The 144,179-nt window shown below is 41.8% G+C and overlaps 1 long non-coding RNA gene and 1 other non-coding gene across 2 annotated transcripts; one reads left to right on the forward strand and one right to left on the reverse strand.

The window, feature by feature from the left end:
• Window positions 1–346: 346 nt before the first annotated feature.
• On the reverse strand, window positions 347–419 carry trnak-cuu (transfer RNA lysine (anticodon CUU)). The gene has a single exon. It is a non-coding gene; the product is annotated as a tRNA-Lys (tRNA).
• Window positions 420–1,905: 1,486 nt separating this feature from the next.
• LOC146674433 (uncharacterized) lies at window positions 1,906–114,815 on the forward strand. Its single transcript, XR_014909265.1, has 3 exons — window positions 1,906–2,198; window positions 68,406–68,502; window positions 114,699–114,815. It is a non-coding gene; the product is annotated as an uncharacterized LOC146674433 (long non-coding RNA).
• Window positions 114,816–144,179: the final 29,364 nt, after the last annotated feature.

Below are 144,179 nucleotides of genomic sequence, written 5' to 3' on the forward strand. Positions count from 1 at the left end.
CTTTCTCAAGCTGACAATACCCCCAGATGAAATCAGCAGCCCTCCACCGCGTCTGTGTACAGCTGTCCCGGAAACGGCTTTGTCCTCCAATCTAATGGTTTACCAGAGCTGAACTGAAAAAGCAAAACAAAACCCAAATGTATAAGCCAGGTGTAAGTAATAAAATGAGTAATTGACTAGATTTAGCTGCTTCATGTTTGGGTGTTAGCAGCATCACTCCATGTCCTCCTACCTCAAGTACACAACTACACTGGATGAAAGATGTTTTCAAGCATTTCAAGGCTGTCAGATGTGATGCTTAGAACAATCATGCATTTACCTGACAAGTCCTGTCTTAAAGCAGCCACACCCAACGTGGGGCTTGAACCCACGACCCTGAGATTAAGAGTCTCATGCTCTACTGACTGAGCGAGCTGGGCTTGAGCTGCTGCATTAGGAAATATCATAAGATATGTTAAGCTGAAGCATGAGAAGGGCTCTTCTCTCTGAAAGGACCATGACAGCAGAACTGGATCTGAACAGAGGAGATCAAACTGGTGATGATGTTTGGTCAGAATGCACCACCCAGCATATCATATCATCTGCACTGGTCCGTCATGGTAAAGAGAGAGATCCAACTGTAAAAGCAAAGCTCTTAAATCACCGGTCGATCTATGTACCCACCCTCACCTCTGGTCATGAGCTGTGGGTAGTGACCGAAAGAATTAGATCGCAGACACAAGTGTTGGAAATTAACTTTCTCCGAACAGTGGCTGGCCTCTCCCTTAGAGATAGGGTGAGACGTTCAGCCATCCGGGAGGGGCTCAGAGTAGAGCAGCTGCTGCTCCACATCGAAAGGAGCCAGCTGAGGTGGTTTGGGCATCTGATGAGGATGCCTCCTGGGCGCCTCCTGGGTGAGGTATTCTGGGCATGTCCCACCGGGAGGAGGCCCTGGGGCAGATCCAGGACACGCTGAAGGGATTATATCTCTCGGCTGGTCTGGGAGCACCTTGGTCTTCCCCCAGATAAGCTGGAGGAGGTGGTTGGGGAGAGGGCTGGGCTTCTCTGCTTGGGCTGCTGCCCTCGTGACCCGGCCCCAGATAAGTGAAAGAAGATGGATGGATGCATGGATGATGGATGATTGGTGTATAATCACTTTATACCAAGCATGTTTTCCTTACTGGTTAAATAACTGAATAAATAAACATTTTATTTTTATTTATATATTCAATTGCATTTTACTTAAAATCTTTGCTGCATGTTTATTGAGTTGAAGAATATTTTTTCTGCAAGAATCAATGCTTTACTTAATAGGCCGCCACCTCAAATGGTGACAAAACCTGGCTCACAAGGAAAGAAAAAAAATTTCCAAGTAAAAATAGGATGAACTCAACCATATTCTATTTTTATATACAAGTAAGTTGATTTGTCGGTGTAATCCACTGCATCATGTGGCACAACTAAACAGCACAGATAAACATAGAAATATAAAACACTCGTTGTGCAGCTTCACGGAATTCACACACCGTGACAAGACTTCAAAATTAGCATGAACTCGTCTCTAGTGACGGTAGAAGTATGAAAATGTGCGGGACCAGTAATCAACTCGTGGTCGCTGAAGCGAATCCGAGTCTGCAGTGCTCTTTCCCCCTCTCTCTCTCTCTCTCTCTCTCTCTCTCTCTCTTTGTCCCTCCCTCCCTTCAGCTTCAGTCAGTTGCCAGTTTATTGCCGCCTCTCTCATCCTCCTCAACGCTTGGCTATTCAGTGTTTAAACTTTCCTTGAAAGAGACTTACCTCCCAGCATCCTCCACTACAGTTATTAAACCCTGTCTTTGCCTTGAACTTGAGCCAGGATTGATTGTCACTTTCCCCTCGTGCGTGGCTGCAGGACGCGTCTCGGTGCGCGCACAATGGAAAGGAGAACGCGTCCGGTGCGTCCGCCCCGGTCCACCTCCTGTGCTGCTACTGCTGCTGCTTTTGTCTCCGGGACAAACTGACAAAACCCTGCCCAGGAGGCAGACGCACATCCCGGGCTGGAGGATTTGCGTGCCCCCACTCAGAAGATAAACCAGAAACGGAGACTGAGTCGTAAACCCCGAGAGAGAGAGGACATGGACGTACTGTAGCCAGCAATAAGAATATAAGGAGGATGTTGCCCAGCTATAATTAGACATAGAGCTCAAACTGCAGGGAGGCAGAACAACAAACAGTCTTCACTGGTGAGTACACCTTTTTTTCTTATTTTTAATTACCTAAATGCGCTGAAGGGGATGTTCAAGCGCGCCCTTGCATCCTTGACACCAACAGCAGAGGTCATCTGCGCTGCTGGAGGTATTTGAAGAGGAATAGACGGAGAAAGTTGGAGGACGTAGTACAGACGGCATGCTGAAGGCGTTATGAGTCAACTTTTCAAAGTCATTTTAATCTCAGTTAGAGTACCCGGCCCTCACAGGGGTCACAACCGCAGAGTAGCATCGTTGTTCGCACATAATAAAGAAAAAAACGTGAACAAATGAGGAAACTTTGCAGATGAATGGAGCCGAGTTACTGCTGTGTTGACGCGTCGCATTGTTTTATGTGAAGAGAAAATAAAAACGTCACGGTTACAAAATGTAATCTAAACTGGACTATACTATTACTATTTCTGATATTTCCGAGTTAGTTACTGGAACATTATGTCAAGTTTTTATTTTATTTTATTTTTTTCGTTGAAACAAAGTGGGATTCTGTTGCTTTCCACGTTTTTTGTTTTGTTTTGTTTTTGTTTTCCTTCCTTTCCTTTGCATGGGGGCGGAATGATGACATTCAAAAAGGCTGTGCTCAGGTCTGTCCTCGCGCGCCGCTGGCTCAGTCAGAGCGGGTGTGGCCGTCCGCGTGTACGTCCCTGCTCTGCTCAGCAGCAAATACCTGCACCAAACTGGGAATGAAATAATCCAGCACCCGTGCGCGCGCACACACATACACACACAGTGTGGCGCGTGCGCACGTGTTTATTCATTGAACGTCCGTTAATCCACCTGTCTCCAGGGAGGATTAGGGCGTTTTGGGACATTTTGGGACCTGTTTTTCTTTTTTTCTGTTTTTTTACACTCGCCTTTTACATTCCTTCAGCTCTACTACCCCCCTCCCCCAGAGAAAAGGAGCCACAAGTGTCGTTAAACACGCAGTATGTGGTGGAAGCGCCTTGCTGCTGCTGATGTGGTTTGCGTGCAAATAATTTTGGGAGCCCAAAATGGGTTGGTGTTCCGCTGATGGGGTGTGAAACTCTGACATGTGTCAGCACAGAAGAATTGTGGCTATAAAATGAACTCATCAGGATACTCGTATTTAACAGGGCTCATGACAGAGACAGATATTTATTCAGTTTCAAAGTCATTTCTCATACCCTGAATGCTCAAGCACCTGCTGGCTCTACTGGCATGAAAATGGAAGGCGATATTGGCAAAGGGTTGGTCCTCTCTCGGTCTGCATGTTTGTGTCTGTTTCTCTCTCTCCCTCTCTTCCTCTGCAGTGCCATAATTCCTAAGGCTTGCTTCATTTGGCTGCTTTAGTGTGGCTCTCCCAGTGTTAAAGTGAGGGTTTGATTCCCACTGGTGATTAAATACTGCAGTTTCCATTTATCGACAAACATGCTCCAATGCTCAGTAATTGACTTTCCACCTGCCAAAAAACTAAGTTGTTTTTTTTTCTGAGGTAGGACTGCGTAGCACATGATTTCATTCATTTTCTGCTTCTGCCGTGCCTGCCACCAGAAGTGGATATGCAAAACAGCCATCTCTGTCTCTTTTCGTTTTTCACACTGTGCTTGTCAGAGTGGACGAGTGAGGAGACGGTGATTGACTAATGGTTAGAAATACAGTTGGACTCAGAATGGCTCATTAGCCGAGGGACTGGGCACGTCAGACCAGCCACAGGAATGGTTCCATGAATATCGCTCTCTGTATCGCACACTCGGACTTACTTTGTTCTGCCTCAGGATATTCCCTTTTGAAAATGCCACACCTACAACCCCCCCCCCCCCACACACACACACACACATACACACACACACCTTTCATTGGATTAATAAATTCAAGAAAAAACTCTACGGGAAAGGACCTTCTCTGAATGACTGGGTGATAGAAAAGAGCAGTAACTGTAGAGGAGGAGATCAGAGTGCTGGAAAATAGATTTAGGAATGGAATGAACTGGAATTTGATTGTGTGGTGGACTCGTGGGGGGGGGGGGGGGGGGGGGGGGGGTTCATCTCTGCAGACATGTATGGACAAACCGCAGCAAATCATTCATTGTCTGTGTGCTGCATACAATTATCTTTCTGGCTGTGCGCAGCTCCCTGCAGGCTGTGTTTTCTGCTGTTGTATCCCTGAGGAGCACTTTGACTTTCGGACATTGTTTTGTCAGGGTTAAGGTAAAAACCCTTTAAGATTAAATAGCTGAGCTTCTCAAAGCTTCAAAAATACTTTTCACAGAATTCAGCGGAATTAAAATCCCTGTCGAGAGACAGGCGGCGTTAGGCCTTCTATCTCAAGCTGCCTTTGTTAACTTCTCGTGGCAATTTGTGATGAGGTCACGACTTCTAATCTGTTGATTGGTGTCAGTGAATGTAATGTATGTTGTCAACAACATATTTACATATTTACATTTTGCATGTCCACAAATACAAATTTGTGTTGTGCTTTTCCTTCAGCTAAAGCCCTAACTGTAACTGTGTGGACACTGGCTTCTGCATGACCACTGGTTTCAGCATCAGGACTGCCATAACAAAAGATCATATATACTATTGTCTGTCCATACAGATGTGTTAGGTAATAAAAAAGAATATGATTTGCGCCACGTATTGTTTAGAACATGGTACAATAGCATCATTTTGGAGAGGTATCCACAGAAGAGCTTCATCTATCTGGGTCTAAAGTCTCCTGGATAGATTGTGGGAAAGGTGTTATGGCCACGTCCAACCAAGCAAAGTCCCTAAAGGTAGACAAATGCTGCAAAGATCACATCTCCTAGCTAACTTTCTGGAGAAGGGGCATCTTGGTATTCCCCAGGAAGAACAGGCTGGACAGAGAAACCACCTCCCAGAATTTGTTAAGCAGTAGATAATGCATTAAAGGATGGATTTAGAGGGTCCTGGATAGTCGAGGCCTCACCTAGAATGCAAGTCAGTCTAGTTCCAAATTACACAAAGTCAGACTGTGGACAGTCCTGTTTTACTACATGGGTCTGAGGTGTGTGCAGGTATTTGCATTTTTGGATAATCCTTTATTGATACCAACATTGTATTTGACTTTTTTTTTTGTAGGCCCACTTCATCATTTGTATTTTTGATTCTTTATCTGTTTTCTCTGTGGACAAAAGTAGACCTTCACAGGCCTTCCAGGACACATCTCTCTTAATCATATCACAGTGTAGAAAGAAAGCAGAACAATCTGAGAACAAGAGCTGAGAAAAAGTGTGTCTCAGCTGTCCAAAAAGTCCACTGTTATTAGTTTGAGTCAGTGTTTTGTCAGAAAAACATGCCAGCATTGATGAAAGGGACCGATACGCTTGGAGGCATATGATTCAGATGAACTGGACACAGGTCTCACCTGGAACTCAATTCCCGTCATTATTTGTAATAGACCACTGTTGAATGTGGAGCTGCCAGGCAGAAGGAAAAAGTAAAGGCCACAGAAAAGATTCATGGATGTAGTGAAGGAGGACGTGCAGAGGGTTGGTGTGAGGATGCAAGTGAGAGGGTGAGATGGAGGCAGATGAACCCTGAAAGGAAAAAGAAAAAGAAGAGCACTATTTTTCCTTCTACCCTGTTATCATTTGGAATATATATCAGAGAAAATATATCAGAGAATTAGTTGGACGTATAATGCATTGCAAGGTTCTGACTAATGCTTGTTGGTGACTTAAACATTAGTTTTTCTATCGAGGCTTTAGAATTTGACCACAGTTGCTTTGTGGTTTCCTCCAGTTACCTGTATTTTTAGATCCACAGCTAGCTGAGGCTGGACTAGGTTGCTTCATGTTACTGCATGAGGGACAGAATCAATCTTGTGGATTTGAATCCTGATTGCAGATCAGCACTCTTGCGCAGCTCCCATACAAATATGTTTCATTTAGCTTTAGTTCTCCTCCGTGGAGTCACGCATGGTCGCGAGCTCAGACACAATTGCAGTGATTGCCAATTCTGGTGTTCTATGGCAAACACCAATCAGATTCCTAAGTGCCAATCATTGAGCACAGGATCCACTAAAGGTTTTGTAGTGCTCCGCTGGTGCTAATCCTGTTCTGCCTTGCACAAAGGAGCAGATACCAGTCCTGCTGATGGGTTAAGGACCATCTATGGTCCTGTCCAGCTCTCCTACAATAACTGTCTGTCTTTTGTCCATGTTCGTGGGACTGCTGAGAGACACTGCAAACCTTCTAGCAATGGCACATCTGGATGTGCCATCCTGGAGGAGTTGGATTACCTGTGCAATCTCTGTAGGGTCCGCAGATTGCTGATCTCTACCCTATTCAGATGCAAAACTAGTAAAAAAACAAACAGAAAAGATGAGGAGGCAGAGAATGCCAGTGGCCTCCACCTGTAAAACAATTCGCGTGGTGGGGGTTCTCTCAATCTTGCACCTGTTGTTAATTTCATTAACATCAAAGCAGCTGAAACTAATTAGCGGACCAGGTCAATATCCCAGAAGTTTAGGTGACTTGATGCTATACTCTGATTGAAAAGTGTTCCTTTAATTATACAGTAAGCCTGCTGTGGTTGCTTCAAAAAGGTCAAATTATATCAGATTTTTTTTTTAAACAACTTAAAAACTGAAAATGTAGCTATCAAAATGTCTGTTTTCCTCTGTTTTTTGCAAGACATTCTGAATTAGTGGCATGCTTTGGTGAGTCAGTAAAAAGGGGTGATTGCCAGCTGTGAAAGCAGTTCTAATACAGACTTTTTAAAAGAGGCTCTTAACTGTAAGAAAAATACTTTTTTATGAGCTGCAATCATCTTTTGATCTTTAAATATTGATCACTGAACACTTATCAGAATGATAGTCTTTTTTTCTGGACATCAAAACTGCCTGCAGTGCTTCACACTGAAACCAATTACTTGTGCGGTTAGGATAGGGAGTTGAAACAAAAAAGGTGTATGAAATTAATATTTAAAAAGGTTTGAAGTAGTATCAAAAAATCCAAATGAGGATTTAGTTCTGTGTCTTTATTGCATCAACGGGGACTTAAATAGAGGGGAGATTTAATTATGGATGGATAGCGCAATAATTAAGGATTTACATGGCTGAAGATATGACAAAGGACACTGTTTCAGTCTGGTTAAATCACCAAACATCATTCCAGAGAAAGGCTTTAATGGCTTTAACTGGAGAAACAATGCAATACATTTATATGTTGGAAGCCTGTTTCTTTACACAGTAGTTGTTTTACAGTTTGATCTTAAAGTATTTGGACACTGTCATGTGTTACTGGATTGTATAGCTTTAACACTTTAAGATCCAAATCACCAGTGCGACTCATCCTGCAACAACAACAGCGAAGAAGTCATTCTTGAATTTTGCAATTAAAGGTAAGATCTAAGAAAATAAGTGTTTCAGGTTTAGTTTTAGGGGTTTTATAAGTTTCGCAAATTATTTTATTACCGATGTTAAAGTATATCGCATATAAGTTACATTGGTTTTGTCAGTAACCGCTTGTATTCAACAGCTCATGGGCCAAATTTCTAAACTGGCCTCACAAGTTGCTACAACAAAAAAAAGAAAGACAATGTAATGAATGACTTTTTGTGCAACAGTGAACGTTTGCCATCTTGTGCACATCTGCCTGCTCTTCTACCAGACCGCTTTCTTTTTCTCTTTCTCTCTTTTCTGCAACCCTTGACCTTGTCAGCTCTGCTCCTCAGACCTGAAACCTGTCCGATTAAGCTTCTGTGCCTGGGACTTCACCCATTATTTGCTCAGATTAGTTCTCCACACTGTGGATTTCTCTTGGTTAAGCCAGGGTTACCCCGCTGCTCTGCACAGCCAGCAGTGTGCTGGATTCTCCATGTGTCTCCAACCCTATTGTGCCCGAAAATAATTGTTCAGCTTTTATCTAACTAAAATCCCCCATCAAGCTAGTCCTGCCTCATGATAGAGCAGTCTTCAAAATATCTTACTTCAGTAGATGTTACTAGGCAACCTGGTGTGCAACAACCATTGAGCGCAGTGTTTTCCATTCATATCTGTGGAATCAAAATGACTTAAAAGTTCTACGCATAAATGGACATATTTTTGTTTTCCTTTTCATCCCATGCACCCCCAAATTCACGACATGATTAAAGAATCCGTTTTAGGAAATGTCATGAAATACGAAATCATGGGGTTTCATTTAAAAAGACAAATGTCTAAAATGGTGAGTAAGTGTAATTAGAAAAGGTTTAAACTCAATCAATCCTGTTTTCCCGCCATTTTATTTTTTTTACCTGGAGTCAGGGTCCCATCTTAAACAACCTTAAATTAGACCATAGAGGAATGGGCTGGAAAAAATATATATTTCATATCATTGCATTAGCCTTGAAATAGGTTTAATTAATAGGTTTAAACATGTAAGTAAACTTACATGTAACTTGATTATTATTTTTACTTGCATTTTTTGCAAACCTAAAAAAAAAAAATAGCGTATTACAGCTTTAACCTCCTAAGACCTGAACTCTTCCACAGCATGCATTTTTAATTTCTCTTTGATATTTGGTCATATTGGGGCCCGATGAATGTAAAAACAAAGAATTACCAGATTTTGTTTTTAACCTTATTTTTGTTTTTAAGAAAAATAAGAGCCAAATATGAGGATATTAGTTTAAAATTTTGATAGAACAGTAGCAGTATAATGTCCTTGTAAGTGGCAGGCCCTTGTAGAGCAAAATTCAGTAATTTGGTCTAAATAACCCAAAATGTGATGTCCACATATGTGGACGCCAGGTCCTAGGAGGTTAAAGGTGAGGAGACAGGAATACAGAGCCAACTATACAGTCTTGGGTTACTTTTATCACAGAGACCTTGAGAGGCTTCATATGTCTTGTGTATAGAGGTTTGTCTCTGACAGACAAGTAAACATGCTGCAGTGAGCTTAGAGGATTTGAAAACATAAGAAAGAGAAAAAACTAAACTAAAGAGAAAAGAAGAACAAATCAGAGAAGGCAAACAAGATGCTGGCCTTTTGTGTTTTTTGACCTTTTCTGTCCTTTGCTGTGTGGATCAAATTAAATGGAACTGCCTCAGTCTGGTAGTTAAATTCACCAGGTCACCAGGGGCAGAAATAATCCGCTCTAATTCCAGTTGCCAACCTCAATGTATGGTTGTGAAAATCCCAACGGCTTTGTTATCTGTAAAGATGTGTGGCCACTTATTTAACATCATTTAAGGTTTCTTTGTATTATCTGACTCACATATTACAGTGAATATGATGAAAGAGTATCCTCAGCCACAACTGTTTTTTTTTTTGTAGCACTTATACAGAAGTACTATGGTGAGACAACAGTTAGTATGTGGCTGAAACTGTCTGTTACACAGTGGGTTTCAGTCAGTTTGTACATGTATCACATGATGAGAAAACACACTTTGGACAATGCTGTGCTATGACAGACATTTACATAGTGAGAAAACTGAAAGATCTTCTGTAATTCATATGATCAGATTTTAGATCCACTACTGTAAGTGGTTAGATTTCATAGGATGGAGAAAAACACACACATCCAAGTCCAATTTCAAATGGCCAATACAAAGTAAAAGCCGATCACAAATTCTTTTTTTTTTATAACCAAATTCCCATTTTTTGTAACACCCACAGAACGCTGATGCTGATTTGAATAATTCTCTTGCCACAAGCTCCAGAGTGTCAAACTGCAGGCACATTCAACATTCAGCTCAAAGACAAACTGAAAATAAAGCTTCATGCTACTAGCATGAAGCACCCTCAGCTGGAGGAATAACTCAATTATCTGAAATGATTCTGTAAACAAGATTGGTTCATTTTGGATTCTGCTTAAAGCCTTTGCTGGGCATTTTAAACTTTTTTTTGTCCTCGGGTATAATGCCACAGTGAAAGCAGTTCAATAAAAAAGAAAATGTAAGACTGATGAGAAATAAATTGAATGTTCTCAGAGCAATGTAAAGGTTTGAACAATGTGAAAAGACCAGGGAAAAGAACAGTACCTCAAGGAAAATAAAAACTAAATTAAGATAATTATTTGGATATAATTAAACGGACGCCGCTCTTCAGGCAACATATATAGACCTCACACCAATACACTGCAAAAACATGTGTCATCCAACTTTAAGGCTAAAACAGATACTTCTGTAGCATCCCTCAATATTTTCCAGCCTTACTAGAATAATGTCCTTAAATATGTTTACATTTACATTAAAGCATCACTTTATTAGGTACATCTTGGTAATTCTGGGTTGGATCACTTTTTACCTTCAGTAATGCGTGTGTCGACTTCACTTCCATGGTGTGAATTTCCCGTTCAGTTACATCCCAAAGGCGCTGCATCCTCACAGGATGGATCTATCCTTTCATAGTGTTTGTGCCAAACTTTGACCCTACCATCTGATTGTTGCAGCACAAATTGAGACTCATCATACCAGACAGGAGTCACACTTAGTGTTGTACTACACTGCTGTAGCACTTCTGCTTCAAGATCTGATGTGCAGTGTATTCTGAGATTATCTTCTTCATGCGAGTGGTTATTTGAGTTATTTCCTCTATTTTAGCCATTCTCCATAAACTCTAGAGATGTTTGTGTGGGAAAATCCCAGCAGATTAGCAGTTTCTAAAATTTTCTGACCAGATCACGTGGCACCAAAATTCATGCCACATTCAAAGTCATTTAAATCACCGGCTTTATATGTTGATACAGGGCAGGATGGATCCACGCTTTCGAGTTGTTTACACCAAATTTTGAGCCCACTATCTGAATGCATCAGATTCAAGACTCATCAGATGAAGCAATGTTTTTCCAATCTTCTGTTGTCCAACTTTGGTTAGCATGTATAAACTATAGCTTCAACTGTTTGTAGCTGACAGTTGTGACACGTGCTGTGGTCTTCTGCTGCTGTGCATTCAGAGATGCTCTTATGCATACCTTGGTTATAATGTGTGGTAATTTTTAATGAATGTTGCAGTCTGAACATTTATTTATTTATATATATATATATATATATATATATATATATATATATATATATATATATATATATATATATATATATATATATATATATATGGATGAGAGAGAGTGTCAACTCATTCAGATGAGCTCGCCAGTATGCTCAGATGTACCAAATCCTAGGTGATACTGTCGTATCAAGCTGTGTTGCTTCTGCTCCCTGTAGCATCCTTTGAAATCATATGTAAGTGCGAGGTAAAGTGAGAATTACATCCCATCTGGCTTCTTGTAGATTTCACTTGGTACGTGCTGTGGCCACTGCTATCTGTTCTCATTCATATGCACCACTCTGACTGCAGAGTTATTTTACAATTTCCTTGCTGTTTGATCTCCTTCAAGCTCTCCACTCTGGGACTGTCACTCTAGAGGGATGTGCACAGGGAGAGGGAGTTAAAACAGACAACGAGAGCTGGGGGAAAGAGAGTGTGTGGAATCAAGAGGGACAGGTGAGAGAGTAAGATTGACATGGGAAGCAGGTGAAAAGTAGATGGAGATGGGTGAGAGTCAGCTGTATACTTGCTTCATGTTCACACCCGTCCTCTTTCCCAAGCTGTCAAACAGCCATTTTATTAAAGCTGTTGGCATCTAGAGCCAAACAGTAGCCCGCCACTTAACACTTAGGTCATAGCTGTGGTGAGACTTGGTTTTTCTCACTGTAAACTCCCTTAAGAGTTCAGTTCTGTCCTAAATCAGCTGCATCCAGCATGGGACTTGAATCCTTGACCCTGAGGTTAAGAGTCTGCCAACTGAGCTAGCTAGACTTGACAGCTTGTGAAATAGATATGACATTTTCTACTCAAGTTGAGCACTCAAAGTGCTTCCTAATACAAGTCTTGTTCCCCCATAAATTCATGCATTTCTGTTTCTATCAAACCTGATGGATCAGTGGAAACTTGGCGTTCCATGTCGAATCAAAATATTTCATCATGTGAACACCCCCAAAGTTCTACTTTGTGGATTGCTTTGCCTTTTGAGTAACTTCTTAAGCTTGCCAGACTTTGTAGTAATTACCAGCAGTTTAATCTGCATTGTAAGTAAGTTCTCCACTGTGACTGAATGCCTCAGTCAAAGTGGATCATTCCAATCAATCACTCTGATTTGTTGCAGTAGGAGTGTTCAGCTGATTAACCCCTTTCTCATGAGGTCTAGCAGGCAGTGTGTTTTTTGATGATGGTCGGAAAAGCGTGAAGTTGTCGTCTACATCCGTTTTTCGGCATTCCTCAGGTGATTTCAGAACCTCGGGTCATCGTATGTTTGCATGTAGCTAATCTGATCTGGACTGATCACCTGGGGAAGCACATCGTCAGGTCACAGGCCATTTATTGATTGACGTGCAAACAATCAAGTTCTGCTAGCCAGCTGGGCTTTGCATTGTTTCTGTTGCTGAACTTATAATTTCATTGTTTCTTTACCCCTCGTGAATTACTTGGAGTATTTTTCGTTCCATGAACTTGACTAGAATTGACAATTGACATTTTGTAGCCATTTCTCTCATTGCTGCATTTCAAAAGTGGCAGTTTTGGTGAATCAGACACTCATGACTCGTCAAGTAAAGCCTCTGACCAGCCAATTGGTAGCATGGAGTCTGACCAAGGCAAGGCAAGTTCATTCATATAGCACAATTCAACAACGAGGTGATTCAAAGTGCTTTACAGAGACATTAAAAAACAAAAACAAATAAAAAGCATGATTTAAAATTGATTAGAAAAAAACAGTAGATAAAATCAGTAGTTAAAATGTAAGTTTTGAAATTTAAGCTTAAAGTGTGGATTTGGTGCTTTATTCAAATGCAGCTGAGAACAGGTGAGTCTTCAACCTGGATTTAAATAAACTGAGTGTTTCATCTGATCTGAGGTTTTCTGGGAGTTTGTTCCAGATATAAGGAGCATAAAAGCTGAATGCAGCTTCTCCGTGTCTGGTTCTGACTCTGGGAACTGATAAAAGACCAGATCCAGATGACCTGAGGGATCTGGAAGGTTCATACTGGGTCAGGAGGTCACTGATGTATTTTGGTCCTAAACCATTCAGATTGTCTGACTGATTTTTTAGGTAGACCTGTAAAGATGCTGTTAATAATCAAGCCTACTAAAGAGGAATGCATGGATTAGTTTTTCCAGGTCCTGTTGAGGAATCAGATCTTTTATCCTTGAAACATTCTTGAGGTGATGGTAAGCTGATTTTGTTATTGTCTTAATGTGTTTTTATAAGTTTAGGTCTGCATCCATCACTACACCCACATTTCTTCGACAAACTCACATTTTAGTACTTGCTCAGGTCACTTGGGACCCTGGCTGAGCAGGTAGCAGGGACTTGCTTTTTTCAAGCTTGTTGAAAAACTGTACAGTTCTGTTCTAAATCCTGGGGGTTGAACCCACAACCCTGAGATTAAGCGTCTCATGCTCTACCGACTGAGCCTGCCAGGCTTGATGCCTAAAGGTTGCATGGTTACGTTCAGTAAACAGGCACATTTTAACCGCCCTTGCAATGATTTGTTAAACCAAATGCTGTGGTTTCAGTGCCTATATGAAATTAAAAACACTGGTACTAACAACAAAACCTCCTTGTACTTTGTATAACACCCACAGAATATAAATTGACAGACGCGAGTTATTCTTTCATTCAAGTTTGTAATTTATTACCGGTTATTTGTATCTTCACCTCATTTATTTGCGTGATAACTTTTTAAGATAATGACACAGCAACAAGGAGTGAACGTGAGCATGAGTGGTTGTTTGTTTCTCTATGTTAATGCTGCACTTGACTGGGGAGAGTATGCAGTAGTGTACCCCACCTCTTACCCTATTACTGCTTAGATAGGCGCTACATGAGCTGTGACTCTGAATTCTATTGATAATCCGATGTACCTGTATGTTGAACTTTGCACAGTTGTCCCATTTAGTTATTTTCCTTATGTTCTTCAAATGTTGTTGTCTTGGTTTGGCTTTTCATAACAAAGCGAGCTGAATCAAAGTCTTTCTCGAAGCAAGTTCTTTACTCACGTGCCATGTGGCGATGCCTGCAGGGAGTTATTTAAAATCATGTATCTGAATGTGTCATGATCCTGGGTCCTTTTGACCCAGCGTTTTGTGTTTTCTCTTCGATTTTGGTTCTGTTCTCTAATTGGTGTTTACCCTGTTCCCCCCCGTGTGTTCCTGTTTTATTGTGAAGGTCTGCGTCTTATGTGAGTGTTTTCAGTTTGCCTCCCTGGTCTCGTCATGTTAATCACTCCCAGCTGTGTCTCCCACCTGTGTGTAATCTCCCTGTGTTCTCTGAGTGTATTTAAGTTGTATTTTCTGTCTTGGTAATCGCTGGTTCGTCTGTGTTGTTTCCCCTCGGTCTCCCTGCGTCTCCCCGTATGTATTTCTCCGGACCTCCCTGCATCCTCATTCTGGTTTGTCTTATTAGTTTACCCAGTTTAGGTTTCCGGTTTCATGTTTTGTCGCCACCGCTGTTTGTACTCACACCCCTGTAAATAAACACTCATCTGCACCAGAGCTGCCGCATTTTGGGTCCTATTTCATATTCCACACGTGACAGAATGAATGTGGAGGTTTGTGAAAATCTGTCGTAAACTGATTGTACAGAAGACAAATAAAAGTACAGACAGCATGACAGTGTTCTGCATGCTTCTTGACAAATATTATAAGCGTAAATTAGACTTAAGGAGATAGTTATAGAGATCCTCCATAGTCAAAGCATACATGCAGAGCATTGTCTGAAAAACAGACGGTATGTCTGAAAGGTTAAATGGAGACAGAATAAGATCATATGGACCATTTAATTTCATTCAGTAAGGTCAGCTTGACAAAGAAAAGTAGCAGTCATCACTTTTCACTGAGAAATTCAAGGAAAGATACGAATTTTGAGTGAGTGTTGCTCACTCAAAAGCAATCAGAAATAAATGGTATTGGAAAGAGTCTCTCCCTGTTGTCACGACAGTGTTGTGTCTCCAGGTATCAAGGACGTTTGCTTGAGAACAGACCGTACCTTCAGAAAGGTACGGTGTATGACACGTCGCTTCTGTAGTCATACAGCTGTATAAAACCCAAGTGGCTCGTGCTTATCTGTACAGTACAGTGGTCGTGACTAAAAACATGCTCCCCTCGGACATTCGTTAATCTGCACTCTCCAAGTTATCAGACAGCGCGAGCGAGTGCAGCTGTAAAAAAAAAAAAAAAAAATCAGCGCACATCGCACCTGTACGCATTACCACACGAACACACGCCTGAAGCAAAGTTGCAAGATTGTCGTTTAATAAGGCAGCCACGACAGAAGCATTCATGCACCTGTGCACATGCAGTCAAACGAACATGTAAATGCTATTCTTGCTGTTAACTTTTGAGTTTTGGATTGCTGAAAGCAGTACCACACACACACACTTTTTACCCCTCGCCACATGCCATATTCCAAGTATGTCCCACAGGTACCTGCAAAGTTTCCATCAGGGGAAAGAATTAGCTTCACACCTGTCAGTGGGCGTTTGTGTCTTTGCATATGTGTGCGCCATGGCTAAGCAGCACTGAGACTACATAAAACTCCCTGATGTCATTTGCCAAGTGGTGGAGGAGCTTAAAATATAAATGAGTGAGCACACACAATTCAATTAAATAAGGAAATCAAATGTTGGCATGTTAGAAAAATGTCAATCACGTCCTCGCCCTCTACCTTTTTCTGTCCCCCATATATACGTCCCTCTCTGATTACAGTTTGTTTTGATGTGATCGACATAAAAGAGAGACAGAGCCTGTGTGGTGGGAGCACCTCCAGGCTCTGGGAAACAATCATGTAAAACTGAGATTTTTGTTTGTTTGTTTGTTTGTTTGTTTGTTTGTTTGTTTGTTTGTTTATTTGTTTATTTATTTATTTATTTATGTGTTCATTTGAGTGCTGAAAAAATTCTTTCAGCTATGAAAGCCTCCCCGCAGGCGGTTTGTCTTTCTCTCTCGTCTTGTATTTTCCCATAATTCCTCTGCCTCTCTCTTGCAGTCGTCCTTTACTCTTCTTCAGTTTCACCTTTGTTCATCATCGCTATTGTTCATTCTCTTCCTCTTGCTCCATCAGCACTCAGTCTTTTTGTCCGCTCTGCCCTTAGTATTCCTCTTTCTCCCTTCTTCATTCCTTGATTTTTGTCTTTCATTTTATTTCTTTTTTCATAAAGTCCAAAGATACAAAGACCCATGCAGTCTCTTAATCATTGAATCCATGTGTTTTCAGTCCCGTTGCAACCGGTGTGTAAAAACAACAACCCAGCCATCTGCCTTTACAAACATTTATGAGAAAATGCATCATTCTAAAGATTTCACTGATTCGAACATGCTGGATGCTGCCAGTGCAGCAAGTCAGTTCATAAAATTCTTCCCTCCTAGATATTCCGCCATCAACTGGAAGTGGCGTTACCACAAAGTGGAAGCGTTTAGGAACCACATAGTCAGTCAGAGCCACAGAGCTCCAAACCTCCTCTGACATTAACATCAAGACAAGAATTTCATGGTATGGGTTTCCACAGCTGAGCAGGCTGTAGGTGTAATGCATGGGTGGCCTAGTTTGTGATTGTGTTTATGGTCCATATTGTTTATGGTCAATCTAACATAGTTGCACGTGTGTGGTCTTTGTTAAACCTGTGATGCTCCATGACAACAGGTACCCTAATCTGGATAAAATCCAGGGCTGAGAAAATGGCTGGGCATTACTGACTTCATTGTTGTGCTTAAATTGAACTCCCATTGTCCCTGCTGTTAAAGATCCCCTGTAGTTTGAATCTGCCACCCCCACCTTTCAGCGGTATGGAAGGTTCTAAGCGGATGATGAGCAGTGTGTGTTGTTCAGGGTGGACCTTGGGCAAATATTGCTGTCTCGTAAGACCAAAGATCTTTTTGTTTTTTTCTTGTGCCATCAACGTTCTTTAAATGATGTTTGGGAAACTTCAAGTAGGATCCATGTCTTTTACTCAGGAGTCAACTTCCTCTTGTGTCTAGCCCCAAGAAAGATCGACTGAGAGTGCTGATGGCCGCAGAGAACCAATGTAGCCTTGTTAGACTTTCCGGTGGGAGGACTGGTTACTCAATTTGGCTGGAGAGACAAATCTTGCAAGAATCCTGGTGGTTCCAAACTTTTTCCATTTAATGGCTATGAGACCGCTGTGCTGCTGGAAATGCTCAGAGCTCCAGACATAGGTCTGAGCCGTGATCTATGGCACTCCACAATTTAATCACAGCGGTCTACAGAGAGTTGCTTGGATGTCATAGCTTTTTCCTCCCTGCTCTGTAGTGTGGAATAGAGGAGATATATATATATATATATATACACATACACACACACACACACACACACACACACACACACACACACACACACACACACACACACACACACACACGAGTGATACCCTCTAAACTGCATCCAATACATTGAGTTCATCACGTCCAGTAGAGTTCTAGACACATCTCAAGGGTAGTTAAAGCCAAAGCAGAGGGTTTAAAGACTATTCTAAATTTAAACATGCAGTTTAAAAAAGAATCTGAACACATTTTGTCAGTTTGTTGTGAATTTTTGGATTATTGATTGATGCAACGCTGATTTCTTCAGTTTTAAAAAGAAATCTGCATGAAGGGGTCTGAATAGTTTGTGTCTCGTGGAGTTTACGCCTTTTTCTGGATTCTTTTCTTTTACCAGTTTCCTCTTTTTTTTTTAAATTCTGTCATCATATTATAGCCCATCCCTTTCAATCCTTACTTGTTACCTCATATTTGGACTTCCCTTCTCGCCTTAACTTCCACATCTCCCTCATTTCTTCTATTTTGTTTGCTTCCACTTTCCATTAGTCTTTTCCTCCTTATATTGTGTTTCTTATTCCTGCTGTTTTTTCTCTAAATTATGCTTTTTTTCTTTGCTTTAAGCCATCATTCTGTGTGGATCTCTCCTCACTCTCCTCTATCCGTTCCTTCCCTTTTATTGAAGCGAATTCCTTCCCTACAGCGCACACCCTGGGCTGCATGCTTCCCAGCCACCCCTGTCATGTCCTTCTGTCTTTATCCTCCCGCCTTTCTTCTGTCTCTGATCCTTTTTACTCCCTTCATCTTTTTCTTCATGGTCAGTCTAGTCTCTTGTTTGCCTCCTTGTCGTATTTTACCTCCTTCTATACTTACAAGCTTACCTCATTTTTCTCCCTCCCCACTTCCTAGTGTTTCTAATCTGTTTGTTGCTCCTCTCCTCCATTCGCTTCCTGTCTTTTTGTTCCTGCTTTGTTCCTCTCACACTCCCCTGGGTTTTTCACTCCTTGGCTTTGTCTGTCATACAAACTGTGGCTTTACCCATCCTCCTGTCTCGTTTCTTCTCTTAAAACTGTCCTTTCTTTCCACTCTTTATCTGTGCTATCGTCCTTCTTTCATACACACTTAATCTTCTTATCTTCCCTTTCTTATTATTTCTTCTTCTGACTTTTCTTCCTTCACTGCCTCTCCCACTTTTCCTTCCTTCCCCCTTCGTCCCCTTCTACCTTTCATATTTTCCACCTGTTTTGTATTCCCCCCACCTCTTTTCTCTCTGAAACCTTAAGGAACAGTCCTGCAGTGTGACTGTGTCTGATACAGTTCCTACTCTCACTCACACTCACACTCACACACACACACACACACACACACACACACACACACACACACACACAGTCTCTGGTTAGTCTTCACTTGAAGGTGATGTGCTTTGGGGATTTGTTTGTTCCACTGCTGTCTGACAGTTTGACACACACACATATACACTTCAACTACCATACATGCTGCTAAGCACAGTTTACTTGCTAAAATACTCTCTCACTTGTCAGTTTATCAACTTCACATCTCCTCACCCCTCTGCTCTGCTGTTTATTTTTCATTCTTTCATCCGCGCACTCATTAAAGTGCGTCTAGCTCAGCGTGCCAAGGATGCCGCTAAGTCTGCAAGGGATAGAGGGTCTTTATTCGCTACTCAAAGTCATCGGGTGGACAGCTTGAAACACTGTCTCCAGGAACATTAAACTGTAATATTAAAGCTTCATTAAGCCAGCTTAGGTGAGTCCATTAATCACAGATACTTAACCTTTGATGATGTCACTGACACACACACGCTCAAACTCATAGATTTAATGGTCATGGCCTCGCTGCACAGTAGAGCGTAATTAGCTTTTTCATTAATTTCCTTGTTGTAGCTGAATGTGCGTAGCAGAAAAACAATAATGAAGGAAACATTGTTTGTGTTTTTTTTTTCTTTTTTCTTTCCTGCAGCAGTGTTAAAAAAGAGAAACCAAGAGAAGCTAAACATTACCGACCAAGGACCAAAGAACCGTGTTACATCCTTGATGTATTGCAGATTTCAACCATACCTGATCTTTTGGACAAGAAGACATAGGAGGAAAAAAAAACGTGTTGATGATGTTAAATTAGCTACAGCACAAAGACCATTGTGACTTTTGACATTCTGGTGATTAGCAGATGACAGAAAACTCTTTACGTGGTCTTTGTTTTCATGGCATAAATCTCAGCGTGACTGTGGCTGATTTAGGTCATTTGTCTCCACTTTAAACCCCATGTGTTAAAATCGGGCAGGCCATGAAGCTAAGCTGCAGTCACAGCTGGTCAGATGATCTCAGTGCTGACAGCTCAGCTTATACCCTTTTGTACATCCATTCAGCAGATGTTGTACAAAGTGCGCTACTCGAGCTGCTTTCACCCATAGCTGCTCCACATCTGAAACCCATCAATGCCACAACAGTGCAAACTTATTGCAATTATTGTGCAATTAACTTGAGATCTTGTTGTCTTTGAAATGGTTGCTTTGAAGACGGCGCCCTTTCACAGTCAGTTGCTCTTTTCAAAGTGACCTTGAGGGTATCAAGAAACTTCAGTATGATGTCTCTTCACCATTTAAACAGGTCAAGTTGACAGTTGCATGCAACCTGTTTGTGATCTGTTGCTGTCTGCACACTCTCTATAAATTCCTGTTGAGTACTTACAATCAGAGTCCAGGTAGAGCCTTATAAATCTGAAACAGAAATTCCTCCATAAATAGTGACTCATAGTTGCTTCATCACGGCAATTTAACTGCAAAATTACATTGGGGCTTGGTGACTGTGTTGTTATATAGGAGTATAACCAGACTATAACCAGTTGGCAACCAGCTGAGTCTAGTACCCTCTTACAAAGTAATGCGTCATAGACGAATTGCTTCCATGGGCTCACACTGACTACATGTGGACAGTTTGTTTGTGTTATTTGTTTGTGTCAGTTTTTTGCAACCCTTTGCCAACCTGTCTGAGAGTGAGAGTGACTGCAGTTGGTCCAGCTTAGACCGTGATTGTCTAGAGACAGATTGCCTTCCACCAGATGACCTGTGCAATTGTCTGGCGGTCCAAAGCGGTTACTCAGAGGTTGATTGGTGACTAGTTGGACACTGCAACTAATTGCAATCGGTTGCTGAATATCAATGTGATCATTTGTTTTTCTAGTCACAAGGAGGTTGCTACTAGGACTGGGTGATATGACCCAAAATTCATATCTCGATATTCTTTAGCTGGATGGTGATATACGATATATCTCAATATTTTTAAAGCCATAAAGTAAGAACAAAAAGAGAGTTCTTAGACAAAACTTTGTCCCAGATGTCACACAGGCACTTTTATTAACATACAGCGTAGATGTACAAGAAAAAAGATTACTCAGAAATAAATTATCAGCATTTATTAAATAATAATGCTCCATAAATAAAATAAAACAATGTTGTTTTTGTGCATAACAAAAAGCTCACAATTGTGCAGTCGAAATGTAAAATAAAAGACACTGAGCATAATAACAAAGACAGATTTCACAGCTGCTCTGTTCCCAAGTTCTACTGCGTGACTGACAGCCTGGAGTTTGAAAACCTCTTTGTAACCATGTTTCTTAACAGGTACCATTTGTGGTCCTTATACACACAGTACGGTAATATTACGTTGAAGCACAGTACGTATCACTCCACGAGGCTCCTCGGTAGCCGTAATGCTCTGACAATCCATCAAGCGGTGCGGGTTCGTAGCTTACCAAAGTCGTACCAAAACATTTTTGAAAGGTTTCTGAGCGCCGTGTACCACATAAAATCGGTTCGCGGTCAGTAAGCACAACCAATCAATCAATCCGAGGAGACTTGTTTATACCCCACAGACGGACAGCATTTGGGCAGAACGTCCTCTCTGTCAAGGGAGGCCATCTGTGGAACAGTCTTCCTCAACCCATTAGAGAATGCTCTACACTCAATTTGTTTAAGGCAAAGGTTAAATAAAAACTGGTTATGGACAAATCAAGTGTGTGATCATGTATGAGTTGTATAGTTTTAATGTTTTATTTGGGAACAGAATGGTGTGTATGTGTAAGTTTGGTGATGGCAGGGGCGGAGCGGGGGGGTGGCTTACTGGGCTTAAGCCCGGGTTGTTTTGTCAGAAGCCCGGGTTGTTTTTTGGAGTGTATTTTTTTCATAGTAAGATGCCTGGCTGACAACTGTATAAAACAAAAAACTACACACAATATTCGAAGCACATAGTGCACACTCTGGGATTTTACAACTGTGCGTAAATCCCCCCTAATATTGGTATGATCAGAGCTCAGGCACTAAGCAACTGAGCGAGTGGGCGGGGCAGCTGCTGCCTAGGAGTGCGCTGTTGGAGAAACGGAGCCAGGCAGACAGAGGAGAACTGAAGTTTGACCAGGTACCAAAGCAAAGCATTCGTACTGTAGAAATAATGTAAATATGACGGTGCATCACGAAAGATTGATGTCAAACTGATCACTTGACCAATATTACGTTACTTGTTCTTCAAGTGAATCAACAAATGGCGAAATGAAAAGCCGAACAACAACAATGTTGTTTTTTGTTTAGAGAGTCTTAGCTTACATGTGTGTTTATTTCATATTTTCAGTTGTTTCCCTCCACGGCTAAATAAATCGGTTTCAGTAATGCACTGATATACAAGAATGGACATAAGGGGCTTCTTTCAAAGAAAAAACTCTGGTAGTATTTTATATATTGTGCTTTGTATTTTGTTCAGTATATTTCTATGCAAAACAAGAGGAACTTCAATACACAGCAGTATATTCGCAGTTTAAACCAGATATTTACATACACTTTATGGAAAACACAAGAACATTTTTTTACTGTACAACATCAATTTAGAGTAAACTTGTTTTGTTTTGGATAAATAAATATTGAAATATCTTTTGAATTAGTTAAATGTCAGAATAAAGAGAGACAGAGCTGTCTATTTTTTATCACTTTCATCAAATTTAGGAGTACATATACACTAAGTTTATTGTTAATTAATAAGAAAACTCCAGACGATTCCATTCTGAGCTGAAGAAGCTTCTGATAGGTTAGTAGAGTCCATGTGAGTAAATTGGTGGCACACCTGTGGATGCATATAAGGCAAAACACAGAGCCTGTTTCTGTGACATGGGAACATCAAGAGATGTCAACCAAAACACCAGAAAAAGAATTGTGGAGCTCCATAAGTATGGCTCAATTTTGAATACAATTTGGTGCCATTTACAATTAAGAAATACAGATAGTTTCTCTCTTTACTCTTAAAGTTAACAAATATGTTTTTTATATTTATCAATCTAAAAAAAATAAACATTTAGTCTGATTTGATGTTACAATTAAAAAAGTGTTTTTATCTGAAGAGTTTGTAAATATCTGGTTTCAACTGTATATTTGATGATTGTCAGCACAAAGAGGGAGAGAGAGGAACAGAGTGGGAGATGGAGAATGAGGACAGAACAGAGATGGAACAAGAGCAGGTGAGACACACATGTTAGTCAAATGGTCGTTTACCAAAAGTATCACCGTATCATAGGTCCTCATGTATCTCGTACCTAGTGTTTCTTTTTAGGTTTGCTATTTTTCAAATTCTATATTTACTAAGTTATGCAGGCTTGTTTGCACAACAAGGCTAAATAATTATATAAACTTTTCTCAATCTAAATAGTGGACTTTGGTAGAATTAAAAAAATAAGTGTAGTGCAGGTCTATGAAGATTTTTTAGTGCTACTATCATCTAGTTCTGACTCTGGTTCTGTCTTGGTTAAGTCCTCAGTAGTCCTGATTTTGAACTGTTGTAGTCCTGTTTTAATTCCGGATCAGTTCTGGGTCTTGTTGAATTGGGGTTTAGTCCCTGTGTCTTGATGCAGCCCTGATTTTGTTCTGCCTTGCTGCTTAATTAAAAACCTAGTTTAAGGTGTCCTGCAGATGTGATATATATATTTCCCTATATGAAGTCATTCTTTTTTGAACAAAACTCAAAACAGAGCCAATTAATCTTTCAGTCATTTCTACCCCCCCCCCCCCCCCCCCCAAAAAAAAAAAAAAAAAATCCCACATGCATACTACCCTTTAGGGCTAATCCCCGGGTGTTTCAAATGTCTGGCTCCGCCTCTGAATGATGGAGTTTTTATTATGAATGAGTGATGAATTTTTATGAATTATTATGTCTATTTTTTTATGCTTAATTTCCATCTGTTGTCCAACAGATGGAAATTAGCCCTTGGCTATAATCTGATATGTTTACATTCATGTAAATTTTTTTTTACATTTATGTTCATTAACATGCACTGTCCTAAATAAAATAAATAAATAATAAACCAGAATTCATACATAAGATACACCAGATTTTTGAGAAAATGAAAGGATTTTAGGTGCCAGCACGTTATCGCGGTTAACTTGTTAGTGCGGTTAACTCGTTAACGCCGTCCAGCCCCATGCACGGGGCGATCTGCGGTAACTCGTTAACAGAGATTTGCCCCGTTAATGCAGTTATGGTGTTAACATCATAAAAAAAAGTAAAAAGAGTAATCTCCAAAAGTTTTCGTTTTACCGACCAGCTCCTCTTTGATAGCTGCCATGTCCATCTTGTCGTTGCGAGTTGTGTTCAGTAAGGGAGAGAGGCGAGGCAGAGTAACGTTGCGTAGAGACAAAAGTGCACGAAAGAGAGGCAAACTTGCGGCTCCACAAGTATAATTATAACATAGACTCTATCGATATAAACGATATTGTCACATCTCATATCTCGTATAAATATATATTGATATATTTAAAAACTCGATATATCGCCCAGTCCTAATTGCCACCCTATCTTTACTTTAGAGTGACTGACACACAATAACCTCCTAAATTGAATCTGACAGACATATTTGGTGTCATCATAGTTTTCCATCAATCCATCAGTTCTGTTCCGCTTATCATGGTCACAGTGGGGCTGGAGCCTATTCCAGATACCATAGGACAAGAGGCCTGGACAGGTCGCCAGCCTGTCGCAGGCCTAACACAGAGACAGACAACCATTTGCACTGACATTCACACATATGAGCAATTTAGATTAACCTACTAACTCAGTGTTTCCCAACCACTGTGCCGTGGCACATATGTGCGCTGTGAGAAATGATCAGGTGTGCCATGGAAGATTATCTGGTTCCAACTGATTAGTACTCTAAGCAATCTGCGTAGGTAACTTGTAAAACAATTACATTCTCCTCCACTAGAGGGCAGTACAACTACCTTCTTTAATTAAATTGGTTGTCAACTGCCAGTAAAACAAAAGAAGACGAAGAAATTACATGATAGCCATGCTGTGAGACAAGGCAGCGCTGCCTAATACAGATAAATATTTGAAAATAAATAGTAGTCAATCTGACCTGGGTGCTGGAGAAAATTTGACCCAGATGAAGGACCTAGGATGAGTAGTGGTCAGAAGAAAGCAAAAAGGTTCAAGGGGGGGTTCAAGGTTCTTTATTTGTCACATGCATAGTTGGGTGAATGTGCAGTAGTAGCAGCAAGCAGGTGAATTCTGTACATTAATATGAATAGACATCTGACTATTTTACAGGATAGACAATATAAACATGTTTAAAATTAAAGGAATTTGAAATGTACATTGTTCCTTGGTTTAGTGTCTGGAAGAGTCCTGTCTCAGTCAATTATAGATGATGTGAGATGATGTGAGCGGGCGGGTGTGTGTGTTTAGGGCACGGATATACTGGGGACAAACCAAGCCAATTCCGCTATACCTGGCGGGGGAAAATTATCAATATGCTTTTTGGGACATTTTTTTTTGGGTGGTGTGCCATGGCTCCAAAAGGTTGGGAAACACTGTACTAACAGTATGTCTTTGGATTGTGGGAGGAAGGCAGATTATAATTTTCCTCATGGTTTAATTCAGGTGATGAAAGATTGAAAGACAGCTAATTTGTTCTTGTGTCAAAGATTTCTTTACTAATATTTTCTGGATTAAAAAACAACTACAACAGCAACCTGTGGACCTGCCTTCCAGCAGATCTAAGTGATGTTGATGTTGAATATAAGCAGGCAAGTGTCCCTGCATGGATAGGCTAAAAATAATGTTGTTCAGTTTGAATGCTGGATTAAGGGGTTTAACTTGCTTGCTTTTCTCCCCCCCCCCCCCCCCGTTGATTAAGTGTTTCTTGCACAGCAGACATGGCTAAAATTCCCTAAAGTCAAATCCCCGTTATATCTGGGTCCCAACCAGACCAAAGCAAATGTTCAGACAGAATCTGGAAGGGCTTAGGAAGATTTCAGCTCTTGCTTTAGATCTTTGGCAATCTACTACACAGGTTTATGCCCTTTCGTTTGTGAAGCATGAAGACAAAAGGGACATCCTCTTACCACCGTCTGAGTTAGGCTTCTGGCAAGGATTCCAAGCTTCAAATGAAAACATAAAATTCAGTTTCCTTTTAACACTTTTACTTTATTAATTATTCATAGAAGTCCACAGTCTGGAAATATTAATCAACCGCTAGGCATTAGGGATACTTTTGTAGTTTTCCACACATTTTGTACTTCTGAAATTCATAAACAGCGCACACACATTCTCACAAAGAGCAGTATACATACAGTATACCACCAGTAGTAGTAACAGAGTAGTAATAATTGTCCTGTTCTGTTTGTGATGCAGTATGTTATTGAAATAAATTATCTTGGGTAACAAATTGTTTAAATCCTGATTAAATAAGTGTCATTGTTATTAATGTGCTGAATTACTCACTGCTTTTTCCGAACCATTACATCCTGATGATTCCTTCTTCATTTGTGTGTTTGTGTGTCTCTGTACGTGTGTGTCTAAGTCAAGTCAAATATTACTGATTTGGTGTGATTTCAAGGTTTAATAAATTAAGCAATTCTTTGCAATGTTTAGATAATTGTAGAAAGCATTAGATTTAATTGATTACTATTTAGGGATGGGAATTGATCGGAATTTAGTGATTCAGATTCCATTATCAATATCACTTACCAATTATATTCCTTATTGATTCTTCAATGGGTTCTCATTGGCTCTGCTTTGACAGTCACCAACATTACTAGCCAGCAAATCAAAGATATGACATTCATGCAAATTGACTGCATGCTGTGTGCTCAAAGACATACCAGGTCTTTTTTTTGACAACCTCAATCAGGATTTTTTTCTTAACTATTTTTATTCATCTTTAGGCATGAAAAGATGAATGGAAAAAAAATCCTGATTGAGGTTGTCATAATTCTTGCATGACAGGGTTAAATAATAATAATTACAATGAAACATGTCATACATCTATAGTACCATTAAAAAACCAGTGGGAGGCAAGGTATGGAGTGACACATCAGTGTCCAATGTAGTGGTTTATGTGCAAGTATACCATCAACATTGACAAAAATACAAGAAAACAGCCTTTGAATAGCTGTCCACTGAAGTGACCACAATGCGTGAAAGGGTTAAAGTAATCCATAAGGTAATACGTTCGTACTTCTCTGTAAAATATCCTAAAATGCACTGTCTCATTACCAGTTAACAATATAAACCTAATGGCTACAGCCCCACACACAAACACGAGCCCTATTCTAATGAAGAAACACATATGCAATCCTAGTATTTAAGTATGAACACAAAGCAGAGATGAACTGATTGTCACAGTGATTCTACTTTAGAAACATGAAGAGGTAGAAATGGAGGCTTCAAGGCTGACTGCTTACCAGTTTGTTAGATGTTGAAGTTCAGGGTTTGGCTGCTGGGCTGGGGTTAGCACTCACTCAGTTAACATCACCCTTGGTTCTTGGTTAGAACTCGAAGTTGTGTAAGCAGCGTAATGTCGCTGTTTCTGTCCTGGATGCAGGGCTGTCATTCTTTTGTGCAATTAAAAGCATGCTATGGATCGTTTTCCTCCTATTTTCCTACTATTGAAATCATTGATTGTAGTGAAAGTGCCAGGGGAACCGATAAGCATGATCAATAGGCAGGCAGACTAACAATTCCAATAAACTGACTGGGAACCGGTTCTCAATTCTTATCCCTACTTGCATTAGGGTGTTCTTATCACAGACAAACATTGCCAGTGGTGTCTTGATACTCTGGTAGTGGCCATTTTTGGATACCAACAGACAACAAGGTCAGCTTTCGAAGGTTGGAGGAGTTGTGGGAGGGTAAATAATAAATTTGTCGAATTAAAATGTGACCCCAAAGTGTCCTTTACAAGCATTCATATGTGACAAGATGGAAGTGAGGAGTCCTTCTGGCCATTGCCATAAACCCAGTGTGTCACTCTTAAAACCCTCTGAATATTCAGATATTGAATATTGATGCCCTTTAAAGAAGAACAAGCTGTTCTCATTCCTTTCACTGAGGAATGCTCAGGCGGACACTTGGGCTGATTTGATCTAACCTTCAGAGGCTGTTTCAAGTGAATGAACCAACAGCCATTGTTGACCTGTAGTACATATGGTATTGCCTTAAGGCTCCAGCTAACCACTCGTAACTAAGCAGAAATGTGAAAGTGAGAAGGTAACATCAGCGGTAAGTGTTGTTCTGTGCATAGACAAGTTTTCCCTGCATGAAATTTGAGTTTAACTGAAGGTTTTTAAGTTTGCAATGAATGGCACTTAAAAATCCTTAGGAGAAACCAAAGCATATGAATACCAGAATAATGCTGAAGAGAAGCAAACTGTGGGGATTTTTTAAGTCTGAAGGATGCACCAAGTAAAATCTACTAAAATCCAACCAAGAAAAAATAGCACTGGATTCCTCAGATATTCCTCCATCCTCTGATTTGTGTATCTAAAGCTTTGCTCCTCGAACACCAAAACAGTAGAGACATACATGCTATATCACAGTCAAGTGGTCTGCTACTGTTTAGAAAATGTTCAAATCAGGCTGGATTAAAATGAAGTATGCACAAAGTTGTGGAGCCTGTAACAACATAGTAATCCTAAATCAAATATTTAACATTGTCTTTTCTTGTGTACCATTTCTGTCTTATGGATGTTATTGGTGTAATAAGTGGAAAGAATGGTAGCAATATAAAGACCAGAACACAAAGACAAAGTAAATGCTTTCCATTGTGAATCAAAGTGTTGTGAAATACGATCTTTTGGAATTGCAAAGACACAAGGACAATCACAGAAAGAGAAAGAAAACAACAGATGGTGAGAGAAAGGGGAATGCTTGCGAGAGACTGCCAAGGGCAATAAATCAAAGAAATCGAAAATAAATAACAGAAAATGAGGAGGGAATTAGGACAGATGAAACTAAACATCACTCAAGGTCTTCTCAAAGTAACATCTCTTAACAGCAAGTGAATCTGCCCCAGCAAACTGAGACCTCAATACCAGCAGATGAATTTCATCAAAGCAAAAAATAAGAAAAAAATTGGTTGTTGATAAATGCAAACAGTAAATAAATATGTAGCTCAGATTGTCAGCTTCAGATTGTGCCCTGTACTTAACTTCATACCTCTGTATGCATTATATACAGTAATACTTAAAATGTACAGTATATATCCGAAATACTTTATTAAAACATTCTTCAAATGCTGTGGCAGCTGATTGCTTCGCAGATTTAGATATTTCCTTGACATGATCTATGTACAGTGGCCAAGATCAGCATGAGTTCCCAGGTTACTCAATGACAAATTAAGCAGATAAAAGATCTGGAATTGATTCCAAGGACTGAACGCACATATGGGATCTTTTTTATGTACTCGCAGCACCAGATCCAGAAGTATGCAAGTAAAGGAGGTCATAAATAAGATGTAAACATAAATAGATAAATAAATAATCAGAGAAAGTAAAAACTTCATCAATAATCAGTAGTCTGGTTCATTCTTTAAAGTAATGAATAGGGCTGAAAGACTTCAGGAGGGAAATAAAGTGGATGGTGACAGAACCAAGTTGAGAACACTCTCAGCGGGTATCTCATTGTCCAAGTCTAAAATATAGGAATGCCTTCATGGACGTAAGTACAAAGAGTTTACAACATGCACACCATGGCTACAGTCAAGAACAAGAAGTCCATATTAGACTATGCCAAAACAAGCCTGCACAGCGTAAAAAAAATCCAAGATGAATAAAACCAAGACTAACTTGTATCTGAATGATGGGATTGTGATGACAGAAATAGCGGGGTGATGTACAGGGTTACAGTCTCTTCTCAGCTTCAGCCAGTGTAACAAAACAGGGTGTAAATGGATAACAATGCCAACACATTGAAAAAGTAACCCAAGAGTTTCTCAAGGCAAAGAAATGGGATGTTCTTCAGTGGCCAAGTCAGACAACTGACCTCAAACCGACAGAGCACACTGTTCACTGAAGGCAGAGAGAACCACAAACAAGCAGCAAATGACGGTGGCTGCAATAAAGCCCTGGCAGAGCATCCCAAGGGAGGAAAGACTGAATTTAGTGATGTCCATGGTTTATAGTCCAAAGGGAGTCATTTTCTACAAAGGATTTTTAACAAACCATTCAAATCCTCATAATCCTTATATTAAACATGTCCAATTACTTTTAAAGCACTTAAAATGGGGAACTATAAAGTGGCTAAAATGTCTGAACAGTTAATGCAGTGATTTTATTAAAAACCTTGAATTAACGCTGAAAGTCACATTTTGATTGTTTGATTTAAATCCACTGTGGCGATGTACAGGGACAAACTATTTAAGAACAAAGGTCATTGTTCAAAAATGTGTGGACCTAATGGTGCATTGCATAATGTTGATATGGCAAACCTGTTAACAGCCATAATCTGTTTACACAGCAAACAGATACAGATACTGCATTAAAAGCACGTATGCCCACCTGTCACAAGTTAGGTAACCATTCCTGTTAGAAACATGTACTCTTTAAAGAACAGGTCTATTAAAAAATGATTTCTCCTTTGCAGTTTGAACTAGTGTGCCATGTGAGCTACTCTGTTAGAAAACATTTATATTTTTTTATTTTTCCCTCTAGTTTTCTTACTGAAAAAACAAAACAAAAAACAGTGTCTCAGTGAACATTTGCCAGTTGGTTGCTGAAGGCTATAACCAGTTTGAACTTGGCAATCTCAGGTGAGTTCATGAGTGTAGTAAGAGTATTATGATGCATTACACTGAATTATGGCCCAAAGAATGGATGTATAAAGATTTTAGGAACCATTTACCTGCGTAAACACAGCCTTTTTATTTAATTGCATACATCTAATAAAGTGCATTAGTATGACTATTTGCCTACCATTCACATTCACTCTTCTCATAAGCTTGATTTAATGGAGGACTGGGTATGTTTGAGGTTAAATAAATGAACATGCAGGCGCCGCATTTAAGAAATGTATGCAGAGCCACTTGCAGAACTTGAGGTTTAGTAATGAAGAAGAATCTGCATCTTCACATTAACTATCTGTTGAAAATCAGAGGCATTGTGTCTCGGTCTGAGAGCGCAGCTTGAATTTCTGTAGGCGGTGGCATCAACTCATCATGGGAATCAACATAACTCCACTGACAGTCCCTCTGTTGCTGATTCAGCAGCAGCAGCAATTTAAAAATCCCACATTGTCTTTACTCATCCTGTTTTTTCTCTTTCTCTGTCACTGACTTTTTTCTTTTATAGCACCTCTCATTGGTTGCTTTCCATTTCTCTTTCTAACCAGGTTCTTCCTTTCTCTATACACTTATTATCTGTACCTTTTCCCCCACGATAGAGCCCTTAGTGGTCTTCTCTTGCCTTTCCTCTGCCCTCTTCTTGTTTCTAAATCCTAACCTAGTGCCTTCGAAGGAATAAGAGACCAGGTGTTGAAAGCCAGCCGGCTGAATCACTCTTTTCATTGCCGTCACTCTGGGATTGTGTGGTTTAGCTCACCCACAGGCACAGACAGCTCAGGAGGAAGAGAATGAGGAGGCGAAGGGGAGGCGATAAGAAATTGATCTACTCTTTGTCAGTTTCTTGTTTACACTCGTGTGTCTTTTCCCAGAAACTTTTGTTCTGGTCCTGCCAGGTTCAATCTTTTTATCCTAGTTCTGCTTATGTCTTGCTATATTATGCCAGTTACATGTGGATTTAAAGGAGCTACACAGATAACAGCTTAATTTAAACATATGAGGACCCTTCGGTGACACTTTGTAGTGAATGAACGTAAGCATAAAATGTAAAGTTTTAGTATTGTTATCAAAGGCAGCTAATTGCTCTTAGAATTGGATGGCTCATGCCTTTATGCAACTCCTCCTCCTCTTACACCTTGCAGTGGCAGTCTAAGTCTTTGAGTATTACATGACCATAATGGTTAATTATTTACACCTGAAAAGAAGGCTGTAAGCAGCCAGAGGATTTAAAGGCTTGGCTTGGAAGGACAACCACATCTTACAAAATGTAAGATGCACTTTTTATGCTCTACATGCTGCAGTTATTTTCTTTGGCAGCTTATGAACCAGAATCATAGCATAAATGGGGGCTTATCCGGGATACCATTAGCAGTTAAGCTCACGTAACACCCAGAGACTCTTGCATTTCCATTATCATGCCAGTAGGATTTGCAGAGGAGTGTAAGGCACTGTTAAACTGCAGCAGGATGAATTCAACTGGAATTGACAGATCAACAACAAAACCCAGTGATGCAGAGTAGATAGAATGGCTTTCTTATAACACCTACAGATGTATACCTATTAAAAAAAAGTAGATCCCTCCTTTCTTTTAGAATTGGATTCATTGATTATTTGCCATTCTTACAAAAATACTTGATATTTTGAGCTATCTAACTTGTCCAAATCAACCCAGTCATCAGCAGTCTAATGCTACCAGCTTAGAATGCTTCTGTAATGCTCCCCTCTATTGCTTATACTTTGTCATACTTTTTTCTTTTTAAATAAAAATATTAGTGCATTCAATCCAGATCTACTGGATCAGAAATAAATACAGAATTAGAAACTAACTTAGATAACATTGGTATTGATTTGTCAGGCTTTTGCACAGTTCCCTTTGCCCCCAAACAGGTTTCAAGACATGAAAAGCTGCATAAAAGGCTGAGATTATTTGTTCAAGAACTGTTTTCCATGTGATTACATAGAGTAAATTTTGCACTCCACCAGCAAAATGTAATCACAAGGATAAATTTATCTCAGAGGGGCCAGAGCCAACACTAGGTTTATGCTTTGTGGCATTCCCCAGCAGAGGTGGGTAGTAACGAGTTACATTTACTCCGTTACATTTACTTGAGTAAGTTTTTGAAATAAATGTACTTTTAGAGTACCTTTTTTGCACGATACTTTTTAATTTTACTTAACATTTACATTTATGAAGAAGAAACGGTACTTTTACTCCGCTACATTTCCAAAGTTCGACTCGTTACTTTTTTAAAAAAAAAAAAATTAGTTTAACACATTAGATAACACGCCGCCAGTGAAGTATCCGGTAACTTTTTTACCAATCAGATGTGGCCATGCAGTCACATGAGCAGTTTGAAACTGTGGCGGGCAGAGCGGCCCAAGCGTTTTAAAGTAGCGGACACACGGAAAGAAGAAACATGAAAACATGGCAGAGTCTACGCTAGAGCTGAAGAGGATGAACAGCATTTTCCTCACATACAAAGAATGTTTCGCTTAAAAGCAGTACAGAAGAACAGCTATGTCTTCAGTGAGAGCCAAAACAAACCTTTTCAGCGTGAAACAACTCAACTCGTGTAACCTGAGGAAAAGGTAAGTTTTCTCTAAATATCTTTTTAGCTGTGGTTAGCTGAATGTCAGTTTTTTTTTTTTTGTTTTTTTGCCTGTCCCGTTTGGCTCTTTTGCCATCAGAATTGTTGTCTAAAGGCAAAAAAAGATGCCCAACGGATTTACTTTACCAAATTGACCATCCCAGCCTTGCCATAATGGTCCATTTGATTCACCTTTTATTGTTTATTTTATTTTCACTTGCTTAATACGGGACAGACTTGACTGGGGGAAGGAAAGAGGGAAAGAGAAACAGCTGAGAAGAGGGACAGGGGAGAAGGGCAAAAAACCAACAGAATGAGCAGAAAAAAAAAATAAAAAAAAATGCATCTATCGATCACCTGGATCACCTGCTGAGAAAGAAAAAAGAAAACAAGCAGAAGAGAACAAGAGTAATAGAATAAACAACATCACAATGATATATGGGAATATGACAGTAAATACTAAATATTAAACATTATTGTGCAGCACATAAGATCAACAGAACACAGTGTGCTTTGAGGTAGGAGCCAAAAAGGGTGTAGTTTGTGGGTGTGATCACCCGTGTGTACACCTGTGAGCATGGACGCGCTTGTTTTTTTAAAAGGTTCCTTCATGTAATAATCTGCTAGAGGGTGTGGGGGGGCCACAGCCCCGTCCTCCAGGGCATGAAGCAGGTATGGAGGAGATCAAAACTCCAGACATCCAGAGGCCCCCAGAACACAAGAGACCAAGGAAGACCAACAGAGGGGCAGCCGCGCCACTGTCCCAGAAAGAGCTGAGGAGAGTCCCAGATGAGGGCTCACTCAGCAGCCGCGGAGCAGAAGCCAGGGGGAGTTGCAGTGACGCGCCCGTGAGCTCCGCCGGCAGCCAGCTGTGCCAGAGTGACCGAGCCCCAGGCCCCAGGCAGGCACCCCACCTCCGAAGTGGCCCGAGCGAGCCCCAGGCTCCAGGCCCCGATAAGCAGCCGCCAAGGAGTGAGCCGGTGTGTACCTGGACGCCCATCCCCGGACACAAAGAACCACCAACGCACCGACACCTGAGGGAGTCCGCCATTGGCAGGGGAAGTGGTGGTGGTGGGAGATAGGCCTCCAAACCTTGGAGGGCCTGAGATGTCCCCAGAGAGGTGGCACCTGACACCCAACCTGACATATAGACACAGACATACAGGCACACACAGATACAAACATTCATTCCCACCCTCATGCTCTCATATGCACTTACTCCACACTCAACCAACGTGGAGACAGACATAAAGAGACGCTGTACACACGATCACACTCCCCAAGCGTACTCTACGAACCGGGTCTAGGTACCCTTGCCCCTGGAGGGGGGAACTGCACCCAGACCCAGGTGGTGGCACCCAGACCCAGGTGGTGCTGAATGTCAGTCTTATGTTACAGCAGCTGTGTCGAGCTGCGAGTCATATTTTTGGTGCTACGTTGTAGTGAGATAAGTTTGTGGGTGTTTTGTGCAGCTTCGGCTGTCCTTTTAACTGCTTGCTGGTTAGCTAGCGTGAGCTATAAGCTAACAGCTAGCCTGGTTAATGACGCTAGAGTTCCACGCACATGCAAACAGCTCGTCTCTACTGCTTTAACTGTTAAAACAGAAGGCAATACTGCGGCTGACAGGGTTTATTATGTGAAACAGCAGCTTGTTTAGTTTAAACAGTCTGCATTAAGCTGGGCAAACACTGTGCGATTTTTTTCAGTCACGTTATTCAGCTCCTGCTCAAACTGTACAATTAAATCTCAGGGGTTAGAGCTTCAACAGCATTCCGAGGGAGACTGGGGACATTGAGTCCGAATGGACCATGTTCAGCGTCTCCATTGCCGAAGCTGCTGCATTGAGCTGCGGCCGCAAGGTGGTTGGTGCCTGCCGTGGTGGTAATCCCCGAACCAAATGGTGGACACCAGAGGTGAAGGGAGCCACCAGGCTGAAGAAGGAGAACTATCGGGCTTGGTTAGCCTGTGGGACTCCGGAGGCAGCCGACAGGTATCGACAGGCCAAGCGGAATGCGGCTCGGGCAGTGGCTGAAGCAAAAACTCGGGTGTGGGAGGAGTTCGGAGAGGCCATGGAAAAAGACTTTCGGACTGCCTCGAAGAGATTCTGGCAAACCGTCAGACATCTCAGGAGGGGAAAGCGGTGCTCTACCTGCACTGTGTATAGTGCTGGCGGAGCGCTGCTGACGTCGACTGAGAAAATTGTCAGGCGGTGGAAGGAATACTTCGAGGACCTCCTTAATCCCACTGACACGTCTTCCGAGGAGGAAGCAGAGTCTGGGGATGAGGGGAATGACCCGCCAATTTCCGGGGGCGAGGTCACTGAGGCAGTTAAACAACTCCTTGGTGGCAGAGCCCCTGGTGTTGATGAGGTCCGCCCCGAGTTCCTGAAGGCTCTGGACGTTGTAGGGCTGTCCTGGTTGACACGCCTCTGCAATGTTGCGTGGAGATCAGGGGCAGTACCTGTGGACTGGCAGACCGGGGTGGTGGTCCCCATCTTTAAGAAAGGGGACCGGAGGGTGTGTTCCAACTACAGGGGGATCACACTCCTCAGCCTCCCTGGGAAAGTCTATGCCAGGGTGCTGGAAAGGAGAGTTCGTCCGTTAGTCGAACCTCGGATACAGGAGGAACAATGCGGTTTTCGTCCTGGTCGCGGAACACTGGACCAGCTCTTTATCCTCTCCAGGATACTTGAGGGTGCATGGGAGTTTGCCCAACCAGTCTACATGTGTTTTGTGGACTTGGAGAAGGCATTCGACCGTGTCCCTCGGGGTGTCCTGTGGGAGGTGTTGCGGGAATATGGGGTGTCTGGCCCATTGCTACGGGCCATTCGATCCCTATACAACCGTTGCAAGAGCTTGGTTCGCATTGCCGGCAATAAGTCGGACTCGTTCCTGGTGGGTGATGGGCTCCGCCAGGGCTGCCCTTTGTCTCCGGTTCTGTTCATAATTTTTATGGACAGGATTTCTAGGCGCAGCCAAGTGGCGGAGGGCTTTCGCTTTGGTGGCCTCAGAATCTCATCTCTGATTTTTGCAGATGATGTGGTTCTGTTGGCTTCATCGGGTGAGGGCCTCCAGCTCGCACTGGAACGGTTCGCAGCCGAGTGTGAAGCAGCGGGAATGAGGATCAGCACCTCCAAATCTGAGGCCATGGTTCTCAGCCGGAAAAGGGTGGAGTGCCCACTCCGGGTCGGGGATGAGTTCCTGCCCCAAGTGGAGGAGTTCAAGTATCTCGGGGTCTTGTTCGCGAGTGATGGGAGAAGGGAGCCGGAGATCGACAGACGGATTGGGGCTGCAGCTGCAGTAATGCGGACGCTGCACCGGTCCGTCGTGGTGAAGAGGGAGCTGAGTGTAAAAGCGAAGCTCTCAATTTACCGGTCGATCTACGTCCCTACCCTCACCTATGGCCACGAGCTGTGGGTAGTGACCGAAAGAACGAGATCGCGGATACAAGCGGCAGAAATGAGCTTCCTCCGAAGGGTGGCTGGCCTCTCCCTTAGAGATAGGGTGAGAAGTTCGGCCATCCAGGAGGGGCTCAGAGTAGAGCAGCTGCTGCTCCACATCGAAAGGAGGTGGTTTGGGCATCTGACAAGGATGCCCCCTGGGCGCCTCCTGGGTGAGGTGTTCCAGGCATGTCCCACCGGGAGGAGGCCCCGGGGCAGACCCAGGACACGCTGGAGAGATTATATCTCTCGGCTGGCCTGGGAACGCCTTGGTATTCCCCCGGATAAGCTGGAGGAGGTGGCTGGGGAGAGGGAGGTCTGGGCCTCTTTGCTTAGGCTGCTGCCCTCGCGACCCGGCCCTGGACAAAGCGGATGAAGATGGATGGATGGATGGATGGGTTAGAAGTTCATAGGTCACGATGCAGGGTCTCACACTATACGGTCTGATGCTCTGATGCGACCTGAGTGCTCAAACTGTGCGTCCATAACATGAAGCTTATCATACAAAATCTGTCTCTCGCTCTCCCTCTCTCTCTTTCACTCACACAGACAGACAGACAGACAGACACACACACACACACACACACACACACACACACACACACACCATCAACTTTGTTAAATTACTAATGAAAAACATTGACCAGGCAGCTGTGATTGAGCAGCAATGTCCATCCAACTCTTTTCATGGTTGTTGTAGTCGTGATAATTTTGTGAGGCCACATTGAAAAGCCTCCGATACGAAAGCGTAGAGCTGCCACCCAGGCAAAAGAAAAATAGAGCTATATCACGTTATAACATGAAAAGTTTTCTTACAATATACCTTTCCACGTTTGAATAATATAATATCACATTATTGCAATATACATAATTATCATGTTCGTACAATATAAATATTATATTGTACGAACGTGGTATTATATTGTTCAAATGTGAAAGGTATATTGCACGAACATGAAAAGTATATTGTTAGAACAATAAACTTTTCACGTTATAATGTGATGTAGCTCTATTTTTCTTTTGCCTGGGTGGCAGCTCTACGCTTACGTACTCGGATGAGCTTGCCTCATCCTACAAGTTGTGCCTCCATCTCTTGTGTCCAGATCACACGCTGCACTGCCGTGCTGCTCCACCTTTTCTCTTTCATTTCTGTGTTTGTGCGTGCGCAGTGTGAGAGGCTGCATTGAGGGGCGACAGGATTTCAAACTGGTTTGATTATCATGCGACCATACGATTGATGATTGGGAGCTGGTCGTGAGGTGTTAACTACTTTTCGTTACCCCATGTATACTACACGATGCACACACGATTAAGGCAAAACTTGGGCCAAACGGTTGCGCGACTGAAAAATCGGCTCAAAATGGGCCAAAAATCGCACAGTGTATGGCCAGCTTTTGGAGGCTAGCTCCAAACAAACATCTGCAGCTTGGCAGTGTATACAGCACTATAATGACCAGACCTAATTCTTTTGAAAACCATACATCTTTCCACAGGTCCCCACTTCATCAGACATCACCTGGACTCAGAGCTGGATGAGGCCAGCACAAACAGCAGCCTAACCGACGAAGATGATGGATCCATGGGGTCAGGAAAGCCAGAAGCAGAGGAACTGGAGAGGTACCTTTCATGTCCATTCACTGGAGGTGTGGATCTATTGCATGGCTTTCCTCACATCAAGAAGCTGTCGATCAAAGTCAATACAGCTCTTCCTGCATCTGGAGCTTGTGAAGGACTTCTCAGTCATGCAGGACTCCTGTTCACTGCTAAACAGTTAGAGCTTCACAGCAAGAACCTTGAGAGCAAACTGCTGCTGAAGCTTAACCATCACTTCACTGAGTGAAGAAATGGCACATTTTTGCTAAATATGCAGAAATAGATGCACACCCATACAACTTATGGTAAACTGAGCTGCCTTGTATGAACATATGTTGAAGCTGCCTCGTTCTGTTTTCTCTGAGGCTGCTGTGCCATTTGGAGCAAAAATGAATATAAAGTTTACAGCATATCTTGTCACTGGAAATTGTTTGCACTGTTTATATGTTTATATTATTTACTGTAGGTATTGGTGAAAAAAGCTTTATGTTGTGAAAACTGAAATCTGGAAATTAGAATTGTTGTGCCTTATTTTGTTGATCTTTTTATATATATTCCTTTTGAAAATGGTAAAATTTGTATATTTATTTATTTTTGTTTGTCTGATAACATTTATTTAAAAAATAAATCTGACATTTCAAACAGTTACTCGCTACTTGAGTAGTCTTTTCGCCAAGTACTTTTTTACTCTTACTTGAGTAATTTTTTTGACGACTACTTTCCACTTTTACTTGAGTAATAATATTTTAAAGTAATGCTACTCTTACTTGAGTACAATTTTTGGATACTCGACCCACCTCTGTTCCCCAGCACGAAGTTATGATAAATGACCAATGATTAACAAAGGAAGTTCAGAGTGTTTTTAATAAAACTTGAACTTACACTGCTGCTGAAACTGAATAATGCCAAGGCATTACCACATGTAGTGCAAATAATGCATTTCCAAATTACTCAGCTGGACTGAAAACACCTGGTTTAATTTCACAGTAAATTTTGATTCTGTCTAAGACTCTGTCATTTTTTCTACAATATCAGTATCAGATCCTTTCTATTCAGTTTTTTGACATACCACTACGCAAAACGAGAGGCCGAATGTACAGAACCAATGCTAAACTATTCTAATAAATAATCAATAATTTGACAATTACCCAAAATAAGTCAGCATATTCATACAGCCAGACTTCCAAATCACCATCTGTAACATTTCCAGCATTTCTTTCTGGAGAGAAACGTTTTTCTTATATGTGTAATCACTGTATTTTCTATTTATAGTGTATTGTGATTTTATGTCAATCTTACTGTACAGTAAATCTTTTTTGTGTACTGGAATGTAAGAGCCCAACAAGGGATATTTGCAACAGCTACAAACTCTATATAAAGCACATCAGTATCACTATGTCAACTAAATAACTACAAATATATAAAAACATATCTAAAATATCTGTTAAAAAATCCAAAACTATAAATATCTGCTCCCCAATAAATAATTGCATACTGAGAAGTGACTAAATGTAAATTTGTTGAAATGTCCAGAAAACAGTAGCAGGGAAGAAATTGTTTTACAGCTAATTAAAAGAAAACATCTGCTCTTACTTATTTTATTATATTAATTACATGATGATGATAGCAGCATAAATTCAAAGATTTTAGCAAACTGAATTATAATTTGAAGTAGACCTGAGGAACAAACAGTCCTTTTTTTATATCTCAGAAATTATTCACCTTTAAAAGTAGAACGCTATCGTGTTTGGCACAGTCGATGTTAATTCAATAACTTCCCACAATATTCCAGGAATTGACAGACCCTTTGGGGACAGAACGTTGCTTTACTAAGTAATGCTGTCTCAGTCGATCAGCGAGTTTAAATAGGAGTTAAAGTCACATCCTCAGCAGTCTTCTTCCTCTTTCTGAATCCCTGTCCACAGTGCCAAGTTCCCACAATGCCCTTGGGCGGTGTTCACAGAGAATTTTGTGCATGGGTGTTTGTGACAGTGATGCATCTGTCTTCCTGTCTGTGGACATTAGTTTAAAAAAAAAGAAAAGAAGAAGCTTTGAGAGATCACCGCTTTCAAAGTCGTGGTTCTCCTTTCGCCTCACCACACACACACACACACACACACACACACACACACACACACACACACACACACACACACACACACAGGCTCAAACAGTGTAGCTAATGGCAGAAGACAGGTGAATATGACCACATGACTTTTTTGGTGTAATTTTTCTTACTGTCAGCTCGCACACAAGGCAGACCCAACAATGTCAACACACGCAGGTGATGTCCATTATATTCACCTTCCAAACTTCCAAACACGACCATGTGGTTCAGCTGCGGGTTGTAGCTGTACAATGCGTGTGGGTATCTCAGCAGGCTGGCTGTGTGAGCAGATGCCAGCCCCCCAGTGCTACTTTGAAGGTACTATCAGTGCACACATGTATCAAAAGAAAGAGCAGATACACAAAAATAAATAAGATCTTTTAACATTTAAACACCAAGAAGCCTGATATCTGGGACAGGCCTCTGGTTGAGGTGCGCACATTTTCTATCATTACAAACATCCTGGGTGGTCTGTTTTTTTGTTTGTTTGTTTTAGGGGGGTGTTCCCCCTGTATTAGTAATCTGCTGATAATATTCAGTTTGAACTACAGTTCAAATTAAACACCTGGTCACGTCTACATCCCTAAAACATTACATTTTCAAAGTTCATTTTAGTAGATTCACTCACAGCGGGGGTGAATCTGCCTTCATTTTTAATGTTAAGCTCAATTGCATTCGTGGCATTAGCTAATAGCAAGCCATCCTGACAGTGCTGACCACTGAAAGAATAGATCGTCCACAATGGCAAAAGCCACCTTAGCTTATTAGGCCACAATTCACTTTTATGTATTTTCTTCTTCTGGTGGAGTTTAAATGTGCTTCACAAGATTGGTTGCCAGGCAGCTGAGAAAACATTCGATGCTAAGTAACAGTAGGCCTAAACAACTGAATGTAATTGTAATCCATTACAATTACTCAGAGTAATGTGCAAAAAACTACTAATACTAAAAATACTAATAATTTAAATGCCTTTCATTACAATTCTAATGTTTGCATCTATTCTATATGTAGGAATTTTTGGGGGGCATTTTTGCAGGTCTGCAAAGCCACCAGGATAAGTTTGAGGCTGAGATGCACTACAAGGAGCTGTTTCTATTTCTGTATTCTAGCATGTCTGGCATTCATTTGGCTGTACTGAATTTGCACCATTTCTGTCTGACCATCAAATCAATTGTGTTGCTTTAAGCAACCTGAGCCTCCTGCCTGCAGCCTCAGCCGACCACGCCAATGCAGTGGGACATTACTGTCAAACAAGGCTTTCATTGCTGGGGATTCTGCTATATTTTCCTTCTGAAATCAGGAAATAAAATAATACAACTGAACTATTCTGTGAAGCTTGCTTATCGGCAGTGAAAGTGCTGTCAGTATCGCAATGCTTTGTATCAAACCTGAGGAAACATGCTACGCGATTACTCATTTATCAAAGTTCAAAACCCAATCTATGCTTCGCTTTCTGCCATCCCGTAGGTAACATATAGCTGGGCATCTTTTAGCAATAGGTCCTACAATACACCAAAGACTGTATGCATGAAGCTACAGGACATAGCAGGAGTTTAAGATGAAGTTGTAACGGAACAGTAAAGAGTAGTTCTGCTATATTCTGCGTGTGGATTTTTGTGTGTTGTGTGTCCATCATTGTAGGTGGAAGACACTTACTCCCATTTGCTCTGCTTTGTTGTTGATAAGCTCAGACAAATCCACTCTGTCGCTCTAATCTGAGAGATTTAGGAATGTGTTTGTTCCGCTCTCTCACTGGAGCCAATGAAACTAACCCAAACACACACAATATGTTGGTGTATTGTTGGATATGGAAGAATTGAGTCATCAGTGTGCCACATGACCTCTGTCTTGGTTTGTGGCCAACGCAGTCTTTCTTTCTCTCTCATCAACAATCACACAGCATACAGTCATTCCATGAAGAGACAATGATCCGACTAGCAAATATTAGTCTGTACAAAGCCTCAAATAATTAATTCTTCTGTGTGACTGAGCAGCATTGTTTTCTTATGACTATAAAAAAACATTGCAATGAGCCACACTGTGAGCCACACTGTGATACTGCCTAGCATACAACATAGTTTTCTGTGCTGTAAGGCTATCCTGGTGTGCAAAGTATTAAATATTATCCACCTGTAAGACTTCATGTGGATTAAATCTAACAAAGTAGTCAAATGGTTGTTCAGTTGCAAACAAACACTAAAGTTTTGTTTTCCTATGGGCTATAATCAAGAATAGACTCAGACATCCATAAAGAATACAATTTACAAGGCTAAGTAGCGTTAGAGGCTATAGTGTGCTTGCTAGCTTGTAGAAGTAAGTGCCATGCTGCCATGATAATTTTGGATGTAAACGGAGATGATAAATTAAATACTTGTTAGGTTTCAAAGGCTTAGCTGACACAAATAGTTTTACACAAAACTAATCTGTCAGTAGGTTAATATAAACTCAGCAGCACATGCAGAAGTTTGATTGACTGGGTTAAACTGGGAAAGAAGGATGTTGCCACTATGGCGGCACCTACGTTTTGGATGCTTTTTAATATTTTCTATTAGAATTTTGAAGGCTCATAATTAGTGTTTTAGCAATACCATGTTGGTTTTTAAAGCCAAAAAGTTACTATAGCTAAATGACATGAGTGCTAATTCAAAAACTACAACTAGCTAGCTTTGTTAGCATGCTGCATTCATAAACTATGAGACCTATGAAAGCTTGTGTTTTGCCAGTGAGGGAAAAAAAATCCCATCCATAAATCAAAATTTCTGGTTATTATTTTTCAAAATTTCCTGAAGGTTAAAATCTGGAAATTTCAGATCATTAACTTAAAATGTTGACTTTCTGAGAAGTTTGGATCAGTAAGTCTACCTAGTGAGATACCTCACTTAGAGTTTTGGGTTTTCAAAGAAGTCAGAAATTTTGAAAGAAAGAAATACGAGATAACTTAAATTCAACTTACCTCTGTTTGGCAAAAATTAGTTTTGCAGTAGCAGAAAAAAAGTTTTCATAGATACCTGCTAATAAAAAAGCTTAATAAATTCCTATAATGTCGTTATACAAAACTGCAGCACAAACTTTTTGGATGGTCTCTCCCACACAGCAAGTCTAAATTAAAAATTATTTTATAAGGCACCAGCAGCACAAACACAGTTAAAAGATCCAGGTTGCCAACTCTGCTTACTGGAAATAAGCTCTAGCAGTTGCTAATAAAGGGATGTTGGGATATAGGACACCTGTCAAAGTGGCCACAACCCTAGCATTCAACCCCCCACAACATCAAGGCTGACCGCATGCTTTAAACGCTATAAATGGATTGATTTGCTTTTGGAACCAGCTTAAATTGGACATTTTTCAGCCCTGGAGGCTGTCATTCAGGTACTACACTTGAGTATGTCAAGTATGTCTATTTGTGACTTCCCACGGCTGAAAGAAGACACTAGAAATAGTCAGAGAATCAGGAATGACCTTGACCCTTGTTTGTTGATGCTTGGTTTAAATTATTTGGGATTTCACCGCACAGAGGTTTGGATTCAGAAACGACATTAGCAAAATGGTTGATAAGCCAATACTTAATAAGCTGGTAGGTTTACGTCTTCCTTTTAGGAAAAAAAAGAACAAATAAGCTTGATGGTGAGAGTCACGGCAGCAATAACAAAAAAGAGACTAACTTTTTTTTAGTCTTTTCAAGGGATTTTCTGGCAACAAATATTGCCTGCCTTGTCCTTAAAAGTGATACGGTGCTTGTAGCCTGAGATGCAAACACAGAGGATAATTTCTGGTAATGACTTAATCCCCTATCCTCTTTCACCTGTTCTCCTTTGATCTTGCTTGGGTTCAAATATTTGCTGCAGCAGGATTATGCTTTGATACTGTCAGAAATTATGGCATAAAATTATGATAAAAGTAAACGTCGTGATAATAAATTACTTTGAGTAAAAGCTTCTGACAGGTCCTGCTTACTTCAAAGTCACCCTCTTTGTTTAATTTCAGTTTTTTTCCCCACAATCCTTTCATCAATGAGTCATAGTGGATGTTGTCTCATTGCTGGTGGCTGGCCTGTTTCACCGACACCTGAACTGTGCATCACTCGTCAGCCTTGGTGTTTGTCTCTTACTTTAATTTTGGTACAAGGATGCCTTTAATACACCCCAGGACAGGATGTGCTGTCCTACACACTAATGCTCTCTCTCTCACTCACACACACACACACAATCGTATTTGGAACAAGGACACCTTTGATCGTGTTCCTCCTGGGTTGTTTATATCTGCATTTCCAGATGTGTCAAACAAAATTGAAAACGGGCATGTATTGATGCATGATGAGCAGCACATACATCATTTCAACAATGTGTGTAATTTCCATTCTCTTATCTGGACAAGTGAATCCTCCTATCCACATTTCCTTCACTTTTGCTGCTCTCTGGATTGTTTTGGGGGATTAGTGTTATCTGTTGTGTCACCACCCACCTTTACACTGTACAGACAGATAACTTCATTAGCAATTTTTCACAAGGTAATTGGATCCTGGGTTTTTAGATTTGCCTTCAACGCAAACAAATCTCTTTTGGTGGATGAGTCAGTGTGAGCTTCAGGGCAGCACCAGAATACATAATGAAGAGGTCCGTGTTTTGTTGAAGGGCACTTCAGTGACATTGCTGAGGACAAAATGGAAGTTCATTTAAAAGGAAACTTTTTCATTTGAAGCAATCAAATCACAATGGCAAACAGGTTGGTCAGGCTACGTGTCACTTAGCACCATTTATCAGCTGGACTTGTGATCTGTAAAACTGGAAACTATCTTAATATGTTTGGGTCCACGTTAGCTCCATCCATCCATCCATCCATCCATCCATCCATCCATCCATGTTCTTAACTGCTTATCCAATTGATGGCAGACAAGCAGCAGCAACAGTCACCTTGCATCTGACTTGACCATGCTTTTATTTTGTACTGTTTTTTACTCAATATGGGGCAAACAGTTTGGCTTGCTTTGTGACTAGTGTAGTAAACAGGCATCTAAGAAATCTCTTATCTAGTTTTGATGAGTGAAATGTATTTTATTTTTATATTACGTAATTAAGAGATCTGACAAATACTAAAAGTATTGGACTGCACCTTTTAATCACTAAAATGGACAATGCTATGGGCCTATTTTTCTAGACTTTGGCCTGGGGTTCCAGTGAAGGATAATCTGAATGCTTCAGCTTACCCAGACATTTTAGTTAATTTTAGTTTTCAACAGTTCCTTTTCTTTTCCGGCATAACTATGCAACAAGCACAATGCAGTGATCATAAAGACATGGTTGATTTGGAAGAACTTTGCTGGCCTGCACAGATACCTGACCAGACCAACATTAAATACCTTTGGGATTAACCAGGACTTAGATTGTGAGCCACATTCCCTCAACAAACATCAGGGTCCGATCTCTAAAATGTTCTTCTGGAATAATGTGCCGATATTCCCACAAACTCTAAAACCTGTTAGAAAACCTGCCCAGAAGAATCTAAGCTACATTTTAAAATGGGATGTCATCAAAATGGCTGTAGGTGTAATGTGTTCATGGACCTACAGTGGGGCAAAAAAGTATTTAGTCAGCCACCGATTGTGCAAGTTCCCCCACTTAAAATGATGACAGAGGTCAGTAATTTGTACCAGAGGTACACTTCAACTTTGAGAGACAGAATGTGAAAAAAAAATCCATGAATCCACATGGTAGGATTTGTAAAGAATTTATTCGTAAATCAGGGTGGAAAATAAGTATTTGGTCACCTCAAACAAGGAAAATCTCTGGCTCTCACAGACCTGTAACGTCCTCTGTAAGAAGCTTTTCTGTCCCCCACTCGTTACCTGTATGAATGGCACCTCTTTGAACTCATCATCTGTATAAAAGATACCTGTCCACAGCCTCAAACAGTCAGACTCCAAACTCCACCATGGCCAAAACCAAAGAGCTTTCGAAGGACACCAGGAAAAGTATTGTAGACCTGCACCAGACTGGGAAGAGTGAATCTACAATAGGCAAGCAGCTTGGTGTGAAAAAATCAACTGTGGGAGCGATCATCAGAAAATGGAAGACATACAAGACCACTGATAATCTCCCTCGATCTGGGGCTCCACGAAAGATCTCATCCCGTGGGGTCAAAATGATCATGAGAACGGTGAGCAAAGATCCCAGAACCACACGGGGGGACCTGGTGAATGACCTGCAGAGAGCTGGGACCAAAGTAACAAAGGTCACCATCAGTAACACACTACAACGGCAGGGAATCAAATCCCGCAGTGCCAGACGTGTTCCGCTGCTGAAGCCAGTGCATGTCCAGGCCCGTCTGAAGTTTGCCAGAGAGCACATGGATGATACAGCAGAGGATTGGGAGAATGTCATGTGGTCAGATGAAACCAAAGTAGAACTTTTTGGTATAAACTCAACTCGTCGTGTTTGGAGGAAGAAGAATACTGAGTTGCATCCCAAGAACACCATACCTACTGTGAAGCATGGGGGTGGAAACATCATGCTATGGGGCTGTTTTTCTGCCAAGGGGACAGGACGACTGATCCGTGTTAAGGACAGAATGAATGGGGCCATGTATCGTGAGATTTTGAGCCAAAACCTCCTTCCATCAGTGAGAACTTTGAAGATGAAACGAGGCTGGGTCTTCCAACATGACAATGATCCAAAACACACCGCCCGGGCAACAAAGGAGTGGCTCCGTAAGAAGCATTTGAAAGTCCTGGAGTGGCCTAGCCAGTCTCCAGACCTCAACCCCATAGAAAATCTGTGGCGGGAGTTGAAAGTCCGTGTTGCTCGGCGACAGCCCCAAAACATCACTGCTCTCGAGAAGATCTGCATGGAGGAATGGGCCAAAATACCAGCTACTGTGTGTGCAAACCTGGTAAAGACCTATAGTAAACGTTTGACCTCTGTTATTGCCAACAAAGGTTATGTTACAAAGTATTGAGTTGTATTTTTGTTATTGACCAAATACTTATTTTCCACCCTGATTTACGAATAAATTCTTTACAAATCCTACCATGTGGATTCATGGATTTTTTTTTCACATTCTGTCTCTCACAGTTGAAGTGTACCTCTGGTGCAAATTACTGACCTCTGTCATCATTTTAGGTGGGGGAACTTGCACAATCGGTGGCTGACTAAATACTTTTTTGCCCCACTGTATATGTGTGTCTCTGTAATGTAATGTCTTGCTAAATAAGGTTGCTAGCATTAGCTGAGAGTGAAAACCCCCATAAGCGCTAACATGCTAAACAGACGTTTAAGTCTTTGACTTGGTTCACTAAAATAATTCTACTTTGTTTTGCCTTCTACCAGGTGTGAAGCGCAAGGGTAATTCTTTATGTTCAATAAAAAATGAATAGTAGTTTGTTTCCCCCAGAAGAAATATTGGTATCTGCCTTATTTAGCTGAAATGGTAGACATTGTAAGTTGGGGAAGCACTGCTAACTCTAATTTGTAACTCTGAATTACATTGAAAAACAATGTAATTCAGAACAAAAGCGGCAAAATCGAAAGTGGCACTTAACTTCTAAATCCAAACTCTGGGACAGAAACATGTAGCACACACAAAAAACAGAGATGACAAACACATCCTCTGAAAACGGACAAAAGGAAAGAGAGGCTATACACACAGAGACCCACTCAGGGTAATCAAGGCAAGAGGAAACAGCTGGGGAATGAAGAAAGCTGAAAGCAATTAAGGTAATGACAAAGGAGGAAGTGGAACTAAATATAACTAAAGATACAAAATATAGGAAAGAATTAAACAAAGTTTAAGACTACATAACAAGATACAAGAAACACAAAGGCTACTCTAATAAACAGAGAAACACAAAAATGAACATAAAGCAAAATAGTCACTAAAACTGAACTCAGAATAATAACCATCAAATGAGAATGAGACTGTGTCTACTACAACAATGAAAACGAAGTCTCTAAAGTAACAATGAAGAAAAAGAAAACTAAAAATTCTCAAAAACAAGCAGAAACCCACAGATCGCGACGGTCCTTGATAAGAGAACAGATCCATATCAAGATATGTCAGCTTAAAGTCAGCCTGTGTTTGCAGGTTGTATCACAAACACCACTGACATTTGAGACACAAAAGGCAAAGCATTTTAATTAACACATGCTTCCTTCAGTTATCGCTCTGTCAGGTGGGTGCACTTGATGTTTCTCTGAAATGTCAGGGGAGTTTTGTTAGTTTTCACCCACCTGCTCTTCAACTTCACCTGCTTAGATTTGCTTTTTATGTTGCATGACAGTGATGTGCATGTAATCAAAGTCTGCACCAGCTTAACAGCAAACTTCATTCTTAAAATATATTTCTATTTTATGTTCCAAATTAGGAATTTTCCTAACTTTAAAATATATGGAAATGTGGCTGAGCAAATATGGAATTGTGGTTTTAAAAACATGGAAATCCTGAATGGGACATTCCAAAAAAAAGTGAGCAATACTCTTTGGAGAAAAATAAATGGTAATACAAATAAATGAATGAAACATAAACAGGGAATAACAATGAAGAATTAAAATGATGGAAGACATGAGAGGTAGAGAGATGGATGAAGGTGATTTGTAGAGACGAAAGGTGAGAGAAGAGAGGTGGTGGAAATGATGAGGCAATTGAAAGAAGCAGTCAGTTTCAGCCTGTCCCTTCCTTGTTGGCTTGGAGTGAATACATCGTGTGCTTCATCATGTATTTGTCATCAGGCCTCCCAGACAAATCACTATTCCTTTATTGTTCTGAGCAGGCAAAGTGACTCTAATTCTGCTGGTGATCGAAAAACAAAATTATAGAGCGTCAGTGAGAGCAGAGATGGAGGGAGGGAGGGAGAACGTGGCGTGAACCTCATGAATGGTGTGAGTAACGAGAGACGGGCTGAGAAACGACTGATCAAAGACGAGCTCGGCAAATGAAGGATGAGCGCAAGGAAGGAATTACAATGAAGGTATGATTCACCGAGAAGTGAATGAATATGGGAGTGCGTGAATGGCACGAGTGATTAAGGTATGGACGGGCGGAGAAACAAATTGAGTAATTGGGAGGTGGAGCAAGAAGAGGAGGCAATGATGAATGAGGGAAAGGTGACGGCACAAGGAGGGGAAGGAGACTTTGAGAAAATGTCACTTCTGCCTCATATTCCACTAAATAAACAGTTGTGTTTTCTAAACAACATTTCCTCTTTCAAGGTCTGTAGCTTGAAAGAGGAAATGGGCACTATTAATGAAAACAAATAATAACATATCTATTTTTAACTAGTGACAACCTCTGGATTACTTTAAAGCACAGGTGTTGAACTCCAGGCCTCGAGGCCTGGTGTCCGTGCAGGTTTTAGATGTGTCCTTGATCCAACACAGCTGATTTAAATGGCTAAATTACCTCCTCAACATGTCTTGAAGTTCTCCAGAGCCCTGGTAATGAACTAATATTCTGATTCAGGTGTGTTGACCCAGGGTGATATGTAAAACCTGCAGGACACCGGCCCTCGAGGCGTGGAGTTCGACAAACCTGCTTTAAAGTAATGGCCAATCTTGCCTTCCTACATTGTATTTACAGAAGAAAATCAGGTATGTGGGCTGTTTTGGGGAGGTTAGGATACTCTACTATCTACAATCTGCAGCAATAATAATACTATGATTTTACAATGTAAATCTCAGCTGTATCTGTGTCGTATAGGCAGGGTACACCCTAGACTGGCTTAAAAGTAGCATTTCAGAAAAGGAACATCATACCAACATACCAATATGGTGGTAGTAGTGTGGTGCTCTCGGGCTATTTTGCTGCCTCAGGTCCTGGAAGACTTGCTGTGGTAAAATGAACCATGGATTCTGTGATCTACCAAAACATCCTGAAGGAGAATGTCTGGCCATCTGTTCAGGACCTCAAGCTAAAGTGCACTTGGGTTCTGGAGCAGGACAATGATCCTAAACCCACCAGTAAGCCCACCTCTGAATGACTTAAGAAAAACAAAATAAAGACTTTGGAGTGGCCTGGTCAAAGTCCTGACCTGAATCCGATTGAGATGCTGTGGCATGACCTTAAAAAGGTGGTTCATGCTTGAAAACCCTCCATTTCCTCCACAGTCTGTAAAACACTCATTGCCAGTTATCACAAACGCTTGTTGCTGCTAAGTGTGTCCCAACCAGTTATCAGGTTTAGGGTTCATTTTTTCACACAGGGCCATGTAAGTTTGGATTTTTTTCCTCTTAATAATAAACTAGGGCTGTCAACGTTAACATGTTAATGCGTCATCATGATTAATGTGATTACAATCTTTATCGTATTTTACCCATCTGGAGCGCAGAATGGACAAACTGCCTGAAATATGTTGATAGAGACATTTCAGGGGTCATTCTGCGCTCCAGATGGGTAAAATACGGCAAACACTTTTAACATCTTAATTGTGTAGACATTTTTTGCCCATCAAAAGCCCTCATGCAGTAACATAGACCACAGTCTAACATCAAAAACTGTATGACAAACACCTTTGAGAAATTTTTTTTTTTCTTGTTCACACTAAAATGCATAAACTGACTAGCTGGTCATCCAAAGGCTGAGTGTGCAATCCCTTGTGATTGTAAGGTGATATCACAAGTCACCTAGTAGGAATCAACCGCTCGACAACCAATCAAGGTTCAAGTCAAAATGACTGTAATCACTCTCAGATTTGCAGGATTGCAAATAATTGTTGTCTGATTTATAAATGCAGATTGCCAACGCGTTAACAGCAAACTAATTCAGTCTTCCTGTTCCTATATATTCCTACAGCAAGGGAGCTTTGCCAACTACAGTGCCAATGTCATTTTGCAGTTCAGTGGCTATCCTGCATCAATTATCACTACTATCACAATTTGAAGGACTCTGTTAATTTCTGTTTCAAACCTGTGAGTTGTCCTATCTGATCCCGAAAGGAAAAACAAACAGAACCGAACAAAAAACATGTTAAACCTAAGTCTGTAAATAAGCACAAACTGCAGAAAACTACAAAAGAAAAACACGGTTAATCCTTGTGCTTTAAGTGATAACAAATTAGTGTGTTTATCTATTTACAAACCTATATACAAAAACCCTGTTGTTTTCCCCACAAGACACAACACACAGAACCATCACAGATGTTTGGAGAGGACAAAACCACTGTCACTTACTGCCAGGGGAATGCTGCTGGAACCAGAGTTTTTAGAATGGCCAGATGTTAGACCAGATAAGGACCAATTAGCAGCTAACACACTGACAGCCCAACCCATGGGTCGAACCAGTCAGGAGACTTTCCAGTGGTATCGCAAAGATCTTCAAAAGTAGAGACATAACATTGTCATACTAAGACAGTTCACAGAAAAAAACTCTTAAATATAATGAAAACAGGGTAACAGTAGTTAATGTGAATTTCTGTGTAATATGAGTTTCCATGTTTATAGGCGGAAACAGATTTGCAACGTATAGCAAAAGTAAATGCCAAGTTGAACCTATTCAATCTCGAACTATGAGCAGACTGACTCTGTATTATTCACGTTTCATTTACATCTTGATGCACCAAAGTTGTACTCAAGACAACTAACCGCAAATGGTTGCATACCTGGTTTTTACAGTGTGACTGTATCATTAAACAGAGAGACACACAACAGTTTAGAGTCACCACAGTCCAAATATCTCTTGAGCCCACTGTCCAAATGTTTTTGGACTGTGGGAGGAAGCGAGAGAACCCACACAGGGACAGGGAAAAGATTCAAACTCCAGCCTTTCTAGAGCCACACTGAAACTTGAGTAGCACAAACTGCCACCAAATTAAATGCTCTGTTGCTGCTGATAAAGACTTAAAATCTTCTAAAGCAGGGGTGGGGGAACTCCAGGCCTCGAGGGCCGGTGTCCTGCAAGTTTTAGATGTGTCCTTGATCCAACACAGCTGATTTAAATGGCTAAATGACCTCCTCAACATGTCCTGAAGTTCTCTTGAGGCCTGGTAATGAACTAATCATATGACTCAGGTGTGTTGACCCAGGGTGGTATGTAAAACCTGCAGGACACCGGCCCTTGAGGCCTGGAGTTCGACAAACCTGCTTTAAAGTAATGACCAATCTTGACCTGTGTTTTTAAAGGAAATTTACATCTGACATGCTAATGCTAACAGTTTAAAGTAGAAATAGTACTATAGTTCTACCTCCCTTGTGACCAGGGTTTGGATACAAAAAGACAACATAATCCAGATTCTGGTAACAATCCAAAGCACTTGTAGGAGTCTTAGTATTCTCCGATCCCTTGTGCTGAATTTGGATTTTTTTTTATTAATTAATGCATTTTTGTGTTATGCCATAGCTGCTGCAATGGTTCAAAATACACTTATCACTCAAGTACGCAACAAATCGTGTGCAACCCTCAGTTTAATCCACACTAACGGGTCTCAGTCATTCGTCGGTCCCCTCTGCTCCCTCTTAAGGGTGAAGCGTACTTCAGCATTGGATGTACTGATTCTGTGTGTTATCCCTTTGTCTAATTTGTTTCAGCATCAGCTGAATTCACACATGCACTGCTGCCCTCAACTCAATATAGCAGTCAATCTCCCAGGAACTCACAGAAATAGAGTGGCCTTTATGCGTCCTGCCATTTGCATGCACTAAGCAGATGGCACATGTCGAAGTGTTTAAAATGGGGAATCTGGCACAGACTAACTCTCGTCACATAGTTCATGTAAGATAAGTTCATACGCTGTTAGGGCCTCATTGTTTTGGCAATTCCCACAGTTCTGTGTGAAAACAGCATTGTGCTCTTGTTTGTAAACATATGCTTCTTTTGTCCTTCGTATGCTACTACTGTACATCTACTCATTTACTTGTGATGAGACTTATTTTTGTTCTTGTCAGCTACTTCCTTCCCCCTGTAGTGCCACACACGCCAACACTTGAATTACCTCATGCGTCTTCAGACATACACTGAACTTTCCCAAAAGGAAACTTGGATGAGTCGTGCACTTAACTTAAATTCTACCATGGGAGCAGTGAGCGTGATAAAACAATCCGCCCAAAGGCAAAAAGCACTCCCTTTGCTTGAACATTCAACTACATCACCAGTTCTTTATCAACTGATAAAGTTACTGGAATCATTACACATGTCAGTTACCATTTATCCCCATCACTCACTGCCAAGACTGTTTTCTTTAGAAGGTAAGTGTACATTTTGATGTGGGACTGTATTTGTTCTACATAACAACATATTCAATATAACACATTTCTTTCTATTTTGCTTCCAAGAAGGCAGACTTTTTGTGAAGTCCTTTCAAAGCTTTTCTTTGGACCTCGGCTGCTTTTTCACTCATTTTCAGTCCAGTCCTTGAACCTGACCACAGGAATGTTTTGTTAATTTCACCTGACTCACAAGTCATTCAAGCCTAAAAAGGCAATTACCTCAAGACAAAGAACCATTTGTATCTTTAGGCATGACTTTACTAATGGCCGATTACAAACGCACATAATTGGTTCCCAGTTCTTTAGTTGAACAAAGAAAACATGCCAAAGATAATATGCTCTTGCAGTGGTGTTCAGTGTGTCCTTCAAAAATTGAGGAAACTGGACAATCAGAGGAGAAAAGCAAAAAACTAAATATTTACAGCAGATGAACAAGTCACGCCCTTAAGAAAGCGGTAAAGATTCATCAAAAACCTGACACAGGATACAAGTGGACCTTCAGATGATCCATCTGCTGTTCACTGAAGCCTCGTCAGAAATGGTCTCAGTGGAAGGGTGGCTGTCAAGAAGCCATTCTTAAGGAAAAAGGCTGAGGTATGCCAAACTACACAAGAACTGGACTGAAGATCAGTGGCAACAGATCTGATGGAGTGATGAATCCAAAATATTTGGTAAAATTGTCATAAATATGTATGGAGGTGGTCAGAAGAGAGTCCCTACAGTGAGAGTCCACAGCCATCTGTAAAACACGGAGGAGGCTCTGTCATGGTTTGGAGCTGCTACTTAAAGAAATGGCAAGAAAACTTTGTCTTTAGTGTTGAAGAATAAAGGTGGTCATGGCTGGTTAAAACTATACAAACTCTGTCTTTGCCTTATGTATTATATTTCCATATTTCCATAAGCTGTTGCACTCATTTCCCTTTTTCCTTTAAAAATATGAGAAATGCGGCGGTTGCTCAAGACTTTCCGACTCTGTATTATGTGTTTAGCTACTGAAAATCCAAGCTTTTCTCTGATGTACTTACCCATATTTAAGCCCTTAATATTCATTAGCATGAATGTAGTCCAAGACTTATCAAATATAGACTTTGTCAAAGCACCTCTTGATTCAAAACTCTTTCAAGATAACAATACCACAGCACCAGAAACAAGAAGAGCTTTTCTGTCATCTTTATGGGGTCGTACCTGTTAGACCACCATGGTGCATTATAACCATTATGCACAGCTTCCATTATAAGAGTCCCACACAAAGTATTTGAAAGGTCATATGTATTATATTTCATTCAAAGGATGCTGATGTTTATAAAATAAGCTCATGCTCAAAACAAAAAGCTTTATTGTTCCTCATGAACTTCAATTACTGAAGCAAGGACGACCTCGTCACACAGTTTCACATACAGCTGCATCAATAGTTAAGCCTCAGGGAGTATTGTGGCCACCCTCTGCCTCTTACCCTCTTTCTAATTCAACAGCTGCTGCTTGGCTCTGCCAGTTTCCCGAACATTTGTTAAGCTTGGCACTAGACTAAAAGAAATTGTGTTTTCCGTCCATGTTTGGGGACAACTAAGAGAATGAGTAGCATGGCAATGAGGTGTAGTTGTTACTGCAACCAAAAGCAGCAACATATTGGGAGCATTAGCCATAGGATGCCAGAGCCATGGGAAAGGATTTCAGGGTGAGCACATTTCCAAAAAACCTCAAATTTAGGTATGCTAAATGTTACATTAGCCATGTTTAGTCATAAATATAGCAAAAATGACATGTTTTTCTTTTTACAGAAATATATTTTTGCAGGTGTACGCTAATGATGGATGTTCTGTTTTTCTTAGGAAGTGACACTAACCCCCACAGAGATGTAAAGGTGTATTGTGTCTGCCTGTGCAGGTTTTCTGCATAAACAAATGTAAATCAGCAGCTCAGATCCCATTTCACTGCGGTGGTTCTTAATTACTTTGACTCTTTAGCTGCATCTCCAACAAAAAGTGTTGACAGTGCAGGATGAATTCAGGGAGGACTACTTCAGTGGCAATTGCTTCTTTCTGCTCCAATGAATGATAAAGACATAGGAGGACTTATGCGTGCGTTATGTGTATGTGTTCATCAATATTCTCTCTACCGGGAATGATCAGACTTGATAATTAAGCTTGTGTTATAAATCAGGTTATATGGAGTTTACTTGTATGCCTATACTGCATTTCGTGTTAGATAAAGGTTTTGCTACCCATTGCATGTTTACCTTTTTGCTTATTATAACTGCTACATTAGAAGTCAGTGTTTACAACGAGGGAAGCTTTATCAGGTGTGATCAGATACTCCCCATTGTCATGTTCCACTTTGTCCAGTTCAATTTTACTTGTCTGAAAAACTCCCCTGTTTTACTGCCCGATACAGACAGCCGGCCTTTTTCTTATGTAATTGTCAACCTGTCAACAACTGTAAGACAGGCAGGCTTTGACCAGACTGCCTTTAGGTGCCTGCATTTTCTAGTTCCTGTGTCAGAGTACTCTGCCTGATCAAATGTTGGAGTCTCTGGACCTTCCAGGATCAGATGCCTTTACAGAGTTTTGGGTTTTTGTTTGTATTAAATTTTACAATCTGTTTGCATGGTCACTTAATGATGGGTAGAGAACTCTCACAGCTCTAAATATATATAACCAGTATTCTTTGCTAAGCTTCGCAACCGTAACAAAACATACTGGGGTATTCTGAACTTTAGCGATATCAAAATATAAAGTATATATATAAAAACACACCTGGATTTCGTAAAGTGTGTTTAATTTCATCCAACAGAAAAGTCGCCCACTAGAGCCTCCAGGTCTGGTAACTAATCTACCCATGATGCTTTAGGTTTGTAAACAGTTTGAACCTTATATTTGTAGCCTTTTAGCAAATTGCACCCATTAATATGTGATGAATTAGCTAAGTCCACAGTCACACAGCCTAAAGACCTGTAAAATGTGCATTCTCCAACCAGTCTCTGATTCGTTTCTGGGCCTGCATGAATGGGGCTTTAGTGCTCTATTTATTTATTTATTTATTTTATTTAGGACAGTGCATGTTAATGAACATAAATGTAAAAAAAAATTACATGAATGTAAACATACCAGATTATAGCCAAGGGCTAATTTCCATCTGTTGTCCTTAAGCATTAAAAATAGACATAATAATTCATAAAAATTCATCGTTCATTCATAATAAAAACTACATCACCAAACTTACACATACACACCATTCTGTTTCCAAATAAAACATTAAAACTATACAACTCATACATGATCACACACTTGATTTGTCCGTAACCAGTTTTTAACCTTTGCCTTAAACAAATTGAGTGTAGAGCATTCTCTAATGGGTTGAGGAAGACTGTTCCACAGATGGCCTCCCTTGACAGAGAGGACGTTCTGCCCAGATGCTGTCCGTCTGTGGGGTATAAACAAGTCTCCTCGGATTGAAGCTCGAGTGGTCCTGTCTGAGCTTTCTTTATGCCTAATGAACTGCTTTAGTGGTGGTGAAGCAAGGGAGTGTAAGACTTTATATATTAAACTCACTCTTTTAAGTTTCACTAAGTTATTGAAGTTCAGTAATTTATGTTTTTTTAACACATAAACTCCCACACGCAAGTGGTCAGGGAATATAGTGGGTTGCCAGCTACTGTATAGACCTGCTTGACTGGGGCCTAAGAGAAGTAAATGTCAGTGTAAAATTACATTATTTGCATATGAAGAAAGTTAGACATCATATTATCAATCTGTCCATAAATCCATCCATCCTTTAATTTTTTTCCACAAATAGAATTGATGCTCACGGTGGGTTTATATATAAAAAAACATGCATATATGAGTTGTCATTTCATTCATTCCCTTTGTACTGAGATTGAAGATCCATCATATGCATCATCTTTCCTGGCAGAATTGCTTGTTGTGAGCTGGTCAGAGTGGGCTTTTTTTACTCTTTTTACTTTAGAATCGAGAAAAAAAAGATAAGGATCGAGCATACTTGTATCACAGTTGACCGGCTGACTTCACTGAAGCGCTTCCCATCTCTGCTTGACTGTGAGCCAAGTAGTTTACACAGCTGGTGTAGTGCCTGTTAGGGCCTGGATGGCATATGACTGGGCAGCTAGCAAAGGCTCACCCATGCTCTGTAGAGTATCTGCACAGACACTTTGCTTGTACAAACCACAAGTCAACACCATCTACTAAAGGTTGTATTCCAGTTCCATTAAACTGCATTCTGAGTTATGATTCAGAGGAACTGTAGGAATATTTTCTTTGCATTTTATTGATTAGGCTCAGACAGCAAAACATTTTAGGTAGTGCTGTCCTCTACCAGGATGTGTCACAAACAAGAATTAAACACCACTTGCTTAAGAATATGCTTGAAAATGTGTTTAGTTATTCGGGAACATAATTTTTTGGGAGGACGGTCCTGCACGGCACTGTTTCTTTAGAGAGCAGTGAACAACTGAAAACAGCTTGCAGGTATGCGTTCATGCATTCAATGCCTTCTGTATCGATTTCTGCCTTCACTGTGTCATGATGATTGATTACAGACAGTGAGAAGAGTGACTTTTATGCTGATCTGGTGAAGCCCGCCCAGCCATGAAGTATGGGTGGGTGAAAATATATTTAACGCAGGCTTGTGTTCAAACATTTGCTTGCTTAATGCCTTGATTTTCTACACTGTTGAGTAGACATTTCGAGATTGTTAGATTTAGATTTACTGTGTTTTACCCTCAGGTCTTCTGTTTGAAGCAACACTTGTTCCCCTCCAGGCGAGGCACCACCCATATCTTTCATTCTAGCCATAACACATACTTGAGCTTCACCAGAGCTGACCAGCCACTGGAGGAAGGAAGATTAATGAAGAAAAGGCTGGGCTTGGATAGAAATAATGAGGAGATAGATTCAGCAGTCAATGAAGTAATAAATGATGGACAGTGCGGCAGCAAGGCAAGGCAAGTTTATTTGTATAGCACAATTCAACAACAAGGTGATTCAAAGTGCTTTACAGAGACATTAGAAACAAGAACAAATAAAAAGCATGATTTAAAATTGAATAAAACAAGCAAATAAACTAACTAACTAATTAACAAACAAACAAACAAACAAACAAACAACAGTATATAAAATCAAAACAGATAAAATCAGAACAGTAGATAAAATCAGTAGTTAAATGTAAGTTTTGAAATTTAAGCTTAAAGCAGCGGGATGGAACTGCAGAGATGGAGGAGTGTGAAGTGAATGCATGTATGCAGGGAGGAAGAGAAACGAAAGCGAGATGACAAGAAGAATGACAAAAGTGGAGGGAGGAGAGATTTTGAGCTGGTTTGATATGTAGTTTGAAAAACACTTTATTTTTAAAAAAAGTTTTGAAACTGATTGTTTCATAACTTGTCCTATCAGCAGCAGGAAATGTAGCAAACTCTGTTTGGTCAGCATTGGGTGCAAAACTGGTTAGCCTTTTGGAAACAATCACATGTTAGGTAATTATTACAGGTTTAATTTAGTTCAATTCAGTTATATAGTAACAATTTAAAACAAGCTTTATATTGTGAGGCAAAATCTCTACAATATTACAGAGAAACCCCAATAATCACATAATCCTCTATGAAGAAGCATTTGGTGACAGTGGAATGGAAAAACTCCCTTTCAACAGGAAGAAACCTCTGGCACAACCAGCCATCCACTGTGACCGGTTGGAGTGAGGGGAAAGAAAAGAGAGTAGGGAGAGACGGGACAAACACCAAATGGGAGAGAGTCAGAGTTTAATAGTGGTGCAACGGATCAAAATTCTCACGGTTCCGATCGGATGGTTTTAAGTCACGGATCGGATTAATTTTCGGAACAGCAAAAAAGAAAAAAAGACAACATTTTAACATTTATTTATTAACTTTATAAGTATTTTTGCCTATTAAAAACATTCAACTCAAGACTCATTCCACGCAAATGTATAAAAACAAATTAAGGTGCAATATAGGGCAGTACAGGGCTTTGTATCTAGCACTCTGCTGTGATATAACGGGCGGTCACGGTCACGTAGCTTTCCGTTGCCCTTGAGGTCCACCCATTTGTAGTTGGGCAACAGAAGATGCCTGGGACAGTTCAGCCTTAACTTTAAACTTTTCCTGCTCATACATGCCTGGGTACGATCTTGTCACTGAAGTGGATGCGCAATGGGATATCATTGCGTGGCTCAAGTACGTCCATCATAGTTTAAACCCCTTGTTTTGCACAATGGAATACGGCCTCCCATCTGCAGCTAAACACCCCAGTAGCTTTTGTAATAGCTTTAGCCCGATCGGACTGGGCAGCAAAGGGCTGCTCCACTTGGACCACCAGCGCTGGCCATAACTATCACTTGACAGACCCACCACGCGCAACAGACACACATACTTTTTTTTCTTCTTTTTCGAATCTTCGGATCACGTGCGTGCCAAACCGTGGAGTGGGATCGGTTCGGATTACGGATCAACCGTGATCCGTTGCACCACTAGAGTTTAATAATTGTTAATGACTGAACATACCAGTCGTAAACCAAGTAAACCTGCAATCCGATAGGGAATAAAGTACTATGAGGTCTTTAAGATATGTTGGGGCTCTATTAAACCACATTTTCTGCTTTCATAATTTATCAAATCACCCAGTTTTAAAACTTGGTTAAAGCAAACAGTAATCTGCATGTTAACATGGAAAAGGTTTAGCAGTTCACACACTGCAGAGCTACAATTTCCGGTTTTATTACTGATCTGCTTGTTAGCATGAAGACAGCATAAACAGACTTGTACCTGTTGACACCGCAGGCAGGAAAGAGAAATAAAGGCTAAGGTGAATAAGAAAGAACATGAGAACAGGTAGAAAGTAAATTGCAGGGAAGTGGAAGGTAAAATGGTAGATGCTGAGAATGGCTGGCAGCCAGCAGAGAGAGAGGGAGCACACATGGTGTAATAGTAGCTGGCAAAGGGATCAAAGATGCTAAGTGGAGAGGATGGAAGAAGGAGCAGGAAAACAAGGGAAAAACAGAATAATCTAATAAAAATAAACCTGAAAATGGAAAAGGTTACTTGAAGACCTCAATCCATGCAGGGTGTTTTGGTATTTAAATGTCTCTGACTCACTTTTTCTCTGACTTTGTAACTGTTTATCATTCGTTCCGGTACAGTGTGTTCAGCTGAGAGGGGATAAGAGAGATGCTAGGGAGGACATCTGATAGGGGATGATGAGGTTCTCTGTTACAGAATCAATGGAGAGGAACATGATTGACCTTTCCTTTTTTGACTAACAGAGCACGCATTAATCTTTCTGCTTCTACTCCTTCTACTGACCAAATTTTGAGGCTTTGGCTTTTATTTTCACTGAAAGCAGCACTTTCTCCATTCCACCTTTATGTCTGTGTATATACACTCGCCCTTCACTTCGTGAGTTACACTTTGCCACAAAGAATTAAGACAGTTCTGATGGAAAAAAAATTGATGCCGTGTCACTACGTCCCCAATGTGCTCTGTTGGCTTAAGATCTGCTGACTGTGGAGGTCATTGTAATGTTCACATTCATTGTTCTGCCTCTGTCCCTTCACTGCACAACCTCACAGGCCTGCTAGCTCAGTCGGTAGTGCATGAGGCACTTAATTTAAGGGTTGTGGGTTCAAGGCCTGCGTTGGGCTTTCACCTTATGGTCAGTTATATTGCAAAAACTTCTGTGCTTATTGAGATCCTCACCCTTGCTCATGATCAGTTAATCAAGTGCATTTCATTAGCAGCACCTGACTGCTACTAACCCATATAATCCCTCCTGGAAGTAGTAAGAGTGTGCTTACGGCTGCTCCAGTTTGCATGTATCCCTTGGTCAAGACACGAACCCCAAGTTGCTCTCTGATACACCAACTAAAGTGTGAATGTTAGATAGAAAACATAAGAAAAAGTGAATGAGACATGTTGTATAAAGTGCTACATAAGTCCATGTTGGGTGCTGCTCCTTTAGGGACATTACCTGTTATGGAATTTTACAGTCAGGTAAGATCCTAACAGTCTTAGTCCCAGCCTTCCTAACTCCTGATGAGTGGGTGTTGTAGTTCAGGGACTAGAGGAGGTTGACTCCTAATCAGAAGGTTCTTGGTTTAATCCCCAGTTTGGTTAAAGCATTTGCGTCGCTGAGGTTTGTAGTTAGAGCATTGTGAGAGCTCCTATAGGGTAGACTAACAATCCTTTATCTTAACACCACCAACAGCCTGAACCATTTATACAAAGCAGGATGGATACATGTTGTTTATGCAAAATTCTGACCCTAAAATCTGAATGTTGAGAGAGAAATCAAGACTCATCAGACCAGGCAATGTGCTTTTAATCTTCTGTGTTTGGGCCTGTGCACGTTGGACAGTTTCCTGTTCTTACCTGACAGAAGTAGCAAGTGGTGTGGTCTTCTGCTCCTGTAACCTGTCTGCTTCATTATTTGACTTTATTATTTGGTTTTAGTAAATGTGTATTTTAACAGTTATGCATTTTACAATTACAAAACAGACCTTAGGTGATGTAACTGGTAGCCATATTGGAGATAGTTGTAGCACAGTTTTTATTTGAGATATTGTGCTTTTTCTTTTATCACTGATTTGGCTTTGTTATTATGTGCCTTTGCGTTTGGATGTCGAAAAGCTTCACATTGGGCTGCAGATCTCTGTGAGGCTGCTTTTCAGGTATGCGATGACTTCTGCAAAAGTACAAATAAAATGGTCGATTTCTCCAGCAGTTTCATTGATGTTCCAGGTTGGTTTAGTGGTCTTTATTGATCATTAAGACCATTCATACGGGAGGGAACTTCAGCAACACACTGTTACAGTGTATGATGGTCAAGCAGAACCTTTATAACTATTTACTACAACTACAAAATGAGACATAGGCAGACACAGTGCAAGAGAGCATGCAGGAAAGCAGCAGTAAAAGTGCTTATTGAGCTTCATTAGCTTGTACATTTCCACTGAGACCAGTTACTGTAAATGGAATCCAATATTTCCTCTGTAACAGCCGTGCCCACAAAGACACACAAACGCAGACAAACACAGTTCAACGTAATGGTTATCGATATATACACTGTTGCTTTTTCCCCTTAAAGCTGTGAACTGCTACTTTGTGTCTATCAAACCTGTTTTGTTAATTGAAAACTTTGGCTGTGTCATGTGAAGGCTGTGTGCAGGCAGGAGTGGTAGTAGGAGGACCCAAAGTGCAGACACTCGGAGGCAAAACGCAAACTCAAAACAGCTTTAATGCTAAACTCAAAAGGGTAACAAAACTAGGAATACAAAATAAGCTTACACAGCAAGATGAGGGTAAATCACGACACAGCCAGATGAAAACACAGGGCTTAAATACACAGAGGGAGCAATCAGGGAATGAGTAACAGGAGGGAAACACAGCTGGGGCAAATCAGGCCTAACGAAACAGGGGAAGCAAAACCAGATACATTAACATAAGACATGGACCTTCAAAGCAAAACAGGAAACATAACACAGACTGAACAAAAGACACAGACTCACATGCAGGGACTACAGAGGGAACAGAGACGTGGGACCAGGGCAGACACAGACACGGAGATATAGCCGACAGGGGAGACAGCAACTAAGGATTACACAGAGACATAAACCATAAGACAGAACTCTAACAAAGAAACCAAAGACTGGAAATGATAAATAATATAATAAACTCAAAAACCCTGGGTCAACGACCCAGGCATCCTAACAGGCTGCTCTGCATCCAGTGCACTCTTATATACGCCATATATAACCAGCGAGGAGTCTTTTTTTCTATGAGTAAATATTTACAATTAGTTGAAAAGAAATTGGCCAAAACCAATTTTACGAATTTAGGCATTTAACAGAAATGGTGTTGTTTGTCTATTACTACTAAAGCATGCAACTCTGGAGCAGAAATTGTCGCCTCTTTGTCTCATTGTAGGTTTTTTCCTGATTTTTTTTTAGCTGGATACGTAGCCTCTTAAATATCACTTTGTCAGTAAATATTTAAGTTGTTTATAAAATATACTGCATGTTAAACAAACCCAAAGAGTAAAACTGCCCTTACATGACAGTGGCTTGTCTTTTTGCACTTTATCTGCATGTAACCTGATTGAAATTACACATAATCCTCCTACTTTCAGTTTTATTGAATGTGGTGGGGACTTTAGTTTGAAAGAGGTAGAAAACAAGGTAGATCAACTGACAGTATGAAAAAAAAACATCGGGAAAAAGAAACTTTCTCAGTCTGACAGATGACAGCCTGTGAATGAAAATATGGCAGCAGAGAGTCTGTCTGCCAAATTTCTCCAGGATGAGGGGATGTGACACTTAATAACAGCCTTTCTTATCGTACACGTATCATAGAGACACAGAGTGTTTCACGTGTGCTTCCTTCAACGTTCAGTTTGCACAGATTTAAAAGGAGGCCCAAACTAAAATGAACTACCTTCACCTTCATTTCTTCCACTTTTTTTAATGAGCTGCTCTGAGCTGTGCCGTTTCGTAGAACCTCCTATTACTCATTCGTCGCCCGCCCCAATCATTACCAGCAATATTCGAAAGTCCACTGGTTTTCAGTGTAAGCTGTGCCACTTTGAAGTTGAGTGGGGATCCTTTGCAGCGTTGACAGGCAACTAATTAAATCTGATCTGGAGTTCTCGTTTGATTCGCCGTTACTGTTAACCACAGTCTCCAGGGAAGATGAAGAAAACTAACGTTAAAGATATCGTTCTTTAGCTCTTTAGTGTCGATGGGGTCTTCGCGATGAAGCTGGCTGTATGTCTTAAATAGGCGTATAAAGAGGATCGAGTCAAACAGATAGACAACCTGTGAATCTGAAGCTGTAAGCTGTTAAACTGGTGCATTAACCTCCTGCCTCCTAAATCTCTCTTAAGAATCAGCTGTTAACAATGCTCAATTTTCCTTCTGTTAGTTAAAGAATAAAAATATTGTGTACTTTAAGTACAAACATGGTGCACGTTTGAACCCATGAAGCACATTTAATGAATATATTCTCTTTAAGAGCCTTTAAAATCTCATTCGACTGATCCTTAAAATGCTCTGCTACTCTGTTTGAGGACTCAAAGTGCTTTCTTACTACAAGCCTCATTCACCCACTCACAGTGCATTTTTTCTATGCCTAAGCATGTTTAACTTAACGTTTGCACACTCAGACTCCAGTAGATATATTGGAGGCAGGTTGGGGTTCAGTGTCTTTCCTGAGTACACTTTGACATGCAGACTGCTGCAGGTACTCGAACGACAACCTTCTAATTCGTAGACGTTACCCTCTACCCACTGAACACATGTACAGTTTATTGTATATCAGCATAACTTTACACATACAGCGAGCATAACGCCCAAGTGCGTATTTATAATACAAAGGCTTAGGCTTAACTTTCCATTAAGAAATGTTGAACTTTCCGTGTCAATTTGGTGTCCTGTGAGGTTACAGTGAAAAGCTCTGCATAAAACAATCCATGCAAATCCAGCATCTTGTTGCCCCATATGCACCAATCCATAGGTCAATGATACCTTGACTGCATATTTGCAGATCCAAAACAGTTTTACATTCATCAAAATGCAACATTTGTCCCCACTGGCGAATGAAGGAGAAATTGATATCCACAGTAACAAGTCTGAACAAATGGTCTGTTTCATGAATGTGAATGAACGGAAATCAAATTTGTTCTGTAACTGTGAAATGAGAGATGTTGTTTTCTTTTCTCTTAAAATTAAACAGCACTGCTTTGCAGACTGAACGAAGAGAAGATTAGGCTAATATTTATACACCAAACACTTTGTCTTACACAGGAAGGCATTAATAATCAACAGTCTGAAACAGTCCTCCTAAGATACAATAAATAGCATTTGTCTTGAAAGTCAAACTAAGTTTTCCTTTCGTCCAATTCATTCCTACATTGATTGTGGGCCCTTTTTAAGATGCTTTGGACCGCATTTTTTCCATGTGTGCTGTAGATGCTTTAACCTTCCTGCCTTCTTGGGACCTTTTTGTGCCACTGCTATGTGTTAAATGGCTGCCATTTCCACTGTGTTCAGTGGAATATAACCAAACTTGCCACAGGATAGTTTTTACCTGTCAATGTTAATATTCCAGTGTGAATTCCTTAAATCAGCCTAAAATGGCTGAGCAGCAGAAATCCCCACACCCATCACCCTGGGGACCATTTTCTGCCCATTGACTTCCATTATAAACGCTATTTTTCAACCCCAAATTATCATCATATGATTTTATTTTTTCTTCTTTTCTTGGATGTCAATGAAGACTCAGGGCCTTGAAGTTTTAATTTTTAAATTGCAAAAAAAATGCAAAAAAAATAATGGCAGGTCAAAATGTATGTTGGTGCCAATCTTTGGTCCATCTAAAGGCCTACTTATAATGACAATCACATATTACTTCAACTGGTTTTTTGTGGAAATATTTAGTTTCGTTTTTTGGTTTTTGGGGCTTATAACACAGGGCGCTCATGTAATAACACTGGGATTTGAAGGGTTAAAACAACGAAAATATAATTAAAACTTTACATGAATATTTCAGGGAGAAGTAGTTTTACAAGGTTGGCTAATTTAAAGTGGAATAAAATATGGATATATGGTCTTTTTATGGCGTGGCTGAGAATGGTCCCTAGGGTGATGGGTGTGAGTTTTTTAAAGGATGGCAGGAGGGTTAAAGGGTAATGCACATATATTAAAGGCAATGAGAATATGAGAGTCATGGGAATATGATTACTAGGAGTACTCTTTTAATATTGCTTCATATTCTACTGTTAATTAGAGCTGTTATTAAAAGAAAAGTAGTCAGTCTCTCACTTGGTTGTGGAAGATTTTGGCCCACTCTTCTTTCATTCATTGAGGTTTGCAGGCAACACAACACAGCTTTAGAGTCAGGTTGAAGTCTCGACTTTGACTGGTCCAGTAAACACTTCAGTAATTCTGTTGTAGATTTGCTGCTATGCTTCGGATCATTGCCCTTTTGCAAGACCAAGTTTCATCTGTCAGACACAAGGTTTCATGTTTGAAGAGAAAACTTTGGTATACAGAGGAGTTCATGGTCAGCACAATGGCCACAAGGTACCCAGGTCCTGTGGCTGTAACACAAACATAGATGATCAATTGTCCACCACCGTTCTTGACAGTTGGTATGAGGGTTTAGTGCTGATATGCTGTGTTGGTTTTCCCCAGACATCTCTACTGGTTGATTGATTCAATTCATCCATCCATTCGCTTCCGTTTATCCTTTTCAGGGTCGCGGGGGGCGCTGGAGCCTATCCCAGCTGTCATAGGGCAAGAGGCGGGGTACACCCTGGACAGGTCGCCAGTCTGTCGCAGGGCCAACACACAGGGACAGACAACCATTCGCACTCACATTCACTCGCACATTCACACCTAATGGCAATTTGGATTATCCAATTAACCTATCCCCACAAGCTGCATGTCTTTGGACAGTGGGAGGAAGCCGGAGTACCCGGAGAGAACCCACACAAACACGGGGAGAACATGCAAACTCCACACAGAAAGACCCCGGCCTGATGGTGGAATTGAACTCAGGACCTTCTTGCTGTGCGGCAACAGTGCTAACCACCGTGCCACCGTGCTGCCTTGATTCAATTCAGTTCAGTTAAATTCCATTTTATTAATGTAGCGCCAAGGCAACAGTTGCTTCAACGTGCACATTGTTCCAGAAATCTTGTTCAGGATGTATGTTTGCACACCTAAGCTGTAGTGCCATGTTCTTTTTAACCTCCTAAGACCCGAACTCTTCCACGACATGGATTTTTAATTTCTCTTTGATATTTGGGCTGATTGGGACCTGATGAATGTAAAAACAAAGAATTACCAGATTTTATTTTTTACCTTGTTTTTTAAGAAAAATGAGAGCCACATATGAGGATATTCATTTAAACTTTTGATAGAACCATAGCAGTATAATGTCCTCGTAAGTGGATATCAGGCCCATGTAGAGCAAAATTGAGTATTTTGGTCTAAATAACCCAAAATGTGATGTCCACATATGTGGACGCCAGGTCCTAGGAGGTTAAAGAGAAGATGCTTTCAACTGGCAACCTTTGTGGAAAGGTATGCCTGGTAATGTATACACGAGGCCTGTTGAGTCTGAGATGTAGCTCTTTGGTGATTCAAGTCATTCGAGTTTCCATACATCAAGCCTAGATAGCGCAGCATGAGACTCTTAGTCCGATAGTTCGAGCCGCACGTTGGGCATTGGTGTTTAAAGGTCTGACGATGTGGTGAATATCCAAGGTGGTGTCAATGAATGCTGCAGTCCAGCAAACTGTAAGGGTGTGTTAAGTTTTTCACAAGGGTCCAGTGAAAACCTTCACATGAATGTATATCCTATAATAATAGGCCACGAGGTTTGCTATGTGACTTGTGTCAATTCTGCATAAGCATTAGATTATTTAGTACTGCATTAAAATATAAAATTATGCATTTGTATTATAGGCATCTTTTTTAAAAGTGAACAAACCGCAAACAAACCCTCATACCCGTGTGTTTGTGTTTCTGTGTGAAAGACATATTTGGTATTCTTCACCGGTAACCAAATCAATTAAATGCACATGTGCACCCCCAAAGAATTTAAGACTGCAGGTGCAACAAAGAGAATTTAAGTGTTTGATCTTTTCCCCGCATCGGAGGACGCCTTCAGGCTCACACGCAAACAGGTTTTCTCTACAAACATATTTAATGCTCCATCTCACAACGTCCACCTACACAAGAAAACGAATGCACACACCTACACGCATGTCTCCTCAACACCCAGCATGTTAAATTTGGTTGTCAGTGAAGCCCAAAAGGCATGCAGCTTTTTCTACCCTTTCAGTGTGTTGCTTTACTTTTTGCACCAAATAGTGACACCCCTTTCTTCAAACTGACTTCCGCAGATGCAGAGAGAGAGTGTCAAGGACACATCAGCAACTTCCAAGACGCCTGACGCAAGTCAAAAGGAGGACAGGTGCTTCTGAAGAGCCGAACTCTGAGGTGCAGTAAATATACTTCAAGGTTCTTGAAAGGTCCCTGGATGACAGGCAGATCTCTGCCAGAACATGTGTATGTGCTAGATGAATGTGTGTGTGTGTGTGTGTGTGTGTGTGTGTGTGTGTGTGTGTGTGTGTGTGTGTGTGTGTGTGTGTGTGTGTGTGTGTGTGGTATTTAAAAAAAACAATCAAACAGCATTGTGCGTTCAGTGTTTCTCAGTTTAGAGGTCTCTAATGAACATTATTTCTCACAAGGCCTAGACATTTGGTGGCATCGCGCCGTGGCCCTACAGAAGTGTCGAGTTGAGTGGAACCACTAGAAATAATTCAGTGTACAGTCTGTGTGTTTGCATGTCCCAGTGGGACTGGAGTGTGTACGTTCAAGAGTGAACCTGCTGCGTTATAACAGGCTGCAGGATTAACCCACCTGACAGGCATTTGATCAGGTTTGTGGCCGTAGCCAAGTGAAATCAAGGGAATGTGTGATGCTCCATTAATCCATGTATTGGATCACACTGTGTATTTAGTCTGATGGTTTTTTTCTGTCACCAGTGTCACCATATATTGCAGCCAACTGGGCAGTAGCAGAAAATGAAATGATCATAAGGACTTATTGAAAACAAAGGTTAAAATTAGAGTTCATTCTGTTTTTTATAAATATACACTGGACAGTGCCGGCAACATATTTGATTCAGCTTCATGTCTCTTGTACTTCCAGTTGAGTGAGCATCCAATTCTTTCTGTGATAAAGGATCAAATCAACCATTTTACAATACGTTTACCAGACAACGACTAGCCTAGTTCCAGGCTCCTTTTTCTTCTTCTTTCAGCTGCTCTTCTCTATCTTCAAAATCCTTTGTCCAATATATCCACTATCTGTCCTCTACACATGTCCAAACCACATTAGCCTCTCTAACTTTGGCTCCAAACTGCTCCACCTGAGCAGTACCTCTGATGTACTCATTTCTAATCTGGTGAAAATCCTAGCATTTCCTCTTCTACTTTTATTCATTTATGGGGTTTTTTTAATCCTGTCCTGTCTGGCAGCTTTTGCAATCAGAATTATGATCTGAATACAGTGTTGTGCCAAATACATTTTGCTTTTCCAGGACCAGCTCTACAAATTCTTTGCAGGCTCCTCTTGTTCGGGGTTTATCTGTTTATTTCTTCATTTCTATTTGTGTTATTTCAGTGACTACATTATGGTGGTGTGTGTGTGTGTGTGTGGGGGGGGGGGTAATAAAGGGATAGAGAACAAATAGAAATTTAAAACATATTGCCAACTGCTGCACCTGGAATGAAAAACAAACAAACAGCACTTACAACACAAAAACTACAAAATGCACAGGTATATAAATCAACAACCATCTTGTGGGGTCTTTGTGTGTGAGTGTGAAAGAGAGAGAGAGTGTCAAGTGTGAGTGCGTGTGTCACAAAATATACTTTCAAATGAGCGTGATGCCTGAATAACAGCCTCTAGGAGCCAGAGGTAGATCTGGCAAAACCGGGCCATCCGCAGCCCCCAAGAGTACTGAGGACCTGAGGTCACACATCATATCTGTGTACACGTCCCAGCAGGAGAAGGAGGGGGGTCCTAGATCGGGCACCCATGACCAAAGATTGGGAGCCCCAGAGGACAAGGTGAGACAGAGACACACAGTAAATGGACACACTGGTCTTGGTCTAAAACAAACTGCACCCAGAAATGGATGTCTCTTACCTGGACACCCCACCCAAAGGGCCTGTGGGCACGCATGAGTCCCCAAGGCGCAGACAAGACTTCCCTGCTTTGACTGATGCACACTACACCGCAAGCCAGCCAAAGGGGTGCAGACCTACCCTGGGGAAGGAGGAATGCAGCCTGGGTTTCAGGTGACCAGGAACCCAGGCCCCAGACCCACTCAAAGGAGGCCAGCCTCCTGACCGGGGAACAGGACCCACTACCACAAGCACCCCTGGCCCCACACCCCGGCGCCCTAGACAGCACCCACCCCAGTCCCCACCGCCACTACCTGAGGCAGAGACCCTGTTCCTCCAAAACGGCAATCGCAGTTTTCCATCCCCCAGGAAGCCGCCAGACCCCAGTAGTCCCAGAGAACACGTTCATCCACCTGCAAGGCATACAGGCAAACGAGACTACAGCTGATCACCCTCACTAAGTAATGTAATTGATCAGTGGGAACCAGAGAGAAACAAATTTATCCATTTGGGTTTTTTGAGGAGGAAGACATTCTCTCCAAACTGAAGTAAATTTCTGTATTGACTAGTACATACTTTTTTTTTGGATTTCCGGTGCATGAGGATAGTCTTCTTAGCGATGCATTAGGAAGTGAGTATAAGTGATGTAAATACTTCTATATCTACTTCATTATGTCACCTAAGATGCACAGCTTGGGAGAGGTTGGGATATAACATCTGACACAAAAAACTAAGTGGTTAACTTTAGGCATCACCCACTTTTGAGTAAAATATGCTGCTGACAGCATTAACTCTCACGCTGAAGATATCCATATCCATATTCCAATTCACTCCTACAATAAACCAGCGTGTCACTCCGGGGCTAGAAAGGACTCCTCGTGGGTAGAAGTGAGACTCTAGCAGCTCTAATGAAACAGCAGTGTCTGATGCCCCAGGAAAGAGAGCAGTCTGAATTTTCCATGGATGAGAAGGTGTGGACAAAGGTGGGCCTGGGGTCACTCGAAATGGGAGCAGTTAATGCAGCTGTGCCTGATGATGCACACCTTAGGCCTGGAGTTTGACTCAAGGCATGCATTATGTATTTAAGATAAGATAAGATAACCTTTATTAGTCCCACACGTGGGAAATTTGTTTTGTCACAGCAGGAAGTGGACAGTGCAAAAGTTATGACGCAAAAATTAGAATACAATAAGAATAAATACAGTACACAACTGTACAGAATAGAATAAAATAATATACTATATACAGTAGAATAAAATAGAATAAAAATATACAATAAGATAAAAATAGAATACAAATACAAATACTATATACAACTGAGTAAAAATACAACGATGCCAGAAAAGATTATTGCACTTAGTGTTATTGCACATGTGTGGATGTGTGTGTTTGTTCAGTTAAAGTCTTTGTTGTGGAGTCTGACAGCAGTGGGGAGGAAAGACCTGCGAAATCTCTCCGTCCCACACCGTGGGTGCCGCAGTCTCCCACTGAAGGAGCTGCTCAGTGCTGTCACAGTCTGCTGCATGGGGTGGGAGACGTTGTCCAACAGGGATGACAGCTTAGCCGCCATTCTCCTGTCACTCACCACCTCCACTGGGTCCAGAGGGCATCCTAGAACAGAGCTGGCCCTTCGGATCACCCTGTTCAGTCTCTTCCTGTCCCCAGCAGAGATGCTGCCGCCCCAGCAGACCACACCATAAAAGATAGCAGAAGCCACCACAGAGTCATAGAAGGTCTTCAGGAGTGGGCCCTCCACCCCAAACGACCTGAGTCTCCGCAGCAGGTACAGCCTGCTCTGCCCTTTCCTGTAGAGGGCGTCTGAGTTATGAGTCCAGTCCAGTCTGTTGTTCAGATGAACACCAAGGTACCTGTAGCTGTCCACAGCCTCAATGTCCATACCCTGGATGTTCAGTGGTTGCAGTGGAGAATGCTTGTGCCTGCGGAAGTCTACCACCAGCTCCTTGGTTTTACTGGCGTTGATCTGGAGGTAGTTCAGCTGGCACCAGTCCACAAAGTCTTGGGTCAGACCTCTGTACTCCTTGTCGTCCCCATCAGTGATGAGGCCGACTATTGCAGAGTCATCAGAGAACTTCTGCAGGAAGCACTGGGTGGAATTGTGGGAGAAGTCTGCAGTGTAGATGGTGAAGAGGAACGGAGCCAGAACCGTTCCCTGTGGGGCCCCCGTACTGCAGACGACCCTGTCCGACACACAGCCCTGAGTCCTCACATACTGTGGTCGGTCGGTGAGGTAGTCCAAAATCCAGGTAGTGAGGTGATGGTCCACTCCAGAGTTCTCCAGCTTGTCCTTCAGAACCGAGGGAAGAATGGTGTTGAAGGCACTGGAGAAATCAAAGAACATGATTCTCACAGTGCTTCCAGCGGTCTCCAGGTGAGCGAGAACAATCTGAAATTTGAACAATCTTGTATTTTAGTCAGCTTCCATTTCATGTTGTGGCTCACAAACCTGGTCCCAGCAGTTGAAAAGTCTACAGATCACAGCCAGTGAATGATAAAACAGACAAAAAAATGGCAAAAAAAAAATGGCAAAAAAAACCCCCATCAGAGACGGTCCAAAAAGACTAGAAAAGAAAAAAACAAGCAATGTGACAAGATACCTGAGACATGCAAAATCAACACTGGCTCAGTTTCTCTCAGCAGAATTTGGAAAAGTACGTCAAATGAGACAAGAAACGCCCCTGCCGGGCCGTGACGCAGCTTTTAATATAATTGCAAATTACTGTAGGGATGCCATTCAAGCCCAGAGGTGGAGAATGAGTCACTCACGGCTTACTACCATGTTGCTATTAGCCTTCTGACCCTGCAGGTCAGGTGGGAGAACTCTTTCACACACACACACTGCGACACTTTCAGTCTCCTTTCCATTTTCCTCTCTTAGATGACGTCGCTTTAATGTGTTTCTTTTTCTGAAACACACACACACAGCATCTTGTTTGCTTATTTATTCATATATTCAAACCTGCTTGTATGCTTTTATGTGATAATGTTGCCCCAGAGGCCTGATTATACAGGCCTGTTAAAAGAGACTTCCTCCTCAATATACATGCCACACATAGACTGTAAACTGTCTATGTGTAAATGTTACCACGAAACACACATAAATTATACAGTTGTTCATGTGTGAATGCTCTAATGAAACCATTGCCTAAATCTGATATAGGACACTGTGAAACAATTGCGAGGTTTATTTGTAAGTCAATAAGAAAAGGGGGCAAAATATGGAAAAGCTTAAACCTTGTGGCATCAGTGTGACTCCAATCAGCTTTGTTTTGACCGTATTAAAGTTTCTATAAGCACAGACAAGTATAAGAATGATTATGACAGTTATTTTATATCAAGGTTGCTGTTTTCTCCTATTGTAGCAGCTCCTGGTGCATAATTAAAGTCTATCAGTGACAGAAACACCCACAGTGCTGCTCTCTCTGCACTGCTGGATTCATCATCCATCCCTCCTGCACTAAAGGTTAGAGCGATGATACTGAACCTGTATTGAAAGATTCACAGGTCTGAGTGATAAAACAGCATGTACATTATATTCTTGTGGTGCTAGAACAGAGACATCGGATGAGAATCAATTTCAGTGCATTCGATTTCTAAGCACAAGCGCTGCAGTCCAAAAACGGCAAACTAAACAAACAAGCAAAGAGAAGGCACAGTTAAAAGTGTGTCTTTGTTACAACGTTAATATCGCGTGGTGGGATACTGATGCTGGTGTAACCCTTTTATTTCCATTTTTTTTAAAGCTGCCTTGATTTTTTTCCCCCCCTAAAGGCAATCGATACCAAGTGGATAACAGCAACTTCCGTTCAGAGAGCGTCTGTTCAGTGGAGGTGGACTACAAAAGAGCTTGCTCACACTGACAGTAAAGTAGAGGGAATTAGTCTGTGTCACATAAGAGTGAAAAATAATTAATAATTTTTAGTTTTGTTCTCATTATTGTTGGAGAAGTTTTACTAACTGACAAGATTCAGCTAGCAAAACACTTTAAAATGCTAAACTCTGCAGCGTGGCTATGCCCACCACACTGACATCCACTCAGATCTCAGTGTCAACTTTAGCCTTCTTAAGGCCACGTTTACAAAACGGAGAAAAGTAGCACGTGAGCGCAAATAGTGCTCACAGGCGTGGTAAATTTTATGAGTGATGGGCAAATGTTGTTTTCCAAACACAGACGCAGTCAATTTATTTTAATGTGAAGCGCAATAAAATAAGACATGCTTCTGTCAACATTAAATATTTGTGCAGTAAAACGGGTGTCGCAAGCGTTTGTAAATCAGCTTTCACGCTTGATTTAAACATTCGCCTCGCTATATTGTGCGCCTTAAGAAAGGAACTTGCAGATATACATATAGGTCATTCCATCCTAATTTTTAGAGCATTTCTAGCTTCACCATCTTCGATTCACATAAGGCAATGTTTGAGCATCGATGTCTCAAAGCCCAAAATTTTCCCTGGTCCATCACGATGAACAGGTTCTGTAACTTAGACAGATATATACAAAAATGTAGGACAAGTGTTACCAGAAAAGCCAAAATATCAGTAGATACTCTAATCCAAATAGAAGAAGGGTCTGGAGCTTTCAGATGGTACTCTAACTGTACCATAATATTAAATATGTGTATATTGTTATTGGTGTTTTTGATTTTTGTTGGGGTTTTCTCTCTATTACTGTTGGGTATAAGCATCTTGAGACGACTGTTATTGTGATTTAGTGCTATATAAATAAACCTGAAATGAAATGAACTGAAATTAACATTTCAAGGTTTTTGTTTTTAATAGTCTTTGAGATTTTTAAGTTCATGTGCAAAAGAAAAGGCCATCACAACCACAATCCAATTGCAGACTGGCTCAGTCATATTGCCACTTTATCGCTGCCTTCATGCACCAAAGTTGTGAGTGACTGTGTAGTAACTGTGAGTGGTGACAGATCTGGTCCCTGTCTTTGAAGCAAATGTGATTTGGCTGTTCACTGAACACAATATGCAATAATGTTAGTGGTGCCATAGTCTCCAACCAGCATAGTGGGAAGAGGACTGTTTGTATAGATGGACAGATGAATGGATGCTCTAATTGTTAACAGCATTTAGTATTCCTAATAAAAAAAATAAGAAATAAAGCATTCTCTCATAATTTTGAGATCGATGCCACTAATCTGTTGATAGTAGCGGCCGTTTAATTACATGATGATCCGCAGGAATGCTCAGCATCTTTTTCATGACGAAACTCTTTGAGATACATCGAGACAAGATGCTTGCTCATCATTGGATTTTCCTATTTGATGTTGCAGCATCTTAACCTACAAATAAATAAAGTAGCTTGAGGTGAGAGTTGTTGTGAAGTTGAAGTAAATAAACTGAACTGATGTAACTTTTCAAGCAGAAGAGAAAAAAAACCTCACTCTTTGCAGGAGGCAAAATAATTTTTCTAAATACGTTTCTGACGCTGACTCAGTCCGAGTCGCCCACATGATGTACGTCTGGAGCAGAACCTCCGCCGTGCATTTTACTGGAAGGCATCTGGGAAGTCTTGAGTCATCAGGTGAAAGGATGGGCTGGGGTGGCAAAGGGCGGCTGTGAGATGGAGTTCAGAGAAAAGCTTGTTTGTGAATGAGATTGACTCTCTGATCGTACTAATGAGACGAGGAGGGAGCTGTAATGTGTCTTATTGGTGTCTCCTGAATAACAGGCGCAAGAAAACCCATTTTTCCTCATCATGTCTGCACATGGAGTGCAGCCAACGACAAGTTTCAGTCAAAGTATCCTTTAGAGTAATGTGTGCACTTGTGAGAAGTCATTTTCTCAGAAAACAGAGACTCTAGTATGAATATGCAGTCGATGGTAAATGGCCTGTATTTGTATAGCGCTTTTACTAGTCCTTAAGGACCCCAAAGCGCTTTACATATCCAGTCATCCACCCATTCACACACACATTCACACACTGGTGATGGCAAGCTGCATTGTAGCCACAGCCACCCTGGGGCGCACTGACATTGCTGTCCTCTGGTAATATAATTCCCGTGAAAAATATTAAAAAACTGTCAGCCAGATAAATTCACTCCAAAAGTCCCACCGAGTATCTGCTTCTGTTCACTTAGGCTCTCAACCAATAAAGAGCCAGAAGTTCACAGTGTTTACAGCTTGGCCCAAAGGGGAATGCGTCACTTATATTGTATAAAACACTCACTGTCACTTTGTTTATGATTGCTTTTATAAGGTGAAGCCAAAATATAGATTTGCCAATACTAATATGTGCTGATATAGCACTTTATATCCTTTGTGTTTCTAACAAGGAGGAAGTTAAAAGGGCTTTTCCTACCTGTTCAGCTGACACAGCTGGTTTGTTTCAAAAGAAAGGAGGCACAATATTCTTTTAAAAAACTTTTGTAAACTCATTCTTGCAGAAAGCAACAGAATGTGATGAAATAACTTATTGTGATTGCTATAACTGGAGTTGATGCTTCAGGCCTGAAACGACAAAGTGCAAAGTGCCATCGTGGCTGTGAGTGGATGTCTTCACATAAAAAGTAAATATAGGGTTGGTTTTCTTACAGCAGAAAAGTATGCAACATGGAGAGGCACTACTGGGCAATATATTTGCAGTGGAGTTTAACATAGCACACTGCCACGAGTCAAAAATAGGGGAAAATGCGATGTTCAAACTGGCTCCTGCACAGCTTCATTTTCTTGGTCCAGTTGTATTATTTATTACTGTAGACTGCTATGATGGCTTTGGGTTTAATTATAGGGATCTCTTTGTGAATACAGGTACAAAACGAGACAGACTGTTAAAAGTTTACTTTTAACAAGGATAGACCGTCCTTGACTGTCTCTGCAAACTGAGTGCTATACTTCTATTCTTTCCAATTAGTCTGAGAGTTTTCATCCTCCGCTCAGAACATGAGGAAATTTATCTCTCCTCCTGTCAGAGTGTACTCGCTGTTAGTGAAGAATGAGTGTTGCAACTGCAGCGAGTTGTGTTTGTTAATATACACATTTTGTTTCTTGCACCTGTTTGCCTGCTTGTTAGCACAAGTATCTAATTAGCTAGTCACGTGGCAGCAAGTCAGTTTAGACATCTAGACGTAGTCGAGACAAGCTGCGAAAACCGAGCATCAGAATGCGGAAGAAAGGTGATGCAAGAGAAAATATCCAGTTCGTGGCAGTCCTCTGGGTGAAAATGACTTGTTGATGTCACAGGGTAGAGGAGAATGGCCAGACTCCTTTGAGCATATAGGAAGGCAACAGCAACTCAAATAACTACTCATTACAACCAAGGTATGCAGAAGAGCATCTCTGATTCCAAGGCAGCAGAAGAGCACATCGGGTGTATCTCCTGTCAGTGAAGAATGGGAAAGTGAGGCTACAGTTCACAAAGACTCTGCCAAAATTGGACAATGTAAAACGTGAATACCATTATGCGGTCTGATGAGATTTCAGTTTCTGCTGTGACATTTAGAATTTGAACGAAACAACATGAAACCTTTCAACTTGTTATCATGACAAAGTGTGTAATACACATGCTGGTCCACTTTAGGGTTGCCAACTGTCCCGTTTTATCTGGGACGTCCTGTATAATGAGCAAAATTGGTGCATTGCTTATTTAACCCTTTAAAGCCGGTCGGAGCGGGCACTCCCCGTTTTGCGTAACTATTTTTAAATCCTGGAAGATCTGCAACCAGGTAAGCTAGCGCAATCATTTTTTTTGCATATGAAACCGGAGGAGTTGTACTTACATCTTATGCCATCAGCTTGTCACAGTTTCCTTCCACATAAAGCTTTGCAAAAACTGTATAAAAAGCGCTTGCAGCAACAAAAACATAATATTCCAGAAACACGCTTTGCCGATCCGATCAGCTGTTCATAACACTTCATACGTCCATCAGCGTGAACTTTCCGCATGTCTGCCATGTCCTGCCCGAAACCGAAAGTGACGTCATTTTGCGGAAATGTAGTTTTTTACTATCAGGGACTTATGAGCCTATACTTGTGTTTTTAAAAGTTATGTTTGACTTTATGACTTTCTGTGTCGTTTCTGGGATGCTGAGGACTCATATTGCACTGCTGGAAATAGTTTATTTTGATACATATGCTACTTTTTTTTTTTTTTTTTTTTTTGCAAATTTGCATTATAATATGTATTTTCGTTTTTCCTGCAGTATACAAAAATTGGTGTATTTCAAAAATAAAACTATGAAGACACTCAAAATAAATTTCCTGTGGTAGGAAACTATTTTGTGCAACTTTTTTGTATTTACAGTTTTGAGGAATAAGCCTCTTAAATTTCTCTAACTAGAAATATATGTTAAAAAACAAAAACAATTTTACATTTGTTTGTAGTTTATTGCACTTTTTTGCAATTTATGTAATTACTATGCACTTAATGCATGCATATTATTAAAATTTGGGCTATAATGGTTGTATTGATGTATAGCAACTTGAAATGTTCCCAAAAATGGCACTACAGCATGTAAAAATATAATATAAGCTCTGGCGGACTTGGTTCTATGGTAGGTCTTAAAGGGTTAACTTAAATGTTACAAATATTGACCGTTGTGTCTCACTTTCTGACCAACAGATGGCTCTCTTACAGTCATCAGTGACTGCCCATCACTCACACCAGATGTGAGGAGGAATAGGTGATTTGTAAAAATAAGGTGCTGTTTGGTATGCGTAGCATAATAAACTGGTAAATGAAGTCTGTAGTTACAGTATGTTATTTAAATAATTTTTCAAAGGAAATGCTAATGTGATTTATGTTTTTCTTTATTGTTTTATGTGAGGTATTGATTAAACTGAATACCAATATTTTACGGCATTTTTTTTATAAGAATATTTAAATACAGTGCATATTTACACTATGCCCAACTGGCTGTGCATTGTGCTTCTGACATGCCAGAGTGTCCCTTATTTGATAGTTAAAAAGTTGGCAACCACTAGTAGCCATTTCACCATGTCCATTTCACACTTTCCCTCTACAAAACAAGAAACGGACAGGCATGCAGAAGTTACAGTAAGCTGCAGTAACAGCAGTGGGAGATCTTTTATTTCAAGCCAACATGAAAATAATCACAGGAAAGTGCTTAATAAGACAATAATAACACATTTACACAGAGATACAGCTGCCTAGCTTAATCATTTGCGGCAATTAAAGACCGCAAACAATAGTGCATGCTTGTCCATTTCACGTGGACACGGTGGACCAGCGTGTCTGTTACACGTTTTGCCGTGATACTGGATTGAATGGTTTAGGCTGGTGGTGCTGTAATGGTGTGGGGGATATTTTCTTGGCGCACTTCAAGCCCCTTAGTATCAACAGAGTATTACTGAGAAAAAACTTGAAATCATCAATAAAATCATCTCAAACTATTTTTTGAACATGAAGAAGACACTGTGTCCTGTGCAGTCGCCAGTCCTCTATCCAATGGAGCACCTTTGGGATGTGGTAGAACGGGAGATTCACATCACAGATGTAGTACCAACAAATCTGCAGCAACTGTGTGACACTATCATGTCAATATGGACCAAAATCTGAGGAATGTTTCAAGCAACTTGTTAAAGTTATTCTATGAAGAATTAAGACAGTTCTGAAGGAAAAAGGCAATAACATAATAACAGTATTTATATATTTGGGGCTTCAAAACAAGATCAAGATGTATCATCACGTCTCAGTCATGAAAGGACGTCTTGGATAAATAGAGTGCATAAGGTGTACTGGACTGCTGTACTGTACTAAAAAAACCTGGTTCGGTTATATACAGGAGGCAGAATAAAGAGGTCATCATTTGGCAGTTTTGCTCCTCACTGCACAGCAATGGTCACACTGAACATTTTTTTATAAAGCGAGACACAAATGAGCTCGGGCTCTCACCATGGAACACCACAAGCTCATTAAAGGAAAGTACTGTCACAGGGCTTGTTAAAAAAAGTAAGTACAGTGTTGCACTTGTCCCTTTTTGTAGGCTCATAGTGCATCATAAGAGGTGAAACTAGCAGAGAGGACTGATGAAAGCGCTATCTCCATTGGCTTCATTAAGCAATTTAAAGTTCAGGGTTTCCAAAGACGTGAGTTACTCAGGAGAAAATTCCACAGTGGATTTAATCTTCTAGGCATGCACAGAACATGTATATGCTAGAATATTATATACAAGGCTTTTCTCAGGAGTCATCCAGTCTCATTCAAACCATTTCAGATCCTGATGAAGGATTTCTTAAGCAGATTCAGCTACAATATGCATCAGACTGTTTCGTGTGTACACATGGGCACATTTTTCTACCTTTCATATCACAACTTCTAAATTTCTTTTGTTCCTCACAGTCCATGAACATGTGCCCAGTCTAGAACAGGCTCCAAGTGTTTTCAACAAAAATGTTACAAAATTATTTTCTGATCCCCATGAACAGAACAGAGAAAACCCGACTCAGAAGTGGTCAAAACATTTATAATTCTTTATTCAATCATCTTCCGGAAGAGAGAGCCCTGCACAGCCCAAAGCCAGTTGCAGGATCTCCAACATTAGAAGCTAAAAATGTGTCTCATATAGGTGTTATTTTGGTACTTTAAACGTCACACACAGCCTCGATACAAACAACTCCTTATATGTTACTAGTTCCTCTTTTTCTGTCTGGTTTCCTGTATTTAATAATATGCTTGCACAGAACCACCTCAACTGGCTCCTTTCGATGTGGAGGAGCAGCGGCTCCACTCTGAGCCCTTCCTGGATGGCCAAACTTCTCACCCTACCTCTAAGGGAGAGGCCAGCCCCCCTTCGGAGGAAGCCCATTTGTGCTGGTTTATCCAACCAACAGATTTTTTTATACGGGCCATTTTTCATCAGAATGCGTACAACTTTATCACCTGTACCACATAGTTTTTATTATGTTTTCAGAGTTAATGCACTGACTGTGAACTACGACTCTCCAGGTCTTGAGTCTGGCTTGTGAAGTTTGTTGCATGACATTTCCTGTCTCTTTTCTGTCTCCCATCACCTTTCCATTTTCGAAGTATAAAATGTGTAAAATTCCCACAAGCAAACTGACCTCAGGGGCTTGCGCAGAGAAGTGATTGAGAAAACTCCTCTTTTTATTTGACAAGTTCTCTTTCAAAAGATGTAAAGCATATAGTATCTGCTTGACATCCCTGAATAAATCCTGCATTATAAAGCACCGCGGCCCCTCCTTGTCACAGACACTTCTGCCTTTTACTTGTCAGCGGCCGGTAGGGTCAGTTTAATTTGTTAGTCCATCAACTCATTGATTAGCCTCCAGTGCCCACCAATGAAACGGTGTGTTGAGGCCTCCTCATTGTGCATGCTGTGTGTATTTCTGTATGTACCACACAGCGCCTGCAATGTGGAGGCTGAGGTGCACGGAAACAACTCACAAATATTTTTTGCAAGAATGTGTGGCTTTCAAGGAGAGGTCAGCCAAAGAATATAATAGGATTTCCACACATTCCTACCACTCATACTGTATTTACATGCACACAAACAAGGTATAAGAAAAATTTTATACACCTTCACACACAGAGGTACCCCATGCACAGAACATTAGGTTCTTAATTTTCCCAGTCAGTCATGCAGATTTTACTTTGTCTGTAGGTCAACACTGTGCTCCTCTCTACCTGCAACCTTTCTACAAGCAGGTGGTCTCAGTGACACGTCCGTTCCCTTGTGCAATCAAAATAAAAAAAAAAACCTGAAGCTATCTTGTGCTTATTATCTACTGCAGCACTCCTGCACTGCAGTGGTACCCAGGCGCTCTAGCAGCATAATGACCCGTGTAAGATCCTGGTTTAGTGCGACACAGATGACAAGATACACAAAGGAAGGCGGAGCAAAAACGCACACATATGCACACACATTATACCAATTTGCTTCCTGTTCCCATTAGGTTGGTACAGTAATGCTACAGGCACCAAAAGATGTCAACTAATCTGTGAGGCTTGGCTTGATGTTGCATCGAAGAGATTTCGAGCCCCGCATGCTGTTCTGCACAATGAGTCCCCTCGCAATTATGGGAATTGCTACCTTTTACCACGCAGGGTGTTTTACCGCCTCATTCTCAGTTTTTTTTTTTCTTCCATTTTTACAAATCTCTTCGGTCTCACTGCCAACGCTGCCCATTTAATCAGGTACATGCTTATTAGCTTAGTGTATGGGGCTATATCCAATCCCACAGTGAGCATGGCGGGGTAATTAGCTGGAGGCTAATAGGCATAGCAATGGGACGACAGAGATATGTGTGGACCTGTGGCCAGTTCCAGACAGTTGTTTGTCTCTGATGGGTTGCAATGATGTTGTCAGAGTATGTGAAAGGAAATGGGAAAGAGAATAGGAGATTATTATGCCTGGAAGGATTCAAGTGATTGAAGGGAGGGGGGGAAAGAAGGAGCGCATAGCTTGATGTGATGATGTGCACGTCTGGGACTCTTGTTGAGGCTGTGTTTGGTAGATAGAGCGACTCTCTCGTCTTCTTTAGTGCACCTTATTGCTTATATACAGGAGCACAATCAACATTGCAGTAGCAATATACTGCATGCAAACAGTTGGCATCTGTCAAAGTCTGCTGTTGCATGACATTTGCACTCTTTACTTAAAATATGCCAGATGCTGATGTGCAGGATGTGCAGATGAAGAATGTGCTGAAGGCGGGCAGAAATTCATTGCTAACAAATATGAAAATACACGATTTAGTCATTATTGATTAATTATAAAGTGTAACTAGAGACTCTGCATTCTTGTTACGTCCATTATGGGTAGAGCTTCTTGATTAACTTTTCATTCGAAGCCATTTGTCTCCTCTGGAATCATCCGCTATAGATTCTCAATCTGAAACTCATAAAGTAAAACTTCTCAGCACATGAGCTGCTTTATCTTAAAATCGTAAAAAAAAATTTCATTTTAAAGGAAAATCAGCCACTGCCTTTAGAAAATTTAACAGATTAGTAGAGGAAACAGCTCATTATGCAGTATAAATTAGTTTTTTGGGTCGTTAGTTCATGAGTCATTTCGATCATACTGTACTGTGCAAAATTTATTTTGGTGCTCAATTTTTTAAAGTGGTTTTCAGCTGTAGTTTTCAGGGCTTTCTGAAGCTCTTTCAAAGTAGTTTTTTGGACATTGTCTACTTTTCATTCATTATCGGTCCAGTCCTTGTACCATTCTATGCAATTCAAGACAATGGAGCACGATTTGGAAAAAGTCTGAAAGTGTCTGATTGTCAATAGCTTAATTTTTCAGCATGATAATGATCCCAGACACTGCCAATGCAGTAAAAGCAAACCTGGATAGAAAACACACAGTAAAACACCATCAGTCATATACTGTATTGGCTTCCCCAAGCCAATCCTCAACATTATTGAAGCAGTGTGGGATCATGTAAAGGCACTCAGCATCCATAGAAGACCTTTGAATGTCGTTCAAGAAGCCTGGAGAAATACTTCTGAAGACTACTTCAGAAATAAGATTATTTAAGTGGGGTTTTCCAACAGAAGCAGCAGGATCCCACAGCGGGTGCCCCTCTAAAAGCTTTGTCTGCTGGGAGATTCTGGCAGAACTCTCAGAGAAAGAGACACTTGACACATGTAGTGGATGTTGCTTGTTTTATTTTGGTGTTCACAGTAGGGTGATGTCATGTTCACCAAGAAGAAAAAAGCCCTTCCTCACAGTGAAAGGAACAGGTATAATATGGATAACAAGTCTTAGTCCATCTGGATAGGATGTATTTAGAATCAGTGGACAAAAAACTCAGTAAAAGGAAAAATAATTTCAGTATGTGGGATGGAAGCTACTGATGATAAGAGGACTGATAAAAGCTAGAAGTATTGATATGTGGGATGCATAAGTAGGTAGCAAGCAGCTGTTTTTGAAGCAGCACATCTAGAGAGAGAAAAGAAAAGCTAACAAGGCAGCCAGGCTGATTTTGCATCTAACCGAAGCAATGTATTCTGCATGGGGGCTGATGTATTGACATGTCAGAGAACTCCGGGTAGAGTCTCGCTTTTGCAGATGGTTGATCCCATTTTTTCTGGCATGCATCAGAAGTGGGCACGCTTCAGAGTTTCAGTTTGCAGTGCGTTACACAAAGATATCCAGCAAGTGTTCTTTGGAGAGACTAAAGGCTGATCTCTCTCTCTGTGCAAATGTAAATTTAATCCACCTGCCATTTTTTCCACAGTCGAATCGCGCATGGAATAGAAAGCGCCACAGCCTGATTTGAACTCCATCCATTTTGCCTTCTTTCTTTCTTGTTTTTTTTCCTTTTCTTAAGTGCGTTTTCACATTGCTTGTTTAAGTACGGAGAGTGAGCTAGAAGAAAGTGTTGAGACTGGGGACGCACTCAGTCATTTTAGCTTGGGGCAAGTCCAAACTTGGCCTTGTGTAAGGAGGGCGAACGCACCATAACACACATCTCTCGCCCACACATACACAGCCTGCGGACTTGTACGTACGCTTCAAACAGATATGCACGCAGAAAAACGTGCGTGCAAATATGCATTTGGGTCCCGAAGAGACAAGATGCACATTCATACACATGTATACAAATTATTCATGTATTGGCTGACTCAGTTTGTGGAAATACTCTTGGACCGGCCAGGCCCACGCTTCATTTAACTCATCTGAATGAGTTATTGGCTGTGTAAATGGACGGCACTGTCACCTTTTAAACAGACTGTGGACAGTGTTTCACAGAGGAGGATACACTACATTACACACCAGTCCGACATCGATTAGACTTCATTAGTGCCATAAACCAAACATGTCACACATTATGTCAGCGCTTGTTCCTCATGTGGGTTCCTCACATTATGAGTGTTATTTTAAGGCTTCAGTAGGCTTCGGCTGCGGGGAAGTGTGCTCCACTGTTGCTGGGATTATCATTTGTTATCCCTCTTCATAGTGACAGGTTTTTAACCACTATCCTCAGGGGTAATCTTTCTTCTTCAAACACGGTAACTCTTTACGAACTCCTTGGCCATCTCAGTAAGACTATATTATGAAAATTATCTAAACAAATAGGCATTTGTTAAAGTTTTGACTTCAGTGATTTGATGTATAGAATCACCAGTCGCATCTTACTAAAAGTGTTTCAAAGGTTTTCTGACTTTGCCTCAAAAATATGGTTTAAAGCATTGGTGTCAAGCGTAAGGCCCGTGGGCCAAAATCAGTCCTGCAAGGGCTCCAACGTGGTCCACTTGATGGCTTTGAAAAATCATGCTAAATAACAGATAAGTAAATAAATGACATAAATGTTCCTGTTGTTTTACTGTATACCGTATGATTTTCTTTAACAGTGGCTCTACAGTTAAACGTTTTCTTGAATTAACATAAACTTAATGTTTTATAATTACAGGACAGTATAGGCAATGAGCTACGAGAACTTTCTCTGTAACTTTACACAATTTCTCACAATATAAGCTCAAAGAATTGCAGTGACAGATTTCGTGCATTTGTTACAGCAGCATCTCTTTATCATGTATAAAGACTTAGATGGGCTGTTGAAATTGAAACTCTTTTCCCTACACTGAGATATCTGAGAGACTAAATGTGTAGTTAAACTTCTTTAGACTGACAGAAAGGAGATTTTGGCTACGTCCACACTCGCCCGGATAGATCTGAAAATGCTCCGCATCCACACTAGTGTTTTCAGTCGTTTTCACAGAGTTGTGCGTCCACATTGAAACGGCCGAAAATGCTGAGGTTCCAGTACTGCGCATGCGTGAAACACAAGAAGATTCGACCTGCCTCATTTCTGTCTGCTGTTTATTTACTTTCCGGCTCTTTGAAAAGTCGTGGAAAAATGTCGAGAAAAGCACCGAGTTTTTTAAATAGACTTTCACTAGCTGGGCCCATGTTCTCATTTTAGGTTTGACAGTGTTTTAGTAGGTAAAAGTGAATGTTTTGACATGAATTGAGCTGCGGTTTGGGGAAGGCCTTGAAGGGCACTGGCGACGGCTCCCGGGCATGGCAGATCCCCGTGTACTAAATAGAAGTGAAGAAGTTAAAGAATTGAGAACAAGGAGGGAGGGTGGGGCACGTAAACGAGAATGATCAGCTTGCAGAACTGAGGGAACCTATATAGATGACAGCCGGAAGGAGCGTGTTTGAAGGCGTCGTCCTGCTTCCAATACATAATCTGCAAAACAATGAGGTGGAGTTGTTGCTGCAAGTAACACAAAAGTACAAAGTTGAGAGTGAGTGAGAATTAAAGAATTCAAAGAAAAGCTATCTGGAGCATGTACAGACTGATATTAATCTTTAATAGGGCTGTCAAAACTGAGAGCAAACAAAACAACTGCTGTATAATGCCCTCCGCTATCTTTCTTTAATCGGTCACATGACTGCACCACATCACTAAAATGCATCATTGTTTTCAAAAGTCTCCGTTTTCGCTGTCCACTCTGTGGCGTGAAAGCACCCTGTTCAAATGTATTCATTTTCGAGAGCATTTTCAAAACGCTGCGTTTTCCTTCAGGGAAACGAAAACATATTAGTGTGGGCGTAGCCTTTAATTGGTCCGGCCTACTTAAGGTCAAAGTAGGCTGCTCCAAAAAAAGCCTTTATTTGTCAGTTGCAGGTCTTTTGCCCACAACCGAGATGACAGACCTTGCCGACCGTACATATAATACAAACATCACATTGGGGAGACAGGTCAGGCTAGGTAGCGAGGAAAAAAAAAAACATTGAAATGTGTAACACAGAAGGATAATACAGGAATGCACAGGTATCAACACACCATAACACAATAAACACAGCATGGGATAGTGTTCCAGTGTGTACATCTGATCTGGGACCGCTGCAATCTTCGACTGCGCCTCCAACTGACCCGATGTCCACATCATGGGGGAGGTAAGCGTTGGAGGTGGCGTTGGATAGGGAGGGTGATGCGTCAGTGAGTGCTTATCAGTGTATATATATGTGTGTGCGTGTCTATAGTTCAGCTGAGACAGTGTCCTTCGCCCCGCCAGGCTAAGTAAACAGTCTTCCAGCCAACCCAGGTGGCCTTGCATGGAATGGGAAGGAACAGACTCAACACAGTCGTTATCAGGGAGTTTTTGTTCGGCTCCAGCCTTGAGCCCACGGCTGGCGCCGAAGGGGTAGCCGCATTATGATGGTGATTTTTCTTTTGCAAACAACTCGTGAGAAGTTCAAGCTGTTTTTAACACGCCGACACTGGTCTGTCAATCTCCCATTAATAGCTGCGAGTTTCTCCGTGATGTTATTAGCCGTCGATTCTGTGGTCTTGTCACTCTTTTGCTCACAGAGCAGATTCTGAGACCTCGCGACCGCAGCCAACTGATCCGAGATGTAATCCAGCTTCCGCCCAGAGATGTTGTTCTGAGTTGATTCTTTCCTGATGTAATCCAACATACATACGCTCAGAGGTCTTATTCTGAGCATTCACTGCAGTCGTAAGCGCCTCCAAGCTCTTAACCATGCTGCCTTCAGTGAGCCCTTTCTGAGAAGTCGCACCTGTCGTTCCAATCCCAGCGGGCAGCCTTGTGGGGGTTTGAACAGGTTTCCGCTCTCTTAATTCTCCGATAAGCCAGGGCCAAGCCAGCTCCGATCAGCAAGAACCCTGTTATCATGGTTCCGAATAGGTAGATATCTTCAGCGTCCTCGATCGACAGTCCCGCCAGGCACACGATCCTCTGCCACCCGTCCATCGTGTATCCGGCAGGGAAAGTCCCTCCAGGGCACTCGGGTTCTCCCGAGCCCAGACTTCTCGTTAAAGGGTGTCAATAGCATTCAGAGACCAGTTGATCAAATCCATAAATGATGTATGAACGATGTAACACAAGAAAACCGATGTTTTCTATGAACAGGTACACTCACCACCACACTGCTGAAACTATCATGAGTCTCTACAGCGCACATGATCTATGTCAGCGCATCCATACAGCTCATAAAGATGCACTGAGCCCGCTAAACACAGTTTTCAGCGAAGGTTTCAGTCAACATACAACATGACATACAGTATTTTTGTATTCATGCACATCAGCTTATAAGATGATGGCAACTAGAATTCAAAGTCTTTACCTTGCAGCTACAGACTGGTTTCTTTACTGAATTACTTGAAAGGTGAAACAGGTTAAGTTTTGTAATTCTGCTGAGAAAACTTCTGTAGTTGTAATTCTGCAGTTCTGCCTTTACCTGCGGTTTCTGTCATATAACAAATGTTATCTGACTCATCGCAGTTCAGAGCAGATCAAAGAAACAAAAGCTGTTCATCATTTCCTTAGTTCTAAACTTATTTCTTCCAGTCGTTGGATGACTGATGCTGTCAAATTGTGTTTTTACTTAATAGTAATAATCCTCTAAATGGGAGCTGGTGGCTCAGTTGTTTGAACCCCACAATCGGACGAGTCTGCGAGCTTCTGCGGTGTATGGCAGGGGCCCAGTGGGAAATTAAATCTTAACCCTGGCTATGTTTGTTTTATGACCTTTTGTTCAAGCCAGCAGAACAGCACAAAGAAAGAACTGAACAGCCCAAAACACTACCCTCCCCCTCACCTTTGGCTCCGCTGAACCTTTTGTTAGACATTGCAGTGAGAGGTACAATAAAATCTGTGAGAAAGGAAGAGGCCAGGGTCTATCGATAAGACTCTATAGAACCTGGTGAGTAAATTAATCCTAATCCGATTCACAGCATAGTCAGAGACTGTTCGGACTACAGGCAGGTGTCTAAATATGCACAGAAACTTTAATTCTCCTTTCTTTGACAGTAAATTTCTCTCATTTGTTCTGATTATGTGTTCTTTGGCTTTGATTTGAATTCAGACAAAAAGACTAAGATTAATTAAAGCTGCTTTTACTTGGATTTGTTAACTTAGCATAACTAATCCCTTCTCTGACCTTTCTTCTCTCTACCCAAACCAGTTCAAAGCAGAAACTATTAGGACTCTCTGGCATTTTTAATGTCCAATATTTTAAAAGTATATTGTTAAACTCATGAAAGCTAAACCTGAACAAAATTAAATGCATGCCTAGGAGAATTTTCATTCTGTAAAGGACTTATTAACGGAATTTAATCTTAAGATATTACAATATTTTGTGCAGTTGAAGAAATCCAGACAGCTTGCATGATGTTGTTCTCATTCTAAACATTTATACTACTAAGTTCAACGAACTGTTGATGTCTCACCACCAGTGAGGTGCGCTGCAGTCAACCACTAATAGTTAGGTGTCGAAAAAAAACAGTTATCTCTGTGCAGTCTGTATTTATGCACCTTCACTGAAATGCTCACCTAATGCTACAAGCCGATGTTAGAAGAACTGGGAAGTGCACAAGAAACTCAAAAGGCACCAAAACACCTTGAGCTAGTTTCATGTTCAGAAATTGCTCAATTTAACGACAATTTCCATCACTGCACCCCACGTTGTTGAGTTGGAGTTTGTATGTTGTCCAACAGTACAACGACATGTTTGGTTAACTTGCTATTCTGAACTGGCCATTGATGTGGAAGTTAAATAGACTGGTTCTTACATGGTGTTGTTACAAGTACTCAAAGCACTTTATACAACTTACCTCTAGCAATTCATACACCGGTGAACGCATCAGAGATAAAGGATTGACGGCATCGAGCCACCAACTTCCTTATTAGTAAATGACCTGCTCTGCCTCCCGAGCCATAGCCACTCCCCATGGATGGATGGATGAATGGGAAACAGATTTTTTTTCACTTTATTAAATGACTTGAATATATAAAACTCAACTGTCACTCTTATATAATAATTTTCAATTTTTCCTTTGCCCTTTCCTCAGATACTAAAACGAAGAAACATGGTCGATCTTGCAGTGCAGCGTAAGCTTGTCATGTTTTGCCATTTCAACCTTTGCCCTGACATTTTATTTCTCTGTCTCTAAAGTACAATCCCTCACTCACACTCTACGACAGGACCCTGCTGGGCAGATTAATCACAGATGCTGTTTGGGAGAAAACATGAGCAACAAACAATGTAAAGCCTGAGTTTGGCAGAAGCCATCAGCGAGCGTCACACCTGAACCTTTTAACGTGCGTTGCCCTCCTTTCTTTGCTCTTTTCATTCACCTCTCTGTGGACATTTACTACAGCTGGCTTCAAGCACCGTGTGTTTGTATATTAGCTGTAATCAGTATGTATGACTTCTACCTCGGTTGCTTTACCTCCTGTCTCCCTCTTGTCTACCTCTTAGCCTCTCATTAAATTTGAAAACCATAATGAAATTCAAACAGGATGGAAAACACCTCCACTCTCCTCCTCCACCCTCGATTTCCTCTCTTTCTTTTCCTCACCTCGTCCCCTTGTTTTCAGCCTCCTCTTCTGCCTCCTCTCATCTCTCCCTGTCTCCTTATGCCCCTCTCACCTCCTCCATAGCTCCGTCCTTCTTCTTTTTTTTGTTTTTTTACAATGAAATCCACCATTTGGGGAAAAGAGAGTGAGAAAAAAAGACACAGAAAACAAAACAGAAAGTCTGCAGCACCTGCTCTCACAAAATGGCTGCAGTCATGTCTGCAAAAAGTCATTTTGAAAGTGCAGGTGACATCTAACCCCAGACTGTGAAACAGCAGCGTTTCAGAAGGCAGTTTGAACCGAGTGGAGACGTCTATTTAGACAGTTGAAGCGTGAAAGAAAATTATAACCTCTTAGCATCAAACTACCCCCTTTTCTCTTTTGTTTTCCCTCTTAAATATGCTCTCCCCCTTCCCTCTATCCTCTTGCTGTCTTTCTATTTCCCCCTCCCTCCTTCTTCCACCTCCTCATCTTCTTCACTCTGTCTTTCCTGTCTCTCTGTGGCAGTGAATACGGAATCAGTCGGAGACAGACGGTGCGTGGGGTCTCCCCAGAGGAGGGCTAAAAAAACACACACACAGCGAGCGCACACATGCGCACAGACATATGCCGTTGCAAGAAAAGCCTCGCATCTCCATATGAATGCACGTATGCACACGAGGACACACGCTGAGCGCATTTTAGCGCTGATAAATTGCGACAGTGTAATTTGCCTTGTCAGTAAATCTGCACTTTCCGAGTCTCAGATGGCTTCTTCAAACATGAGTGAAGCCACGGGGAGGCTCCGACGAGGAGCTTAATGAAAAGTAAATAAATAAAAACATAAATAAATGCACACATGCACGTTCACGTGGTGGCTGAGCTGTGAAACGGTGTGTGTTTCGGCAGGATTGGTGTCTTTGATCGTATTTTCAGTCATTTTTGCTTTTTTATGATCTTCCTGTTATCTACCAAATGGTAATCAAACCCTTCTTCCTTTGTTCATTCTTTTTGGTCTCTCTGCATATGTTCTTTCATCTTAGTCTCTCTCAACTTCACACTGAGTACACAGCAAATCCAGCATGTCCAAATTAACACTGTCGGATTTGATTTCAACACTATTAAAGTGTCTATATGGGTCCACACCAGAGAGTGTTAATTTAACTCTTTTTGGAGAGTTGGTACGTTAACTCTGATTTAGTGTTAAACACCAAATCTGTCTGGAGTTGATAATTTAACACTTGGTGTTAAGAGTTTATATATTAACTCTCAAAGAGTATTTTAGTTTAACTACGTAAGAGTTATCTTCTAATTCATTCTAAAAAGCGGGAATTTTACTGTTCTGAACTTCTAGAAATTTCTTTTGGAACTAAAAAGATGCAATGGTTTTTGAAAAACATTTATTCTGAACTGTGCACCACAATTTCAAAACATTTTCTGAAAGATGTAACAGTGTACATGTTCTCACCTTCATTAGAATTTTGTTTATCAAAAGGTCTGACATGGTAAATGCAAATAACAGCATTCTCATCACTTATTTCTTCAATATATGCATGTCCTTCATTCATCACTTTGTGGAACTGCAACGCACTTCTGCTCTCCCCCATATTCCATCTTCACAAGCATATCCTGTGCGGAGATCGAATAAAAATTAGTTGACACTAATTAATGGCACAAATAATCCAGTAAACAATTGCAGCACAGTAAAAAAAAAAAAAAAGGAATCCTCTTTGAGCCATTACTTGTGTAAAGTATTTTCCCAAAAGACAAAGACACGGGCAACAGGTAATACTGAACTAAATGTAAAACCTCAACCTTTTTCATTTTTACCTAAACCGTGTGCACAAAACTCTGGAGGGATCTATGCTAACGTAGAACCCAGTCAGGACGTCAGCTACTGCTGTTTGCTCGTTTTTTTTTATGGGCGATCGTTTTCAGGCTTCAAGTAGCACCATTATACCAACATTTCACATTCTAGACATTGTTTAGGTGTATTTGACCAAAAGTTTGACTGAAAATTCACATGCAAGCTTTTTTTCAAGGCTGTGGTATTTGCCCGCAAACAATACCTTTCAGCTAGCTAAAACAGAATATTATGCTATCAGCGAGCAACATGGCTAATGCCTTTCACACAGCTTTGTCTCAACTCCAAAGAGCCACAGAAGTAAAAGCTCATAATAATAATTGAAACAATCTTTGAAAAAATGACTTACCAAGCATGGCAAACAACTCAAATATGTAGAGCAAAATGTTCTGAAACGGCTTCACTTCAGCTTCGATTGGAGCCGTGCTGAGGGCGGAGTCTGTGAATTGGTGTCATAGCCCCTGTAGGAGTTCAGAGTTAAGAGGTCAAGAGTTAATGTTTCCATTGTAACACCTCCAGATTTGACATAGAAACACTCATTTTTAACACTCGATTTTAACTACTATCATTTTACACCTCAGAGTTACATTAAAAGAATGTGACTCTGCTTAGAGTAAAATTAACTCTACTTTTGCAAGGAGACTATTAACACCAAAAAATTTAACACTTTTGAATTTGCTGTGTATCCTTTCTCCGTCTTCTGCTTTCCTTTGATTCTCATTAACTTTACTCTGGCTTCTTTCTCTTCTTTTTCTTTTTTTTCTGTGAATCTCACTCGTGACCCCGCACCACATGATTCAAAGTTTACATGTCTTAAAGAAGTAGATACCGACTTTGCACGCTGTGAAGATAATTTAATAGTGTAAACATGCTACAGCCGATTTTCTTCCTGTGATGTCAAAAGCTTCCGAGCTACCAAGCGGACCTGCTGTTATACGCCTTTTGTTTCTGTGGTCAGCTTTTTAAATTCAAGGCTGCGCTCGAGAGACTGAAATTGGTCTGCTTATGAGTTGCTGTGAGAAAAGTTCAGCCCTCCCCTCCCACGCTGCCCGCCCCCATTGGCTGCCTATCCCCTCAAGGACGTCTCCTTGTGCACCACCATCAGTAATCCTGCTGTGTTTGAATCTCTGCATGCAAGGTCTCTCCAGCCCACTTTCATGTGTCCGTGTCTCCATCTGCTTTTCCAGAGACCAAACAGCCTGGAGTTTCGAAGTGCACTGAGAGCAGTACCAGCAAGTTTAGATGAAGTAACCTTGTTTTTCTTTTTTTGCATGTTGCCGGTGAAGTTGCAGAACTTTTTTGGCGCGTCGGTTTAACCCTCTCAGGCTCAAATTAAGTTTTTGTTGCTAATGCACAAAAGAATACCTGCAGTGGTACTTCTGAGTTAAAAAAAAAAACCTCATAAAATATGTATGTGGGGTGTATGTGGGGTAATCAGGTTGTTAGCTTTTAACTGTTGCAAATCTGCAACGCCTGCCTTGAGAGGGTTAAGATTCTTGGCTTGAAAACTGATCTACACCTTTGAAATAAATGTGTAGATCAGTATAGTCAGTATTTGGACAGTAACTTTCTTCTTCTAGCTTCTCGGCCTTTGTTCTCCTCCTGCACTCGTCATTGTGCGTTTGAGTTCACCTGCCCCCTTTTCTATTTTCTCTCCTGGTGGTTTCCCGAAGGATCACAAGCAGCATTTCAACTTTAAGGCTTGATTCCAACCAAACCCCTGTATCCTCCCAGTCTGTGATGCTTGTAACCCTCACAACTGTGTAACACTTACAGCTCTGAAGGTTCTCTTAAATAAGTTGTGAGGTTGAAATCCAGCGGCAAGTTTTAGGATGTCACTTTCTGAAAATCAGCATCTATTACATCTTAACAGCTTTAAAAACCAGGGAGCTGGACTTCTTTAAGTTTGTGAAGACATTTTGTTCTTCTTTAGAAATGAAGAAGCCTCTTGGATAAGAGGTGAAACCTCTTCACAAACTTAAACTATCATGACTTTGATGACTAAGAACCTACATAGACGATAAGATAAGATAAGATAAGATAGAACTTTATTAATCCCTCGGGTGGGTTCCTCTGGGAAATTCGATTTCCAAAAAAGCACAGCACCGACAGAAGTTACAGAGTTACAGAATATTATATATATATACACACACACACACACACACACATATATATAAATACAGAGACAATATAAATAAAATATACGAAGGGGATAAATAGAATAAATAGGAATAAAAAATAAAAATACAAGTGAATTGCACATTTCAAGTATTGTCTATTGCACTGTTGACTATTTACAAAAGTATTGCACAAAAGGTATTGCACAGTGAGGTGAAGAGGCACTACAGCTTAGTTGTTCCCCCCTCCTTTATCCTCCTGTTTCCCCTCCCTCTCCCCTCCAGAGAGGAGTTAAACAGTTTGATGGCGTGTGGGACAAAGGAGTTTTTAAGTCTGTTAGTTCTTGATCTATCACATGATAGCACTATGTAAAAGTCTTGAACCATCTCTTAATGGGAAATAGGTGCAGCAAAGTATTGAATTACTGTCATTCTGAAAAATGAAGCTGGTGCCAATCAGATGTTTTCCAGATGGGGTAATGCATGGTAGATCAAGATCTGATGGAGCTCAAAGATCTTAAACAGCACTCGCTGACCATTATTGATGAGGCTTCAGTGAGCAGTTGATGGCTCAATTGAAGGTCCAGATGTATGTAGATTTGGCTAAAAATTGGATGAACCTGGACTATTTTTGAGTCTGAATGATTCATCAGTCAGTGTTCGGGAGCTTAACGACAAAAACATTCCTCTTAAAATGGTCAAATAAGGGCTGAACTAAAAATGGGTGAACAAGCAGCCAATGTCCTTCAGAAAGCCTCGAGAACTCTTGCACAAGACCACTTTTAGAAATTACAACAAAGTCTGGCCCCTTTAAAAAGAAAAAGGAAAGAGGGCTGGCTTGAGAAATTTGCACAGTACAGATAGATGGATAAGGATCATGTCCAAGACTTTTTGGAAAACGCAGCTTTTCCATTTCAGTTTCATTCTAAAATGCCCCCTCTTTCCTTCTCTTGTTCCTTAGTTTTGGCATTTATAACAACAAAGATTAAAAGGTTATGAAGACCTTTTAAACACGTAGAAAGATCTTGTACAGATTTTACAGAAAGGCCATTTCATTTGGTCTGTTACTGAAAACAATTCTGAAATAACCTCATGAAACTCATTTCTGGCAATGTGTGGAGTTTCATCCATATCAGACACAACAGGTGCTGCAACTTCACAGAGGGTGGTTAATATAAGTCACTTGCTCTTGAGACTGTTTGTTTCAGAATAGCACTTAATGTAGCAGACCCTCCACACAAATGGATTGCCACCTTCCTGCAGTGCTCAATGTTTAACGTTGCTTTAGTTTTATTTTCTGTCCAAGTTATAATTGTAACCTCAAAATCTGGCATTTACGAGCACGGGTGTTTAGTTCTGCCATAACATACAAACAAAACCTTGTGATCCATCAAATCAATATATGTAAAATGATTTTTTAAATTACTATTAATCATATAAAACACAATTTGACCTGTTAAACTTTGTCATTCAGACCATATTTTAAATGAAGAGGAAAGCAAAATTACTCAAAGCGCAGTTAAGTCAAGCAAAGAGCCGATACGTGGAGCTCTGCCTGGATTTATTATATAAAATCAAAAACAGTTTTTATTTGGCTTTGCTGGGCTCGGTCCTTCGCATCCTCATTTGTCTGAGGATGAACAGTGCAAAGGAGAAGAAATATGGCTGCGGGAGAAGTCGTTGAAATAAAACTGTGATATGAGATTATTGCTGAGTCTGTGCCTCGATGATAAGATGCAAGAGAGGTGAGTCAGCATATATAAAAAAGCATTTCATGCCTTTCTTGAAATAAGCACCAAATGTCTCGTGTGCTTTATTTGCTCTTGTGATTACTAGAGTCTGATCCATTCCAGTTGGTCACAAAAGATGAACCCAGAGCGTGTTTGTTCGCTCTGGGAAGCAGAGAGGGAGACGCGGGGAAGGTGTGACAATAAACGCTAAGGAATGCGGCAGAGAAGTGACAAGGCAATTTTTAGCTGAATGGAAATATGGGGACCTTCAAGAAGATACAGAGCGAACAGACCAAACACAGGGAGATGGGGGCACAGCAAGATTTGAGGGCTGCAAGAGATTTATGGCACAGAAATGGAGTCCCAGAAATTAGAAATGGGAAACATAAGGAGGAGAATAAAGTTGATAATTTAGAGGTTTCAAATGTAAGAGAAAGGGACAAATAATGAAGGGATTAAGGGATGGAAGACAAAGATACGGGAAGTTAGAAGAGTAGACGAAAGGTGGAGATGGGAAATACCCAAAAACTGTTTTAAAAGCAGTGATGAGGACTGACCAAAGAAAGGTCAGAAAGCGAAGATTAGAGAGGATTTTACACGGGCAGTGTAAAAGACATACCGTAAATGTCGGGCTATAAGCCGCTACTTTTTGCACAAGCTTTGAACCCTGCGGCTTTTAGTCAGGTGCGGCTTTTCTATGGATTGTCCGTGATTTTTGTCATATCGTAAGACGATTTGTTTTGTTTGTTCCGCTGTTGTACGGCACTACGTTGCCTGGCGGAAGGATCGGGGTTCAAGAGTGGTATGTTAGTCACATGTCCGTCCGCCAGGCAACGTAGTGCCGTACGAAGTAGCGCGAAAAACAAACTTCAAAGTAGCGCTACGCGTTCAGCGGGAGTCGTGGATGATGAGCGGCGATAAACTTGCAAGTTATGCCCAAAAAGCAAGTTATGCCCAACTCCACCGGTGGATTCTGACAGCGTGGAAAAGTGTGAAAACATCCACGATCACCAACGGATTTTGAAGGGCTGGACTGCTGCATGATGGAGAGGAGGACACCGCCACGGCCCTTCTGAGGGTGTTCGACTCTGACACTGACAATGAGGATTTCTTTGGTTTTGAAAGTGACAACGAAGGAGAGAAGAAGAGTGGATGACGAAGCCATCATGAGCCTGTTTGTATCCGACACTGGAGAAGAGGACTTTGGTGGTTTTAGTGCGTAGGAAGAAGAGAAAGATGGTGGTGAATGACTGACTTTTCTTCTTGTTAAAGCTGTGTCACTGCACCTGAGCCTAAAAGGTAGGCCGAATCTATTGTTCTGGTGTGCTGTAGGTTATTGTTATGTACTACATGTGCAAATATGTACCCATAACTTGTTTTTCAAAATATTAATAAAAGTGATGTCTCCAAACAGCCATCTCTTTCCTGACAATTCCCTTTGTGCATATTCTCTTACATATGATAAGTCAACATTGAAACACCTGCGGCTTTTGGTCAGGTGCGGCTAATGTATGTACAAAACAGGATTTTCCCCTGATTTTAGCTTGTGCGGCTAATATTTAGGTGCGCTTTGTAGTCCGGGAAATACGGTATATAAATTATGCAACCATAAAAGAAAACTTTAAGCTGGAAGCAGTAGCTGAAGAAGCAAAGGCGAGAAGAGGGAATTCCTTTGCTCCCCTAAGAGAACAAAGCAGGGAAATGAAGTTGAGAGGCCAAGATGAAAATGAATAAATTAACACTGTAGTGAAAGAAAAAGGAAAAACCCACAAGTTTAAGTTGAGTGAACTTATGAACAAATAACTCACTCAAGTCATTAAGTTCAGTCTTATCATCAAGATTAATGTCTCTATCTCTTACATAACCTTTATGTAATATCCATCTCTGTCACTTTCATTCCTTTCACTCTTTAACTCAGCATGCAGAGGTAAATTAGCTAATCAGTGGAGACACACCTATCAGAGGCAACATTATGATCGCCTGCATATTTTGGGTTGCTCCCCTTTTGGAGCCCTGACCTGTTGAGATACAGACGCCACTAGACCCCTGAAGGTGTGATGTGGTATCTGGCACCACAGATGTGAAGGCAGTCTCCACATCTGTGGTGTAAGTTGGGGACTCCAGGTGTTTGTCCAGCACATCCCAGTGATCCTCCATTGGATTGAGATATAATGAATCTAGATGCCAAGTCAGCCCCTTAAACTCATTGATGTGTTCCTCAAACTATCCCTGGCAGAGCACATTATCCTGCTGAAAGTGCCCCACAGCCATCAGGGAGTGTTTCCATGAAAGTTTTTCATGGTCTGCAACACAAGATAGATAGGTGGTAGTGTCAAAGTAACATCCACATGGAAGGCTTCTCAACAAAACACTGCCTACCAGCTTGCCTTTCTATAGTGCATCCTGGTGCCAGGTGTTCCGCAGGTAAGTGACGTACACACACACGGCTGTCCACGTGATGTAAAAGAAAACGTGAATCGTCAAGCCACCTTCTTCTATTTTAGTGTGAGCTAGTTCTGATACTCACCATTGCCATTGTTGGAGCTTTTGGCCATGGACAGGGGTCAGCATGGGCATCCTGATTGGTCTGTGGCTGTGCAGCCCCATAATCAACAGACTGTGGTGCTCTGTGTATTCTTGCAGCTTTCTATCAAAACCAACGTGAACTTTTTTAGCAAACTGAGCTACAGTAGCTCATCTGTTGGATCGCACCACCATGGCCCTGTCACTGGTTTACCAGGGTTCCTTCCTTGAACCACTTTTGATTCTGACCACTGCAGAGCTGGAAAAACCTACGAGGGTGCCGTCATCCTCCTAAAAACGAACACTCAAAACATAAAAACCTATCATTTATCAGTGTATGCAACAATTTGATGCATACATTAGGCGTTAGTTGAACCAGATATCCATTACATGCTGCAAACCTAGGCCCTTGCTGCAGAGGCCTAGCCAAGAGATCATTGTGCATGTTCATCATGGTAATATGTGCTTAAACATCTTAACCCCGACCCCCCCCAACACACACACACACAATTAGAGTCCAACTCTAGCACATGAGGCGTGTCTATTTGTGTGTGTGTGTGCGTGTGTTACTAACAATCTGCATGTATCCGATCGTTTTGACACATTTCTCGAGTCTGCCGGAGCTCATTTGGTGAAAGAATGAAGCATTCATAAAACTGCATATAGAATTCCATCTTGTGCTGTAACATTAATGCAACATCATCGAGGCAAACCTGCGAGGAAAGTGTTGAGCCTATTCCCGTCACGTATGCTCTTTTCCTCTGCATCCTAAAGTCTGAGCAGGACTGTGGGGCCAATGTAAATGTAGATTTTTAAGTCATCCCTTGATGCCTCCTACCCATTTATTTTTACTCCCAGTAGTTCTACCTGCTGCTCTCTGCTGCCTGATGTATATGCACATATACGCACACATTATGCACCATGCTTGACTGCACACTCTTCACCAGCGCGCACACACTGGGGATTTCATATTTATGCCTGCCTGTGAAGATGGTTTCTCTCATGCACACAAACACAGTGACGTCCAGGTTAAAAGAGGAGAATGAGAATCTCAGACAATATTATCTGCATTGGTCAAGGCTTTTGCAGACTGGCACACATGCACAGACAAAATGTACACGCACGCACACACTGATGCTGGTTAAAAGCGTGCAACAGCCACAGTCTCCCAGCAAATATTATCTGCTTTGGTCAAGGCCCTGCGGCTAGCACGCGCTATGTCTCGTCACTAATGCAATGTGTTTTTTCATTAGCATTCAGTCATAGGAGACAATTACACGGGTCATCCTGCATTTTAATGGAGAAATAATGGACTTGCAGGGAGAGATGGTTTGAGGGTAGAGACACAGAAAGAAAAGAAAGACTATGAGAAAGACGGGGAGAAATAATACGCTGATGTGGACTGTCTGTCTTACTTTTCCTGCATGCTTATCAAACCCTCAACAAAGAAGCATCTGTGTGTGTTTGTGTGAAGTCCTAAACATTCACATGCATGTGTATGACATGGATAAAATTAGCCTACAGTAAAAACAACCAATGATTTTTCTATAACCTTTATTTTATCAGGCAGACACCCTGATATTAAGGCTGTCTGTTCTCAGCTCTGAGAATGATGTGAAGGCAGTGACTACAGTGTTTTTACAGAGGCTGTGACCGGCTCTTATTAGCAGAGGTGGACAAAGTACAGACATCCATCACTTACAGTACAGACACTTGTATTAAAAATACTCTGGTAAAGCCAGAAATGTGAAAATGTACTCAAAATACATATAAAGGAAAAAGTAGCTCCTTGGAGGACGTTTCTATACTAGCTGTGTTTTGGTGGTTTTGCCAAGCTATTTGAATCTCATGGCACATTCATATAACGATGAAATAATATTACTATTAGGGAATAAGGATTTCCAACTCAATTCCAATTCAAATTCTAATGGATTTACACTGCTTGACCATCTCTTAGGTTTTTTTGTATTTCTCAACTTAAATGTTTCAGGTCATCGAACTGATTTTAATAGTTGAGTAAACACAATGCTGTTTTTTTTTTTTTTCTGCCGCCTGTCCCATTTGGTTCTTTAGCCATCAGAATTGTTGTCTGAAGACCAACAAGGATACCCAATGGATTTACTTTGCCAAATGGATCATCGTGGCATTGTCGTATTGGTCCATTTGGTCGATCTTTGTTTTTATTATTTATTATATTTTATTTTCAGATGTTACAGACGGGACAGACATGAGTGAGAGATAGGAAAGGGAGAAAGAAAGAGGAAGGAAAGGAAAAACAGAAGGGGAGAGGGACAGTGAGAAAGGGGGGGAGAAAAAAAATAAAAATCTCCTGGATCACCTGTTGAGAGAAGAATAGAAAACAAGCAAAAAAAGACAAAAAAACAAAAAACAAAGCAACATACTAAACACAACACCATCGCATTAATCTAGCTAAGTGTAAACAGCAGTAAATACTAAATATTCAATGTTGTTGTGCAGCACGCAGGACAGATGTGCTTCGAAGTAGCAGCCAAGAAAGATGTAATTTGGGTCTACGAGCAGTGAACACCCGTGTGCATACCTGTGTGGATCAGCGCGCTTGTATTCCAAAGGTTTCTCCATGTAACGATCTGCTAGGGAGTGTGGGGGGGCCACAGCCCCGTCCTCCAGGGTGTGAAGCAGGTATGGAGGAGATCAAAACTCCAGACATCCAGAGGCCCCCAGAACACAAGAGACCATGGAAGACCAACAGAGGGGCAGCCGCGCCACTGTTCCAGTAAGAGCTGAGGAGAGTCCCAGATGAGGGTTCACTCAGCAGCCGCGGAGCAGAAGCCAGGGGGAGTTGCAGTGACGCGCCGGTGAGCTCCGCCGGCCGCCAGCTGTGCCTGAGTGACCGAGCCCCAGGCCGAGAGGCCGGGGGCACCCCACCCCCGAAGGGGCCCGAGCGAGCCCCAGGCTCCAGGCCCCGATAAGCGGCCGCCAAGGAGTGAGCCGGTGTGTACCTGGACGCCCACCCCCAGACACAAGGAACCACCAACGCACCGACACCTGAGGGAGTCCGCCACCGGCAGGGGAAGTGGTGGTAGGTGGAGATAGGCCTCTAAACCTTGGAGGGCCTGAGGTGTCCCCAGAGAGGTGGCGTCTGATACCCAACCTGACATATAGACACAGACATACAGGCACACACAGACACAAACATCCATTCCCCCCCTCATGCTCTCATATGCACTCACTCCACACTCAACCAACGTGGAGACAGACATAAAGAGATGCTGTACACACGATCACACTCCCCAAGCGTACTCTACAAACCGGGTCTAGGTACCCTTGCCCCTGGAGGGGGGAACTGCACCCAGACCCAGGTGGTGTTACCCTTTTCCCTGCGGTGGGGAGAGGCAGACCACCCCGACTCCGTAGCAGCAGGGAGGCCCCACACTCCAGACCGCAGTCGGACGGCCAACTCCACCTAGCCCTCCCGCTCCAGCAGGCCGCAGAGAATGGGGGTGGGAGAAGACTCCAAACCTCCCTCCACCCGCTCATTGTAGTGTTGATGCATGTGTGTTCTAAGGTGCATTTAAAACCCAGGAGGGCATAGAGCTACCTGCCAAGGAGCAGCAGGTAAGCGCATAGTCCCTCCTGATAGCCCTCAATGTCTAAGTGTATTTAAAATTGAGAGGTGGGCAACGACGCCAGGGGTGGGGTGTACACCCTGATGGTAATTTGGACTCCGTGATTGTGCCCACCCCCAAGATCCTATATGTATGTGTAATGAGAGTGTGAATAATGTGAATGTCTAAGTTGTGGGATAAAATTGAGGCAGAGGCAGCCAGAAGGGGACAGAGGGGGGGGTAGCCTCCTCTGCACCCTGGTGACATACCCCTACTCCAAGGCCCTGCATGTGTGGGTGGTTGTGGTGGAGCGGGAAGAGAGAGGCAGCTGGAGATGGGGAGGGAAGGAAGGGAGGGGCAGGTAACCCCTCCCTGGGGCCAGCTCCCCCGCTGACCCCAGTAGGCACTCCCACACTCCGCGACCTGCCAGGGAAAGGGGGCCCAGGCCCATCCAGACCGGGGCCCAGTGCAGCAGCGCCCCCCGGCCCCACAGAGCCCGGGACAGTCCACCCAACCCCACCACAGAGAAAACTGCACCCACCCCACCATCCACTCATCTTCCAGACTACATAAGACAGTAAACGCCCAGGCTGAGATCTTCCTCCACCTCTCCTGTATCTCCCCCTCCTGCAGAGAGAGTTCCTGAAGAGAGGAAAGCTCCTGCAAGATGTGACCATCTCCCCCACCAGTTGAAGAGCCCCCCAGGTGGTTCGACGCACCGGCGGCACCCTGCTCCAGGGCCGGGCCCCCATGCACCCACCCGCCCACAACCCCGGCAACACACCAACCAGGATCCAAGCCCCCGAGGCCCGGCCCGGGCCCCAGCCCAGAGACGGAGCGCCCCCAGAACCTCACGCCCATCCCGGACCCACCCAGGGCCAGCCAGGCTACCAGGTCAGTAACCCACGTCCGTCAGCACAGACCCTCCCCTAGCCCCGCTGCACGCAGCCGCGAGGAAACAGTCACCTGAGAGCCAACAGAGCCCCCAACCGGACATGACCGCTACCCCGGGTTGAGCCCCCCAAGGAAGATGCCTCCGGGGAACCCCCCGACGCCCTAAGCCTGTCCCTACCCCCACACCAATCACAACAGTGAAGGTGGGACCAAATTATGACCCCCCACCCCCACTAGGTGATGGAGCTGATAAAAGGAGTCCAGAGCAATTGATCTGATGTGGTGGCAGAGGCTGTATCAAGACTAATGTAATCTAATAGATAATTTCTATATTGGTTAGAATTAAGATTATTTTTATTTTTCCAGTTCATGAGGACTGTTTTCTTGGCTATGCATAGGGCAGTGAAAACCATATGGGCTATATTCTTTTCTGAAGTGACATTATCTAAGCTGCCCAACAAACACACTAAGGGGGAGACACAATGCTGTTTTTAAATGATGATTTTATTTATTAAAGGAATAAAAGCTACTCAAACCTACCTGGACCTATGTCAGAAAGTAACCACCCTCCAAACCTGATAGCTGGTTGTTCCATAGTTGTCAGAAAAAACTGCAATCAGATGTTTGCAATAACTAGCAATGACTCAAAGTAAACGTGTCTTACTGCTGAAACCAGTTGCAGCCTTTACTTTGAAGGTGAACAGCACGGTGGCACGGTGGTTAGCACTGTTGCCGCACAGTGGGGCTAAGTTGAGAAGATAGAGCTGGGTGACTGCTGGTGACTGCCCAACAAGTGATATGACCATTCAACAGGAAGATAACATCCAAACTGGGTACGCATATTCAGGCACAGCCATGTACTGCACACTGCCTTTGCAATGCTATTGAGTAAGTGCTTTCCAAAAGGACAGAGTGGAGCAGAAACAGTGTTATTGATCAGTGTACAGATAAATGTGACTGATGCTGCATAAGTAATTTAAGATGTATGAATGCTTTTAGATGTTTTTCACTGACCGTGGACAACCACTTGATTCCTGTAGCAGCTTTTAATTATTGCTAAAACCTCAAAAAATGCACCTCAAGCATTTGCAAATCAAGTATTTGACAGTCAGATCGCAACTGATTAAATATTCCTTTAATTTGTAGATGTTGAGTTTCCAGCCTCCATAAGCAACACCGGGGTCAATGTGGATTATACTGTGTATGATACTGAGACCTGAGGGAACTGTAACAGAGGTTTGTTTAATTATAAAAATGCTAATTTCGATCTGTGCTGACTTCCTGTGTTCCATGTAACTCTTTAATAATGGTTCAAAATGAAAAAGAGCAGTGTGTGCATGGAATATCACACAGAAACCTTTCTGTACTAAGATAAGTGTTTTCCATGCATATGTACATTTTATAACATATCTAATGGATGTGCAAGATGTACAATTTGTGACAGACAGAACGTGATTCATGGTAAATGTGATGCATTTTTATGTATATAACCATATTGCACAAGAAGAAGAAATAAAGCATATAATAGAATGTAAGTTATTTTAATTAAGTTGAATTATTTAATCAGTTAATTAATAATTAAAATGTAAAAAATGTATAATAACTGGTAGCGACAGAGGTAACTGTGCACTGTGGGTCTCCTAATTGTACTGGCCTCAAAGGGGTCTGTTTACCAGATTGCTTATTTATTACTAGATGTATTACCAAGTAGAGCACAACAAGTCAAACGAACCAGGGAAATTTCAGCAATTTAAAACAGTAAGAAGGGCAATAATATACCCTAACACACCTAGCTAACAAGCCATCACACTAATGAGGTACACAGCACAGGCTCATATTGTCACGTTGTAAGGGTAGGATGAGGAATGTGGACAGAGCCCTGCACAAATAAGTTAATTTACATGCAAATATACAGAATAATCAGAATCATCTTTATTTGGCCAGGTTTGTTCACACAAACAAGGAGTTTGACTCCGGTTCACTTTGTGCTCTTCATACAAAAATAAACATTTTTAAATAGACAATATATAAATTGGCATATTTACACAGAAGGAGAACATAAATACGAGAAGTTTGAAAGTAAGTACCTAGACCCGGTTTGTAGAGTACGCTTGGGGAGTGTGATCGTGTGTACAACGTCTCTTTATGTCTGTCTCCACGTTGGTTGAGTGTGGAGTAAGTGCATATGAGAGCATGAGGGTGGGAATGGATGTTTGTATCTGTGTGTGCCTGTATGTCTGTGTCTATATGTCAGGTTGGGTGTCAGGCGCCACCTCTCTGGGGACATCTCAGGCCCTCCAAGGTTTGGAGGCCTATCTCCCCCTACCACCACTTTCCCTGCCAGTGGCGGACCCCCTCAGACATCGGTGCGTTGGTGGTTCTTTGTGTCCGGGGATGGGCGTCCAGGTACACACCGGCTCACTCCTTGGCGGCCGCTTATCGGGGCCTGGAGCCTGGGGCTCGCTCGGGCCACTTCGGAGGTGGGGTGCCCCCGGCCTCTCGGCCTGGGGCTCGGTCACTCAGGCGCAGCTGGCTGCCGGCGGAGCTCACGGGCGCGTCACTGCAACTCCCCCTGGCTTCTGCTCCGCGGCTGCTGAGTGAGCCCTCATCTGGGACTCTCCTCAGCTCTTTCCGGGACAGTGGCGCGGCTGCCCCTCTGTTGGTCTTCCTTGGTCTCTTGTGTTCTGGGGGCCTCTGGATGTCTGGAGTTTTGATCTCCTCCACACCTGCTTCACGCCCTGGAGGATGGGGCTGTGGCCCCCCCACACCCTCTAGCAGATTATTACATGAAGGAACCTTTTAAAAAAACAAAAAACAAGCGCGTCCATGCTCACAGGTGTACACACGGGTGATCACACCCACAAACTACACCCTTTTTGGCTCCTACCTCAAAGCACACTGTGTTCTGTTGATCTTATGTGCTGCACAATAATGTTTAACATTTAGTATTTACTGTCATATTCCCATATATCATTGTGATGTTGTTTATTCTATTACTCTTGTTCTCTTCTGCTTGCTTTCTTTTTTCTTTCTCAGCAGGTGATCCAGGTGATTGATATATGCATTTTTTTTCTCTGCTCATTCTGTTGGTTTTTGGTTTTTGCCCTTCTCCCCCGTCCCTCTTCTCAGCTGTTTCTCTTTCCCTCTTTCTTTCTCCCCTTCTTTCCCCCAGTCAAGTCTGTCCCGTATTCAGTAAGTGAAAATAAAATAAACAATAAAAGGTGAATCAAATGGACCATTACGGCAAGGCTGGGATGGTCAGTTTGGTAAAGTAAATCCGTTGGGCATCTTTCTTTGCCTTTAGACAACAATTCTGAGGGCAAAAGAGCCAAACGGGACAGGCCAAAAAAAAAAAAAAAAAAAAAAAGTAAGTAAGTAAAACACAAGTTAATCTTAAGAAACTATACAATTAGAACAAATTACAACTGGGCATGAATGGTAGGTATAAATAGGCTGAACATAGTGCAACCTGGATGAACATTATATATTAATATTTCTAATAATATAATAATATCCAAATGTACCCAGCCCTATGTGAAAAAGTCAAAGAAACGTGGAAGTATGACGAATATGCAAAAAGGAAATGCTGTTTCCTCTGACCATCTGTCTCAGGGACTTGCTTTTTGTTGTTTTTTGTTGGACGCTTACTGTTTCTGATGGAAAAACAATAACATTTGTTGCACAGGATGTTTATCATCTAAATATTTATCATGATATGATCAACTTTAAAAGATTGAGAAATATACTGTTGTGTTTTTGGAGTGATGTCATGATTCATATATGCACAACAACCAATGAGTGAGGTTAATGGTAACGTCTACACCAGGGGTGGGCAATTCCAGGCCAGGTTAACACGGCCTGTTCATGCAAACTGAAAGATTAGGAGCTGTGGCCCAATACTTTTGTCCATATGGTGTGTGTTATGTATCCCAGCGGCAATAAAGACAAACTGGATCTTAATCAGACAAGTTGTGATACCTCATCAGAGATTGGTTGTTTTCGGATCAGATGAGAAAGAAGCAGCTTTCCAGTCCTCTGTTACGTATCGGCACAAGAAGTGGCAGGTCGTTAACTGCGAGGCCGAGCTCGGTCACTGATGAAGCCCCCTTCAATGGATCAAAGTGCCTTCTGTTCACGTGATTGTGAAACTCGAGTGGCTTGGCTTAGTTGCCGTCTCCTGAAAGCTGCTTCGATCGTGTTTAATGTGTAAATGGCTCATGGCGTTCGTGATCAATGGATTGGGTGAGAGTTTACTACAACCTCTGATTTGAAGTAAATTACAACATGCAAGGTTTCCAAATTAGTCTGTTGTTTTAAAGTTATTCATTCTGGTTTTTGAGATTTGAGGATTTGAGTTTCTTAACAAGATATTTTATGATAACTAATGCCAGCTAATGCATATAGAGCTTGCATTACAGTTCCCTTTAATGTGTGTGTTCATGTTCTGTCCTTTTATTTGAGATTGTACTTGAAGAGCTGCTACAATCAGCAGAAAGCTAATTGAATGGTTTGTGTGTGTGTGTTTGTGGCACTGCATATGGAGTATCTATTTACTTTACACTGTAGCTGTGTGAGAAAGCTTTCTCTTTGGAGTATATGATTAGTGAAAAGCTATTTCCTATACGTGGGTAGTAAAGCCTGCATGTGTGTGTGTGTGTGTGTGTGTGTGTGTGTGTGTGTGTGTGTGTGTGTGTGTGTGTGTGTGTGTGTGTGTGTTGGTCCCATCTGTTTTCCACCCTCTCACTCTCTCCATCTCCTCAAGCCTGTCTGCTCTTGGCTACAATCTATCTTCGTCGCCATTTGATGCCGCAGCTAATCATCACAAAATCTACCAACCTGCATTCTCGTGCTCGTCCTTTTTCTTTCTCCCCATTTCATATTTCAGTTTTATGGCTTCTGGTTTTTACTATCTCTCCTGTAATACAGCAGTCTGCCTCTCTCATTCTTTTCTCCCTGTTGTTTTTTTATTAAATGCAAACAAAAAGATAACCTTCATCACATCTACAGTGTCAAACACTTTCAATATTTTTTGTTTGTATAAATGTGAGCTGAGGAATGTGTGTATCCAGGGCTTTGTCAGAAGAACATTTCTATTACACCTATGGTGAATGACTAACACTTAAGTGGCTCCGCGCTGCACAGCATGACAATATCGTTCATTAAATTGCCACTGCTGTCACAGAGGTGCTACCGGGAGATGTAATTATGTAAAAACATTCCCCTGTGCTGCTTGGATGGTTTAATATCTACAAAAATCTGCTGTAACTCCAGCATTGCTGATGTTACCATTGTAGTTGAAGGCTGCTGCTAGGTGAGGAGTAAAGGGAGCAGGATGAGAAATGCGAAGGACAAAAGGCAGCACTGGCAGAACTGAGCTGGAAAAACAAAGATGGTGTTTTACTTGGCAGCCTGGGAATGGAGGAAAAATGAAACAAAGGAGGAAAAACTAGAAGGGAAAGGGATGACAAAAACTATTGAAAACAGTTACTTAAACAATAAAACAGCAATGCTACCCTCTGCTTTCCATAAGACCAAGTTGTTCTACTTGCAAGTTTAAACTGATCTGTCAGGTCAGAAAATATGAAGTCAACACTAATATGGTGACATCAGTCATAGCCACAGCAGATCACGCAGTCAAGGTCAACCAGATACTGGGCAGATTACTTGATCTCAGTGCCAGCCCACATCAGCTGGCATATATAGAGCAGGTTATTTAAGTTGCTGTAGCCTGATCAGAGCTTTTGCGCATGTGCAAGCTGCTCTGCAACCCACCTCCAACCCATCTCCCAATTCCCATATCATTTATATACAGGAGACCAGAAAGAGATCCAACAGTGAGTGTCTACAGCCATCTGTAAAACACGATGGAGGCTCTGTCATGGTTTGGGCCTCTATTTCAGCCTTCGGTGTTGGAGATCTTGTCAGCCTTGTCATCTGAAAGCATCTGATTGGCATCAGATTCATTTTCAAGCATGACATTGATCCCAAACACACACCAGTGCAGCAAAAGCAAACCAGGAAAACTAAACTGGAGCACTACTAGTCATGGATTGGCCTCCCCGGAGCCCTGACCTCAACATTATTGATGTTGTTGGATCATCTTAAAGAAGAGCTTTGAATGTCCTTCAAAAAGCCTGGAGAGCTATTCCTAAAGACTACTTAAAGAAACTACAAGAAAGCTTCCCTGAGAGAGTTCAGGCCGTGTTGAAGGATAAACATGGTCATACCAAATATTGACTTTCAAGCTTGGTACTGTAGAATTGTACAACCTCTGTTTTTCCTTATATACTGCCTTTCCATGTATGTCTGCACATGTTCCAATAAGTCGCTGTACCTATTTCCCATTTTTCTAGCAAAATACAAAGAATTGATGGATGTCTCGAGACTTTTTTTTACAGTACTGTATTACCTTTGCAAACATTAAAATTGCTGTGTACTCTACACTCAACCGATGGCTTCAGATAGAGAATTTAGAGTGTGTGGCCTTAGCACATCTAGTTGTGTCCCTGGGATTTACTTTGCAGAGATGTCCCACACAGATGTTGTATGTGATTTAAAATGAAGAACTACGTGGTTAGCATAGCGCATGTCGTGCCTCATACACCACTAAAGAAAAACAACAAAGGGTCAAAGACAAATTCACTGAAAAACGTCTGCATCAGTAAGTCTTTAGAATCTAAAACGCAAAACACGCTACCGTACAAGGACGACACCCGTGAATACACCACCATTGTTAACCTTGTCATTTCAGTTAGGGTTTCCAACTACAAAGCCTGCGTTCAGATGTGTCTTTAGGCTAACTGTCTAATCCGCTGTGGCTTGTGTTTAGCTGATACTTCAAGCTAATTACATCTCCATCATTTCCAGAAACAAAATTAAATCAAGCAAGATAATTAACGGACTGAGAGCTTTCTACCCTTGCTGTTGTTACATCAGAGCTTAAGTGTTGCTTTTTTGAGATCTTATTTAACAACTCTGACAGCAGAAACAGCTTTGTTAAAGATTGAGGATAAGCTCTTGTTGCCTAGAGAGCAAAAAGTGTTGCTTATTGTGGTTTCAGCTGAGCTTTTTGAGTAGTTGGAGGCATGCTCCGATCCCAAAAAGCACAGCCTTGCCAACCCTGGTGGTAACAGGGGATCTAATTAGCAAATTAGCAAACTTTATTGTTCATGTAGTGCTTTTTTTCCATATGCTTTTGGAAAGGAAAGTCAGCTTGTACCTAGGCATGTTAGTGTTTGGATGTTAAGTAGGGTTTATATTTCCTGAGACACACAGAAGTTAAAGGTTCATTTGGAAATATATACTGAGAGCTTCTGCACTCCACATAAATGAGAGAGTGACAGAGCAATATATTTCATCCCTACTGGCCGCCACCGCAGCTTTGACCTTTGCGCTTCTTATATTGGCTGCTTGTGATGGTGGCTTCTCGCATTAATAGCGCTGGTCCAAGGTGGCTGACAAGGAGGATCGTGGCTGGGTTCTGTTGTTCGATTTTCGAGTCGCTGTCACAATTAACTGTGAAAACAGAAAACGAGAGAAGAAAGAGTGAAGCGGGACGAGGGATCAATAAATGTCACAGCTACATGAGATACACATGAATGCACCTCTGCCTTAGGGTTGGTTGGTTGGTTTATTTCTTTGTATTAACTTTCTGATATCTTTTGCATTAGACATGCAAATGGGGTGGATCTGTGGTGACTTTGGTGAGTGGTATATAATAAGCTGCACAGCAGTCCCTGAAAGGATTGAAATTCCCTGACTCTGATGATCCTCTCTTACTGCCACAAGACTGACATTTGTGATTTCATTTTAAAGATCTTAAAAAAACACCTTGGATCGATTGGCTCAAAATTTGGTACACGGGTCAAATTCTTGTCTTTTCAGTAAGCACGACTATAACACCTTGATAGAGAGGATAGTGTTGTCCTCCCTGGACTTCCTGAGTTGCTGGAGTCTTCCTCTGTGCACTTTGCATGTTCTCACTGTGCATACATGGGTTATTTTCAGGTACTCGGCTTCCTGCCACGGTCCAAAGACATGTTTACATCTATTAACCCAGCACGCATGAGTGTGAATGGTGGCTGTCTTCCTGTTCGCCCTGCGACAGACTGGCGAACTGTTCAGTGTGTTTTTTCACTGTAATACAGCTGAAATAGGGTTCAGCCTATAAGTAGTTAGGATAATGGATGGACAGTGGTAGCATTGTACAAACCATTATGCAAATACTTTGGCTTGTGACCACATACCACAGCTAATGACTGTTCCTTAACTGAGCTCAGCTGTACTTTGTAGAAGTATACCAGCATAATTAAGTGCTCAGGCAAAAACAAACATGGTATGTCATAATGTGCATGTTATTTCTGTGACTTTAGATCCAGGTCTTTAAACAACTTCTAAATACCTTTTTTGTTTAAGTTCCATAGAGCGTTGTTATTGGTCATTATTATAAACTCTTAGTTTTCTTAGACACAACAGGAAAAAAATATCCCACGGCCACTTCTCAACACATTTCTTTTGTCCATATTTGTGCAATGTGTTCATGGTGCATGTATGGTGATGCACTATGTTGGACTGGTGCAGTTCATTGTAAACGTTAAATTATATCACAGGTAGCAGATATCAGTTTATATTAAAAGCAATAACAGTGATTAGAGTCACTGAATTCTACCTTTTTATAGAAGCATTGTGGTGCCAGGGGGTTGGAAATCAGCCAAATAACCTCTGCTTCTATCTTGTTGAATTCAATTGGCTAAACCCACAAAGAGCAGTGACTCTCACAACAACAATTGCAAAGGTCAGCTGATTACAGCCTCTACTCAATGCAGGGTTGACATTACTCATAATAAAATTAATGTCATGTGTAAATACAGTTCCTTTATATATCCGTATGTCGTTTTAAAATCACAAACACAGCTAACAATATTAGCTCGGTGGTGAGTAGCCTTCAGTATCTTTGATATCCTATTGCTGTGTGATTTATTACTACTACTGAAGTGGCACATAACCCAGGTAGCTACCGCAACTAAAACAAGGTAGTTGCAGTGGGCTAGCGTTAGTTTTTTAGAAAGAGCTTACCTCCTGATGTTTCTTTAGGTTGGAGTCTTTTGAAGCTGAGAGCAGCTTGGTTGCTGGCAAACAGAGTTTGCATCACACGGTCAGATTTCGCCCATTCCTTTCTTCTTTAAATGTGAAGTGTTGTCTGAATTTCCAAGTAAGAAATGCATTCCTGCCCGCACACTGCTGGCTCTGTTGTGCTGGCTTTGGGTCCATAGTGTACCTGACACCACCAACATTAACAGGACACTTACATTAGAGCTCCTTATTACGTGTTTTGTTTGGGTTTACGGCAATGCTAGGAATTATCAAAATTAGAGAGGGGATAGGAAGGGGATAGCCTAACATATGAAACAGGAAACACCGCTTTGTAATCCATTTATTTCAACAAAGTAACTGTATTCTAATTATCACCTTTTTAAATGGTAACTGTACAGTTAGTCATATTTTGTATTTTAAATACGTAACAGGAGATATTCTGTTACTCCCCAACACTGGTGAAGAAATTTTTTTTTTATCCTTCCTGTTTCTTTTTTCAAATGTCAGATGGCTGGTAGAAGACGATCTGTGAAATACGAAGCAGAGACAAAAGAAAGCATCAAGTCCGAGGGTAATGAAGTAACAGTAAAAGCAGCACTCTGACAAAGCCAAATGAAGCGTTCATGGCTCATGGCTCAGGCTGTTTATCGTACTGAAGAAGAATGGATGGCTGTAAATGGCTTCTGAAATGGTCAATATTACCTGTACATATAAAGAAGCAGCCCCTTTGAATATTACTGTTCCACTGAATAGCAATTATCAGGTGGAATTACTTCCATGGAGAGGCTAGTTACCGCCCTTTAGTTACTATCATAGCCATTATCCACTCTAATGACCAATCAAAAGAAAGTAAACCATATTATGATGGAGGACTCTAATGCTCGTACGTATAAAGTCTGAAGACCTTCACCCTGGTGACCTGGAAAATTGATCCATATGGAACATATGTTAAACTAAAGAGCACATGAAAATGAACTAAAGTCAAGCATGGAAATGGAAGTCACTTCAATAAACAGGTGGTGAGAGATATTCTGCTACCACACGTCTCACAGTACATCATAAATTATGACTTGATCCCTTAATGAATTTTGCTCACTTCCAAAGGAACAAACAGTCTCTGATTTTATATAAGCTTCATTTTAATGGAGAGAGACATAATATCAACAAAAAAATCAGGTCAAGCATGCTACATAAAAGTTATAAACTGTTTTTTGTGCATTAAAGTGAGTTAAAGAGCTTCGAAAGAAAAGTGCTCGATTGGACAGAGATCTACTGAGTGCGGAGGCTGTTTGAGTACAGTGAACTTACTGTAATGTCCAGGAAACCAGTTTGAGATTATTTGAGCTTTGTGAAATTGTGTGTTGTCTAAGGAGCTTGGAAAGAAAAGCGTCTGGACTTCTTTAAGTTGCTTGAAGACGTTTCACCTCTCATCCGATAAGCTTCTTCAGTTCTAGCATCAAATGGTGGAGAGTCCCAGATTTAAGCTCTGTGGGAGTAACCCGTCAAGAGGGAAAACGGGTAAATAGTAAATGGCCTGTATTTGTATAGCGCTTTTACTAGTCCCTAAGGACGCCAAAGCGCTTTACACAACCAGTCATCCACCCATTCACACACTGGTGATGGTAAGCTACATTGTAGCCACAGCCGCCCTGGGGCGCACTGACAGAGGCAAGGCTGCCGGACACTGGCACCACCGGACCCTCTAACCACCACCAGTACGCAACGAGTAAAGTGTCTTGCCCAAAGACACAACGACTGAGACTGTCCAAGCTGGGGCTCGAACCGGCAACCTTCCGATTACAAGGCGAACTCCCAACTCTTGAGCCACAATCGCCGATCGCCATTGTAAACCACCGCCTCTGTTCAAAGATGGTCGCTCACAGTGCACATAGATGGCTTCTTTCACTCCTCTTTCAAACCATCTGTCCTCTCTGTCCAAAATGTGAACATTGACATCCTTGAAGGAGTGACCTTTGTCCTTTAGATGCAAATGGACAGCCGAGTCTTGTCCCGTTGAGGCGGCTCTTCTATGTAGAGACTATGATGATCTTAGACTACGATGACCTGGATGACTGAGAACCTTCACAGACAGAGTGGTTTAAGGATCCAGTCCCCAAGTAAGATGTTTTGTATCAAACTATCAATCACACCATACAGACATGTCAACTTGGCCTACAAGACTACCTGTAACGAGCTACGAATCCCTTTTTCAATAATCACAATTGTTTTGCTATATTTATTTGTATATATGAAAAAAAAATTTTTCCAGCAAGACGCTGTGACAACTCTTGCCTGAATGCCATCCAGGATTATTGAATGAATGAAAATTGTTTTTAAAAAATCATGCAGAGCCTGATTTTTTAACTCACTCGGCACCAAATAGATTCTAAAATTCTAAATTTATCCACCATTTGTTTCTCTTCCAGACTGAAAAGCACAAGTCAGATGTTAGACACTTCAGTGTTTCCAAAGCACACATGAAAGCACGCTGAGGCTGTTCACCCATGGGAGACCGTTACACGCGAAGATCAAAACAGCATTTGGCACGGGTGAGTACATCACCGACACACACATATGAACACAAAATGCAACCGGATTCAGTTCAGTTATTCATAAGTATGGAATGCAGACTTAGAGTCTCAATCAGTCATATTAGTGCGTCAGATTGTGCGCCGACTGGCTGGTCAGTCATTATGCTGTGATATAAACAGGAAGTATACGAGATTTCACAGCTTTGTTTGTGTGTGTGTGTTTTTCAGAAATGGCATTATGCCATATTTTTTGTTATTTTTATAGTGTTTGCTTGTAGATGTGGGCCGTAGCGGTGTGAGAACTCAGTCTTAAACAACCTGACACAATCTGAATTTTGCCACAGGCTATGTATCGTTTGGATGCGTCTCACAGTGGGATCTAGGACCACCGTTTTGCCACATTTGTCAAGGGACTGTCAACTTGCATCTGAAGCAGCCCAAAATCTCTAGAGTGTAAAGAACTTACACATGCACAAACACATACAGACTCACAATCCAGTATCATACAGTCAAAGCTGTGCAGAGCTCAGAGATGCTGTAGGCGTGTTTAGTGTTGGGTTCAGACAAAGAACATTCAGTGTTATGTGGCACCATCTGTCCCTGAACAGCAAAACTCCCACGTGAGGGCATCTACACACACTTACAAAGAAGCACACACAAACATAGATGGATATACAATAAGTAAATACTCTCATGTCCCCCTCACATGTTCTCATATTTTGCTAATTATCTCCCTTACGGATGCCTGATTTCCCCTCGCTTCCTCCGTCTTTTTCACCTCTGTCTCCTCTCGTCTCCCGCTGCATCTGATAGAGTCTATTTAAGGGGACTGCGCACACACACAAACGCACACACACAAATCGCCCTCTCCCTGTTGCTCTCAGGCTGTCTTTCACTTTGGGAAAGTTGCAGCTTTCATCCAACTTTGACGACTTCACATTAATTAGCTCAGTGGTTTGTTCTTCTGCTGGAGTGTGTGCTAGTTAGCAAAGTGGTGTCTGCTGATATTTGATAAGTGGGTGTGCACTACACTTTCTCTGTGACATTTCGGTGTCTGTCATTCGGAAAAAGCACACCCACATTTTGATGCCACAGCATGAGAGACCCTTATTGGCATAATCCCCTAGTTACCAAGGGCCTGGTTTAAGATAAGGAGTAGTGGAATGGCTTTGTAATCAGTGCAAAGTTTCTTTAATGAAACAATGAACTAAAGGAATTTAATTACTTACGCTTCCCTGGTCATGAGGAGACCAGTTGTTTGGCTTTTGGGAGGCATGTTGGCTCTACTCTTCTCTAATAGTTTTCTAACTGGTCAACAGTCCTGGGTCTTTCTAACATTTTTCTTTCATGAGGGAACAAATGCTGTTGTATTAGATCCAGTGTAGTATTGCCTTCTGGATATTGAAGGCCTTCCCGGAAGTAGATTTCTGGATAGGAGCAGATGTTTGAAAATCTGTGTATAGCTTTCAGGACTGATGCAGCCTTTCCAGATGTGCAAGATGCCAATTTCATAGGCACTAATGCGACCTCCTACCATCAGGTATCTTGGCTTTTTGAAAAAAGTGTTAGTAACAAGCCGGATGATCCCTTTCCACTTTAGTAACTTTTAAAGTGAGCAATAGTTCTCCAAGTTTTTTGAAGGTTGTTGAAAGTTTTTTTGGTTCATTTTCACTCATTTTCAGTCCAGTCCTTGTACTTAACCATCTTGGGAATAATGTTGACTCAGGGATTAACCAGTGGTGTGTCTACGTATAACAAAAACTTAAGAACAATTTTTCAATTGTATCTTTAAACACTTTGTTACTAGCAGCCTGTTGCATAAGCACACGTTCCCATTTCTTTAAATGTTTTTTAAAAGGGGGGAAATATTCCTGCACAGACCTGACATAGGGATCGAGGGCCAGTTCTTTCAGGTGATCCATCACCAAAGGTCTGATGGAGTGAAAGGTTTGATTCAAATCATCATCAATACTGTAGAGAAGGTCAGGAGGGCAACGGTGAGTGTCCACAGCCATCTGTAAAATACGGTGCAGGCACTGTCATGGTTTGAGGCTCAGGTTCAGTCAGTTGTGTCGGAGGTCGTGTTAAAATTAATGGAATTATGAAAACAGTACAGTCAGATTTTGATTCACAATGCAATAACATCCTAAAAAAATTTAATAATTTCATTTTTACGGCATGACAATGATCCCAAGCATACTGTCAGTGTAGTAAAGACATGGCCAGAAAATCACACAGTGAAACACTATCAGTCATGGATCGGCCTCCCCAGATCTCGAACCTCAACATTATTGAAGCAGTGTGGGATCATCTAAATGCAGCCAACATCCAAAGAAGAGCTTTGAATGTCCTTCAAGAAGCCTGGAGAACTATTCCTACTTAAAGAAATGACAAGAAAGCTGCCTGAGAGAGTTCAGACTGTGTTGAAGGATAAAGGTGGTCATACCAAATATTGACTTTCAAGCTCCTTGTATTGTAAAAGCTCTGTTTCTCCCTTATATAATGTATTAAGATGTATATTTGCACTTTTCAAAAAATCAGTACACTTTAATATTAAACCCTGGTCACGTTATGTTGTGGCTGCACAGTCAGCTAATGCTTGTTTTGCTCTTGTTAGCATGAATCCACGACACATATTGCTGTTACATTTCACGAAATGTTTGTTTTAAGAGTCTTAGGATTCTACTGACTGTTATTAATATTATTATTGTTATTATGTCTATTATTGCAGGACCTTTACCTTATAATACAAAGTGCTTTGAGGTGACTGTTGTTGTGATTTGGCGCCATATGACTGAAAATGAAAACTGAATTGAATTTCCGTGCAAAGAAAAACTGGCTTTATGAGTGTCACTTCAATAACTTTCAGTAATATTGCATGTATGTTTGTAGCTTTGAAGGGTTAATGAGACTACATATTACCACCACTTTTCAGTTTTATTAGTTTGCCTTAATTATGCATCAAGTGCAAGTACCACAGATCCATAAAGCCACTGCAGACTAAACAAGCTTTGCATTTCTTGGTAAACTTTGTTGAATTATGCCTGACTCTCATTCTCCTGACTTAAGGACTTCTGGTTTTCCTGTAATATTTAAATTTGGGGGTTTAAAAAAAGATGCTCCAATTCCAACCAAAAAGCACTTCCTACCTTAGAGAGACCAGCCTCCTCAAAAAACTTAACTTCTTCTGACACGTAAAATTGGTTTTTACAGAGACAGAAGTCAGAGATGCATACCCTGACATTTTAGAGTATTTTTAGTTGGTGTTTGAACAAGTCAGAGAGTCTGAGTGTCTGTTTTCCTTCCTCACTACCTCTCATGCTGCAGCTCTCATGTGATGATGAGACATTGTGTCATGTGCCCATCTGTCAGTGATGACTATGCCCTGATATCAGTACAAAATACACATATATACTAAACACATGCATGTTCTCTGTTGAGGAGGAGGAGAAAAAGGCCGTGTCTCTCAAGTTAATTAGTCTCTCTGGCACTGCGCTCCCCTCTTCCCTTCTCCAAAAGAGCACCAAGGTCAGATTACTTCTCATGATGGATCTCCGCATGTGTTCATGTCCCACTTTCTCCCGTTTTTCTCCGTTACACACATAAAGACGCACGTGCTTTCACAATGTCTTTGATCCTAAAGCCAGAATCGATTTGTTTTGTTGATGCAGTAGAGCTACCGAGTGTAATGACCTCTTCACTGTAGCTGCAGGGACAACATGTGTGTGTATGCGTGTGGCTGCAGGGATCAGCCATAATGAAGTGTGAATCCATCTGATAAAAAAAGTGTGTGAGTCGGTGAACTTCCCCAAGGGACTTACACACTGCTTTTACACAGATTACCTCTGCAAGAGTGCGCCTCTGTCTAGTTAAGCTACTTTCACTTCATTTAATCTTAATTTCCTTTTAGTTTGACGTGCAGCTTTTTGATTGTTACAAATTAAACGTGAGTTAAGGCCTCTACACACCAAACGTATAAAATTTGTGGAAATATTTCGTGCGTCAAAAATATTTTTGAATTTTCCTATTCCTAACGCTACAGAGGAGAATTAGGGCCACATTAAGAAAAAAACATATATTATTGTTCATTTTGAAATTTTGAAATTACACTAGACTCACTATTTAGAGAGTAAAAAAGTAGAAATACTGTTTTGAAAAGAAAAAAGTCAAAATGTGGAGATTTAAGTTGTCCTTTCAAGCCAAATTCCTTCCATGGCTGCTGTGCTCTGCAAAATGCCTTCACCACAGAACACCAGACGTGGCAGGCCCGCCATCAGAGCTCAGCTCTCTTCACAGATGAGAGCAGGTTCACGCTGAGCACTTGTGACAGACATGAAAGAGTCTGGAGAAACCGTGGCGATTGTTAAGCCGCCTGCAACATCATCCAGCATGACGGGTTTGGCAGTGGGTCAGTGACGGTGTGGGGAGGCATGTCCTCCTTTGTGTTGGTGAATGCCACACGGTGCTGGGTATGTGAGCAGAGGTCCCACTAATGGACGTCAGGACCGCATGGAGTCTGTGCCCGACGAGTAACCCGCTGGTGCTCGTTTTGCACGTCTCTCGGGGCGCGCCTCCTATTCCTCCTCACACACAGCAGCAGATCCTGAGCCTTAGGATGGTGTCTCCTCCACACTCTTGACACAGGATGCTACTTTGCAACCTGAATATGCCGCAGGTTATCTTTCCTAAGCGGGCAGATTGACATCTCAGAAGTTTAACTGACTTTGTGTTTTAATGCTTTTTTACAAAATCCTTTAGTTGTTTTTCTACATTAAATTAATCACATTCTCAGGCTTCAAACAGCAACATGTAGTGATGAAAAGAACCCATAAAGTGTGAGCGGTGTGTGTTCGAGGAGATGTGTGGCAGACGCTGAAGGAGCAGGTGCAGAGTGGACCGGCGGGTTCACAAAGGCGAGGAGCTGATTGGCAGGACTTTGCAGAAAGCTGACTGGCTGGCACACGCGGGAATCTGGAGTGCAGAGAGTTTGGAAACTACAGAGAAAAAAGTAGTTGTTATTACTGCTACACTTAATGGAAAAATTTGACAGAGAGTGGGTGGAAGAGCTGGAGTTAATATACTGCAGGACGATGATGTATACCTGTGTGGGGAAAGATGCTGGTGGAAGGAAGAACGTGCACAGGAAAAAGATTGATCTGAATCACAGAGCTGTATCACAATAAGTGAATGCAGATGTGCATTAATTTACTCATGACTCATGACAGTCTCTTCCACATATATCTGCATGCAACATGGCAGCTTTATATCCTTACTAGCTTCACATATGGTGACTGTCAAAACAATAAGAACAGAAGAATAAACGATACGTCAAGACCAAGTAGGAAGAAAGAGAAAAAAACTGAAAAGTAAAAGTCCAGTGAAAAAAACAACCTTACTCATAAAACTTAGGATGCTCTTTTGAAGTCGGCTTACACATATGGAGAGTTTGCTTCTGCAGAGGTTTGGTTGCTGAAGGTTCAGTTCTTGGTAGTGAATGACAGGAAACTGTACTTTCCCGTTGTTGCCAGGGAACTGGGAACTTTTACTTTTGCACGAGCAGGACCTTTCAAGCTCTACTAATCCTTCCTGCACCGCGCTGCATCTCTATGTTTGCCTGCGTTGCCCGTATGCTGCCACTTTGACGGCATCACGCTCATCACCAAGAAGCCAATTCGCTCGCTTAGTGCAGAGCCACTTCACTTCTCACTCACTCAGCTCAATTAAGGCTTAAAGCACTTGAGACAGTCATTTTCTGTAAATTGTACCGATTTCTTCTAGAGCAGCATCTGATGCACTGATTTTTAATGACTGGGTCACAACACTCTGGCTGAGGGTAGTTCTGACATTGCAATTGCTGCATCTTCCTTTACGTTTGTGGTGGCTTTTTGGCCAACCGAGGAACAAAGTGCATCACAAAGTACTTTGACGCTTCCCTTCCATTAATAGTGATTATTAAGCTTTTTTTCCACCCAGAAAGCTGACGCTGCAGTGGGAGTGGGACTGTCTCAAACCCCAACACTGGTATTTGTAGCCGCTGCCACTGTGTTTAAGTACCAGCTGAGACCATGAGCATGAGCAGTCCTATCTGAGGACTTTTGGGAATAAACTCTGAGTAACCCAAGTTCTTAAATTTATGCCTTGTGCAATCAGGCTGTCCAACACTATCTGTGGTGCTAACGCAGCCAAAAGGACAAGCTAATCTCCTTAATTATCACCGTAAGCTATTCATGATGATGATGCAGTCACTGTAGTGCTACAACAGGTTTATGGCCTTTGGATTACCCCGTACCCAGTACACTGGGGACATGGATCCCCAGGACATCTTTGTCACGGGCTGGGTCTGTGATCCAGCATTTTGGGTTCAGTTTGTATTGTTGACTTATGTTATTGAAGATATGTTAAGTTCTGGTTGTTGCTATTATTTATTAGGATCTGAGTTTCCTTGTATTTTGTCATTCATTGTTTATGTTAAGTTCATTTAGATATTAGCTCCTAGATTGTTTTAGTTTTTGTTCTTTGCTTGTTAAAGCCATTTGTGTCTTCGCCCCCTGTGGTTAAGTCTTTCTTGTTGGCTCATGTCTTAAGCTGTCATGTTTCATGTCTGCATGGTTCATTTGTCAAGTATGTGTCTTGTCTGCATCCCGTCATGTTTCCTGTTTATTTTGAAAGTCTTGTTTCCATGTTCTATGTGCTAAGTTTACACTTCCCCTGCGGTCTCATTATGATTTTTTGTGGCAGCTGTTTCCTCATGTGTTTCCACTTCCCATGATCACCCCTTGTGTGTCTGTGTGTTTCCGTTCAGTCTTCGTCAGATCGTCTGTACTATTTTCCCCATGTCAAGTCATAGTTCAAAGATCATAGTTACTGTCATAGTTCACAGTCATAGCAGTCACAATCGTCATAGTTTCCTACTCAGTCTGTCTCTTCGTCTGTGTCTGCTCCTGGGTCCTCCTCACTCTTGTTCTTATCGCTAAAATGGCCTGCATTTGTATAGCGCTTTACTCAGTCCCTAAGGACCCCAAAGCGCTTTACACTACATTCAGTCATTCACCCATTCACACACACATTCACACACTGGTGATGGCAAGCTACATTGTAGCCACAGCTGCCCTGGGGCGCACTCACCGAGGCGAGGCTGCCAGACACTGGCGCCACCGGGCCCTCTGACCACTACCAGTAATGGTGGTGGTCAGAGGGCTAATGATAGTTCCTCATGGTTTGCTTCATGTTTGGGCTCATTGCCAATAATTTATGTGTTTAATGCATATGTACAGAAGAGAAGATGACAAGCATGTGCCTGTATAACTCTCTGGCCAGCGAATGTAACGCAAATACCTTCAGGACTTGACGTCATTTCACATGCGTGTTCATCAGGTTTTGATAGGTTGATTGGGGTTTTTTGTTGGTTTTTTTGCTCTTAGTCAGCATTTACAGTATTTACATTTTCTTGTGCTATGTTGTCCTATTCTTGTGAAAATATGTCATATTCAACAGTCAGGCTTTCCTATTGGCTAATTTTTGAGTCATTTTCCACTTATTATAAGCCTATTAACAGGAAGCGATTGGTCATGCACAACAATGCCTCTAAAAGAGCCATTAATCAGCCATTTCATTAACTTTTCACCTACTTATTACTCTAATCAACCAATCACATGGCAGAAATTCAAGACAACCTGCTGAGGATTAAATTAGACATCAGGATGAGGAAGAAAGGCGATTTACTGTAAGTGGTTTGAATGTGTTGTGGTTGTTGGTGACAGACGGGCGGTCTGAGTATTTTTAGAAACTGCTGATCTATACTCAGATATCAGCTATCTGCTACACCCCTTGCCCCACAGGCTAAGTCAGCAAAGCGTAACTAATAAAACCACTGGTGAGTGTAAAGAGCCAATGTGTTACTAATATGCATGCTTAAAGCAGCTTCTAAGTGTCTGAATATATGTTCCTTTTCCTCTTGGCTGAATTCCTTGTAAAGAAAGTATAGCAGCAATTATTTGCTGCTATACTTTCAATTATTTGAAAGTATAGCAGTTGCTATACCAGGAAAAAGTATCCAAAATGTATCTGCAGAGGAAGTGCTCTTATTACGAATCATTTCAGTGAGGGAAATGCGGCATTAGTCAGCTCAGCCCTGACAGGGCTGCAGACCAAAAACAGCTGCTGAGTCTGGTTTAGGAAGCGTTCCTCCCTCTAATCAAGTGTTTTTCTTTAAGTGGGCAATCACTTATTAATTAGCAACTCCCAAGCCATAGCGAGCTCTCCTGACAGGCTGCCAAAAGAAAGATAATCAGAGTATATGGGCCTTTCAACTTTGGGGAACACAGTTGACAACCCATCACCGCACCCCCTCTGGGTGCACAAATCCAAATTAGCTCTCGTCACACCCTCTTGAATTTTTATGTCGATAGCAGACGCATGTCCCCATGACTGCCGGCCAAGATTCTGCAAATGTTTTAGGTGAAAAAAAGTCCATTATTCATTATCTGAATTCTCCACAGCGGTGTCAAATGGTAGAAATATAAGTGAGCGTCCTGCATTTGGGTGAAATTCCTCACCGGTGGGCAAATACTGAGAACTGCAGATTCATATAAGTCAATGCATTGGAGTTGATGCTGGAAGATCAGGTTAGAAACAGCCTTCAACTCACTTTTACCTCAATCTTAAAACGTAGTAAACATGAAGTACTGACTGTCTCAGTACCACAGTCACACGTATACCCACAAACTAATTGCTCTCCTTCAGGCTGTCTATCAAACAGCGCCTGGCTTTTTAATGACATGCTAATAAGGCACTAACGACAGAGGGAAAAAAAGCCTAACAAGCTTTGCAATTAAAATGGCCGAAAAAATTTTCCTCCTCCTCTTCAGTCCTTCTTCTCTTCCACTCCTCCCCAGGCGGGGGGTTGCCGGGCGTTTTGTCAGCCCTACTTGGTTTAAGTAGTTTTTATAATGGAGGCTGCCACATCAAGAAAGCGTCAGGAAGGATGCGAGTGCACATGAGAGGAGAGAGAGTGTGTTAAGTGTGTCCTTTTTGTTTCATTTCCAATAATGTTCCTGTATGAGAGAGAAGGGCTGTGTCAGAATGCTGAGTAAAAGTCTCTGGAGGGTTGCCTACACACAAACACACACGCACACACACCGTGTGGGCGCACGGACACCCACTCGCAGTTTTTGTGCATTTACACACAAAGCTGTGCACTCTGGTCCTCCCACTCGCTCTGCTTTCTTCTTCACCTTAGAGTCTTCGCAATAATGCGAAAGGACAAGGTCTCTGAAAAATTCAAACGGGAGCGGGAAGAGGAAGAAAAAGGAAAAGAGATGGTCCCCGTCACGAGAGGGATGAAGGGTCACCCCGTGTCCGCGTCGTTAACATAAATTATCGAACGCGTCTCCCCTGTTGACTGTCAAGCTGCTGCCCATCCACCCTCTGCCCCTCATTAAATATGAACGTGAAGCCCTTGCGGTGTGCGTTGGGGGAATGTAAGTGAAAAGTGGCCAAAACATGAACTTTCAGCATATGCTGTATCCTCTGTGATGCTTTCATTGCTTGTTGCGACCAAATTCAGTCAACAAGGGAGCCAATTTTCAAGAGTGTGTGCTTTTTTTCTCTTGGTGAAGGAAAATTGGATGCTGTTCATCTGCGAGTATTGTGTAGTTTGCATTGCTGGCATGTCTCTTATTAGTCTCCTCGGCAACACTAACACCAGACTCATCTGTACTGAATAGCATGAAAAAGTCACAGCACAGTACTTTGGATGCAACGTGGGCGCACAAAGTCGGCACAGCTGCTGATCAAAGAGCTTCAGTCCGATGTTTATTTAATGATTCACATGTGGCGTAAATGAACTGACTCCATCTTATCCAATCTCTTTTTCTCTATTTTTACTTGGTAGGCTTTTCCTTTGAATTAGCAATGTAGGCATCAGCAACTTTTAAACATCTGGATTTCATGTGTGTTTATATAAAGTTAAAGGCTTTGCTCGTCTACCTTCACACACATATGAATGTTAGGAGTGAGTTTATGGGAATTTTGACCATTCTGCCAGAAGCACATTGGACGAGAAGGCCTGGCTCACAGTTTTTGCTCTAATTCATCCCAAATTCTGTCGGGTTGAGGTCAGGAGTCTGTGCAGGCCAGCCAAGTTCTTCCACACCATAATCGCTCATCTAATAATAAAATGGAAGATCAGATCATTAAATAATTTTTACTGCTTGTTAGCCAGCTACTGCGGTTATTTAAGGTACTTGCAACCATATTTTAGTTATCCAAACCTACCAGACACTTTGTGTAGAAGTAATTGCACCAAAATTGGTTGAGTCACGCGTGGCTAGAAGAACTGCAGTCAGATAACTTTGACCTCTTCTCTGTGGAATTGTTTTTCACATCGATCGGCTATGTTTGGATATCTGGTTTCCTTAATTCCCTTTTGAGAACTGCATTTTGTTTTATCTTGGGTTGTCTTTGTCTAATATTGAAATTTGATTCATGATCTAGAACATGCTCCTGTGATAAATATGCAAATAATAAGAAAAAGAGCAAATACTGTCTCACAGCACTCTGTGTGGATCCATCCACTGTGGCGACCCCACGTGTGAGCAGCTGAACGAAGCTTTTAATGTCATGAACTTTGAAATTTAACTCGCTAGCTGAGGCTCACACAGGCTGAGATGTAGCTCTTGGGTTCTGTGTAGTTTCTCTGAGCATTGCTCAGTCTGACCTTCGAGTTCACTCCTGTGAAAACTGTAGCATTGTGTTAACTCACACCTGACTGCTCAACAGCACAAAACTGCCAAAACTTCTGATTTTATAGAGGTGCTCACCCTTCTTGATGATAACTTGGCTGGCTGCTACTTATACTCTTAATTCCCAAAGAAGCAGTAAGGATGTACTTAGTATTTCAAAGGACTGCAGAGAGTCCTGTGAAAACTTTGTTTCTGACATTACTGTCTGTATGTCTGTATAAGGCAACATGTCTTTTCTCCCCATGGATGTGTTGCTGTCTAGCAAACACATGCACGCAGGCAAGAAGAAACAGTGCCTTGTAGAGTCATCGCAGCAACCTCTGAGCACCGCACAGTGCAGGTTTTAGTGGCAGCTGTGTTAACTTTATTATCTGCTAAGTGCTCAGATTGTACAGAATTTGTTTGTTGAGCCCGTCTATAAATCAGGAATACAAGCCTGAAATGCACAGCCACACAAACGCTCAGCTCTTAATCTGCTGTGCAGACAAAGTAGCGAGGGCAGGAGCAGCATAAACAGGAGCTGTGCATTCATAAAAAAACTTTAAGTTGTGTTTGTATGAAGTTTCTACAAACCCGTGATCAGGAGAAACTCTTGGCAGTGAATTATTTCTTATGATGTCACCTTTATACAGTTTGCAGCAACCTTTAAAAAATAATCTTTGCTTTGGTAATAGATAGATTTGGACTAGATTTGGAGAGTTGGACTGTCTTTTAATTCTTCATGGCACAGGTTCCTCAGAGATTCTGGTCAAACATTTGGCTGCAGTGTTACACATCTCCCAAATTTCCAGTTCTACCACATCCCAAAGATGCTCTATTGGATGTATTGGACTGAGAGTTTTTAAATTGTGTTGATAGGCCACGTAAAACCAGAGTTATGATAAAACATGGCATTTAGTTGTTTTGAACGGGGGGAAGTTTTAGGAGTGACGGCGGTGTTTTGAGATGTGAAAGATTTGCGACATTTAGCGCAAATCTTGTGTAGTTAGTGTGTAGTGTAGTCAATAGTTTTGTTGTTTGTGTCAGAACAATGAGGCGACTGCTGAATGTTACAGGAGTGATACATCTCCTGCTGTCAGGCCTGCAGGTATCAGGCTGTTGTTCTCCTTTATATCATAGTGGACAGAAATTATTTTTTGGAGCGGCACAAATAATTTGTTTGGCATCAGATTTGATGCAGAACAGCTGATTGTTCTGTAAATAGTTTGAAATGTTTATTTAAAAAATGCCTCGGCTGCATTTTTAGATAAAACAGCTGCAAAAAACGTTGTTGTTTGCAAAAACTCAGTAACTTTTTTGAAGAAGTAACTTTATAAGTAATTGCCCAACATTGGTCATTATTTACTGTATTTTGCAGACAGAGTTACAGGACTCTCTCCCAGACCACAGACTCATACTCATAATACCAGTCAGAGCTTTATTTAAAAAAGAAAAAGAAAGAAAGGAAGTTTTGTTTTCAAAATTGGAGTTCAAGTTGTTTTTACTTCCAATAGTGTTAACGTACTACACAGATCATGAACAAGATTTTTTTTTTCATTGTAAGTGGGCTAAAGCAGTTAATTAATAGTAGTCTAACATAAATGCTGTAATTTGATTATTTTAATAAACCATGTAACTTGGATGGATTCGATGCTGGCGTGACCACAGTGCACACGCCTGCTGTTGCTCACAGTGGTCCAAGGGACCGCTCATGGAGTTTGTGTGTTCGCTCAGACACGTGAAAAATTAGAGGGAGCATTGACCAACACCATTACCCCACGTTGATTCAAACCTGGATGGATTTTTGCTTTGGTGTTGTTTAAACCAAACTCTGAATGTTGCAGCAGAAATCAAGATAAACTTTAGTGAGCATGTGTGAACTGTAGCCTCAGTTCCCTGTGTCACCCTGTTTGCTCTGCTGACATTAAAGAGGGTAAGGAGGTAATGCTTAGTAACCAGTAATTAGACTACTTTTCTATTGTTATTTTGGAAACAAAAGAGAATCTAAGGCCTTTTGTGCACTGCGAATACATAAGTTCAGATTTCAAAAGAGCTCTACTCTTTCAGTTCACAAACGAAGCGCCGTGCTTTGGGCCAAAACAATCTTTAAGGACACGTTCAAAGCTAACATCAGGCAGTCCGAGGATCTTGAGTAAGGTGTGTATCAACGTGCTGGAAGCATGCAACACTCAGAGCATTAATCCAGAAAAACACAAAGTGAATTTCATATTTAAAGACCAACTTTGAAAACAAAAAATAGACCTGAAAAAATCACAGCCAGTACTTTAATTCCTGTTTTTCTTATAGTCCTTAAACTTCAATTACATTCCTCACAGCAGGAAAATTGTCCTACAGCCATTTATTTATTTTTTGCACCAGCTTTTATAGGGGGAGAGGTGGTGTACGCTCTCAGTCTGCTGCAGGGCTAACACAGAGACACAGACAGAGTCACACATGTGGCCAATGTTTTTGGACTGTGGGAGAAAGCCGGAGAACACATGCGGACACCTTCCACACAGAAGGGTCACAGTTGGCTGATGGATTTAAACCCACCATCTTCTAATTGTAAGGCAACGGTGCATTGTTCTTGTTTTTAAAAAAAAATAGAAAAACGAAAAGAAAAAAACTGGAGTTCATCCAGTCATTTCCATGCCACCTAATCATCCCTGCTAATGGATTATTCCTTTAAAATAACTCATGTTCAGAATAATTCATGCAGATCGGGGCAGTCCAGTAATTTTATGGGACTCTCTAAGTGTGTGGTGCAGCAGGTTCCTGTCAACAGATTGCCAAAAAAGTAATGAAGGAAGAGGTAATAACAGAGTCTGTTGTAAACCTACAGATTAGGGTTAGGAGCTTTACACACACCCTTACTAATGTAGGGCAGTTTTACATAATCCTGTATCACATAGTACTCCCTCTCAAATCCACACAAACTGGACCATGAGCAGAAACAGAAACTGCACTCTGTGACTGTTTATATTGGAACTGTGAGGTCTTTCTCTGTACTCGGACTGGAAAAATCTCCACACATGTTATGATGACATTGTTAGTGTCGGGCTTGCACTGTTAGTGAGAAAACTGGGGAGTTAAATCGGCTCACAGACCGTATGAGCAGAGAAAACATGAGTTCCAGGCTTGATATTTTTCTATTATTAAGTTGGGAAAAGTTGTCCTCTTTTTTCCCTCACAGCACATCCGAGGTGGTCACGCAGCTCTTGGCAGTACATGTTTCTCCCGCACTTTTTCAAATATGCAGCAATAACCCTTTAAACCCTAAACCGTCAGCATTTTTAGCAAGGGTGGGCAACTCCAGGTCTCAAGGGCCGGTGTTTTGCAGGTTTTAGACATCACCCTGGGTCAACACACCTGAATCAAATGATTAGTTCATTATCAGGCCTCTGGACAACTTCAAGACATGTTCAGGAGGTAATTTAGTCAGCTGTGTTAGATCAAAGATACATCTAAAACCTGCAGGAAATCGGCCCTTGAGCCCTGGAGTTACCAACCCCTGGTTTAAAGGGTAAAATGCCACAATTGCTTTTGTTCCCCCAAGTTTTCCTTCAGGCAAAATCTGTAGATATTTTCCAGGTATCTATTTACCAGAAAAGAAATTGGAAATCAGAGCAGCAACAGGGAGAAGGTCAACCCTAACTAAGTAAGACGTGATAGACCTAAATTACAAATACTGGAAAGGCAATATATTACACAAAAGTGGTGAACGAATGATTTAGGGTAATTGCATTTTCATTTTGGAGCTAAACAAAGCTACTATGCTAAACAAAGTCTCTCTGATGGCTCAGTCACACCTCCTTGTGACTATGTAAAAAGGCGGTGATTTTGCCGTCATACACTAATTGCCAGTAGTGTGTCAACATAGTGGATGCCCAGAAGTTGACCAGTCAACACTCTCAACCGTTTTGATCAAAAGGTTGCCCTTTGTGAGGCAGCCTGTCTCCAAACACTAAGGACAGACTCCAGTCATCCTTGGGGTGTTTTCACACCTGCAGTGTTTAGTCCGTTTAAATTAAACTGTGGTTTGTTTTCCCTCTTGATGCATTTGTGCAGATGTGAACACAGTAATCGCTCTCAGGTGTGGACCGAGAAACTTCAGAGAATTCACACAGGAATTAACGATATTAAAGAAGTGGTTTGATATAAATAAATTATCATTGAATCTCGATAAAACCAAATTTATGTTGTTTGGAAACCAAAAGAAAAACATCGAAGTAGAAATATGTGTTGACAATGTATATTTAGAAAGAGTAAATGAAATAAAATTTCTTGGGGTGATCATTGACCACAAGCTCTGTTGGAAGCCACACATTACTTATGTTCGGGGGAAATTGGCACGGGGCATTGCCGTCCTGGGAAAAGCAAAGCATATGTTGGATCAGAAAGCACTGCACATTTTATACTGTGCTTTACTACTGCCATATATGAGCTACTGTGTAGAGGTCTGGGGAAACACATACAAAAGTAACACACAAACAATAACTATAATACAGAAAAGGGCCATTAGATTAATAAATAATGTAGGGTACAGGGACCATACAAATGCACTCTTTGTCAAAATGCAAGCTATTAAATTCCAAGACTTGGTGAAGCTTAAAACAGCGCAAATAATGTATAAAGTCAGAAATAAATTGCTTCCCAAAGAAATCTGTAAATTGTTCATAGAAAGAGAAGGTGGGTATAACTTAAGAGGGAAATGGAATTTAAAAATACAAAGTGCTAGAACAACTTTAAGAACTATGTCAATCTCAATTTCAGGAGTTAAATTATGGAACAGTCTAACAGAAGAAATAAAAGACAGTCAAAACATAAAACAGTTTAAAGTAAAATATAAAAACCTAATTTTAAATAAGTATAAGAATGAAGAAAACGGGGTTAACCCAGGATGGTAATGTTGCTGGTAATGGTGTTGCGGTTCTTTTTTGGTTGTTTTTTTGTTTTGTTTTGGTTTGTTGTTTTTCCATAACTTGTGTATCTGCAAATATACACATTCTGTATTTTTCATATGAAAGAAACTATACTGTGGTGGGGCTTGCTAATTTCTTGTTTTTGATTTATGTATGTTATGTTTTGTTTTATTTCATATGTTGTTTGTTTAATTTAAGACAAAAAAAAAATTAAATGAATGAGAGGTAAAACTTGAGGGGGTAGGGACAAATAAGTAAATACTTCAGCCTACTCCTTTTCAAACAAATAATGGAATGATATTTTGTAATGATTGTGAAGGCACATGTTTGAAATGTTTGAAATAAAAATGAACTGAACTGAACTGAACTGAAGGTGGTCTCTATTTGTGCCGTTTCAAATTAACTCCAGAACAATTCAATTATGCTGTAAACATAACCCGACCTTAATCCAATTACTAGGTGTACTTTGATGTTAAAAACATCCCCTAGCCATGTATGCTTTGTATTCTGGGATGGAACAGGGTACTACAGATGTGCAAAAGTCTGTACGGGCTAGCAAGTAGCCTGGCCAACAAGCAGACTGAATATTCTCACATGGTTTGTAGTGAAGCATTTTGGTTCAGTTGGAGTTTTCTCTGCGAGAAAAGAAACCAAATCAAATCACGTGGAAAAGCTGCAAGCTTAAAAACATAGAGAGAGTGAGCTATAGGTGTAAAAACACCCTCACACACACTGGGATTGGTTTGCTTATACTTGCTGCCTAATTTATAAACACAGATATGCGATATGTCTCTTTGCAGTTGGGACTCATCTCAACTGGCTGTATTCTGGTCGTATTCCTATATATGCAGTTAAATTGCTGTCCTGCAGCAACAAATTGCATCTAACTGACAACTTGACCCCAATCAGTCACAAACTGATAGCAGACTGATTTTCTCTTATGGCCATTTTATTGACTTCCTGACACATCAGAGTCGCTTTGAAGATGGCAACTGACTGCGAGTGGGCCTTGGTCCCTGTCTTCAAAGCAACCAGTTCATTGCCGAGTGGCAGTAATTCTGCTCATTCTGTAATCGCCAGCCACTGTTGTCTGGCCACAAAGTTATTTTGCCTTTGCTTTCTGCTCCTTCTCTGTCTTCATCTATCCCTTTTCTCATTATGCTCTCAGTCTCCCTCCTTGTTAATGTGACCAGTGACAGGATTCAGCACAATGAAACTACAGACGTCAGTGGATTCATCAAATGCCACCTACGCGGCATGTGCTGTGTACCAGTACTAAGGATGTGAATTGAAGGTGAAGGCTCCAGTATCGTCGCGCTCACCACTACACGCATGCCTTTCTCTCTTTTTCTGCCCTGGTGCCCTTTAGATGAAACAAGAGAGAGGGAAAAGGTAGAGTGTAGGGTTCAAGCAAAGCTGATACCATCCTAGTTCATCAAATTGTGGCATGCAGATAACATAAATTTAAACAAATGCCAGGACAAAGACAAATAGGAACCTAGCAAATGGGAGAAGGTGAGAGATCTAAAGATGTCTAAAAATCTGTACGTGTGTTCTACAATGGAATGTCTATTAACTGTGCAACATTTTCAAAATATGTCAACATTTAATGGATTTCATGTACGGTGGCCCTGAGAGTTCAAAGTTGCATTTTAACTTAAGAAAACTCCAGCAAACAGAAAATGGCTGCAAAAGCACACAAAAGACAACAGATGCTGAATAAAACACAATATAGGACACAAACTGAAAATCTCACTCACAATGGAAGTGTTTGTGAGGGAACAGCTGCAGAAATGAACAGAAACCAAAACGTGCCAAGGATTGCACTTAAAAGAAGCTGAGGGCTCATGGTGAGGGAGAAAAAGATGGAAGGTAGTGTGTGTTTTAATCATGATTCATGTAATACTGTAGATACATGTTTGCTATTAGCTGTTTACTGTTAGCTTGTCACTTCTGCAGCTGGTCAGTCACATATCCGTATGCGTGGGTTAGAAATAGATCCAGGGTAAAGGAACAATCCAAAAACTGAAAATCAGTGCAGCAGATATTGTGCATTGAATGACACAGGGAAATGCTATGGTTTGGGTATAGGTGAGGGTTAGGCCATCCTCCATGGTGTGAAATGATATGTGAAAAGCTAAATACGTTGTTTCAGCACTTCCCCATACCAGGCTGTAAAGCTGCTGCAATCTGGATGTTGCAAGTAACTGGTCATAAGGGGGGGATTATGCTCCTGGAAAGGCAATAAGAAGACAAAAACCATTTCACAGTGAGCCTTGTTTTACTGGTTAAACCCCAAATTCTGCATGGAAATGTGTGAATCATATTTGAGTGGCAGGTTTGAAATGACGATGAACAAAGCAGTCAAAGTTATGCAAGTAGAGCATTACACAACAAATTACACAAAAGAAACAGCCGTGTAGCTGTCTCTGGGTGACCCTCGTAGGTGTTTGCCAATTTGCATTTGGTTGAAGCATGTCCTAGCCTTAAGTCACAGCTGAGACGCTCATGTGTCCAGTGGGCATTTGCTACAATCTGGCAGCACAAATGAATGCACTGTGGATGTCATGGTCCTGGGCCGTGTTGGCCCAGTATTCTTAGTTCTCTTGTATTTTTGTATTCAGTTCCCTGTTTAGGTTCTGTTTCCTGAGTTGCCCTGTTATGTGGTTCCCTGTGTGCTTTCCCTTTGTGACTCTCACCCCCTGTGTGCCCCTCTATGTATTCATGAGCCCTTGTCCCCTTTCGTGTTTTATTCCATGTTTTCCCCAGCCTGTTATGTCTGTGTTCTCCCCGTGCTCTCTCCTCCTGTCTGAACCTCTGTACTTCCTGTTTTACTTTGACAGTCTCTCGTCAGTATGCGTCATGTTGTGTTCACTCCTGCCCTGTCTCGTTATGATTATCTGTGTCAGCTGTGTTCCCCGTGTGCTCCCACTTCCCTCGTTAACCCTCTGTGTATTTATGTCTGCGTCTCCCTCAGTTCTGTGTCGTAGTCTCCCTCATGCTGCGTGGATTTCCCTGTGTCTCTCTCCAAGTATTAGTTTATTGTGCCCAGTTTAAGTTTTGTATTTTCCTGTCATCTTGTCAGCAATAAAGCTGCCTTTTGAGTTCATCCCTTGAGTCCGTGAGTTTTGCGATTGGGTCCTCATCCTGCCTGCCACACAGCCGACCATGACAGAAGACTACGACCACGACATGGACCCAGCAACTCACAACCCCTCCGCTGAGCTCCGGGAGGATTTAATCTACACGGTGGAATATCACTGTCAGGAGTGGGAAGTGCTGCCAGGAGACGAACACCGGGAGGTCGTAGCCGTCCGTCTACAGCGGATGGTGTCCGGACTCCCGTGGCTGTTCGGCGCGCTGCACCCCCACATCCGGGACTTCCTCGTTTCCACCGTAGGCATCCGCCCGGAGCTGCCTCTCCAGTGTGAAGAGTCGGAGGACGTTCAGCCCGGTCCGCTGGAGGATTCGCGGTCCGGCTCGTCTCCTCCCCCTTCCCGGAGAAAACGGCGTTCACGTCGCCGGCGTTCCCGAGCAGCGGAGCAGTTTTCATCCCTGGGTGAGAGTGACTGTGCGTCACACTCTCAGCCCAAGTTTTCTGGACCCGGACTTCATGACTTTTCCACCACTGTGAGTAACTCTGTTTTGCCCGCCATTGTGTTTCCTGAATCGGATAACTCCACCACTGTGTGTTTGGACTCTGGAGACACTATACAGCGAGGCACCTCGGTGTCGGATCATTCACCAGTTGCTAGCAACCTTTGTGTTTTTGAGCCCTCTGATTTTTGTAAAGCTCGCAGTATGTCCTTTGATTTAACCGATATGAATGTGTTACATGTAGAGACAGCTGAACCTAAGACAGCTATCCTACACCAGACTCACCCACACACTGCTACCAGCATTGCAGCCCCACAGAACTGTTTTAACCAGCCTGTACACTCTGGGGTTTTCCAGTCTGAACTCAGCCACACACCACCACCATCATCAGCCAAACCATCTGAGACTGAGTGTTCTGTAACTGATGCTCCTTCTAGTAACTGTTTCATGTGCCAACCCGTTGTGTCTTTTGACATGTCCAGTGGTGCCCAGTCAGGTCCACAACCAGTGTTTAATCATTCAGTTTCTCGAGTGAGCGGTAACAAGATGGTCGCTTCCTTTGCTAAGCTAACTGAAAGACTAGGGTTAAGCGTTAAAGAGTTGCTTGATCAGGTCAAGTTTTGTGACCCACGGCAACGCATGCTTGATCCTGTTCGCTACTCCTCTGAACCTGTTGCTGTGAAAACGGTTGTGGGTGTTACTTCGTCCCTGGACTGTGTGGCTTCCCATCCAGTTCAATCTGAGTCAGCCTGCCGAGTTGGTTCACCTATGGACTATATGAAAATTGACTTTGTTTCTCAACCTGTGTTTGTCCTTCCAGCCTCGATTCTGAAAAGAACTGTCTCTGGCGTTCTTCCTTTTCTGACCTGTGTTAGACAGCACACCGTTCCTCAAGAGACAGTTGTTGATGTTGTCTGTTTTGAAACTGCTTCGGTGACTGTCCCTGAGCTAACCTCCTCCAGGACTGCTAGCGCTAACCTGGAGAGTGTTATAGCAGTGGATTTCCTAGGACCTGCTTGCTTTAAACCTAGATCTCCTAAAACTGAGTTTGGCGTCAATAACTTGGTTTTCCCAGTGTCTGTTGCTGCTCCTGAACTCTGCTCTCAAACTCCAGTTCCTGTAACCAGGGCAGCGCAGGCCCAGCTTTCCCTTGCTCCCGTATCAGTTCCTCGGGAGAGGGTGGCTGAGGTCCAGCCGGTCCCTGCTTCTATCCCCAGCCTGGCAGAGGCTCCGTTCATCCCGGCACCCGTACCTGCTCCTCGGGTGGGGTTGATGGACACCCAGCCGTCGCCTGTGCCTGTTCCGGTTCCCCGGGTGAGGTCAGCCGTGACCCTGCCGACTCCTGCACCCGTATCTGTTCCTCGGGTGGGGATGACTGGTGTTCGGCCAGGCCTAGCACCTGTTCCTGTTCCCAGAAGGAGAGCAACCCAGAGCCAGACACCTAATCTACCACAAGTGCAACTACCACTACAACTGGCATTGCTGTCCATAACTCAGTCAGTGGCTCAGTTATTAGCACAGTTTCTTTTTTTGTCACCAGTTCAGTCTTCAGCACAGTTAACGGCTCCACAGTCTGCCCAGTCATCCGCTCCGTTACCGCCTCAGTCCTTTGCCTCATTGCCTGTTAGTTTGTCAGCTCAGTTATTGTCTCTGTCACCAGCTCAGTGCTTAGCCCAGCAACCCGTTCAGTCACTGCCCACCTCAGCTGGAAGCCTTAGTGAGCCTTCTTCACCAGCTGAAGATTACGCGGTGCTGACACACTTTAAACTGACTGTTTGCCCTACACAGCCCCAGCCGTCGCATCCTAAGCCGGCTGCGTGCCCTGTGCCGCTACAGTCAGCGCCCGCGGTGCCAGAGGACCCCGCACCCGCTGGCTCTGCATCCGTCTCCGCTGGGGGTTCAGGAGGACCCCTCCAGCAGCTCCTCGTCTCCGCTGGCGGCTCTGCCCAGCCCGGCCAGCACCTCCTCGTCTCCGCTGGGGCTTCAAGGGAACCTCTCCAGCTGCTCCTCGTCTCCGCTGGCGGCTCTGCCCAGCCCGGCCAGCACCTCCTCGTCTCCGCTGGGGCTTCAAGGGAACCTCTCCAGCCGCTCCTCGTCTCCGCTGGGGCTTCAAGGGAACCTCTCCAGCCGCTCCTCGTCTCCGCTGGGGGTTCAGGGGAACCTCTCCTCGTCTCCGCTGGAGGGTCCGAGGGGCCCGTTCAGCCTCCTGTCTCCGTTGGAGGGCCCGTCCAGCCGCCATCTGCTTCTGCTCCGCCTGGTCTGGCCCCGGCTTCGTCTGGCCCAGCCTCGTCCGAGACTTCGTCCTCGTCTGGCCCAGCCTCCGCTTCGCCTGCTGCAGCTCCATCTCCGTCTGGTCCGGCCCCCGCATCACCCACACCCGGTCCGGCCTCTGCATCGCTTTCAACGTCGCCCGGTCCAGCTTCGGCCTGTGCTTCGCCCAGTCCGGCCTCAGCCTCAGCTCCTGCTTCGCCGTCGCCTGGTCCAGCCTCAGCCTCTGCAGCGACGCCTGGTCCGGCCCCCGCATCGCCACCGTCTGGTCCTGCCTCGTCTGGTCCTGTGCCCACCAGGCCATGGCCAGCATGCCTAACACTGGAGAGCCGCCGCTGCATTCCATGCAGCCGGCCCCCTGAACGGCTCCGTCGTCTCCTTCGCCGCCGCCGCTGCCTTCCGCGCGGCCGGCCCCCTGAACTGTTTCCACGCCGTTGCCTTCCGCACGGCCGGTTTCCACGTCTCCACCGTTCCCGTCCGCATGGTCGGCCCCCTGAACTGCACTGTGTTTTGGGTTGTTTTTCTTGGGCTCCGGTGTTTGCTGTGCTCCTTTGTTTTCTGTTCCGTGCCCTCCGTCCTGGGCCCCCGCCGCCCGCCCTGGGTCGTTTTCTGTTTGGTTTTTTGTTTTCCTGTGTTTGGGCTGTCTGGAGCCAGCCCTTAAGGGAGGGGGTGATGTCATGGTCCTGGGCCGTGTTGGCCCAGTATTCTTAGTTCTCTTGTATTTTTGTATTCAGTTCCCTGTTTAGGTTCTGTTTCCTGAGTTGCCCTGTTATGTGGTTCCCTGTGTGCTTTCCCTTTGTGACTCTCACCCCCTGTGTGCCCCTCTATGTATTCATGAGCCCTTGTCCCCTTTCGTGTTTTATTCCATGTTTTCCCCAGCCTGTTATGTCTGTGTTCTCCCCGTGCTCTCTCCTCCTGTCTGAACCTCTGTACTTCCTGTTTTACTTTGACAGTCTCTCGTCAGTATGCGTCATGTTGTGTTCACTCCTGCCCTGTCTCGTTATGATTATCTGTGTCAGCTGTGTTCCCCGTGTGCTCCCACTTCCCTCGTTAACCCTCTGTGTATTTATGTCTGCGTCTCCCTCAGTTCTGTGTCGTAGTCTCCCTCATGCTGCGTGGATTTCCCTGTGTCTCTCTCAAAGTATTAGTTTATTGTGCCCAGTTTAAGTTTTGTATTTTCCTGTCATCTTGTCAGCAATAAAGCTGCCTTTTGAGTTCATCCCTTGAGTCCGTGAGTTTTGCGATTGGGTCCTCATCCTGCCTGCCACACAGCCGACCATGACAGTGGACATTTTTGTGCTGGGAATAATACAGGCAGCTACACTCTTCATTTGGCAGAAGCCAAATGAAACTCCAACATGTCACAGGAGGACAGTTTGTTTTTAACAACCAAACAAATTTATCTTAACATGACCGCCATAGACACAAGAGATTGTTTCCATCTGCAGTAACATAAATCTATTGTATGTATCTATCACCCCAGCACAGAACAGAGCAGGCATTAATGCCAACAGTTAATGTTGTGGAAATTTTAACAATAACCTGCAACACACCCAGTGAGCTTGATTTGAAGTGGGTTTAATAAACACATTGCAATGTGGAGAGAGCATCCCAGTGAAACACCAGGACCATCTCTGAATTGTGGCCACCGCCCTTACATCTTATATACAGACACACAGACAAAGAACATTCCTCAAACTCTTACATGTTGGCCCCTCTCACGGGGGGGCTATACAGGGAGTGCAGAATTATTAGGCAAATGAGTGTTTTGTCCACATCATCCTCTTCATGCATGTTGTCTTACTCCAAGCTGTATAGGCTCGAAAGCCTACTACCAATTAAGCATATTAGGTGATGTGCATCTCTGTAATGAGAAGGGGTGTGGTCTAATGACATCAACACCCTATATCAGGTGTGCATAATTATTAGGCAACGTCCTTTCCTTTGGCAAAATGGGTCAAAAGAAGGACTTGACAGGCTCAGAAAAGTCAAAAATAGTGAGATATCTTGCAGAGGGATGCAGCAGTCTCAAAATTGCAAAGCTTCTCAAGCGTGATCATCGAACAATCAAGCGTTTCATTCAAAATAGTCAACAGGGTCGCAAGAAGCGTGTGGAAAAACCAAGGCGCAAAATAACTGCCCATGAACTGAGAAAAGTCAAGCGTGCAGCTGCCAAGATGCCACTTGCCACCAGTTTGGCCATATTTCAGAGCTGCAACATCACTGGAGTGCCCAAAAGCACAAGGTGTGCAATACTCAGAGACATGGCCAAGGTAAGAAAGGCTGAAAGACGACCACCACTGAACAAGACACACAAGCTGAAACGTCAAGACTGGGCCAAGAAATATCTCAAGACTGGTTTTTCTAAGGTTTTATGGACTGATGAAATGAGAGTGAGTCTTGATGGGCCAGATGGATGGGCCCGTGGCTGGATTGGTAAAGGGCAGAGAGCTCCAGTCCGACTCAGACGCCAGCAAGGTGGAGGTGGAGTACTGGTTTGGGCTGGTATCATCAAAGATGAGCTTGTGGGGCCTTTTCGGGTTGAGGATGGAGTCAAGCTCAACTCCCAGTCCTACTGCCAGTTTCTGGAAGACACCTTCTTCAAGCAGTGGTACAGGAAGAAGTCTGCATCCTTCAAGAAAAACATGATTTTCATGCAGGACAATGCTCCATCACACGCGTCCAAGTACTCCACAGCGTGGCTGGCAAGAAAGGGTATAAAAGAAGAAAAACTAATGACATGGCCACCTTGTTCACCTGATCTGAACCCCATTGAGAACCTGTGGTCCATCATCAAATGTGAGATTTACAAGGAGGGAAAACAGTACACCTCTCTGAACAGTGTCTGGGAGGCTGTGGTTGCTGCTGCACGCAATGTTGATGGTGAACAGATCAAAACACTGACAGAATCCATGGATGGCAGGCTTTTGAGTGTCCTTGCAAAGAAAGGTGGCTATATTGGTCGCTGATTTGTTTTTGTTTTGTTTTTGAATGTCAGAAATGTATATTTGTGAATGTGGAGATGTTATATTGGTTTCAGTTAAAAATAAATGATTGAAATGGGTATATATTTGTTTTTTGTTAAGTTGCCTAATAATTATGCACAGTAATAGTCATCTGCACACACAGATATCCCCCTAAAATAGCTAAAACTAAAAACAAACTAAAAACTACTTCCAGAAACATTCAGCTTTGATATTAATGAGTTTTTTGGGTTCATTGAGAACATGGTTGTTGTTCAATAATAAAATTATTCCTCAAAAATACAACTTGCCTAATAATTCTGCACTCCCTGTACCTCCTCCCTCACAGAGAGAATTATGACCTTGTTTTCTGCTTAGCCATCACCTAATGCTGGGCTTACACTGTGCAATTTTTGCCCCATTTTGAGCCGATTTTTGAGTCGTGTGACCGTTTAGGCGATCGGCCCGATTTTGGCCTTCATCGTGCGTCGTGCATCTTGTAGTATACGTGGGGTAACGAGACGCGATTAACACCTCACGACGAGCTCCCGATCATCAATCGCTTGGTCGCGAGGATTTCAAACCTGTTTGAAATCCTCGCGACTGTCGTGAGGGTGTCACCGCAGTTTGTCACACTGCGCACGCGCAAACACAAATGTCAGCGAAAAAGACGGCGCAGCACGGCAGTGCAGCGTGTGCACTATCCATAAGCGATGGAGGCACAACTTGTAGAACTTTGGAAAGCTCATCCGAGCCTTTTCGATGTGGCCTAACAAAATTATCACGACCACAACAACCTTGAAAATAGTTGGATTTACACTGCTGCTCAATCACAGCTGCCTGATCAATGTTTTTCATTAGCAATTTAGCAAAGTTGATGGTGGTGGTGTGCGTGTCTGTGTGAGTGAAAGACAGAGAGGGAGAGCGAGCGACAGAATTTCTGTTATAACCTTCATTTTATGGACGCACAGTGTGAACACTCTGGTCGCATCAGAGCATCGGGCCGTATAGTGTGAGACCTGCATCGTGACCTATGAACTTCTAACCCCTGCGAGTCAATCGTACAGTTTGAGCAGGAGCTGAATCGCGCGACTGAAAAAATCGCACAGTGTCTGCCCAGCATGAGGATTTACATCCCTGATAAGCAGAAGGAGCCTCACTATCTGTTTAACGTCTCCCATTTCAATGGCCTCACTGTGTTAACTTTCCACATGCATGTAAAGTAGTGGCAGGAGTGCTCTTACTATAGTAAAGTGAGAAAGTAATATTACTATAACTAATGTGATATGATTAAATATGTGATTAATACATGAGAAAAGAAATCTGCCACCACATTACATTGGTTTAGATGGGTTGCAAAGAGGCTTGCAGATGTGCAGCCATTGTAACGCAACTTATATAGCACACCCAACTTAATATCTGACAAAAGCAGAGCTGTCAGGTGGAAGTCTTTGTGCTAATTACATTATCTTGAATTCATATTATGTGTGATTGACTGTGTGTATCATGTGAAGAGAAATATATGAATTATATGGCATGTTCTTTAAACTTATTACACAATAAAAGGCCTACATTCAAGACGTTAGTGAGCAATGAAACCAAAACAGAATCTTTTTTTTTTTTTTTCAGATCTTTGAGGCATCGTTCATTTCTTCTGAGAAAAACACAAGAGTATGGATGTATGCTGAGGGACACAATTTTAGTACCCTATTTTTATACTATATTTTATACCCTATTTTTTGGACTATAAGGCACACTTAAAATCCTTTAATTTTCTCAAAAATCCACAGTGCGCCATATATATGAATTCTGGTTGAAAACAGAATTTATTAAATTTAACGGAGTTACAAGTTAGCAGGAAGTTAGCTCGCTAGTTTCCACCTAAACATCATATGCCATGTTCTGACTGAGAGATTTCTGAAAAAATGTAATTGTACAGCTATGCTATCACTCCCAACATAAATGAAGACAGAAAACTAAACAGTAGTGACGTTTCAGGGTTACTGAAGTTGGACTAGATGGTATATAATGCTGTGCTACGTGATCGCTAGCAACACAGCTACGTTAACAAACAGTTATGCTAACTTAGCATAATAAACATTGAAGCTGGAGGATGAACGCTAACTTTTTTCCACTCGATAAAAGTTAACGTGAGGGTTCCCGATGGTTAGGGACGAATGCAATCGCATGGCAGGATGCTGTAACTGGACCAAACTTCAGCCAGGAGAACAACTGAGATAATCCATCCACAATACGAGGTTACTCATTAATATACTGCAGAGAGACGTGCATCAGCAAAATTAAAACACGTTTCATTTATAGCTTATTTTTATTCCTTTATTTGACAAGCAATTTGATTATCAAGATGTTGGGAAAATTTTAAAATTATATTTCTGGAGGTTTCTCAAGAGCTAATTCATATTTGTGTGTGTATTTACATTTTGTCACGAGACAGAGGCGTAACTTAAACACAGGAAATGTATGTTTTAGTGGTTGGATTATTTGAAAAATTGATGGATGGGACAAAAAAATTCCCGCCATTGTAAATGGTAAATGGCCTGTATTTGTATAGCGCTTTACTAGTCCCTAAGGACCCCAAAGCGCTTTACACATCCAGTCATCCACCCATTTACACACACATTCACACACTGGTGATGGCAGCTACATTGTAGCCACAGCCACCCTGGGGCGCACTGACAGAGGCGAAGCTGCCGGACACTGGCGCCGCCGGGCGCCAGTGTCATTGTACAGTGCCCCCCTGTATATCTGAAAGACTATTCAGATGTCTCCACGGGGACCATATCTTACTAAACTGACTCACATAAAATGAAAATTTTGCCTTCATTTTTGCAAAAAACGATTTAGTTCGGATTCATTCATCTCTTCCTTTTTGCTTCCATGCTTCCATCTTATTTGCTCATTCAGTCTGAGCAAACAGCTAAAGTTATGAGCCTGAGAAGAATTGAAGGTGTTGATGGACAGAAAGAAAGATGAGGGCAGAAAAAGGGGAGAGAATGCATCAGTTGTTTGACAGAGAGGATGACCCTCATCAGCGCTAATGGATGCTGCAGAAAACTGCTCTGTAATGAACATTTTTATTACTTAGTTGTCCCTATGTGAGCGCTCCGTGTGATATGAACAGTATGCTGGTCATCACCCCATCCATCTCCTCTGTGTCTTAGTCGCTCTGTCTTCTAGTGTGTGTGTGTGTGTGTGTGTGTGTGTGTGTGTGTGTGTGTGTGTGTGTGTGTGTGTGTGTGTGTACACATGAGGGTTTGAGAGAGCAGTTTGTGCTGTTTATATTTGCCGGCCCGAATCGTTTGCATTCTATAATAATGTTTGCTGGACTTTATCTGTGCACACTCTCTTGCAAATTATCTGTGTGTGTGTGAAAGAGAGAGAGAGAGAGAGAGAGAGAGAGAGGGAGAGGGAGAGTCACTGATACATATTCTGTTAGATGTGATCAGCTTGCTTATGTCCTGTGGTCAAATGTGCTTCCTTTGTTTTCAGCCTCTAATAAACAGTAAAAGTGGCTGTTTAAGGTGGAATGAAAGAACCTGAAATACAACAGCAGTACTTCCCTAGAGGGAAACCCAGATATAGAACACTGTTTAGCATTTAGAGTTTGCATTTCTATGTGAATACAAGCTACTCAGCAGAGGCTGATTTCATCATGATCAAACTCTACAATTAATCATACTAAGAGCACTGCACATCCAAATTAAGGGTCTTTACAGACCAATTTATTAGATGGCCTCAGATGGGGGTACTGGGATATACAGCGATGCTTTCTCATAGAGTTTCTTTATATTTTGCTCCCAAGGAGTCAGGCTTTCTGGTAATTTTCAAGTGGTCTTGAACAATTTCGGAGTGTTTATATGGACATTGGCTGCGTTTCAAAGTGTTTTCAGCTGTGTTCGTTTCAAAAATTGTGACTGCAAAAGGGTTTTCTCATTGGCTGCTAACGTGACGAGCACAAATCACAAGCCAACGAGCACAACAGTGATAATTCTCCTTTCAAAAATGTAGAATGACCAAGATGTTACGAAATGGACGAAGTGAACGACTGAGCCCACATACTCATCAGGAAAGCTGTTTTTGCCCTACACTTCTGTAGGACTGGAAGTTGTTTTGCAGTCACAGCTATCGCCTTCTGATGCTTCCATCATGTCTATTAAAGCAGCGGTCCTTAACCATTTTATCGCCACGGACCGGTTTATGTCCGACAATATTTTCATGGACCGGCCTTTAAGGTGCTGCAGATAAATACAACAAAATAAAACTAGTACTGATACCAAAAAAAAAGAAGATACACAGGGGAAAAAAACAGGGAAACTGAGTTAATGATAAAAATGATATAAAAATAATGCTAAAAAACCCTGAAAACCATCAATTTCACACCCGAGCCCCAACTCTCGCGGCCTGATACCAAATGACTCATGGACCGGTATCCGTCCATGGCCCGGGGATTGGGGACCGCTGTATTAAGGAATTAAGCCGATACAAACAACAGTATGCCGCTACACCATGTAGATGGTGGTCATCAAAGCTCTGTGTAGCACGTGTGGACCACCAACCCACACTCTTTACATGGAACATAGTATCTTTTGCATGTAAAACCTGATAAATTAAGACAAAAATTGATTGAAAGGTGAACATTTGTTAGCAATAAGAAGCTACGGTTTTAAAAAGCCACAAAATAACAAGTAAACAATAAAATAGATAAACAGTTATTAGGCATGACAATATTGTGACAATTATCTTCATCCCAGTATCCAGTCAAATAATACTATTGGTGTGTTTTTGTGTCATGTTGAGAGTGAATAATGTAGAGAAAAGCCACAGTGATCCATCACAGCCATCCTGCTGCTGATGGATCACTGTGGCTTTTCTCTACATTAAAAA

The sequence above is a fragment of the Rhamphochromis longiceps genome, linkage group LG3, assembly GCF_057381845.1.
Source record: "Rhamphochromis longiceps isolate RC_006_pf linkage group LG3, R_longiceps_female_GT1.1, whole genome shotgun sequence".
NCBI classification, from domain to species: Eukaryota; Metazoa; Chordata; class Actinopteri; order Cichliformes; family Cichlidae; genus Rhamphochromis; species Rhamphochromis longiceps.